Source organism: Martes martes (genome assembly GCF_963455335.1).
Source record: "Martes martes genome assembly, chromosome: 1".
NCBI lineage: Eukaryota > Metazoa > Chordata > Mammalia > Carnivora > Mustelidae > Martes > Martes martes.
Genome location: NC_137888.1, coordinates 91,055,568 through 91,199,746, shown reverse-complemented (window position 1 = coordinate 91,199,746; position 144,179 = coordinate 91,055,568). Strand labels below are relative to the sequence as shown.

The window sequence follows — 144,179 nt, the reverse complement described above, 5'->3', positions numbered from 1 at the left end:
CAGTAGTGGAATTTTGTTCATATTTTTATCTCTAATGCTTAGCATGGTGCCTGGCCAATTACATCGTTCAATAAATGCTATGGAAGCAAAAACCAAACAAAGAGGGGTGGGGATGAGAGAAAATAAAAGGAAAAGGTGCAAGAGAAAGAAAGAGAAAAGAAAAAGAAACCAAAAGAAAATTAAGAAAAAGAAAGGCACAAAGAAAGAAAAGGAAGAGGGGAGGGAGGAACAGAAGTGGGAGGAGAAGAAAGGAGGAAAGATAGAAGGAAGAAGGAAGGAAGGAAGGAAGGAAAGAAGGAAGGAAGGACTGTCCTTAATGGCACTATTTTACGATCTTTTCAAACCACATTCTGCTCTTGGCCTGTCTCGGTCTGTCTGACAAACACATGCAGCACCAAAAGCTTACCACGTAATTTTTTAATTAAAAAACTTAATAAAAGAATTTTTATTTGAGACATAGAAAGAATATTTGTCCTAAAGCATCAGAGAATCTTGTTGGAGAGCAAGCATCTAAGCAACTGCAAACAGCCGAGGATTTTTTGAAGAAAAGAAGAAATGTTAGGAATTGAACAAAATTATTAACTTGGTGTCTCATTAATATTTAACCCTAGGTATATCTTTAGAAAACAGAAGAGAGAATATTAAAGTTCCGCTGTCCTCTAATTGGATATTCTAAGTATCCTCAACTCTCAATATAGACAAAATCAGGAGCCTGGAGTAATAATAACTCTTCCAAGATTAAATAACATTAAATCCCTCTCTTCCTGTTTTCTAATATATAACTGACACCAAGTGCTAGCCCCTTCCCTTCATCTGAAGTGCTCTACCTCTCTCCCAGCAAATATGTGAGACCTAGGATGTCCCGGATAACGGTCCCATCAGGTGAGGCTGGACATGGGGGAAGGGGTTTGTGCTAAGGTATCCAGGAACCCCCTCCCCCCCATTGCTAAAAACACTGTCATAACATGCCCACAACTTGTGCAAAGATCAGAGGGACTGCCCAGGACAAATTCATGGGCTAAGGTGAGAAGCCTTGGAATCGAGACAAAGTGTACTCTCTCTTCCAATAGCAGTCATATAATTTGGGAGCCCATGAGCTGATGTTGAGAGGGAAAATATTACATTTTTGACCTTTAAAGCCCTGGCCAGAAATGCATACTTTCAAGGGATTTGATTTCCTGTGTTCCTTATCTCTAGTCTCTGAGGAAGAAATAGAAAGATGAAATTTCATGAGTGGCTCCGTGGGCTGTAGTCAGTGTGGTGGAAGATGGCTTCAAATTTCATGTACAAAAGTGAGTGACGGAAGTAGAGGAGGCGAAATGTTGTGAGGAGCCAGGCTGTCTTCCCTGGCTGGCTAGGATTTGGGACTTGACCCTGCAGGCAATGAGAAACCATTCACTGAAAGGTTTTAAGCTCAAAAGTGAAACAGATCTGGTTTTAGGAAGGGGATGTGGGGGGTGCTTGGGTGGCTCAGTTCGTTAAGCATCTACCGTTAATTTGGGTGATGATCCTGGGGTCCTGGGATGGAGTCCGGCATCAGGCTCCTTGCTCAGTGGGAAGCCTGCTTCTCCCTCTGCCTCCTGCCCCCCCCTGCTTATACCTGATCTCACGCTCTCTCTCTGGCAAATAAATAAATAAAATCTTTTAAAAAGAAAAAGGAAGGAGATTTGGGCAGCAGGTAGAAGAGAGAAAATAAAGACCTGGTGAAGAGTTGGGACATTTTGGCAAAAATCCAGAGTAGACACCAGACTCCAAATTTAGGCAGCAGGAAGGAAGGGTTTGGTGGTGAAAAGATAAATGAGAGAAAAGAAGAAACTAAGTAAGAGGAATGGTAGTGGTAGTAGGAGACCTTTCTTCCCTAGTTCACCTGATGCCAACCAGGTGGTCTAAATTCACTAGCTGCTCCCCAACCTGACAAGCACGCAGGGTAGGACATCTTTAATGTGCTCTACACATCCAAGCACTTGAAGGAGAACTTCTCACTAGTGTTGTCTCTCAGCAGCACCTACGGAGCTTTTCAGTGTTAATGTCTCATGGGCACCACGCCACACTCTTCTTGCTGTCAAGTCTGTTGGGTACTCTTGGTCAACAAAATTGCTGCTTTCAAATGAAATCACACCATTCAGCAGATGCTCCAGACATTAAAAAGATAAACTTTCCTTAACTCTTCAGAGGCCTCACCACACCATTCATTTCTTATTTCTTTTATTTATTTTTATTACTATTTTTTAAGATTTTATTTATTTATTTGACAGAGGGAGAGAGACGGCAAGAGAGGGAACACAGCAGACGGAGTGTGAGAGGGTGAAGGAGTCTTCCTGCAGAGCAGGGAACCTGATGCAGGGCTTGATCTCAGGACCCTGGGACCATGACCTGAGCTGAAGGCAGACACATAATGACTGAGCCACCCAGACACCCCCACACCATGCGTTTTTTAAAATGTCCAACATAAAAATGAGCAAGCAACCTACTTTCCTGTTCAAATATTTGAAATGTACTTCTTGTTTTATGGCTATTTATAGTGTTCCACTGACTGCTTATGACATATTTTCTTTGGGATATAATTAAAAGAAGAATTAGCAAAAAGTAATGAAAAACATAAACTTGCCAGATTAATAAAATGATTTCAGATAAAATAATATCCTTGTTCAGTCACCCTCCCACCTGATGTCCATCAGAATTACATCAGGTGGGTGTTGAATACTCACCTTCTGGGGTCTCCTGACATTCTTAGTAAAATTAGAGAAGGAGCTAGAAACTGAATTGTACTTAGCTTCCCCAGGGAGTTCATGTAGGTAGCCCAGGAGACATGCTTTGGGAAACACTCTTTTGTACTTGGTTATTAGTGTATCCAATAAAATGTCTCTGACTTTTGCCTCATCTACCAAGATTTTTCATTCCTTCTTCACTGAATTTAGGGGTCCTAATCAGTTTGGAAATCACGTTCATCAAAACTGTAAAGGAAAATCTTTGGTCCTTTTATTTACTTTGGGGAGAAAATTATGACCTCAAACACTGTGGGTAGAGCTACAGACTATTAAATTCCAGGAGGTCTTCTGCCCCAGTTGCCTTTGTATAGCTAACTACCCTGATGGGGACTGGCCCTCCCCGCCCATGGCCCCCCTTGCATGAAGGGATTTGCAGAAAGAGTACTCCGTGCTTACAGAGGTTACAAGAAAATGGCATTTTCCGTCAGATTTAGTGCCGGTTCTAACAGACAAAAAGATGAGATTAATGAAAAGAGTGGCTCTCAAGTCTGGGGCAGAAAGCTGGGTTAGGAACCAGAAGAAACCGTCTAAAAATACAGACAGTTAAGAGGGAAACCAGGCAGGCACAAGAGAGCTAGAATGGTCTTAAGTGGACACTAGGATCACCTGCAGGACATAAACATCAACAACAGCAACAACAACAAAATGATACTAGTGCCCAGGTCCCAGGTGAACTATACTAGTAACTCTGGAAGTGAACCCAAGGACAGGCATTCTAAAAGTTTTCCAGGTGATTCTATGCGAAGCCAACGTTGAGAGCTTCTCCTCTAAATACCTCCTTTCTCTGAACAGCTTGTTGCCCTGACTCAGGACATTCATACCCTAATTGCAAATGCGAATCATCAAGTTCCAGTACCTTTGTTCAGACCTTATTGATCTTTCTAGACACAACTCCGATATTACATTTGTAATGATGTCTTTCCTGATCCCCACTGAAGCTCTTTCATCCTGTATGCTCTGATTCCCTGCACATAAATGGTTTCATCACAGCCCCTGTAAACTCCATGCACTTACCTGTGTCCTTCACGGGGATCCCCAAGGGCATGATTTATATGCCTTCATATCCCCATCCCACTTGGCATATTGTCTGGAAGGGAACAGACTCTCAATAAAAGTTTATTGAATTCTTAAGGACCCAATAAATATTTATTTATTCTTAAATACATATTTAACCACTATATAATTCATTTTCCACATTTATAAAAAAAATAAGATTGAATTATATTGTCTCTAAATCTTAATCCCTTTGAGATCCAAAACTCTGTGATTTTTTTTTCTCTTCGTATTACATAAAATATACATGTATGATTCCAGAAACAGTGCTTTAGGCCTGAATTTCCAGAGGTAATATGCACTCTACCTACCTGAGATCTTGTTAAAATGCTACTTATAATTGGACAGGTCTGTGATGAGGCCTGAACTTCTGTACTTTTAATAAGCTCCCGGGTAATGTTGTTGTATCTGGTCAAGGAAGAGATTGCGGAGCATGATCTTAGGGGATGGAGGCAGAATCCTAGCCTTCCCTGAGTTCACATCATACACCATAAGGCAGATAAGGTACTCTTTAGTACCAGACTGCCTGGGTCAGATCCTGTAGCTGACACTTCTATTAAGACAATGAGTCATCTTAACATATTTGTGCCTCTACTTTCTCAACAGTAACAGAGGGGTAACAATAGGGGTTTTTGTGAAATTAACAAGTTAATTTGTGTGCAATCCTTACAATGGTGTTTCACATATAATAAGCACAATACATACTAACATGATACATATATACACTCCTTCTCAGTTGATTTGTTTGAGAAGTGATCAGTTCTATTTGTCGGAAGCACTGATTTTTCTTTTTAAATCTTGAAAATAGTAAAGGGAGGATATTTTTCCTTCTTTAGCCTGAAAGCAAATACTGGATCCATAGACCAAGAAAACATCAGAAGAGAGAAAAAAAATTCAGCTTGTCACTCTCCAGTCCTATCATTCTCTGTTTTTTCATCCCAGTGCTGCCCCATTGCAACATTGAAAATACTTAATGTTACCATGTCAGAAAGAGTAAATTGCAAGGATTAAAACCCACAATAAAAAGACACTCTGGCCAGAGTATACAAATTGACAGTGCAGCATAAATATCAGCACAAAATCACACTATTCTTTTAATAATAAGATTCAAAGCTTATTTCCTGACATTAAGATACCAGTTCTTTGGCAAGCTAATGGTTTTTCACTGAGGTGTATCAAAGTCTTGGGATATAGTCAGAATGCAAGGAAGATCGCCCTAATCTGAAATAGTTTCATAGCAAGTGCTGGGCTCAGGTTCAAAGAAGGAGGAAGAGAAGCAACAGAGAATAGAAAGAAAACAACAAAAACAAACAAACAAAATATGACATTATTAGGAGCCTTGTTTACCTAAAATAGGAGAATGAGACAGGTACCTGGCTGGCTCAGTAGGAAGAGCACGCAACTCTTGGTCTAGGGCGTCATGAGTTCAAGCCCCACAGTGGGTGTAGAGATTACTTAAATAAACTATTATTTTAACAAAAAAGAAGAAAGGGAGGAGGCGGAAAAAAAAGAAAGAGGTTAAAAAAAAATCATTTTTGAGTCCTTACTATGTGCCAATGGCTTCAACTATATTGGGGCTGTAAACATCCCATAACACTCTCTTCGGAAGGGGTTTTGAACCACACTTCACAGTTGAGGAACCTGAGAGGAGTGTGGTACTTGCCCGACCCAGACTTGGCAGAGCTGGGATTTGCGTCTCCTGCCAGTGTACATTGTGTAACTCCAGAGAACCTCCAGATTCGAGCTTTCTCTCAGGTCATATAATAAATAACAAGCCAGGACAATGAATATATAAAACAGCTGAAGTTGTGCCAAAGACTCATTTCACCTTTTCACAGTTTTCATTGAGAGAGTAAATCCTGCAATGCAAACCAGTTAGTTGGGCTTGTTACCCGTCCTGTAGGCTCGATTCCAGCCAGCGGCTCTACGGTCTGCCGCCTCCCTTTTTTTGTTTTAAGATATATTTGGAGAAGAATGCCTGTCCTGCTGGACGACATGAAGTGCAAAACTCACCAATAGCTTGGATTCTGCCCCTGGCTTCTTCTGGACTAAACTCGAGGTTGCTTGGGTTGCCGGCACTGCTTTGATTAGTAGGGAAAATGAGTTCAGGGGCTTGAAAGAGGTTGATTTAACAGTCAGAGTTTAGTTAACCTAAAGTTCAACCTATTTACTTACTCATGTCTAAGCAAAACAGAAGAGAAAACCGGGCCTGTTGGTTTAATCTCTATCTCATTATGCCGTGAGACCCTCTTCATATCCCGATTTATGTGATTCACTGCTTACATTACCTACTTTTAATGCTGAACCTAACATGTTCTCTCAGTTTGGCTACAATAAAAAAAAAAAATTCTTTACCCCTAGTTAAAATTTTTAGAAAATGTATTTTTCACACTTGGAAAAGTCCCACTATTTCTTATTCGGTTTTAAATTCCTGTGTTAGAAGAAAGAAAATCACTAACAATGATACTCTTAAGGGGAACAGATAACTTGACAATGTTTCATCATTTTGGGTTTTCCTAAACTGAAAATTTTTTTTTTTTTTTTTAAAGAGGAAGTGTTTCTTTTTTTTTTTTTTTTTTAAAGATTTTATTTATTTATTTGACAGACAGAGATCGCAAGTAGGCAGAGAGGCAGGCAGAGAGAGAGAGAGAGAGAGGAGGAAGCAGGCTCTCTGCTGAGCAGAGAGCCCGATGCGGGGCTCGATCCCAGGACCCTGGGATCATGACCTGAGCCGAAGGCAGAGGCTTTAACCCACTGAGCCACCCAGGCGCCCCTCCTAAACTGAAAATTTTTTATTTGAACTTTAGGCTTTCCACAGAATATATGAATAAGAGAAAACTAAAAGTCACATTCTTTAATTAGTATGTCAAGAATTTTCAAAATACTGTAAAGAAGTACGTGAAATGGAAAATGACTGCACATTCCAGGTTTGTTTGTGGTTTGGTTTTTTTTTAACATAGTCTAGGAATAAGGTATTCTGATAAATAGGTTATTGTCTATATTATATATAGATTAAATACTTCCAAGGAATTAGAATTTTCTGGACAGTCAAGTGCCTTGGAATATATAATTTAATCTTTCTTTGATAAATCAGAAGATATGTTAAAATCTTATACATTTTCAGGCTCACCATAATAAACGCCCGTTAATCCAACGTAACTTGTTACTGCCAAAACACAAATGTCATTTTTAAGAGAAATGCCAGATTAATAGAGTGACCAATAAACCATATTTCATTGTAACACATAACATTTAGGGAGATAGGTCTACTGTTTGTACTTTTATTTAAGTATATTATTGAAGAATAACTATGCTAGTGTTTGTGAACCTCCACACTCCCCAGCTTTCAAAATGCAATTGCATAGGATCTCTTTGCCCCCCTGCATACAATCATCACAAAAGTGGGGTTTGGCATGACAAATATTGCTCATTGGAATCCCATGTGACATTAAGAGCCAAACAGGAGCAGTGTTTCAAGTATACAAAAGCAAATCTGAGAATTTAATATTTTCTCATAAACTGATTCTCAATCTAAGTAGAGGAAACTTCACATTCAACATAAAATTGGTAAGGAATTAACCAATTGTTCTATATAAACTGGAAACAAAAAAACATAAACTTTTAAAACTATTTGAAACCATTTTGAGTCTTGAGAGAAATGTGTTTCTGCAATATTATGAAAGAAAGCTTAACTTTCTCATTTGAAGGATTATGGAGGATTTATCTGGTAACTAATACTGCTACATCGACTACAAATTACAGCTGTTTTTTTAAGTGGACTGCATTGATGCAATTGGTAGCATTCATTAAGTGCATTAAACATCCAAAAAGCTTTAAAACAGAAATATTGACTGAACCATGTGCATTCATTATGTTGATAATAAAAACAGGCATATTCTTAACATTTCAGTCATAGAGAGATTTCTAAAATGTTAAATTCCTTTGTAATAAAAAAAATAATTGGATGGGAAACTGATTTGAGGCTGGAGAATAATAAGGGCCACCTGCACATGAACTAGGGAAAAACTCAAAAAACCACAACTTTGGGGACATCTGGCTGGCTCAGGCACTAGAGTATGGGACTCTTGATCTCAGGGTCCCGAGTTCAAGCCCCACATTGGGCATAGAGATTACTTAAACACACACACACACACACACACCACCTTTTTAATTGTAGAACAATGATGACGAAAATCAAAATTGCCGCAAAATTGTGGAAGAACTTCATGAAACTAGGTACCTGGGAAGTAGTTTTGTAACTCTGCTTTCAGCAAGTCTTCATAATTTAATTACGTTATTTGTATACTAGTTATAGACAATTCTCCCTATTGTCATATAAGCTACATATTTCTACCGGAGTTTCCCAAAGCCTGCCTTCAAAATACACTTTTGTTAAAATATGTTTATAATTTCAAAAAACATCTTTTAAGAGAATCATAATGACTATATAATCAACTTGAAGAGATGTATTGGTTAATCAAAAGTTAAAAACAAAACTTATGAGTATTACCGTTTTTCTTTTTTTTCGCTCTTCATTTTATTTTTGAATAGGTAATTCAGTTACATAGTATGAAATTCAAAAGCTGGTAACATTTTACAAACTTCTATATATTATTGAGACACATGACTATGCCCCAAGCAAGTCCTAAAAATAGCAAACATCCATCAATATCATGTCTTGTCTCTTCCACATCTTGTTAAAATATTTCAATCCTCTAGTTTTAACTGTGTGTGTAGCTTCAGTATTTTGAGGCATAGCTTTAACCAATATGCAGAATGTCATTATGACATACTTTACAAACTCTGTAGCATTTAAATTTATATTTATAGACTTATGTCATCTCTATTCTAATGTGTCATCATTTCTAGACACCAAAATGATGACTAAGATAGGTTGCTTCTCCCTCTCATTTGGAGAACATGGGTAAGGAGTGTGACATGCATTAGTCGGTGGTGGTTTATTGAGAAAGGTGTGATAATCTCGAGGAACATGCCCAGTTTTAAATTCTTATGCTAAAAAATATATGTCTTTAAAATCTTATAAACAAAAGCCTTACTTTGAGGAAATAATTAAAGACAAATCTAGAAAGCACTAAATCTAGCATATAGTCTAAACCCACCTTGTTACAGATGAGGAGATTAGGCTCAGAGAAACAAAGAGGCTTGCTCAATTTCCCGGAACTAATGGATCAAAGATCTGAGACTAGAACCTAGGGTCTGGACTCCCAATCCTGATCTCATTTTGCTATGAAAATTATTTCTTTTTGGGCCCCTGGGTGGCGTAGTTGGTTGGGTGACTGCCTTCAGCTCAGGTCATGATCCTGGAGTCCCAGCATCGAGTCTGCATCAGGCTCCCTGCTCAGCAGGGGAGTCTGCTTCTCCCATTCCCTCCCCCATCCCATGCTCTCGCTCTCTCTCTCTCTCTCTCTCTCTCTCTCAAATAAATAAAAATCTTTTTAAAAAAAGAAAGAAAATTGCTTCTCTTCATGCACTTTGCCTTTGACTGACCTGCAAGATAGTATATATACAAATTACAAATAGGGGGTCCCTTGTATCTTTGTGGAAATAAATACATAAATAGGTTTATGAAGGAATTAGATAAATTCATGAATGATACAGTAACTCCAAGAAGGAAGTAGAGATATTTACAGGTTACTATTAAAATTGCCACCCAGTTACCCTCCCCCCACCCCTACTCTGTTAAAATTGAGCCCTCTTGGGGTACCTGAGTGACTCAGTCGGTTAAGCATCTGCCTTCAGCTCAGATCATGATCCCAGGGTCCTGGGGTTGAGTCCCACATCAGGCTCCCTGCTCAGCAGGGAGTCTGCTTCTCCCTCTCCTGCCCCTTCTCTCACTCGTGCTCTCTCTCTCACTCACTCTCTCTCTCTCTCAAATAAATAAATAAAATCTTAACAAAAATGAACACTTGAAGACAATTAATTCTACAATTTAGAATTGAAGAAATTTAATTCTACAATTTAAAAAAACATTGAGCTCTCTTGAATGATGGCCTCACTTTACAGTCTATTGATGGCTGTCTTTCAAAGCTGACCAGCTCCATCCCCTGTTCTCCCTGACACTGTCTTATCTTGGCCATCTTTTTGGAGTCCTTTCTTGACCTCTCTCCCTCTCTTCTTCCATGTTTATAGCTCTTCCTTTGGGCCCTCCACTGCTCGCTTAAACTGCTCTTCCATTACGATCCATCCATGTTTACTATATTTTTCTCTGCAGATGTTTCTCAAATTTCCATCTCCTGCTCTGTTATTGACCTTCATCCTGGCTTATATTTCCAACTGTCCATGGATAATCACCATTTGAAATTCCTGCAGGTACTTCAAATCCAACTTGTTTAATAATGATTTTTTTTTTTTCTCCTGTAAAGAAAGATCTCCTGACTTCCTTGCCTCTGTTGTCCTTCCAATAAATCAGGTTCAGACCTTGGAGTCTTCTTTGATTCTTTTTTTTTTTTTCAATTCCTTCTTCTTCTTCTTCTTCTTCCCATTCCTCCTCCTCCTCCTCCTCCTCCTCTTCTTCTTCTTCTTCTTCTTCTTCTTCTTCTTCTTCTTCTTCTTCTTCTTCTTCTTCTCCGAGAGTGCAGTAGCAAAGAGTAGGGGAGGGGCAGAGGGAGAGAGAGAGAATCTTGAAAAGGCTTCACACTCAGTGCTCAGTGTGGAGCCCAACTTGGGGCTCAATTCCATGACCCTGAAACTGAGACCTGAGTCAAAAGCAAGAGTCGGATGCTTAAGCAACTGAGCCACCGAGGCACCCCTCTTTGATTCTTTAGCTATGTTTCCAAAATATATTTCAAACCTAAACTTTATAAACCTTCTCCATACATTATCTCATAGACCTCTTTTTTCTCCCACCCCTGTTGACTATCATCTAACACTTTGACTATTATATAAAACTCTGAAATCTTTGTCTTCCCCTTTCTCCCCCTCAACCTTGGTTAATAGATGCATTCACGTTACCTTCAGGTGAGTCTTTGTATAAGGTACTTTAAATCACTTGACATTCCTTTACTCAGACCCTTCAAATTCCCTCAGTCTACATCCAAAGCATTTAATCTGGGATTTAAGGCCGTACATTTCCCAGTGGTTTCAGCTTCCAGGCAATCTTTGAGCTTTTTAAGGCCTGCTCCACACCACACACTTAATACCCAATAATAGTGAACCTCCAAGTTGCTTAGTCCTGAACCACTTTATCTGACCCATCCCAGATGATTCACTCTGGCCTACTATGGTCCTTACAGTACTTGTCCTTGCAAACAAACTTCCCTAGAACTGATACTCTTTACCATTCCTCTGTGTTTCAACTCTCCAACCACCTCTCCTCAAGCCTCTTACCTTGACTGCTCCATTTAGCCACACGAGATGAACATTCTTCTTTATCCTGGAGCAGTAAGCCTGGCCACTCTACTGGCATATTCTCTCTCTCCTATCTACTCTTGGGTTTGCTCTGTCGACTCACAAACTTTACACACCACTACTTCTGGCCATGAGCCCTCACTCCTTGATATATAGGCAATGTAATGTCCCCTGTGTTGGTTCAAGCATCTCTACTTTTGGTTTTAGTTAACACAGGCTGGGAATGTCCTCTCTAACTCTCTTTACTGAGCGTTTCTTACTTTATTGTCCATCAAAATTACCTGAGCATTATCTGTAAAGAATACTTTCTTTGAAATCTATAGTAGTTATCAAATAGAAATATGTTACGTGTCACAAATATAAACCACATCTCTAATTTAAAAAATTGTAGTTGTCAGGGGAGTCTGGGTGGCTCAGTCAGTTGAGCATCCAACTCTTGATTTCAGCTCAGGTCTTGATCACAGGGTCATGAGTTCAAACCCCACATTGGGTTTCATGCTGGGCGTAGAGCCTAATTAAAAAAAAATGTAGTAGCCATATTACAAAAGGAAAAAGAAATAGATGAAATGAATTTTAGTTTTTTTTTACCCAACATACCCAAACTTTCATTTAAAGATGAAATATTAAAATGATCAATGAGATGTTTCTACATTCCTTTTTTTTTCATTCCTAAGCCTTTGAATCCAAGGTATATTTATAGTTATAGCATATCCCAATTCAGACTAGCCACACTTCAAATGCTCAATAGCAACATGACTGAAGCCCACAATAATAGGTAGTACAGGCTTTATCACCTTTGTTGATTTGTTCAGTATTTGGCGTATGCTAGTTTGAAAAGTTAATTATGTTTCATGAATAGATAACTGGATTGTCGGTTCCTAAGGTATGGGAATTACCACTACTGGAAGGGTTTGCATACAAGAATGAGTGCTCAAACTCTGACAGAAAACAAGCATCATGCATAGAGGTTATTACAAAACATCATCATCAGGGATAAAATAGAAATGGAAGCACAATGCTCCACGGTTCTCTACACCCCTCCTATAGCTCACAGTCCCGCTCCCATTAAGTTGCAACCAAGGAAAAAAGTAAGGTACTAGCCAAATGATTCTAAAGTTATTAGTAATTATAATTATGATAAGTAAAGGACATTAAGGAGCCGGTAACTGGGAAAAACTCATCTAGCTCACAAATGAAATTCCAAATGAGATCTGAAGGGAATATAGGAGAAGAGGGAATAGGGGAAAGAAGCATGTTCTAGGTAAAAAGAACAGCCTGTGCAAAGGCCCTCAGGCAGGAGTAAGTTGAAAAAGGACTTTGAGAAACTCCCTAGGAACCTAAAGCCTGAGCATGTCTCCTGCACAATACACAGGGCTTTATTTAGAACCTGACGAAGTAAAAAAATAATGATGATGTACCCTGTGTCTATCTATTCCTAACAATAGGAATTTAAGAGCCGACATCGGAGGGAGAGTGAGGTCGGTCCCACCTGATCCATGTCTGAGAAGTCAGAGGGACCGTAGCACCGTCTTCCATCATGAGCTATTCCTCCATTAATTCTCTTGATGTTAAGATAAACAAAACAAACCTGAAGGAGAGCTAGTTCTAGACCTCAGAAAGCCACCTACTAAATACGAACAGGAAGCCTAAGAATAGAACAATGGACAAATAAAGCAGCTACGTCAAAGTCTGAAGTTTTCCAAACTTCTAATTAATTAAATGTGACCCAAAAAGTCATGGCAATGCTACCACAATTAGCTATTTGTAATTCGTGTCTCCTATGCTCCCCCACATCAATGGAAAAAATCTCTGACGGCTACAAGTGGGGTCATAGCAAAAAACAGTTTCTATTTTTAAAGCCCTGCTTCCAATTACGCAGGCACATTTTGGAATTTTTTCTGCACGATTTATATATTAGTTGTTGCTCCGTTACTTCGCTAGCATTGTGTGATTCTCATGGAGCGTGGCTGTATCGAAGAGGGAAAGGTCAGCAAACTTTGTAAAGCAAATTTCGTACCAGCATGGATCGAGGCTCGCTGGTTGTTTTTCTGGCCAACTGCAGAATTCTATGGATGTTGGAAATGGAGTCATTACAGAATCAAAGTTCCCAGTAAAATTCTCTTTTTATGATGCCAAATCAATAGGATGCAGTCAGTTAATACTGATTCCCAAAGCAATGAATCAATGGAATATTTTGAAGTTATATATTTAATTCCTTGTTCAGTTGTATTGTGAGTTTATCAAAATATTGCATAATCACTCAATTAGCTTACTATTCTGGGTCCAAAACTCCTGGGACACTCTCCAATGTAATTTTCTCTCCCATCAAGATAGTTTATTACTATTAGGTTATGTAACCTAACAGCCTGCGTGATTAGCGAAACAAATGTTTTCTTCATAAAATTTTAAAACTGGCAATATTTAACTTTAAAAAAGAAAAAAGCCTTCTTTTTTTTTAATAAAGACCGTAGTTCAGCAGTAGCCACAAACCCAACACAGTTAACAATGACAATAGTGACAAACTTGTGTTGCACATGATTCAAGACCCTCCTACTCAAAAGCCTTTCTCTCATTCTTCTTTATCAATAAGATTCCATTTTTTGTTTGTTTTTGGCTTGGCAATGAGCCTGAAAGTACACACCTTCTTAGACTCTCTGGCATTTGGGGGAAAGCAGGTGATGAGGTTCCAGACAAGAGAATATAGGCTGAAATTCTTGGTAGAGTTTCTAGGAAAGCTATTGTTTTCCTGAATGTTAGAAAGAACGAGAGAGTGAGAGAAAGAAAGAATGAAAGAGAGAGAGGGAAGATGGAAGGAAGGAAAGAAGAAAGGGAGGAAGGGAGGAAGGGAAAGGGAGAGAGGGGTCCCTGGCTGGTTCAGTCAGTGGAGCCTTTGACTCTTGATCTCTGGGTTTTAGTTTCAAGCCCCATGTTGAGTGCAGACATTCCCTAGAAAACAAAATCTTAAAAAAGAAAAAGAAAAAAAAAAGGAAAGGAAGGAAGGGAAGGGGAGGAAAGGAAGGAAGGAAAGGAAAGGAAAGGAAAGGAAAGGAAAGGAAAGGAAAGGAGGAAGGAAGGAAGGACGGACGAGAGAAAGAAAGAAAACCAACTTCCCCTTCCTGCCTGAGTTCAGAAGTGGTGGCTGGTTGTGAAGCAGCCATTCTGCAACATTGAGGTGACAACCTCCTACTGCAGAAGGTGGGGCAGGAAACCAGATAATCTGGGTCCAAAAGGATTTCTTTTGAGCTGTGCATCCTCCTTTCTTATTATGTGAGAAAAAAGAAACCCTTTGTGTTCAAAGAAGAGTCGGTCAGGATCTGTGACATGTGGCTGAAAGTGCTCCTAACTGATAAACCACTCTCTGAGTCCAGGGCCGCTGTGCCACACGAGTGCAGGGGGTGTCATTTACTTGTATCCTGCACAACCACGGGGCCCTAGAGCTGCCAGATGTGAAGCAAGTTCTGGAGATCCAAAAATTCTGCATATCAGGAGGTTTCAACCTAATGAGACAAGTTTGTAGACAGACAGTTCCAGTGTAATGTTATCCGTGAAGCTAGGGTTTCATAAAGGATGCACCCTAGAATGGCACCAAGCTAAATAATGTTCTGCTGTCATGTAAGTTTGGGAAACTTATTCTATTTTCAAATGCACTTCGGCATATTAAAGACTCCAAGGAGCCTTGTAAGAAAAAGACTACTAACTTCCTTTGACCTACTGTTTCTTAAAACTAATAATTAAACCTTTTTCCTCTCCCTAGGCAATATCTCTTAATAGCCTTCAGACTAGAGTTCAAAAAACACACTTGAGGAAATGCTGTACTAAATGATTTAACAAAGTTATAACCTTAGTACTGGGGCAAGTGTTACCCGTGGAAATAATTCAGCTTACTTAAATTATTTATATATGAATCTCTTAAAAAAAAAAAAAAAAAAGACACACACGTCTGTATGGTTTGAATTAGGTCCGCCTAAAAGATACGTAGATGTCCTAATAATAAAACCTGTGCATGTGCCCTCATTTGGAAATAGGATCTTCTTCAGAGATGTAATTAAGATGTAAATTAAGACGAGGTCATTCTAGATTAGGGTGAACTCTAAACCAAATCCCTAGTGTCCTTATAAGGAGAACAAAGGATACATAGACAAAAAAGGCAGAAAGCCATGTGAAGACAGGTAGAGACTGCAGGACTGCCTTGGCAAAGGAAGGAGTGCCAAGGATGGCCGGCGACCACTATGAGCTCGGAGAAGCCCATAGGGCAGATTTTCCCCTGAGCGGCTGAGAAAGAATCAACCCTGCTGACACCTAGATTTTTGACTTACAGCCTCCAGAACTCTGAGAGAAAAAAACAAAAACAAAAACAAAAACAAATCTATTTTTTTTGTTTTTTTCCTTAAGCCTCCTAGTTTGTGGTAAGTTGTTATCTCAACCCAAGGAAACTAGCCTGCCATCATGCTTCCTACTTGGCTTCCTTCAAGTCTGTTTGTACTGGAAATTTTTCTTCGTACTTTGTCTCTAGCCTAGCAGCTGTGGAATGGAAAAGAAGGGTTCCACAACCAGAAGCGCTTGTGCCGTGACTCAGCCTATTTTTAACTCTTTAATTTAGGCAGGTCCCTCCGATGTCCTGAGTCTCAATTCTCTCACCTATAAAATAAGGACGGAAACTTGTATTCATTCATCACGCTATCTCTTTGACAAGGCCTGATCGGCCAGTAACTGTGTGCCAAGCACTATGCCAGGCACGGGGACAGATAGCCCGTAAGCCATTACTAAATCCTTCAAAGGAGAGGCAGGTGTTAAGAGAAGGCATAACCTGATTGCTTAAGCTTCTGCTGGAGGTGGTGAGAAGTATGTGAATGTACCTTAAGTTCTGTACCTGACAATACAGACAAAGGTATTATTATAAGTAGGACCAGAGGGATTAATGAGAAAGAATGTCCTTGTTCCCTCTGGTCCAACTGGTAAATATTAGGTAAAAACAAATGAATAAAAGCTCTGCTGGGGTTTCAGAGGACTGCCAAGAGAAACTGTTGGAGGATCCTAAGAGGGAATAGGGAGCTCTGAGAGATTTACACATTTATTGATCACTTATTCAAAAGCAGACTTGGTCATGCTTCTCTCAGAGTTCAGCCAAAACTCACCTATCATGTATTATAATTAAGGGAGATGGTTGATAATTATTCCTTTTTTTTTTTCTCCAAAGGAGGTAAAATGGATATTTGTGTTGACTTATCAACTGGTTCATTTAAGAAATATCAGTATATCAGGGCCCCTTGGTGGCTCAGTCAGTTAAGTGACCAACTGATTTCACCCCAGGTTACAATCTCAGGTCCGGGGATCCAGCCCCACCTTGGGATCCATGCTCAGCACAGAGTCTCCCTGTCCTTCTCCCTCTGCTTTTCCTCCTGCTCTCTCTCAAATAATAAATACAATCTTTTTCTTTTTTTAAAGGAAATATCAATATATCAATAGCAGGAAGATAAAGTAGCTATTGGTGTTACACTGGCAAAATGAGTAATAGAACAAGAGAATAAATTGTCTCATGTATCTCTGAAATCACGCAGCTCAATATTTGAAAGTTCAAGCCACTGGTATCTGCGTGATGAGATACAAAAAATCCTCCTCTGTAAACCTCCGAGGTCATCAACTAATTCCTCTAAACCACCTAGCCATTTGAAAGACCCCTTCCTTGGCATTCAGAAGACTTGACTTTTCCAGTCTCATAAAGTAAGCAGCCAAGACATTTCCACGCAAGGGTAAATACTTTCCTAGGGAAAACTTTATGAAGTGACATGAGAGAACCCTCTTCTTTCAGAAACCAATCATGCACTACATGTTAAACCACTCTGTATTGAAATTCCCCACACAAAGGTTTGTTCTGTAAATAGACTATACCGGAGTACAGAAAGGGTTAGAGATGAAGCTCTGGATAGGTGCAACGAGCAGCTCATTCTCCTGGCCCAACCCAGGCTTCCCAGTTTCACGGGTCCATAACTTACGCTCTCACTTTTTCTTCTCAAAAGCTAAAACAAAACAAAACAAAACAAAAAACCCACAAACAACCAAAAAAAAAAACCATAGGAATAAATACAGAAATCATGATAATATGTGTTTTTATAAATAAATATAAAAAAAACACATTTTCTTGTTCACTTCAAAAAAAAAAAAAAAAAAAAACGGGTTTGGAGGGCACCTGAGTGGCTCAGTCAGTTGTCTGCCTTCAACTCAGGTCACCATCCCAGGGGTCCTGGGATCCAGCCCCGCATGGGGCTCATTGCTTAGCAGGAAGCCTGCTTCTCCCTCTGCCCCTCACTCCCGCTTATGCACATGCTCGCTCTCTCTCTCTCTCTCTCTCTCTCTCGGTGTCAAATAAATAAATAAAATCTCCTAAAAGATACAAAAAAGGGTTTGGGGCTACTTTTAAAAATACTGTTATTTTTAAGTATATTAAGTTTTAATATCACATATTAAGGTTTTAATATCACAACTAACATTCTCATGGCACAAATTTCATTTAAAAAACACTTAAATTGTATTTCTTAAGTCCATTCAAGATTCAAAGAAAAGTAATCATAGCTCCAAACCTTGCCAGCAGTAATTCAAAATAAACTACCTAATCAGCAAAAGGAGATTTATTTCATGCACTCTGAGGGAATTCTGGCAAACAAGGTTCGTATGTTTAATGAGCATCAAAAAATTATGGGGAAAATATAGTGGCATGAAAAATATTTGAGTTATAATTATATTCACCTAAGTCATGTCAATTATATTCTTTAGTTGTCCTAAGGTCATCCATATTTCTGAAGCTTTTCTGCTGCCATATCCTGAATCTGCGTATTGAAGGTGTTCAAGAATCTCTAGATTCTTTTCTTGAATACCTTCAAGGCAGCTCTCATAGGGTTAACTAGTCCAGCTGAAATTAAAGTGGACTAATGTGGTTTGAATATGGGAAAGATATGATAGAACAATAAGAGACTATTTTAGGGGTGCCTGGGTGGCTCAGTAGGTTAAGCATCTGCCTTTGGCTCATGTCATGATCCCAGATGCTGGGATCGATCCCCACATCTGGGTCCTTGCTCGACAGGGAGCCTGCCTCCCCCTCTGCCTGCTGCTCCCCCTGCTCGTGCTAACTTGCTTGCTTGTTCTCTCAAATAAATAAATAAAATCTTTAAAAATAAATAAATAAATAAGAGACAATTTGAGGGCCAATCCATTCTACTCAGAGATGGAGAGGTATGGAGGAGAATATGGACATTTGGAAATCATGAGGAATCACAACAGGATTTAGAAGGATCTAGGGGGACACACACACATCATTCAGCTAAGAAGAGATGTAAATATGATGTCTGATTATTTATTTCAAACCTACAATTTCAAATATAAAATGTTAGTGCTGAAAAGGGCAGAGAAGATTACCACATTTTTCTCATATTTTGTAGTCATCTTCATCATTTGGGGACGCTATAACAAACTACCATAAATGGAATGGCTTAAACAGCAAACGTATCTTAGTCCTAGAAGCTGGGACATCCGAGAGCAAGGTGCTGGCAGATTCATTTCCGATGAGGGCCCACACCTGGTTTGCAGACGGCCATCTTCCGTGTCCTCACATGGCAGAGAGGGAGGCGTCTCATGTGTCTTCCTCTACTAAGGGCACCAATGCTATCGATTCAGGTCCCTACTCCTATGACGTCATTTAACCTCCTCATCGGCCTTATCTCTAAATACAACCGTGGGGTGGGGGCACGGGAAGGGCTTCAACATATGAAAGTTGGAGGACACAGACATTCAGTTCATAACAATAGGTGTTTAACCAAGGACAGGTGAGGCAAAACTGCTTATTCAGGGTCAGGGAGTGTGCAGACGCCGTTGGAGACGGGCAAGCCAAAACCTGAAGAGCCCAAGGTTAGGACAGGAGCCTAGCGGTGGGTAAGCTTGGAGAGGAAACTGAGCTGGGAAGACTGAGCCCCCCAGGGAACCCCCCCTCCCTTTTCTTCGCTCCCCTTGTGAACCAAGGGCTGTCACTCAGCAAGTCACAGTCCCTTCCTTCCACTCCACAGGGCTCTTATGGACAGCCCCAGGGTTCGTGTTTGCTTTTTCACTGGCAACCAGCATGTCAGCTAACAGCAAATCCCAGCAATCCTTCACTCATCTGTGTACATCAACAACTACAAAGACATGCTCATTTTATTTCTTTGATTGCATGATGAAGAGACTTTTCATTCAGTTTTTCCTCCCCTCTTGTACATTAAAATTCCACATTCTTCAAGGGGAAATGTAATTGAAAAATGTAGATGAGGGGCGCCTGGGTGGCTCAGGTGGCATCTGCCTTTAGCTCAATCATGATCCCAGTGTCCTGGAAACCAGTACGGAATCAGGCTCTCTGTTCAGCGGGGAGACTGCACTCCCTCTCCCCCTGCCCCTCTCTCCGTTCGTTTTCTCTCTCTCTCTCAAATAAATAAAATCTTAGAAAAGGAAAAAAAATGTAGATAAAATAAATTTTTGATTTAAATGCCACAATTAAGGTTTTTTCTATCCACTATCCATCTTTTTTTTTAAAGGAAGTAATTTTTGACCTTCATATCATTAATAAAATAAAATAAAGACACAGGGACAGCGTGTGCTGTTGCTCCCTGGTCTGCGAAGTGCCTTGTCCTCTTTTTCTCCTGAGGCTGGCACTTCGAAGAGAACAAAGTAGTTCTGGAGTTTTCTCCTCCTTCCCCAGAGTCATTATTATCTGAAGAGCAAAGAAAATACAGCTGAATGTTGCTTCACCCCAGCACTTCTCAATCTTGCGTGCCTGTTTCATCTTGTGGTAGAGATGGCATCGTTCCCGGCTATGGGGAGAATCAGCTTTTACCTGGAGTGCTTAAGCAAAGAGTAATTATTAATACTCACAGAGGAGTCCATAGGAATGAAAAGAAGTAAACAAAAGGAAGAAGCCCTTTAGGCATGCTCGCAACAATAAAGCCACTATTCCTTCTAAGGGCCGCCCAAGGAAACAGCCTTCTCTCTCAGGTCCCTCCCACTCCTGACCACCACCCCACCCCCAACCCTACTCCCATCTCTAAAATTTCACACCTTCTACAGCTTTTTTTCACAGTCCCAGTTTCTCCTGGGGTGAACTAGCCTGTCTCTGGTCAGTCACACAGAAGATTAGAATCAGTACTGTAGGGTATATCATTTACTAAACTGTAATCAAATATGATGGCTCCCTGGAGATGATCAAATGTGAAACTGGTTGAGATTTTCCGTTTGCAATATAAATTCAGTACCGAATTTCCTATCTGGTGGTTTGTATCTGGTCACTCACCAAGAAGCTATTTTTTCCTCAGGTCTCAGACAATTATTCTTTCCTCATAAAATTTTTTTTTTAAGATTTTATTTATTTATTTGAAAGACAGAGATCACAAGTAGGCAGAGAGGGAGGCAGAGAGACAGAGGAGGAAGCAGGCTCCCCAGCGAGCAGAGAGCCCGATGTGGGGCTGATTCCAGGACCCGGGGATCATGACCTGAGCCGAAGGCAGAGGCTTTAACCCACTGAGCCACCCACGCGCCCCTCCTCATAAAATTTTTTATTTTGACACATTTTAAGTGGAAATCCTTCTAAAGTGTGTAACAAGTTTTCATAACTCCACCAGTAGGGCAAACAAAATATAATTTAATTCATTACCAATCTCAAGATTATTAGAGTGCATCCTGGTCTTTTGGATCAGGACTTTTCCTCACCAAAGAGCTGCACTGCCTCTCCGCCTCTCCTGAGTGAATTGTGGCAAGCCCGGCAGCTACTGGGTAGAAAGGACTCCTGAGTCAAAGGCCATTGGTTGTCAGATACTTGGCCTCAGGACCTTCAGCTGGGGTCCCGACATGATATGTTCTCAGACGTTCTGGGAAAGAGTCCTATCCAACTCCTCAGGAGCAAAGACTTGGCACGCGACTGTAGCTACACCCAGAATTACAGATGGGGTTCTCTCGTGATTCTGTGGGAAGTTTGCTACTTTACTTGGCTTGTGCTGCACAGTATGTCATTTTCTGCCCACAACTTGGTGAAAGAGAACTTTTCTGAGCTCCTCTCCAAGCATGCATGTGCAATGCAAAGCAAGCTTTGTGTAACTTGATAATGGACAAAGGAGTAATATTATCCATTCTCCAAAAATACCTTGAGCAATACAACCCAAAGAATGATATCTTCAAGCCTAGCCTATTTCAAGTAGATATAATCATCACCACACTTGAATTAAGTGGAAAATAGAAGGTTCTAAACATCCTGTTTTAAAGTCCTAAAAAAGAATTCAAACTCAGTCATAGTGATGATTGTTGTATAATTTGGGCAAAGAGTTAATCTTTGAAGACAACAGATACCATAAATAATTAAAATATCTAGAAGAGAGATACTAATTAAAACCCATTCACTTACTTGGATATAGTTTGCTAGAAGGATGTTTTGTTGCCAGATGTTGATAATGATATTTAAGAAAACATTATGAACAAAAAGAGATTTACAAAGGTTACAGTTCATACCATCAAACCCTCCTTTGTCAACTTCCTGCATTGCAGACTGACTTCACTTTTCTTTTTTGAATACTAAGTGTATTTTACAACACTTTGATCCTGTTCAAAATCCCGTCCAGGATTTCGGCTCTCCCTTTTTCCTAACTAAGCCCATATTCATTGTCTTAGCATTTTTTACTTTATCCCCTCTTTGACCCCAATTTGTCTTTCCAGTTTAGTTTCTAACCCTCCCTATACAAACCTATACTGTCACATTATTAGACATTTCATCATTCCTTAAGAAAACCTTGCACTGATCTTGTACCATTTCTAATGTCATCTTCTCTGTGAAGCCTCTGTGATCCCTCCAACTAAGAGATTGGTCCTTTATCTGAACTTCTGTAGTCCTTTGTACTTCCCATGTGGCATCCGTCACATACGGTGTTGTATTGTTATCTGTATCCATCTTATCTCTCTTACTACATTGTAAAGTACTTTAAAAGCAGAATGGGAGTTAATTTCTCCTAGGACTATCCCTCACAATACCTAACATGCTGTTTTACATATACAAAATGCAAGATGATCAAGTGATATTCCCTGTGTATGCAGCAGGTCACTTTCAGTGGCAAAATAACAGAAACCTAATGCACACAGGTTTAGTTTCTAAAAGAGGAATGTATTGACTCATATAAATGGCCAATCCAGGGGATGCAGCTGACTTCATGTATAAAAGGATTGAGGGGCTCAAAGAATGTCATTACTGTTATCTCTCCTCAACTCTCTGCTTTTTTCTGTATCTCTTTGTCTTCATTTTTCAAGGAGATATTTTCCACATGGTTTTCAAGAAAGGCACATACAACCTCAGGTCACATACCCCAGGGAAGAGAACTATTGGCTCTTCCTGGGTTTCATAAAGTTACACCAGATATAGAATGAAAGCATAGTTTTTAATGGAACTCAAAGACAAATGATAAGGAAGCACGCTGGACAGTAAAAAACTATAAAATTACATTAAAAAATTACAAATCAACTTGCTAAGAGTCTTACAGAGTAATGTAAAGGTTAGCCTTACCATTTTTAAACTTTAGTGGAAATATCAAATCAGCAAGCATATATTATACAACTGTGTATTATGCTCAACAGACACATACGGTATAAAAGCCAAACTCAACCACTGAAGAAATGTAGTCTAGTTGGTGGCTAAAAAAAATTTGATGCATGACAAATAAATGAATATAAGACATAGTATTAACCAAATGTTAAAAATTGTAGCACCAGTGGCACCTGGGTGGCTCAGTTGTTTAAGTGTCTACTTTCAGCTCAGGTCATGATTTCCGGGACCAAGGATCAAGCCCAGCATGCAGCTCTCTGCTCAGAAGGGAGTCTGCTTCTCCCTTACTCTCTCCCTCTGTGTTCTCTCTCTCTCTCTCTCTCACTCAAATAAATAAATAAAATCTTTTTAAAAAATTGCAGCACAGATGATAATTTTAATAATAACTCAGAGGGGCACCTGGGTATCTCAGTCGGTTAATATCCAACTTTGGTTTTGGCTCAGGTGGTAATACTGGGGTTGTGATATTGAGCCCCTTGTGGGATTCTTCACTGAGTGCGGAGTAGGCTTGAAGATTCTCTCCCTCTGCCCCTCCCCCAAATCAAGCACCCACTCTCTCAATCTCTCAAATAAATAAAATCTTAATGGTAATAATAATAATAGCAACTCTGGAAAGACAGGGTGATTGTGGAATAGAATGCTCTTTGAAGGTTTTATAAGGGTTGGGAAAACTGTTTTGTTCAGTGAAAGATGGATTGTTTTTGAATTGTTGGAAGAGGGTAGGAAGAAATTAGGGTGGAAGGAAAGAAAATTAAATGGTCCAGAGGTAGGCATTCTATTTGTGGAATCATAATTGTAGACAACAACTCAGATGGAAAATTTGTGTCTAGAATGAGGTGAAATGGTTATAGTGAAGTTAATTTAAAGCAGACTTTGAAGAGTGGGACTCTGAGTTTGAATTTGACCTAGTTCAAATTTCCACTATATGCAGGTTCGTAGAAGAGCTGAGAGGAAAATCCAGCTACAGGTCATGATAAAATTGGAGTTCAAGCTTTGGAATAATATTTCTACTGTGAAATAGGGATCAACATTTCCATTTATGTGGGTTGTGAGCTGCACAGCACTAGTGGGGACCAATCACATTGCAGTCTCTTGGGGTTGTGCAGTGCACAACACTTATAACCGTGTATGGCTATTAAAAATAAACCCACAAGCCCAAGATTGAGTTATTTGACCCCAGAACAGCAAATGAGTACTTAACTGCAATTTCAACATCTCTAGGAGTAGAATTTTAAGCCAGTCAATTTAGAATTTTGTGGTCAGCACTAATGAGATAATTCTGTTACATGGGCCCTCTCTATCCCCCAAAGGAAGATGAGGTAATGCACCTAATAAATCCCCCTGCCCTTCCCTGTGAGGGAAGGTGACCTTGCCTAGAACACTCCCTTCTTTTCTTTTGGTAATAACTTCTTGTCCCACCCTCTTTCCTATAAAAACCTTCCATTTTGCACGATTCCCCTGAGCTCCTCTACTTGCTAGGTGGAATATCTTCTGATACAAGAATCAATTAATAGAGTTAATTCGATCTTTAAATTTACTCCATTGAATTTTTTTTTTTAACTTGGCCAATCTGGATGACTTTCAAGAAACAAAAGAATATATCAGTTCGACATTGGTGGAACACAGGTAGGTGTTAAGCAAAACTTAAAGAGAAGGAAAAGTGGGGACTAGATTATGGATTGCCTCAAATTCCAGACTAAGAAATATGGACTTTGTTCTGTGTTTAATGCAGAGGAGAGATTGGGGAAACCATTGAAGGATTTTGGATGGAATAGTGTTTTAGGTGAATTAAATTTAGGCTACAGGTTGGGGATATATCCAAGGAGCAGAAATTAGCAAATAGTGAACAATTAAAAGGTCATTCATGTAGTACAAAGAAAGTGGACCATGAGATAGAAACCAAAGGAGATATTTGGAAGGTGTTTTGGTTTGGTTTGGTTTTTAAAGAAAAAGAAGGAAATGCAAGAAAGAGGGATTTTATAAATCTTTTATGAAAGAAATATGTGCCCTGGGACCTATTATTATTCTTTAGGTAGAGAATGAAGGATAAAAATTACATTTCTTTCAGATCACTCCCAGTGACTTTATACTGCTGTCAGTTGTATAGGTTTTTAAAGTAATTTCAGGTATATTATTCCATATGGATATAGATACTTCTTGAACAATGTCCTAAGCTTATAAAAAAAATCACATCTAAAATATAGAAATTATGATTCATAACCTACAATAGAGTGCAATGTAGAATTTTAATGACAACTTTGTTTATTTGGACCAGAAAAGAATGAATGGGCAGTGGCACCAGCATGTCAAAATCAGACTTTTCATGTGTTTTGGATCCCATTATTTTTCTGGATCCCATTCTTCATCAGGGACCTTGTTCCCTATCTTTCCTCTTCCCATCACTGAATTTACTTTTAGCATTTTAGAAAAACATTCTTTAACCGTCCTGGATCATCTCCTCGCTGTCCATCAGTCCATGCTGCAGGTAGAGCAAGGGTACATTTCGTGTCTGTCTCCTTTGCAATCAGTCACTTCTCCGTCCATCCCACCTCTGCAACTTTGCTCTCTAAAGATAACACAAACCTCCTATTTGTTATTTCTGTTGGACAGTTTTCAGTATTTACCATCTCTATTATCTCTACAGTGGATAATAGTTTTCCTTTCCTTCATTCTTGAAACTCCTGCCTTGGGTTCCTGGTCCCATTCTGTCTAAACTATGTTGCCTCTACACCCTTGACTTTCTCTTGTCCCTTCATGTTAGTAATCCTCCAGGGTTCCATCCTTCACACACTACTCTTTCTCATTATACCCACTTTATCTGTGGAATTTCATTCACTCCTTCTGAAGCATATACACTGATAGCTGTCAATCTCTAATCCAGATCTAAAGCCATATATTTACAATTGGATGTTCCATACACGCTCCACAAAACATGCCCAACACTGAACTTCTTACTAGTACCTCAGCTCCATTCTTCCTTCCCTATTCTCTTCCAAATGTATGGAACCACCATTTACGCCAGGAACTATGGTAGAAAACAGCTTTCCTTGATTCTTTTCTTCTCCAGCCTCCGCGTGATTGTTAATTTTAGGTGCCAACGTGATTGGGCCATAGGGCACACAGATACTTGATTGAACATATAAATTGGTAGACGGGTAATAAAACATATTGCTCTCCCCCTCCCCTTATCTAATCCATGAAAGGCCTGAATAGAATAAAAGGCTGAATAAGAAAGAGGTCTTACTTTTTGCCTTAAGGTCTTCTACTTAAAACATCAGTCTTCCACCTTTGGACTCAAAGTCAGGTTGAGACATCTATCAGCTGCTCTCCTGGTTCACAGGCCTTTGAACTCCACTTGGAAATTTGCCCTCAGCTCTTCTGGGTCTCCAGCTTGCTGACCGCAGATCTTGAACTTCTCAGTCTCCCTAAGCACATGAGACAATTCCTCGTGGTACAGCTCTTTCTATAGAAAAGTGTGTGAATACACACACACACACACACACACACACACACACATGCTTTTGGTTTTCTTCTCTGGAGAACCCTGACCAGTTCAGATTTTGGTACCAAGATTGGAATTAGAGGACCACAATTTTAAGGATGAGTTTTCTGAATTAGTTCTGAGGTTTCTGAAATTGGCTCTCTAATATCATTAGATTGATAGATGGTAATGACCCTATTTCCAGTAGTGAAGAGAGCACTGAGAGTCCCCAGCAAGATCTGGAATCAGAGATATGCAAAATATCTTCATTAGATATTCTAACCAACCACTTAAAAGAAGTAAGGAGCTTGGTGACTGCAATTGTGATACTTTCAGACATTTTTGGAAATCTAATGAATTTAATGAGGCTGGTTGGTTGATCATGTTGCTGGAGAAAGTGATGAAAGAAAGGATGAGCTCAGGGAACTGAATTTTCATTTCAAGTGTCACATAAATGACCTCAGCACTTCTGTGTGTGCCCTAAAGGTGACCCTTATCTCCTGTAGCCTCAGGGCTGAGATTCTTGAAAATCAAACACAATTTCATCCTGCAGTGGGCTGAATTACAACACTAGTTGAACTCCCAGCTCCACAGGGTGTCCACTGTTCAAATGAGGGCATTGATTGGGAAAGAATAGAATCTTGCAAATTGGAATGGGGACCTGTAGGAAGAGCCTGATGAGGCTGGGGACCTTGAGTCTCTAAATTCTGGCTAGTCTTCTTTCCCAGTGGAAGTGGCCTCCTTACTCCCAGTAGTATTGGCGTCTCCAATTCCCCCTACTCCCCTTTGGAGGGAATTAATTGTGCATTGCCGAAGGAAACTGTAATGCTATGCAGTACAAAGCTGATTCTCCTTAGGACCCACATCTACTGCTCCTCTTTACTTCTAGAGCTGTAACTAGACTCAAATTGCAGAAGGTCCCAAGGATGAGATACAAAGCATGACCTATGAGGAGGTGTGCTACACTCAAAAGGATTATGTGACTTTTCTAATTTATATAGACTAAAATATGGAAAATATGGATGGGAATGAATAATGAAGGTGTGGGATAATGATGGAAGAAGCAGAGTTGTATCTGGCTGATATTATCAATATGGGCTTACTAAGCGGAGATACTGGATTTAAAATTGTAGCTCAGGGAGTTGAGAAGGGTTTAACAGTTTTAGTTGATCGGATAAAACAAGGACCAAAATGTGGCCTACCGTGAGCAAACTAGAAACACTTGACCTACCTTGTTTAAATGTAGAGGGAGGGATTCGAACTCTTATGAAGTTTGGAATGCAGATTTGTCAAATTAGTGGATTTTTCAGTTAAGACTTAACCCACTCTGAGAGTCCAGGTGACATACCAGAGTCCAGAAGACACCTTTCACCACAACTCTAAGAAAAAAATTGTGAATAGTGCCCTAGCATCCTTAAAGAACTCTGTGACCACTCTTCTTTGTAGGCGAGTCTTTACAGTGGGGACTATAGTCACTGAATCAGGAAACCTACATGCAGTGGGAGTAATTGGATCCTGGGTTAGCAAGAGCCAAGTGGCAGCACTCAACCATCAAACGCAATGGGCATGGTTACCATAATGGATAGCAGTCAACCGGTAATCAGAGTAGTCTGAGTTGCACAAAGCTATGGCATTGGGTGGTTCACCATGGTGTTCCCAAAAATGGGATAGGTAGGAAGCCTGCTAAATTCTCACTTGATGTATCACAAACAGAGAAGTTTTAGGTCAAGTAGCAAAAGTCTAATCTGAATCATAAAAATGAGTCATGGCTTCTCAACCAATTCCTGCACTTGATCAGTTTTTAGACCTAGACCCCTTGAGTAGAGAAGACACTGAGCCCCCCTGAGACAGAGTCCCTGTACACTGCCCAAAATTTATAATCTTTCTCCAAGCCTTCACCCAAAGGACCTCCAGGCTTTTACCAGGGAAACTGTGCATTGAGAAAATAATGAAAACTTTTAGAGACTATGAGACACTGGCTCTGAACTGACACACTAATTCTAGAAGACCTGAAATATTACTGTGATTCACCAGTTGGAGGAGAGGTTTAGGGAGGTCAGGTACTCTGGGGACTTTACCCCAGTTCCCTCTTACAGCGGGTCCGTGGGTCCTTGAACCCATCTGGTGGCTGTTTTTCCAGTTCTGGGATGCATAATTGGAATAGCTATAATTACCAGCAGGCAGACTCCCCACACTGGCTCCTTGACCTGTGGTGTAAGGATTATTATGGTGGGAAAGGCCAAGTGGGAGCCTCTGGAACTGCCTCTAACTAGGAAAATAGTAAACCAAAGCAATATTGCATTCATGAAGGGACTGCAGAGATTGTGCCAATATCAAGGATACAGATATGGCAACTCCATAACATTTCCATTCAACTCACCTATCGGGTCTATGCTGAAGACAGATGGATACTGGAGCATAATGGTTGATTTTGTAACCTTTAACCAGGTGGTGACTAACTGCAGCTGTTATACCAACTATGGGTTCAAATTGCTTTGAGCAAATTGACACATCCCCTGATATCAGATATGCAGCTGTTGATTTGCAAATGCTTTTTCTCCATATCTGCTAGTAGGAACCAGCAGAAGCTACCCGTCATGAACTGGATGTTATCTGACCCACCAAGCCGTAAGGTTCGCATGTAAAACAGTTCTCCACCAACAAATAGAAATGGTACGTATGTGGTGTGGTTTAAATGTACCGAGGCTCATTTATATCTCAGAATATGGTCCATTTTGGTAAATGGTCCATAAGCACTTAAAAAGAATGTGATTCTGTTGTTGAGTGGAATGTTCTCTACATGTCAATTAGGTCTTGTTGGTTCATAATGTTGCTCAGGTCTTTTATATGCTTACAGATTTTCTGGCCACCAGGAGAAAAGTATTGAAGGCTCCAACGGTAGTTGTAGATTGGTCTATTTCTCCTTGTTCTATTAGTTTTTGCTTCATGTATTTAGAAGGTCTACTATTAGGCACATAGCCATTTTGGATTTTTAGGTCCTCTTGATAAATGGACCTCTTTTTCATTACGAAATGATCATCTTTCTTCTCGATAATATTTTTTCTCTGAAATTGACTTTCTCTAAAAAATTAGGAAGTAAAATAAAATCTCCTTTCTCTATTATTAACATAGCCACTCCATCTTTATTTTGATTAACATTCTCACGGTCTATATTTTCCCTTTTTGGGATCTTTAACACTTTTTATTTTGAAGTAATTTTAGACTAACAGAAAAATTGCAAAAATTTTTCTTGTGTACCCTTAACCAACTTTCCCTAACACAGAATGTCTCTTCAGTCTCCTGGGGTTGTCTCCTGTTGGGGACATGGCTGCACTTACCTGGGCTCCTCCTTCTCTGTGTGGCAGCTTTCTGGCCAGACAGTAGTTAGAGCAGTCATGCCTCTTTTGTTTCCTCTCTCTCTAGAAGCACTCTTTCTGGATGCCTTATGGCTGAACCATTGTGTCATATATTTTGTTCAGTTTTTTAGTTACCTCAGGCTGTGGTGTAAATCTGGACTCCTTATATAGTATTTTGTACCCTGTTTTTGTTTTTTCATTTAGCATTCATCATATCATGGGGTATTCTTTACGAATACCACTTTAGCAAATAATGTTACTGCCCCACGCATGTAGGCTGGGAAACTTTTGCCATTTTCCTTCCCCCGGACTTCCGGTGTGCCTCACTGCCGTGGTAGCCAGTACCTGGGCCTCTGGCTGCTGTGGCCACTTGGCTGTTGCACAGAGGACAGGGAAATTTCTGGGACTTTATACCCTTCAACCAAACCCTTAGTTAATGACTCCATGGAGCAGTAATACGAATATGGCAGCTTTCTTGCTCCTTAGGGGAACAACTCTGAGTATGATCTACACTTTTTCCAGAGCTCTTCTGAGTGAGCAAAAAAGTTCCTTTGGGATTGCTCATTTGCCATCCTTCCTGCTATCCTGATTTTTCGTGAGAATTCTTCCTAATAACCTTCCTCCATGTGAAAGCTTTCTTCAGGGTCTCTTTCTGAGGATTCCAAGCTAAACAACTAGCTTTAATGTCTGCTTAATACTTCTTTTAGAGATTCTGGACCCAATTCCAGCATGGGAGTGTGTTCCTCCCACCCACAACACCAAGCAACTCTTGGACACCAGCAGGCAGTCTGAAAATTCAGCTCAAGTCTAATCCTATCTAGGGGTGCCTGGGTGGCTCAGTTGGTTAAGCATCTGCCTTCAGCTCAGGTCATGATCCCAGGGTCCTAGGAGATCGAGCCCCTTGTCGAGCTCCCTGCTCAGCGAGAAGCATGCTTTTTTTTGCCTGCCACTCCGCCTGCTTGTGCTCTCTCTCTCTGTCTGTCAAATAAATAAATAAAACCTTAAAAAAAAAAAAATTCTGATTCTGTCTACCCGAGGTAGCGCAGCCCCACAAGACTGTACCCCCACTCCCAACCCCTTCAGACACTTGTCTCAAGCCTCAGACTGTTACCTGTGCTTCTGACCAATCTGTTACAAACTGAGCTTCCAACAACCTCCTCCTTAAATTTGATTTGCTAGAGTGGCTCACAGAACTCGGGAAAACACTTATGTTTACCAGTTTATTAAAGGATATGATAAAAGATGCACATCAACTAAATGAAGAGATTCATAGGGCAAGATATGAGGAAAGGGTGGGGAGCTTCCATGCCCACTCTGGGAGTACCACTCTCTTCAACCTGTTTACCAAGCAGGAAGCTCTCTGAAATAAAGGACCAAAAAGCTATCTCGGGTTTTTCTGGAGGCTTCATTACATAGTCCTAATTGCCTAAGTCACTGCCACTGAGCTGGCCAGGCACCCATTGTGATAATTATCTTTGTATGCAAAAGTGTTTTTTTGAGTTCTAGACAACTTTCTGTGGATAGATTCCTAGAAGAGAAATTATTGAAAAAAAGGTATGATATTTTATGGTCCTTGATCTGAATTGCCAGTTTGCATTCCAGAAAATTTATCAATTCCTAGCTTCCTTTGCAGGATATCTTTGTTTAAAATATTTTTGAGGGTTGCCCTGGGTGGCTCAGTCATTTGGGTGTCTGCCTCTGCTTGGGTCATGATCCCAGAGTCCTGAGATCCAGTGCCGCGTCAGGTTCCTTGCTCGGCCGGAAGCCTGCTTCTCTCTCTGCCTGCGGCTCCCTATGCTTGTGTGCTCTATCTCTCTGACAAATAAATTAAATCTTTAAAAAATATTTTTTTGACTACATGAAGCCAATTTTAATGTAAACTTTTTTAAAAACCTTGCTATTGTCACTCATTATGAGATTATTAGTATTGGTTTCATTTCTTTGATTACTGAGATTGAATACTTCTCACGTATTTGCTGGCTGTTCACCTGCTTATGAACTATCCGTTTATGAACTGTTTATGAACTATTATCTGTTTATGAACTTTGCAACTTTTTATTATCTTTGCTTTAACAATATACATACAATTATATAAAGTTGTTAGATCTATGTAATTTAAGCAGTCTATTTAATCTATGCAAATATTCTCTATGTGTCTGCTTTTAAACTTTTTAGTATTCTTTGAAGTATGACAGTTTTGAATTTCAAGTAATCCAATGTATTTATTTCTTTTCATTTGTTTCTTCTAAGGCTTCCCTACTTAGAAATTTCACTACATTTAAAATCAGATAAATTTCGTTCTACCTTTTTCCCCAGATTTTTTTATTCCTTTTCTATCTCACTATCTTGTAAATTCCCATTATTTATTTTGGCCTTTGTCAGGGAACAAAAATAGATTTCATTGAGTGTTGTTTATTCACTCACTCAATTAAATTGTGTTCAGTGTTTATTAGGTACTAAATAGAGTGCTGGGGACCTTGTTGGTAAAGACAGATGTTGAGAGGGACACTGAAGTCACATCTGAAGTTGATGCAGACTGGCTGGGTCCGAGGACCCAGAGGGGTACCACAAGACCAGTCAAGAGGGTCCTTGGCTTCTCACATGCAGGACAGAAATCAGACGTGAGCTGAGAGGAAGTGAGAGGAGAATTTATTAAACATACAGAGCGAGTGTAGAGACAGAGCATCTGAGAACCTCAGAAAGGAAAGAAGAGTGAATTTTGTCTTTGCTTGGGGCCTGGGTTTTTATTGAGGGTTGTGGTCCAGTGCACAGTGTCTTCTCAGGCATCTAGAAACTAAGATGAGGGTCTAGATGCTCTCCATAAGTCACTTATGCCCTGCAGCCAAGGGTCTTGATGAGTCTGAGGTCTCAGGAAACATTCATGATGATCCAACTTAGTCACTCCTTAGATGTGCTGGAAGACTGCAAAAAAAAAAAAAAAAAAAAGAAGAAGAAGAAGAAGAAGTAGAAAAAAAGAAAAAAAAGAATAGAAAGGAAAGAAAAAAAAAGAAAGAAATCATTAAATCCTTGACTTTTACGAAGAGGACATACACTATCTGTTTGGTTTTTTTAAATTATGTTAAAGATTCTATTTATTTGTCAGAGAGAGAGGGAGAGCATGCGCGCATCAGCAAGGGGAGCTGCAGGCAGAGGGAGAAGCAGGCTCCCCTCTGAGCAAGGAGCCCAAGGTGGGACTGGATCCCAGGATTCTGGGATCATGACCTGAGCCGAAGGCAGATGCTTAACCGGTTGAGCCACTTAGATGTCTCACACTTTTTTTTTTTTTAAGATTTTATTTATTTATTTGACAGAGAGAGATCACAAGTAGGCAGAGAGGCAGGCAGAGAGAGAGAGAGGAGGAAGCAGGCTCCCTGCTGAGCAGAGAGCCTGGTGAGGGACTCGATCCCAGGACCCTGAGATCATGACCTGAGCTGAAGGCAGAGGCTTAACCCACTGAGCCACCCAGGCGCCCTCACACTTTTTAAATAAGGTACGTGCAATGTAAGGGTGAAGGTCCTAGCAAGAATAGAAGCAAGAAAAGGAGCAAAAACAGTTTTTCATGGGGATGCTTTAGTTTCCCTGTCCCAAAGTCACTCAGTGAAACAGTTCACTTAATTCATTGCTGTTGGTGGAAGAGAGAGAGTGGGAAGATGTGTGTGAAATGGTTGCCCCGAGCTAGGTATTCTACCCTCCTGTTTCATGGTGTGATACCAACTCACTCTTTATAGAAAAACAGATCTTAGGATCAGGTATATGTTCAACAATGTTAAAACCAACGAATGAGTAGAAAGCATCATTATCCTGAAGAGAATAGATTTTCATGAGTTATTGAAAATATCTACTTTTTCCCCCTCTTTATCTAATTATTTAAAAGTAGCAGTATATAACAAATTATTTTTCTTTAAGCATTTTAACATGATTGCAATAATATCATTTATGCAATTTCACATTCTCCTTTTTGCATTTAATGTTATGAAACATTTGTAAAAGTCATAAGCTGCTTAGTAAACATATCTAACAGTTATACATAAAAGGTTTTAAATGGACCAATTACTGTTACTCAAAGCAGAGTCTGTTTTTCTTCTTAAATAAATACATACTGTTTTACAGATTCTCTATTTGGGATATTATCATACATTCATGCCCATTTTGGAGGGTGTGCACATTTAATCAGAGTGAATTAATACAAGTACACACAACCTTAGGCCTCTCAAACAAATTTCTTTTTCAATTAGCCAGGTAGTCTTTTCAATTTTCTTCCTCTTAGTGACCCTTAAGACCATTCATTCCATAATTTATTGAGCCTCTAAAATGGAAAATGAACTATAATAGAACATTGCCTTAAGAAGTAACATTCCAGACATTCCAGTGTATTTAATGTGGCCCTTCACATCTTTAACCTATCCCTCTCCACGAGCTCCTTGAAGAAATTCTTGTGTGTGCTAATCCAAAAATAAAAGCCCCCACAGCAAACTTTCCCTCAACCTCATTGCCTTTTCAAGCTCCACTCAATCTATCTTCCTTTGCAGGCAAATTATCAAAAGCAGAGTTCACCCTACTACTCCTCTTCCTTTACTTGTCCGTCACCCATTTATTCCCCAGCACACTGTAATCTTCCACTCCACCCCAATCAGATCCTTCCAGGCCTCCTTGCAGGCTTTATCTCAACTTCTTTGAGTTCTATCAACAAAGCTCAAAGTTCTCTTCTTAATACTTTTGGTTTCCCTGTTACTTCTCTCATACACCTTTTCTTGATCACCAGTTCCTCCTTTTACCTCACTAGTCATTTCAGTGTATGGTGGAATCCCTTAACTCTGCTTAACCAACTCATTGGATGATGGGAGGCTCTCCCCTCTATCAGTCAGTCCCTTCCCTTCAGGGGAGCCCGTGCACGTCAGGGCTGAGGACTCCTGGCACTTAAACTAATCTCCCTCTGGCCTGTGTCTGCCTACCGAACTGAATGCCTCACAGAGACCAGTGGGTTGTTCTAAAAGCTGCTTATGCAATTGCATTTGCTATTTTAATTATGTAATTTAATCAACTGTTATGTAAACTAATGAAATAGGAGAGTGAAAAAAATAAGAGTTGTTTCTGTGAAAATTGAGATAAGTGATTTGGAAAGGCTCCATAACGGCTGGTATCTGAAAGAAGAATTGCGGTCAACTTAGGTGAAAAACAAAACCAAGAAAAGCTCCTTCCAATCTAGACATACTTGCATTGATTGACCTTACCATACAAATATCCTGAAGATCTTGCCCCACTCAGTGAAGCAGAGACTGGAATCTGAATGATGTTCTTTGGCTTCAGCAGCTAAGCTGAGCTCCCACCAACAACAGATCCGCACACAAAACAAAGGCTTTGCCCTGCATCCAAAGAGAATGGAAGCAAAGTGATGTTTCTTTGTTTTGAGGGGTCTATGCATCACTTTTCTTTTTCCCTGCTTGAACTGCCTCTGCTGATTAACCGATCCCATTGCCTGGTCTAACAGGAAATCATGGTTACATCATGAGGCCTCTTGTTCTCTTGCTTTGTTCTCTCCTTGAGTAATTTAATTTCCAGCCAGAGTTTTGATTTAGCCTTTAAATCAACAAGTACCAAATCCACAAGCTCTTCACTGGAAGGGTCCATGGTTCATTCATCATTATATCCTCCACCTTCCACTTCACTCCCCGCATTATGCCTCGCACACAATAACTACCTGAGAAAATTGTTGACATAGAAAGCATAATGAAAACCTTAGTCCGTAAATTATAACCGAGGAATTAGAAATCTAGCTTGAATAAGTGGATTACAAAAGTTCCTTGATTTAAGGTCATAATTCATCCTTTCTCAACTATTAAAGAAGTTCAATTAATAAATATGATTGGAAAATTATCATTTTAAACTGGGTAGCTGATTTTTTTTTTAAATCAACTGTTAGTTTTCCAGAAAAGTATACATAAATTTAGGTTGACAATGACAAGTATCACTACAAATTCAATTTTATCTAAATGAAATCCAAAGTTTGTCTTCTCTCTTGAATCCTGGGGGCTCATTCTCTCTGAAGTGAGGCAGCACAGATGGGATCATCTCTTGCATTTTACAGATGAGAGAATTAAGGTCCTAACTGTTACTGACTTACTGTTGACTTCATAGATAATTTGTAACTTAAACAGGATTTGTATCCTCGCAGTAGGCATCTTGAGTCACCTTTTGAATGTTCCTGAAGCCCTTTACAATTGGGCAGGAGAATCAGGAACAAAGAAGCAAAAAATGAAACTCTTCTGTCCTTCATTATGACTCATCTGCTCACCAGCCTATCTAGGATTATGCCATTAGGGTTCAGTCCTTTGGCTTAACCTATTTTCTCACAAAATTCTTGAGAACAATAATAAGCTAATAATTCATCCGTTAATACCTTCCTGTTAATTAATGGACCAATTTGCTTTCCTTGGAATAACTGATTACTTGTAGGATAGTAATAGATGTTTTGAGGAAGATTATTTTAGATTTTTGTCATTTGTCTTCAAGAAGGGAAAGACAGTGTGTGTATGTGGGTGGGTGATAGGGAGTAAAGGGCATAGTCCTAGACAAGGATCCTGGGAAACAGAAGATTCCTAGGATGTTGGATGCCAAGATTTAAAGAGCTGCAGTAGAGAACAGAATGAGAAGGAGCAGAACGAGGGAAGACATGTGTTTTTACTTCTCAGTTTTAATGTGAGTAGAACTTAATGCTGAGGTAACTTGACTCAGGATCTTTTTCTTTTTTTTTGAAAGTTTGGTCTATTTTATCTCTAAGTAAAACCATTGATAGTCCCTTTGTTTTGACTCAAAATATTCCTGAAACTAGAGCATAAAAAACATTTATAGAGCAGATTATGATTCCCTTAGGAATAGTTCTGAAATTGAATGTTGAATTTCTGACCCAGGACTTAGCATTGGATACATCATAAGTATGATCAGCCATGTCCCATGACAATTAAGAAATTACTACATGTATCTATCATATAATACTAAAATTCTAATACCGATTCTATAAAATGGTCATGGATAAACCAAGCGTGTCTTTTATACAAAGCAATCAACAAACTACACATTTTGGGGGGGAACATTAAAAATGTCATATTTCATTGGCTACTGATCTTCCCACAGCCTATTTGTCTGAAGTCTCTGAAGACAGTGAGCTGGTGAAAAGCTGCCTGAATGAGCCAATGGAAGATTTGGGAAGTCCGCCTCACCTGAGTCTCACATATGGTCCTTTCCCATATATTCTAATATTCTATGAAACTAACTCTTTCCTAAAAGTGATATGCTAGCTATAATAAACATTAAGCAACAAATTCAAAATATTTCTTATGCCACCTTAGAATTTGGAAGAGTTTATGGTATGTTAGACTGTCCTGCTTTAGAAAGATGTTAAAGACATTTGAAATAATAGTTCTTATTTCTTTTTTTTTTTTTTTAAAGATTTATTTATTTATTTATTTGACAGAGAGAGATCACAAGTAGGCAGAGAGCTAGGCAGAGAGAATGAGAGGGAAGCAGGCTCCCTGCTGAGCAGAGAGCCGGATGCGGGGCTCGATCCCAGGACCCTGAGATCATGACCTGAGCCGAAGGCAGCGGCTTAACCCACTGAGCCACCCAGGCGCCCCTAATAGTTCTTATTTCTTTAGTCTAGCTACGCATCTACAGATTTAAGGCCTCCTAAATATTTTTCATTTTTTAATTATAAAACAATTTTCATACTTTGTTAATCTGCTAACAATTACCACCAGGTCATTAGCAAAATTTTGTGGAAAATGAGTTTCAAAACACCTCTTACAGAGTTCTCAGAAAAACAGAATACCTTGAATGTAGCTTTCTTTACTTCTCAAAACAGAACATATAAGTGGCAAGCAGGAAGACGTGTGTTAATTAGGTGATAGCAAATGGGTGAAGCGGCAAAAAGGCAGAGATGGTAAGTATAGTTTTCTACAGAGGAAAAAGGATAGTTGATTTCTGCAAAACTTACATGAAAAGTTGAAGCTGTGCTTTATTAATACTGAAACACCATTTACAATTTTATTTTTTAATTGATATATAATTGACATATAACACATTAGTTTCAGGTGTATGACATAATGATTCAATTTAAATATTGCAAAATGATCACCACAATAATTCTAATTAGCCTCCATCACCACAGAATTACAAATTAAAAAAAATTAATATTCATCACCTTTTCTTCGGTAGATGTCTCTTGCAAACTGTTGAATTCAATTTGTAGTAAAGAGATTTAATTCAAAAATTTCACAGACAATGGAAACTACTTAGTCTAGGATGGGTCATCTATTTTTACAAATTATACACCTGCTGTATCCCTCAACTATATTTTTCTTGCTTTTTCCTATTTTGAAAATGAACAAATTTGATTGAAATGACAAATTTAGTAAAACTGGAAAGAATGCCAAGTTTTCCAAAAATTACCTTAGTCCTTCTCAAATGTAAGGCCTTGAATCTTTAAGTTAATTTCTTCCTCCCTTAGAAATAAAATATTAAACTGGTGAAATACCTCAGGATATATAACTTTTAAAATTATATATATTGTTAAAAATATGGCATATAGAAATGTGATTATATAATACTATTTTAAAAATGGTAAATAAAAATAAAATAGAACTAGCAACGGACCTCACAAGACCCGTAGAAATAGCTCATCTGTTACAAGTTCTACCCAAAGGCAATGTTATGTAAATTCAATTTATAGGCCCTGGATAGTTTCCCTGATGTTGGCCTCTCAAAAGCTTTATACTGATATTTTTAAGAAACTAGCAGCATACTTCACCTTGGAAAAGTAATTTTATAAAGACACTGCCATTAGTGATTTTATATACTTCTACATACCCTTCCTGAATTTGAAATAATGGGTAAGTCCAGGTAATAATTTTTGTCCTCTTTCAAATTTTATGACTAAAATATTGAGTTGTGTTTTATGGCCTACATTTTTATATTCTGTAGAGTCAGCCAGCAGCTTTAGGCAAAGAATACCTTCACAGTCTGAAATCAGATGCAAAGGAATCAGGGGTTTCAAATGAGTAATCATGTATTCCAGAAGCATAAAGAATGTTCCAAAGATTCTGAAATACAACTAAATACTGCATACTGTGTAATGTGTGAGTAATAATTGCCCAATCCTCTGTACAATTTCTTCCTTCCTTTCTCTGTCTCTCCCTTCCTCCCTTCCTCCCTCCCTCCCTTTCTTTTCAGTTAAGATAATTTTGTCTCCTAGTATGGGCCAGGACTGTTGCCATAAAACTTCATTTCCTCCAGAATAGTTTTGGTAGTACTTCTGGAGGAAGAGTTTATTTAGCAAATTGTACTCTGATAATGTTAAGGACTTTTCATAAGGAATTTTAACAAGGTGGCAGGAATTATCCAATCTCAATTTTTAAGAGTAAAATTGAAAGAGGGAAATTTAAACAGTGGTAGATTGAATAACAAGTAAGAATATGTAGTATCTGTACAACAGAACAAAATTTTAAAACTTCCTTAAATAATTTTATTTTTAAACCAGGTTTTCATTTTAACGGACCAGACACAGTTTATTAATATCATTTGTTTAAAAAGAATGAGAACTTGGCTTCCACAGGAGAACAACAGCATGATTCTAACCTAGATCTCCTTCTGCTGAACTCCTACCTTTCTGCATGTTTTGGGTCCTAGAGCTATCACAGTCCCTTCAATAAACTTTGGTTTTGTTTCCAAACTGTGAGGCTGATACTTAATCTGGGTGTGATAAGTGAGACAGTGTTAATTGTAAATGAAAGCATTTTGAACAATATAATTGCTGTTATAACTTATTATTTATTAGGGAAAAGCAGATGCCTGGCAAACTTAGGTTTCATGGTGATATGTCATTAGGCTAGCTAGGTTGTAATGAGGGTTATTTTATGGTTTTAGCATTTCAGAGCCTACCTTAAAAAGTTCTGCACCAGGGACCGACCATCTTTATGCTTAATGTGGCTACGCAGATCTACCCTCATTTTGAGCACTCATTGTCTATTACTGGTAGTGATAACTAAAGTCTGGTTAGAGTATCATAAAAACTATGCAGCATAAAATAAATTCCATGACACTTCTGAGGCATTTGAGAAATAATTTACTTTCTTAGAAGTTAGGTCAAGAGCAGAAACAAAATTATCATTCATGCCTAACCTGAATTTTCCCTCCTCAAGTACATAAAAAGAACAAAAGCACTGTTTTCTTTGAATTTGATTTTCTTTGGAGAGGTTTGTGATTATTACGTTTTACTTTGTTTTACATAAGGAACCTTTGTTAGCCTTCAAAATGTAATTTAGCAATGTAACTGATGTACTTTTTCAACCAATCAAGCAAATACATATGACAAAATGTATGCGTACTTATTTCAGGCTCTGAGATTTGTTTTCAAATTATTCAGTTTGGAGCCCGGGGAAGAATATGAGATCATTTATTTCCCCTCTGCCAAAGGCAAGCTGATTTCCCCAACCCACATGGACAGTTGAACAGTAAGTCTATCGTGTTAGCGTGCCCGAGTCTCCCGACTCGTGTCCTGCCATCCGTGAGCACACAGGCATTCATGCTAGCACGCGGATGGGGCAAGAGTCCGCTGCCAAGACATCTCCGGTTCGGCTACGCACATTATGCTGACGGTAGAGCCATCCCGTGTGTCTGCTGCACCTGCCCACTGGCTGGGGAAAGAAAGAAAGGGTATTCGGTAGAGTCTAAGCAGCGGCTTCCACCCACTCTCTCCCACTTACATACACCGTGCTCTCTCCCCACGTGCATTCCGAGGGCTGGATCACACACATTCACTTGCACTCTCACACACGTGCGCACCATACCTCGCCCAGCCGCAAGCCGGGACACGTCGTCCGGGCACCCCAACCTCCCCGCCCCATGCTCGGCGGGCTCTCCCCACCCACCCGCGCTCCACGTGGGCGCACCCCGGCGCCAGGCGGCCGCGCTGCCCACGGAGCCCCTCGCGGGCCCTCGCGGTGGGAGGGAAGGCGCGGCCCCGGGGTCGGACGGACAAAGCGGGCGTCCAATCGAGCCCCGCACTGCCTCCCCGAAGGGAGGGAGCGGCGGCTCTGACGGGCCCAATGAGCGGGGAGCCCGAGTGGGACTTCCTCCCGGAATCCCGTTGGCCAGAATAGCGGGGCCGTGGGTGACACGTAAGTTGGGTGGGAGGCGGCGGCGGCCAAGGTTCGGCAGCCCCGTCAGTGACACCGGCCCGCCGTCCCCCACACCCTGCCGGGCCCGCCGGGCCCCGCCCATCCACTACCCCGGCCGGCCGCGCGCGGAGACGCCGCCTGGAGTCGGGGCTCTTTGTTGGGCGCGCACCCCCTCCTTTTGGTGGCAACAAAGTCGCGCAGTGGGAGCCGCCGCGAGGGGGCGGGGAGCGGCCGGGGCGGGACTCCGAGCGCCGCCGGGGGCAGCCGAGCCAAAAAGTGGGGAGGAGGAAAAAAGGCAGACGACGTCTGGGGACCGGCGCGGGCACAGCCCGCTCGGAAGTATGCGGAGGGCCCCCTCCCGGGCCCGGGCACTCGCGGAGAGCCAGCCTCGCAAAAGTTTGGCGGCCACTGCCCAGGCGGCGTCGATGGCTGCGCGCCCCGCGGCGCGCGGGGGCTGAGCGGGCGCCACTTCCCCTCGGGCCCCGCTTTTGTGTCTCGCGTCTCCTCCTCATGCTGCGTCCGGCCACCTCTTGCGGCGGCCGCTGCTGAGGCGCTCGCTCCGGCGGAGGGGAGGAAGGGACGGCGGCGGCGGGGCCGGCCGCGGCGCGGGGTCCAGGCGGGACTATGGGAAACGGGATGTGCTCCCGAAAGCAAAAGCGGATTTTCCAGACGCTGCTGCTGCTGACCGTGGTGTTCGGCTTTCTCTACGGCGCGATGCTCTACTACGAGCTGCAAACGCAGCTGCGGAAAGCCGAGGCGGTGGCGCTCAAGTACCAGCAGCACCAGGAGTCCCTTTCCGCCCAGTTACAAGGTACGGTTAACGGGACGCGCGCGGCCGGTGGCCAACTTCGCCCCGCGCCTCCCGCCCCGACTGGAAAAGCGGCTTTGGTGAAACGTTAGCGCTGCGGGTGCCACCTCTGACCGTCACGGACATCAGAGGCGAGCCCTGCTGGGCCGCCGGGTCCCCGAAGTGTCAAGGGAGATGACATCTCCACCTCCCACTTCTATGACGGTTACGTTTGAAATTGGTGGCATCAGCCGCGGGTCCCGCGGGGCGTTGGATGGGCCGGCGCCCACTGAGCCTTTTACCCCAGCGCTTGTCAGTGGCCCAGCTGTAGTCTGCGCAGGCCGACCAGTAGCCCTTCCTCGGTTTCTGCCAACCCGTCTTGGAGGGGCATGGTCTCGGTTGCTGTGTATTCGCTGTGCAGTTGACTTTGTCAGTAACATAAGAAATGGAGAGTTTGGCAGTGATTTCTCAGACCGTGCTGAGGTTTTTTTTCCCCCAAGAGAAATTTAGCTGTGACCTAGCTGCCCAAACTAATGGCCCATTAGTTTCTGTTAACTTAATAGGGTGACTTTAACGATGTTGGGAGTGTTGGAAAAGTCCACAGTGCTACTGTTCACTATCCTGCTGGTATGTTTTGGGGGGTAAAAAAAAGTTTGTCTTCCTGAGTAACTTTTAGTTTGTCATAGAGGTGGGAGTGTATGTGTGTTGTGTATTTTACAGTCAGCCTTGAGAAGTCCAAGAGAAGAAACACAGTTTTTCATTCTATTAGATACAGTGAACACAACCTGAGCCAGACCTGCAGAAAGATTTAAAGTTCCTATCCTTCTATTTTAGAATCTCGTTTAATGTAAATTTCAGAAACATAAATGATGCATGACTGCAAAGTAAGCACCATGTGGTCTTAAGAGCATAGTCACCCTATACATATTTTTTGAAAGCTTTTACTTGTGTCTAGTTTTTAACACTCATGCAGTCCTCCCCCCAACCAAAAATAAAAAAAATAATACTAGAAAGCTGTGAGTAGTGAAATGTTGACAGTCTTTGCTGATAATGCAAATATAGCTTATTTCATATTACTGGGAAGATACAAGCTGGATGGATGTTTGTGTCAGTGTATGTGTATACAAATAGAAAACAGATGCCTTTTCGTTGCTTCAGCTATTTTGAGTGTTTTCTAGTAAAAAAAAAAATGAGAGAAAATGACATGCCGCTGATTGCTTGGTCTTATTTTCTCTTCCCAACTTAGAAGAAAGGGAAGTATTTTTAGCTTACTGAAGCTGCATAGCCACAGGCAGTGAAAATATGTGAACTGGGTTTAGTTCTAAAGGAAAACCTGTTTTGAGACAGACCTGGGTTAAGAACATTTTTCTTTAAACTTGTTGAAATTTACCCATGGCTTATCATTGTTATTCAAATTCTGGATATTTATGTATTTAACTATTTCCGTAGAAGGCATTAGTGGTTTCCCTATGAAGTTAGTACAATTAGACAAAGGGAAAATTTTGTCATCTAATAGGGCAAGGGCAGGACTGGATTTTCACACATGTGGGTGGAAGGGGCATGTATGGTAGATTTTGTGAGGTTGGTGCCTTAGTGTCTTAGTTTAGGGGACCCATGCAAACAGACACCGTCAAGTTCACCAATACATCCTCAGCACTGCACAGTGCCTGACACTCACGAGGGAATCAATATATATTTATTCAGTTAACAAATGAGCTGTTATCCTGAACTGTGGTGAGAAAATAAATCCTGCAGGCTATTGTCTGCTTTCTCAGGTTTCCCTTTCCTGTCTCTGCTTTTTGAAACAAAACAAAACAAAGTAACAACAAAATATTTTGCCCAAGTGGAGCTTCTGCCTCCGCAGCCAATGCTGGAACTGTTTGACTGAGGCCCTGACTTCTGAGTCATGGCCTGTATTTGCCGTCTTTCTTTCTTTCTTTCCTTTAAATTAAATTAAATTTTTTTTCAGTGTTCCAGTATTTGTGGTATTTCATTTTGAAAATCAATCTCAATTTCTTTTCTCCTTTGATTTGCCTTCTTTTGGTGGTGATGGGGGAGGGGGGAGAGTGGTGGTAAGTCATAATATGAGGCCATTAAAATCTTCAACATTTGTTTTGTTGCAGGAGATGAAAAAATGTAGCTAGTTCAAGTGGCCTTAAAGTCTGTTTCTTAAAGTATTTTGCCATTTCCTCTTGAGTTGTGGTGCTGCAACAATTATAACATGGTTATGCATGAAGAATTATTTCCTAAGCAGGCTGCAGTTTCTTCTTATTTTTTAATGTATGGACGATTGAATTCTGTAGCATTTATTTTGGATTTCACATCTGCATGCCATTTAATGAGGATTTTTCTGACGGTATGCCGCTTTTGCTTCCCTTTCCCAATGACAAATGACATTTTACTCAGCAGCGCTGTGTTGTACCACCTGCATAGATTTGTTTTGAAGGCATTAGGCTCTCCATTCTTAGGACTTGTTTAGTTAAGTGAGATCTCTTGACCTGGCTTGGATTAAGATCAGAGTTAATTATGAGTGGCCTTCTTTAGAAAAAAAAATTATGTGACTCTTGAAATGTTTAAGTAGTTTGGCCCTGTAATCTGAAGGTATACATTTGTTAAGTGAGCATTTTTAGGTCATCTTCAGTTTAAGGATAGGTTGTACTCCAGAGATTATTTTGAAAGTAGGTTATGTCTAACTCCAAGTGCCTTTTGTAGTAGACCCATGCCATAAATAGAAGATGGTGAGGGGAAAGTTCCAAGACTAAACAGCCCCTTTTCCAGGAAAAACAAATTTCTATGTCTGCCCGGCAATTTATCTATTTACTTCTCTATCTCCCACTTCTGCCACATGGAGATTATACTGAGCAGTGGGGCAGAGGTTATATATTGGTGGCAAAGGCAGTAGTTACAATCTTTGACCAGCACAGTGTTTACTTAATCTCTTAAATTTTTTTAAAACTGCTTTCGGGTGGGCCATACCCCACTCCTTGTGTCTATACACAGTGGTTTTTAGCTTCCACTGCCCATTAGAATCAGTGGGCAGCTCCCAAACCAAATCAGTCACCATCTGTGGCGGTAAAACCCACATGGTGCCCTTCCCGGGTGATTACAACATGCAGCCAAGGTTGAAAAGTACAACCCTGTAATCTTAAAACTGAGCCACTTGACACGTTTACTTTACTTGGCCGCAAAGACATCTGAGGGTTTTGTTGTTGCTTTTCCCCCAGCATGTGATTCAAATTCTAGCCCTGCAACTTTCTGTGTGAACTTGGCCCTCATTTTTCTTCTTTATACAATGGAGATTAGAATGATCTATTTCACAGGGATAACGTGAGGATAAAATAATGAATGCGTAGAAGCTCCTAGCACATCCCTGGCACATAGTAGGGACTGTTCCTTAAAGATGATCTGTTATTATCATCATGGTCCCTGTGTGAGGTAAGGTGTTTCACAGCTTTCTCTTCCCACGTTTATCATGGGTAAAAGTTTTAAAATTGACAAAATTTGTTTTTATGATTAGCTACCTCCTTTTATTTTACCTGATTGGACATCAAAGGAAACAGGTAAATGGACATAAATCCAGATACTTTCCTCTGGAGAAGGGACCTTCACTGACAATTTAAACTTTAAAAATTAAAGTAGGATTACTGATTAACTCTCTTTGTCATACCAGATAAGAAGAGGGCGTATCTCTTAGTGGTAGGCAATAACCTTGTGTAACAGGATCTGGAATAAAGATGGAACTATTTAAATTTTTTAAAAGTAGGGGAGAATAGCCCCTCATTTCTTTCATCTCCAGCACCTGGTGCCTGGCACATAGTCAGTGCTCAGTAGAGAGTAGGTCTATACCTCTGTGGTGTTTTCTGTCCGCTTATGAATGTGCTTCATACAGTGGGCGGGAAAATGTGGTGGATACAGGCTGAAGGAGTCAGAGCACTTAGGATTCAAAGCTTTCTGTCTTTTTTTTTTTTTTTTTAACCAGCTGTATGATCTTGGGCAAGTCACTTCTCTCTGACCCACTTTTATTGTAGGTTATAATCAGAATAATAATGCTTATAATAGGTTGTCATGAGGATCAATCATGTTAGCTGGCATACAGTGCTTAGAAGTATAAGGCTTACATTTTGGACTGTACAACAAAGTGGTTCACAGAACTCAGTGATTTTAGATCCATGGGCATGGGCTGTATGTGGTTAGGTATTCTCATTTTCATGTGCAAAATTAGGCCTTATAGACATCAATGAGATACGGTTCATTAGATGAACATTTTCATTTAAAAAACAACAGAATTTAGGTTCCTTAGTTTTATTTGTATGTAAATCCCTTGCCCTAAAACGCATTCCTTGAATAAAAGATGAAAGCTTCTAGGTACTTTGTGAAAATCTGACTTAATTAAGCATAAATATATAAATATATTATTATTATTATTAAATATATATGATTTGCACAGATTTGTATGATTCTACATATTGTGTCTGCCTTAGTCATTCCAGTAAATTGGAATGTGCCCATATTGGTTGACCACATAAGAGAATTTCTCATTATTTGTGAGCCTTTGGTTTAAGTCCCGGATAAATTGGAAGCTTTACTTTGACTTTGTTCTCTTCTGCCTTTCTAAGGAGAGTTTCTTATAGGGCTGGGGCACCGGACAGGTTTCAGGGACTTAAGGAATGGGTGACTTGGAGTTGGAGAACTGATATACAACAGATTGGAGAGAAACTAAAAGAGGGAAGAGAGGAACAGGGGACTGCTACCATTTATGACTTTTCAAAGCATTGAGGAATATTCTTGCTCACATGTGTATGTCTCAAAAAAGAGAAACGGACTAGCGAAGGGAGATTGGTTTTGGCATCAAGTACTGTTTGAATACAGCTCTGGTGTTCACGGGTAGAGACCTTGAACAGGCAAGTAATACCTCCGGACTTGAGTTTCTTTATGTTGAACTGGGGATAACAATGTCTATTTTGCGCACTTGTGTAGATTGTAAATAATACACCCAAAATGACGAGCATGGATTCTGGAACACATTACTACTGCATTTATTAAGTGACCAGGACTTCTGGGTTAGCATTGGGCTGCTTTTTATTTTGCTCACTGTTTACTGCATCTAGTAGGTACTAGTGTTATTAGTTGTGGCCTAAATGTGGCTCTTTTCAGAGCTAAGTCCCTAACTTCGCTGAAACTTTTTTTAAGACATTCTCCCTTTGTCTTTTCTACTGTATTGACCCTTTCTTTTCTTTCTTTCTTTTCTTTCTTCCTTTCTTTTTTTTTTAAAGAAAGAAAAGACCTGCATACACTTAGGTGGTATCAACTAAGAGTTGCTGTTTTTCATTTTGACAAATAAGTGTTTTTATTTTGTCATTGAGGACAAAATGTTTTTGCTACTTTTGCCAGTCAGTGCTTTGTGGAGTTTTTAGCTTTGGAAGTAAAAGTTATATATAATACAACTTTATTATAAGAGAATAGTGGCAAGCTGTTTTTCCTTTCAAGCCACTGTTATTTAAAGTGAATGTGTTTTGATAGAATTTTGAAAATTTATTTGAAGAAATTAAATTATTTTAAATACATAACATTTGTTGAATGTCTGCCAGGTTCAGGGGCCCTGTTAAGCACGTTACGTGCATTTTTTTCTTCTAACAGTGACATAAGCTTGTTAATGTGAGTGAAAGATCTGAGGCTCAGAGGGGTTAATTAACTTGCCAGTGTCAAGGTCAGATCTAATGAAACTGAGCTTAGAACCCTAAAGTAACTTCCCAGCTGTGTTCTTTCCACAGTACTCCATTGCCCTCAAAATTATTTTAGTGTGTCTCATGACGATATTGATGGTTCTGAGAAAGTAGGTTAGGTGGGTCGCATGAAGGGTCAAGATAAAATTTAGAATCAGAAGTAACAGCGTGATTATTTGATGAGGCATTTCCAGTGTGTAGGACATTTGCTGCTGTTATAAAAGGTACTTTTGGTTGATACGGAGTTGATTTTAGGTGGTATGTAGATGCTGCATTAAATAACATTGTATCATATCTAATAAAAACCTTAAGCCCTTTTGAATTCCCTTTCAGAGTTTTCTTGACAAGTAGAAACTCTCAGTTTGATATTAGAATCTCTCTCTTAGCTATAGTTACTCATTTGTTTCTCTCAGAGAACTGAATAAGGGCAGCCAACAATTTGACAGTTAGAATTTAATAATTGTTTGTCGTTCATTGCATTTAAAATTAACAGTCGCTATATCCATGAATACCATGTAAATCACATTTTCCATTTACAAGGTAGTAGTGTACAGGGGTTTTTTAGAAGTTTATTTTAGGGAAAAAAATGAAATTTGGCAACTTGTAGTACCTGTACAGTTCATGTGTGAGTACCTGCATGTCTGTAGTTCATGAATGCATTAACTAATTGAATCTGCTACAGACAATGAATTTTACAGTTAAAGAAACAATCCTGAAGTGGAATCATTTATCATGTATCTCAAGTCCACATATCCTGACTTCCAATATAACATAGCATTCCTCTACTGTGCTCTGCTGTCCCTGGAGATCAGCACCCTCTTCTCAGTTCCAGCAGAAACTATTGCTATTTTTAAACAATGCTTTGTATTTCTGAATGGCATATTTGTGTTCTTGTTTTTATTGGCCAGTGAGTGCTTATTCAGGGGACATGCCAGTCATTGCCCTTCACTAATAAACCTCACTAAATAGGCTTTAGCCTGGAGGGATGTAGGCATGAAATAAATTGCTCTTTAAAATAGTATGACATTTTAAAAAATATTGCCTTAACTATTTTTTCATATATAAAATGTCACGCTATGATAGATTGTGAATAGAAAAGTAAAAGATGGGCTGTCATTCTGAAAGATAAGGTATCACATTTGAATGACAGTTTCCTTTCTGTTGAGAGTGCGTTTAAGAAAAATATATAATCATTTTAGAAGAGTCGAACATTTCCCATTTCACATATCACTTAAACCCCTTCTTTAAGTGGAATTTTTGTTATAAACAACAACAAAAATTCTGCAAATCAGGATATTTTAAGAGAGCTTTGACATTGCTTGTATGAGCTCAATAATAGCAATGATGCTGTATAGTAGATACTGTGAGCAGATTAAAATTGGGCAGCTGTTAATAACTTATTTACTTAACTTGGCTAGTGTAGGATAGTTTATTAAGTTTTACATTAGTGAGATTTAATCTATAATCTCTCAACCTATTAACACACATTGATTTTTAAAAGGATTTCATATCCTTTTTTAAAGGTTTGATGCTATAAAACATGTTAATTTGCACTGATGTCAAGCATAACTTTCATGAGAGGATGAAAAATAGCTTATCTTCACTATGTAGGTGAGCATCAGCTCTAAATCCAGAAGTCATCTGAGTTTGATCTGAGTGTGGGTGAGGCTCCTTGGGTGTAGTTCCTCAAGTATAGTTCCTTGTCATCTGTGAAACTAGAGTCAAGATACTGACCTCAAAACAACCAACGTACAGCAGTGAAGCAGACATAAGATACCTACATATTCTTGTTCAAAAAGGGTAAGATGCATAGTATGTAGGAGTCACCGGTCCATAGCAATTCTGAAATCCAGCTAGGCAGAAATTCCTTGACTAGGTTTCCAGACCTGGGGATAATTCTCCGTGGCTCTTGATCCTACTCTTTGGGCTATTGGCTCCACTCTCTGAGTCATTTTTCTTTTTTTCATGAAAGGTAGCATGTGTTTTGCAGCCGAATATTCTCAGCCTGCTACCTGACAATAGAATTAGGGGGAATATATGGCCTTTTTTCATTTATTACAGTCTCTGGTCCTTTCATTCTAAACTGGCAGGGTTTATGATAATAAAATCCTCTCAAAACTTTTGTCAGTCTCCTGAGAAACTTGGAGATTTACTCTATTAGACAAAAAGCACACCCACATATTTCTTGGAGATAAATTTCTTCTCTGACTGGGGCTTCTGCTGAGATAAGGGATAGGCAGTGACCTTTCACTTTCCAAAAGCCTTTTAATAGGATCTCAGTGTCATACCCTTATGCTTTTAGGAGACCTATGGTCTGACTGAATAGCTCTTTAAGAGGCCCTATTTTTGGGACCCCTGGGTGGGTCAGTTGGTTATACCTCTGACTCTTAATTTCAATGCAGGTCATAATCTCAGGGTACTGAGGGATCAGGGAGCAGGCTCCCTGCTGGTTGTGGAGTCTGCTTGGAATTCTCTCTCTCCCTTTGTCCCTCCTCCCAACCCTGCTTGCACATGTGTGTGTTCTCTCTCTCTCTCTCTCTCTCAATAAAAGGGGATGGGTGGGCAACATTTCTAAGGCCTTAACAAGGATTTCTGAACAACATCTTTTCTCTCATCTTTAGACTGTGCACTCTCTGGTAATTTTCTGGAATTGATCTTTGCATGGAAGCTGTTTCCTAACTTAGCATTGTTTGCTGTCTAGAGATGCTGAGAATTTTCAAAACTATCAAGTCCTTCCTCTTTTTTGTTTAGCAGTCCTTCCCTCAGTTTATCTTCTCACAGTTTACTATAATCAGCAGGAAGAAACCAGGTAGCATCTTTAGCACTTTGCTGGAAGATCTCAACTAAATTACCCAGTTCATTCAGCACTTTTTTTTTTTTTTTTTTAACTTCTCATGTAACTGCAAGTGACTGCAGGTCATGTAACTCTACATAAATGTGGGTATTGTTAAACCTTTTGCCACTACATAATTTCCAGTTTCCAAAAAAAATTTCCTCATTTTTAGTTATGCCCCTCCTAGCGATCTCTTCAAAGTCCAAAATTCTGTGAACAATATGGTTCAGGCACTTTGCACATTGACTCACTCTTCTTCTTCTTCTTCTTCTTTTTAAGATATTATTTATTTATTTGACAGAGAGCACAGCAGGAGGAGCAGCAGGCAGAGAGAGAGGGAGAAGCAGGCTCGCAGAGCAGGGAGCCTGATGTAGGGCTTGATCCCAGGACCCTGGGATCATGACCTATGCAGAAGGCAGATGCTTAACAACTGAGGCACCCAGGTGCCCTGACTCACACTCTTCTGAAGGCCCATTACCCAGTTCCAAAGCTCTTCACCTTTCAGATTTTTGAGATGGCAGCACCCTACTCCAAAATCTGTATTGGTTATCCTATTGCCTAGCAAATTATCCCCAAACAACAAATGTTATCTTACAGTCACTATGGGAAAGGAATCTGGGCTTAGCTGGGTGATTTTTTTTTCAACATCTTTCATGATGTTGCAGTCAGGCTGCTGAACAGGGTAGTATTAATCTGAAAACTTGCCTGGGATTGAATGATCTGCTTCAGAATTCACTGATGTGCTTGTTGGCAGCCTCAGAAGATCCGCTTTTAATCTCACTCATCTGGGCCTTTCCCTAGGATTTTCTACAGTTCTACCATGGAACTTAAAAAATGATAGCTGGCTTCCCTCAGGGCAAGAGATCCAAGGGAGAGCTAAAGAGAGAGTGTGCAAGAACCTAAGATGAAAGTGAAAGTATTTTAATAACCTCAGTTTTGAAAGTGATACCCCATCACTTCTGCCATGTTGTGTTCATTAGAATTGAATCACTAAGTTCAATCGATCCTCAAGGGAAGGGGTTTATGAGAGCATGAATAACAGAAGGTGGGGGCATTGGGGTCATCTTAGTAGCTGCCTACCACAAAGTGGTAGGTAATAATGTCATTACTGTCATTGTTGGCAGTATCATTACCAAGGTCGTCATAAACTAACATTCATTGAGCACTTGCTCTGTAGCAGGCACTGTTCTGAATTATTTTCTTGGATGATCCAACATAATACTTTTGTTAAAATGCGTTACTACGTATTTTAATGTGATTTATTATTCCATTTGAGGTATATTAGCAAGAAATGGCATTTGAAATCATGGCACTTTAGAGAGAAATTATCTGGTATTTAAACCATTTGATCTCTAAGGATTGAAATTAAGAGTTTCAGGTAATTCTCTGAAATATAAACCCAACTAGTAAGCTGCCAAAGGAAATCCCACAGCAGAAAGCATATATCCTTGAGGAGTTTCAAAATCCATTGGCAATATATGAAAAGTTCTTACTCATACAGTTGACTGTATTTCTTTGGCAAATACATAGGAATGCAGTGCACAGTGTTTGTTCATATAATATTTTTACTTCTGATTCTTCCTTCTGATTTTACAGACTGCAATCCTTGGTGAACATCTTATTTGATGGTCACAAGATAAATTTTGAGGGGAATGCGTTTTACTGTCTTAGAAAGATAATATCTTTGATTTAAAGAAAGAACATTAATTGCATCCCTGGTGATTTCAACTTGTTCATTGGTCTCTTTGAAAATCAAGTTTAAAACATTGCCATGAAAGAGTACACTTTCATGATATTAATAAAAATAGATTATAAGAGAATATTATGAAAAAGTCATTAAATGTTTTCTAAACAATAATTATTCCAAATTCATAGTATGACCTCACCCTTCTTAACATATTTTAGTAATTAGAAATATGAGATCAATATTTCTCACAACCCTGAGATCAAGACCTGAGCTGTGATCAAGAGTCAGACAATTAAGCAACCGAGCCAGCCAGACGCCCCAAATATTTCTGTTTTCCATTTGACTTCTGTTATACCTTCCTAAGTGAATTTCCAGAAGAGATAGGATTGGGAAGTGGATAGAGAATATCTTGTCAAAATGTGTTTGAGGCCATATTCCACTCAAGAATCAAGGCAAGTTCTCTCCTTGTCAGTGAAAAGTTGCTGTTGAATTTCTGTGAAATTCTGTGAATTGCTTCCTTCTTGTGAAGGAGGGTGATTCTCTTCTGCTCCTCTGCTACCTGTGTGGGTGCCAGATTGCTGCCATGATACTCACTGATACTCTGGGTTGCTGTGGACATCTTTTCCTCTGTGATATTCACATGGATACCATTAAGTCCTTTTGAAACGTCGTCTTTTTACAGGATTTCGTTTCCTTTAGTGCCCACGGTTCTTGGTCATGCCACTTTGAGGAATGAGGAGGTAGACCAGACAGATTGGTGGGCAGCAAAGCTAAGTTTATTGAATGATAGTATAATGCTCCCGAAAAGGGAAGGAACCCAAGAGGGTTGCCACTGGAGTTTCTAAGTCTAGGAGGTTTTGTTGTTGTTGTTTTTAAGATTTTATTTATTGAAAGAGAATGAGTGAGAGAACACAAGCAGGGGCAGAGGGAGAGAGGGAGAAGCAGGCTTTCCACTGAACAGGGAGCCTGATGCTGGGCTGGATCCCAGGATTCTGGGATCATGACCTGTGCCAAAGGCAGACGTTTAACTGAACCACCTAGGTATCCCAGTCTTGGGGCTTTTATAGGCTTGTTGTCGGGCTGTTTTAATCTGATTAACCCTCGAGGAGCCTGTTACCAATGAGGTTTTTATCATTTATCTGTCACATGGGAAAGGGTGGATTTCTTCTTCTAACATTACATGTAAAATCCTTTTAAGCATGGTTTCCTCTTAGAGTTGAGGTGGGGCTGGGAGGGGCCTTGTTCCTACCTGCCTTTCTTCCATCTGTCCTCATTAGTCTTTGTTCTATGTCCCAAAAACTGAAATATAAAAAACAATTATCTACGTGTTCTACAGTGTAATGTTATCATGTGCAGTGTGGTTCTTAGGGAGACTTAATAGGTTGCATAGTTTTTTTCCTCATATATCTTTTGCTCTCTTGGTTGATTATTATTCATTTGGATTAAGGTAGAGGATGTACTGTGTTGTTAAACTGTCTAAGGAAGCAATAGCTCCTAACCCAGTTAGCTAGAATGATGCTTTTGTGAGTGATTATAAGACTCCTTTAGACCCCAAGAAGTCTTCATCTGAGGGTCCCGTGGTAGCAGTACTTTGAGTAGAGGCTGAGTCTTTAAAGAAAGACTACTTTGTTTTATTATAGACCTCCAGCTGTTCTCAAAACTGCCTCCTACCCAGCAACAACTCATTCCTAAGGCCATATTGTGTGTCTCATCTGTGACCCTCTCTTCTTTAAGGATGGCATTTTCTATTTGAGATCCATGGGGGTCCATGAACTTCCCGAAAATATATGTCATTTCCATATATGTGCCTTTTTCCAAGACGGAACCCATAGCTTTTATCAGATTCTCAAAGCATCAGTGACCTAAAAAAAGGTTATGGCTTAGGGCAAATTCCTTCTTCTGAGGTCTTTTTAAGTCCATCTTGGAATTTGACCTCCCTTGGTTCTACCCCATGAATCCTCTAGAAAGTGGCTGAATTTGTAATGGGGTAGTCAGTGCTCAGTGCTATTTCCTAAAAGCCCTAACCTACTCCACCCCTCCCAAATTTGAGATTTCTGATAGGGACTTAAATAGCACTTTATAAACTGCATTCCTAGAATCCACTAGTAATTGCTTAGTAAATAATAAAAAATACCTTGTAATTACATGAGAAACTTACACCTTCCAAATTTATGTTCATGATATCATTTGGTCCTGGAAGTAAGATACAGAGAAAAGCAATATGCTATATCATTACAATTTTAAATTTAAGGAAACAGAAGTCACACAGCATGACACTGACACACTTGGGATTAATGTTCATATTGTTTGAATCCTAACTCAGGGATCTTAGTTATCCTCCGTTTCCAAGGTCCCCTCACCCTGGAAATAAAATGAGGTTTTAACAATATTCACAAAACAGAGTTTCTGACTTCACTTCCTGAGAGGGAACTCTTATCCTTTTTAGATTCTGGCAAGCAGTGAAGAATATTCCCAGATGGTGACTCACCTGGACTTGAGAGCTGGTCTCCTTGGAGTCCACCTGTGACTGTAAATGAACCAATGAGAGTCTGTCCACCTGATACACAGCAGGCCCGTACAGACAGACTCCGGGCTTCTGCAGTGAAGAAAGGCTGTTTATTGGTGTGGCCCCACCCAGGAGAATGGGCAGCTAATGCTCAAAAGCCTGGAACTCCCTAACTGCTTGTGTGTGAGGGTTTTTGAGGACAAAATTGGGGACAGAGGTCTTCTGAGAAGGTGGATGTTGTTGAGTGGAGGCCCATGGGGTCATGGTAGCAGATGTTACTTGATAACTTATGGCCCCACTTCATGTGATTCCCCCATGGTCTGTTCCATCCCAGGAGACTTGGACTCTGAAAAATACCTTTGCTCCATATGTGAAAGCTTTCATTAGTGCTGATTAATTACATATCCTGCAGGTTCCTTTGAATGATAAGCAAGCATTCCTATCCCTGGAGCCTAGGCCTGTGTGTTTCTTGGTTGTCAGGTCCTTCCTGGGGGTGATATGACCCCCAGGGCTCACTCTTACCTCTGAACTGATAAATTCTAGCTCCACTCCCTGCCTCTACCTCCCTTTTTGTCCACAGAAGGTACAACTGTCTGCCCAGCCTGCTGCTTCCTGCTTCACCACTCAGCTTTCTTCTGTCTGGCCAGTTTACCTTTTTCCGGTTTGGATCCTACATGCCCTGGAGGATCCAAGCAGGTTCCATAGGGACTGGGCCCCAGGGTGAGAAGAATGATATTCACTGTGATAAACTTTGCTTCATTACCCTTTCCAACCAACTCTGGTACATTGTCCTTGATCCAAAATTAGGGTGTTAGGGGATCCCTTACCTTAATAATAATAATAATAATAATAATAATAATAAGTAGTCATTCTTTTTTTAGACTCCTCTGAATCCTGGGCTGTAGACAGAGCTTAAGCTCACACTGGGATCCTGCTGACTTTTACCAGAGGCTGTCACCTCCTGATAGCATCTGTAGCTTCACCTTGACTTCATAGGGGGGCTTTGAATCTCACCACTCAACTGATTCTCCAGCTGTGCTTTTTAGCTTCCAGATGTAGAAGTCAAATCACTCCTAAATAAATCATAGATTAGTAGAGCAGGAAAGAATGTTTATAGAACCCAGGTTGCAAAGAGTAGCATATGGATATGTTTTGGTTTAGCCCACACAGCGCTCTGAAAAATTTCACGGTAGTTGTCTACATGAAAAAAGAAAGATATTTTATGTAAACATCCAGATTTCTGACTTTATTTGAAAAGTCCAAAGATTCCTTGACACTGGTCTGCATTCCTGCATGGTGAGTGGCACACATCTTGATTGGGTCATGTGGGCTTCAGTTGGCAGAATTTCTCCCTGGGATTTCTGTATCTTATATAATAACTTTTTATCAAGGAAGAAAGGAAGAAAGTGAAACTTCAAGAGTTGGAAGGACTGACACCTGTGCTGTCCAACATGGTAGCTCTTGGTCATGGGTGGCAGTAGCATTAAAATGCAGCTGGTATGACTGAGGAACTGAATTTCAAATTTTAACTAAAAATTGTTCAGAAGTTAAAAGTTCAGAAGTTAAAACTAGAGCATAGTTGGGGTGCCTGGGTGACTCAGTTGGTTAAGCATCTGGCTCTTGATTTCTGCTCAGATCGTGATGATCTCAGTCCTGAGATCAAATGCTGGGTCAGGCTCTGCTCTCAGTGTGGAATCAGCCTGAGATTCTCTCTCCTCTGCCTGTCCCCCTCCCCTGCTCATGTTTGCTCACGCGCGCTCCCTCTCTCTCTCAATAAATAAATAAAATAAATAAATAAATAATTTTCACAAAACTAAAGCACTGTGAACCATTTTTCTGGAAGACACTGCTTTGTTCTGGTGGCACTACATTTTGGTGACATGCTGTGTTGCATTAGATGTCATTGGTATATTGCAATGCACATATACTTCTTTTTAAACTGTGGCTACTAGAAATTTAAAAGTCACAAATGTGATTCACAGTGTGCTTCTGTTGGACAGTGCTGATCTGACAGAGTTCACGTAGCTTGCTGGTGGCAGGTCTGGAATTTGTCAGCAGATATCCACAGCTCTAACCATATTTTTTCTCCATTACTAAGATAGTGTCCATTTTTTTTTTTCTAATTCTCAAAACCTTTTTTCATTATAATATATTCGCTCACAAATTCCTATGGGAATTTGTTTTTCCTTATTTTTACATGGTACATAATACAGAAGTAATTTTATTATTTATTTATTTATTAATTAAATACTTTATTAGAGAGAGAGAGAGAGCATGAGAAAGAGAGAGCATGAGCACGGGTGGAGGGAGAGGCAGAGGCAGAGGGAGAAGCAGACATGGAGCAAGGAGTCCATATGGGACTGAATCCCAGGACTCCCGGATCATGACCTGAGCCAAAGGCAAATGCTTAACTGACTGAGCCACCAGGTGCTCCAGAAGTGATTTTATATAAAAGAAAAGTTAGCTCTGTATATTCTCAGCAATTTTAATAATAAGCTAACTTTAAATTAATTTAATATATAGACTATTTTTAATTTTTTTCTCATTGTTAGTGACACTGACATTTTCTCTGAATTATTTGTGTTAGAAAGCATTTTTTTAAATACGTCTAAAATAACATTGTATTGTATTTTGGTACAGATGTATATTAAAAAGTAGTCTAAATTAGTTACCTATTTTAACTTTAAAAGTAGGCAAAATTACTTTTAGAGGTTTATCTTTTCTTATATCCAACATGGTAAGAAAGAATCAAATACTTTGCACATAAAACATTGGACATATAAATAACTCAGTCAAATCTAACACTTTTTTTTTTACATTTTATTGAACTGTGAATTGTAACTTACATACATAAAAGTGCACAGATTGTAAGCGTGCAGCTTCACAAACTTTCACAAACATGTTTGTGTCACAGTGACCAGATCAAAACACATAACAATATCAGCAGCCTGTGGTTTTGTTGAGCCCCTTCAAGTCGACAACTGCCCCTCCCTCTGTGGATAATCACCACGGATTAATTTGCCTATTTTTTTACTGTGCAACATGAACGAAATCAAACAATATATACTCTTTTTTCTAAAAGATATTATTTATTTATTTGACAGAGAGATCACAAGTAGGCAGAGAGGCAGGCAGAGGGAGAAGGGGAAGCAGGCTCCCCGCTGAGCAGAGAGCCTGATGTGGGGCTCGATCCCACCCTGAGATCATGACCTGAGCCGAAGGCAGAGGCCCAACACACTGAGCCACCCAGGCACCCCCAAACAGTATATACTCTTGTGTCTGGCTTCTTTCATTTAACATGGCTTGGGAGATTCTCCAAGCTGTTACATGTAGTTACAGACGGTTCATTTCTATTAGTATGCCATTAGAATTTATTCATTCCTCTGCTGAAGGACATTTGGGTAGTATCAATTCTGGCTGCTAGGAGTGTTCTGGTTCTTTTGCCTTTTTTAGGACTGTCAGCTTCTTGATGTGCTTGCTGACTATTTTGAGTAAGATATGCCACTTAAGGACTATTTTGAGCGTATTTGTAAAATCATTACTGCTGCCCCTCTACTATTGTTGATTTAATATTCTTATGCATTGTGTCTACAAGTGCTGGCCTATTATCAGTACACAGTTAAAAATATGACCCAAGTAAGAGCTACTATAACTTAATATTCAAGACACAAGCAGTGGTACATTGTTCCGCCAAGTATACACTGCCCACGGGACTGCCTGGATATGAATTGGCTTATCGCTTCTTGTGTTAACCATCATTCATGCTCATTTGGTACCTTTTTTTCCCATTTGTATTGTGTAAAAGGGTCATTTAAATGTAATTAACTTTTTTTTTTTTAAGTAGAAATTACAACAGGCCCAGTTACTGCCTTTTACTAAATTAATTTACTGAAACACAGTGGCAATCGCACTACTTTGGAAACACTGCCTTTCACTGGAGAGGTCCAGAGTATAACCAAGCATTCCGGAGGAATGGTATGGAGTTAACTCAGATATCTGGTGGGTTATTGAACTAGCCTTAAGATTCCGTCTAAGCTAAAATTTTGTGATTTTTAAATTCTGAGATGCTAGCTTAAGTGAGTAATAATGAAAATAAGAATTACCTGTAGTGACTCCTCCTTATCAACCTATTAATACACAGTTTTCACAGTATAGCTTTGCTTTATTACATATAAGTGGCAGAAAGGTCAATGACATTCTTGGAATTGATCCATGAAAATCTTACTACTTTTACAGTGTAATAACTGAACTTGTGTTAGGTTCAAATTATGACAAAAAATTAATAAAATACCTGTGTAAACAAAAATCTACCCCACTTTTTAAAACAACAGATTTCTAAATCCTGTAGGAATATGAAAATATACCCTCTTAACCCAAGAAGTAACAGATGATTGATTCCATCCTACTTTCAGGAAGGCCCCAAAAGTGTTAGTCCTCAAAAGTAATAAAATTGCACATATCAAAAACTTTTTCAAGACTTTGCTAATTCATACTGGCTTCTCCCAGTATGAGTTAGTTCACACGTGAGGTTTTGATGAGAAGCTATTCAGAAACCGCTCAAACAAAACAAAATAAGAAACAGGCCCAGTTACAGTATATCAGATATTCAAGGAGGTGCTTTATGTTCAGTTCACTTGGAGGACTGCTTGTAAATTATAGAAACATCTGAGGTTACAAAATTATAACTTGGATGTCTTAAAATACAATTTATTTCATATGTTATGGTTTATTTCTAGAAATTACACTTCAGTTATAGAACAAATGTCTTTCTGTGATGGTCTTTTTCTTAAAAAATTCCTATATTTAAAAAAAAATCTGATTTTCTGAAATGGAAGATAGCCCAAAAAATGACTATTTGTTTAGAATAGGCAAATCAAGAAGGTCTGGTTCAATGCAACTAATGTTACATGAGTCGCCATATAAAGATACTGAGAGTCAGTACACTAGTTTTTGTTTTGTATTGATTTCAAAATCTCAGTGTCTTATAATAACAAACATACTCATGTTCAAGTTCTGCAATTTGGCTGTGGTTTGGCCTTTGGGGACTGGGCTTGGCTGGGCCTGACTTGCCTGAACCTAGGCCTGGGCAACAGGTTTTTGGTTTGTTTCAAGTAGACTCTGAATGTCTCCTTTCTACAACCCGCTGAAAGGATTCCATCTACCTGGGGGTTCCCTTCTCAGTGCGTTACAGGAGCACAAGAGGGTGAGTGTTAACATACAATGCCTCTTAAAGCCTGGGCTAGGCACTGGCCGGCTGTCAGTTTTGTCTACTTCACATTGGCCAGACAAGTCACATGGTCAATCCCAGCGTGGGTGGATTGGGAGGCAAAAGAATCCTCTGCCTGTGGCAGAAAGCAGTAAGTGCGTAGGAGGGTGTGGCTGTAAAGCCGGAGTAAGGAATGATGGATTTAGACTAATGACTCCATCTACCCCATCCATCAATTTCAAAATTGGTACAAAGTGAGATAAAGGAAGAAAGCTGCTTTTATTTGAAGAATCCTTTTTGCAGTGATTTGATGTAGACTTTTTAAAAGAGTAACATTAAATAACAATTTTAGTTAAAGGGATATGTTTATAATGAATAAGCACTTAGCAGAAATTCTAAAAATGCAGTAAGTAACTATGTTCTTTAAGCAGCAAACTTTTCCTGAAGCACCTACTGTCCACAGGCTTTCTTGGGGGATATAAATTGGATTATACAGGTGCTGCCATCAAGAGATAGAATGTAAATGAAGTATCCAGTAAAGTTAAAGCCTTTTCTATTGGATTTTTATGACTCTGCTCTTTCATTGACATAGAGTAAGTAGAACTTCTCTACCAAAGCATTTCAACATTTAATATAATGATTTTAGCAGCAAAAGCAGGTATGATAAAACATCAAATTATTTTTATATACTAATTTATGTGGGTTTAAAAACTAAAGCAATTTAGAACATGGGCCCATGAATAGGATTGGGCATTTTAATTCTTTTCATACACTTCTTTTTTTTTTTTTTTAATTTTTATTTTTATTTTTTTTTTTATTTATTTTTTTTTTTATTTTAATAAACATATAATGTATTTTTATCCCCAGGGGTACAGGTCTGTGAATCGTCTGGTTTACACATTTCACAGCACTCATCATAGCACATACCCTCCCCAATGTCCATTTCCCCACCACCCTCTCCCATCCCCCTTCCCCCCCGCAACCCTCAGTCTGTTTCTTGAGATTGAGTCTTTTATGGTTTGTCTCCCTCCCAATCCCATCTTTTCATTTTTTCTTTTCCTACCTCCCCCCAAACCCCCCCACCTTGCATCTCCACTTCCTCATATCAAAGAGATCATATGATAGTTATATTTCTCCGATTGACTTATTTCGCTAAGCATGATACCCTCTAGTTCCATCCACGTCGTCGCAAATGGCAAGATTTCATGTCTTTTGATGGCTGCATAGTATTCCATTGTGTATATATACCACATCTTCTTTATCCATTCATCTGTTGATGGACATCTAGGTGCTTTCCACAGTTTGGCTATTGTGGACATTGCTGCTATAAACATTCGGGTGCACGTGCCCCTTCGGAGCACCACGTTTGTATCTTTAGGATATATACCCAGGAGTGCAATTGCTGGGTCGTAGGGTAGCTCTATTTTCAGTTTTTTGAGGAACCTCCACACTGTTTTCCAGAGTGGTTGCACCAGCTTGCATTCCCACCAACAGTGTAGGAGGGTTCCCCTCTCTCCGCATCCTCGCCAGCATCTGTCATTTCTTGACTTGTTAATTTTAGCCATTCTGACTGGTGTGAGGTGGTATCTCATTGTGGTTTTGATTTGTATTTCCCTGATGCCGAGTGATGTGGAGCATTTTTTCATGTGTCTGTTGGCCATCTGGATGTCTTCCTTGCAGAAATGTCTGTTCATGTCCTCTGCCCATTTCTTGACTGGATTATTTGTTCTTTGGGTATTGAGTTTGATAAGCTCTTTATAGATTTTGGATACGAGCCCTTTATCTGATATGTCGTTTGCAAATATCTTCTCCCATTCTGTCAGTTGTCTTTTGGTTTTGTTAACTGTTTCCTTTGCTGTGCAAAAGCTTTTGATCTTGATGAAATCCCAATAGTTCATTTTTGCCCTTGCTTCTGTTGCCTTTGGCGATGTTCCTAGGAAGAAGTTGCTGCGGTGGAGGTCAAAGAGGTTGCTGCCTGCATTCTCCTCAAGGATTTTGATAGATTCCTTTCGCACATTGAGGTCCTTCATCCACTTTGAGTCTATTTTCGTGTGTGGTGTAAGGAAATAGTCCAATTTCATTTTTCTGCATGTGGCTGTCCAATTTTCCCAGCACCATTTGTTGAAGAGGCTGTCTTTTTTCCATTGGATATTCTTTCCTGCTTTGTCGAAGGTTAGTTGACCATAGAGTTGAGGGTCTATTTCTAGGCTCTCTATTCTGTTCCATTGGTCTATATGTCTGTTTTTGTGCCAGTACCATACTGTCTTGATGATGACAGCTTTGTAATAGAGCTTGAAGTCTGGAATTGTGATACCACCGACTTTGGCTTTCTTTTTCAATATTCCTTTGGCTATTCGAGGTCTTTTCTGGTTCCATATAAATTTTAGGATTATTTGTTCTATTTCTTTAAAAAAAATGGATGGGATTTTGATAGGGATTGCATTAAATGTGTAGATTGCTTTAGGTAAAATAGACATTTTCACAATATTTGTTCTTCCACTCCATGAGCATGGAATATTTTTCCATTTCTTTGTGTCTTCCTCAATTTCTTTCATGAGTACTTTATAGTTTTCTGAGTATAGATTCTTTGCCTCTTTGGTTAGATTTATTCCTAGGTATCTTATGGTTTTGGGTACGATTGTAAATGGGACTGACTCCTCAATTTCTCTTTCTTCTGTCTTGTTGTTAGTGTAAAGAAATGCGACTGATTTCTGTGCATTGACTTTATATCCTGACACTTTACTGAATTCCTGTATAAGTTCTAGCAGTTTTGGAGTGGAGCCTTTTGGGTTTTCCACATATAGTATCATATCATCTGCAAAGAGTGATAGTTTGACTTCTTCTTTGCCGATTTGGATGCCTTTAATTTCTTTTTGTTGTCTGATTGCTGAGGCTAGGACTTCTAGTACTATGTTGAACAGCAGTGGTGATAACGGACATCCCTGCCGTGTTCCTGACCTTAGCGGAAAAGCTTTCAGTTTTTCTCCATTGAGAATGATATTTGCGGTGGGTTTTTCATAGATGGCTTTGATAATATTGAGGTATGTGCCTTCTATCCCTACACTTTGAAGAGTTTTAATCAGGAAGGGATGCTGCACTTTGTCAAATGCTTTTTCAGCATCTATTGAGAGTATCATATGGTTCTTACTCTTTCTTTTATTAATGTATTGTATCACATTGATGGATTTGCGGATGTTGAACCAACCTTGCAGCCCTGGAATAAATCCCACTTGGTCGTGGTGAATAATCCTTTTAATGTACTGTTGGATCCTATTGGCCAGTATTTTGGTGAGAATTTTCGCATCTGTGTTCATCAAGGATATTGGTCTGTAATTCTCTTTTTTGGTGGGATCCTTGTCTGGTTTTGGGATCAAGGTGATGCTGGCCTCATAGAATGAGTTTGGAAGTTTTCCTTCCATTTCTATTTTTTGGAACAGTTTCAGGAGAATAGGAATTAATTCTTCTTTAAATGTTTGGTAGAATTCCCCTGGGAAGCCGTCTGGTCCTGGACTTTTGTTTGTTTGGAGATTTTTGATGACTGTTTCAATCTCCTTACTGGTTATGGGTCTGTTCAGGTTATCTATTTCTTCCTGGTTCAGTTGTGGTAGTTTATACATCTCTAGAAATGTATCCATTTCTTCCAGGTTGTCAAATTTGTTGCCATAGAGTTGCTCGTAGTATGTTCTTATAATTGTATTTCTTTGGTGTTGGTTGTGATCTCTCCTCTTTCATTCATGATTTTATTTATTTGCGTCCTTTCTCTTTTCTTTTTGATAAGTCTGGCCAGGGGCTTATCAATCTTATTAATTCTTTCAAAGAACCAGCTCCTAGTTTTGTTGATTTGTTCTATTGTTTTTTTAGTTTCTATTTCATTGATTTCTGCTCTGATCTTTATGATTTCTCTTCTCCTGCTGGGTTTAGGCTTTCTTTGTTGTTCTCTCTCCAGCTCCTTTAGGTGTAGGGTTAGGTTGTGTATTTGAGACCTTTCTTGTTTCTTGAGAAAGGCTTGCACTGCTATATATTTTCCTCTCAGGACTGCCTTTGTTGTGTCCCACAGATTTTGAACTGTTGTGTTTTCATTATCATTTGTTTCCATGAATTTTTTCAATTCTTCTTTAATTTCCTGGTTGACCCATTCATTTTTTAGAAGGATGCTGTTTAGTCTCCATGTATTTGCGTTCTTTCCAAATTTCCTCTTGTGATTGAGTTCGAGCTTCAGAGCATTGTGGTCTGAAAATATGCAGGGAATGATCTCGATCTTTTGGTACCGATTGAGACCTGATTTATGACCCAGGATGTGGTCTATTCTGGAGAATGTTCCATGTGCACTAGAGAAGAATGTATATTCTGTTGCTTTGGGATGGAATGTTCTGAATATATCTGTGATGTCCATCTGGTCCAGTGTGTCATTTAAGGCCTTTATTTCCTTGTTGATCTTTTGCTTAGATGATCTGTCCATTTCAGTGAGGGGAGTGTTAAAGTCCCCTGCTATTATTGTATTACTGTTGATGTATTTCTTTGATTTTGTTATTAATTGGTTTATATAGTTGGCTGCTCCCATGTTAGGGGCATAGATATTTAAGATTGTTAGATCTTCTTGTTGGACAGACCCTTTGAGTATGATATAGTGTCCTTCCTCATCTCTTATTATAGTCTTTGGCTTAAAATCTAATTGATCTGATATAAGGATTGCCACCCCAGCTTTCTTCTGATGTCCATTAGCATGGTACATTGTTTTCCACCCCCTCACTTTAAATCTGGAGGTGTCTTCGGGTCTAAAATGAGTTTCTTGTAGGCAGCATATGGATGGGTTTTGTTTTTTTATCCATTCTGATACCCTGTGTCTTTTGATTGGGGCATTGAGCCCATTAACATTCAGGGTAACTATTGAGAGATATGAATTTAGTGCCATTGTATTGCCTGTAAGATGATTGTTACTGTATATTGTTTCTGTTTCTTTCTGATCTACTACTTTTAGGGTCTCTCTTTGCTTAGAGGACCCCTTTCAATATTTCCTGTAGAGCTGGTTTGGTGTTTGCAAATTCTTTCAGCTTTTGTTTGTCCTGGAAGCTCTTTATCTCTCCTTCTATTTTCAATGATAGCCTAGCCGGATATAGTATTCTTGGCTGCATGTTTTTCTCGTTTAGTGCTCTGAATATATCATGCCAGTTCTTTCTGGCCTGCCAGGTCTCTGTGGATAGGTCCGCTGCCAATCTAATGTTTTTACCCTTGTATGTTACAGACTTCTTTTCCCGGGCTGCTTTCAGGATTTTCTCTTTGTCGCTAAGACTTGTAAATTTTACTATCAGGTGACGAGGTGTGGACCTATTTTTATTGATTTTGAGGGGCGTTCTTAGCATCTCCTGGATTTTGATGTTTGTTCCCTTTGCCATATTAGGGAAATTCTCTCCAATAATTGTCTCCAATATACCTTCTGCTCCCCTCTCTCTTTCTTCTTCTTCTGGAATCCCAATTATTCTAATGTTGTGTCGTCTTATGGTGTCACTTATCTCTCGAATCCTCTCCTCGTGTTCCAGTAGTTGTTTGTCTCTCTTTTGCTCAGCTTCTTTATTCTCTGTCATTTGGTCTTCTATGTCACTAATTCTTTCTTCTGCCTCATTTATCCTGGCAGTGAGAGCTTCCATTTTTGATTGCACCTCATGAATAGCTTTTTTGATTTCAACTTGGTTAGATTTTAGTTCTTTTATTTCTCCAGAAAGGGCTTTTATCTCTCCGGAGAGGGTTTCTCTAATATCTTCTATGCCTTTTTCGAGCCCGGCTAGAACCTTGAGAATTGTCATTCTGAACTCTAGATCTGTCATGCTACCTATGTCTGTATTGATTAGGTCTCCAGCCTTCGGTACGGCCTCTTGTTCTTTTTTTTGAGGTGAGTTTTTCCGCCTTGTCATTTTGTCCAGGTAGGATTTGCTTTCTCCTGCTGTGGAATTCCGCTGTTCTTGGTGACTGAAGTTGGTTTTGGATGGTTTCTTGTTGATCTTCTGGGGGAGGGGCCTGTTGTAGTGATTCTCAAGTGTCTTTGCCGCAGGCGGAATTGCACCGCCCTTGCCAGGGGCCAGGCTAAGTAATCCGCTCGGGTTCGCTTTCGGGAGCTTTTGTTCCCTGAGCGCTTTCCGTAGAGTCCGGAGGACGGGAATGAAGATGGCGGCCTCCCAATCTCTCGGCCCGGAGGAGCCGAGAGCTTGGGGTTCCGCTCCTCAGTGCGCTCTCAGAGCAAAGCGCCCAACAGTCCCGCCTCCCTGGCTTGCGGTCGCGCCTCGAGGAAAGCAGTCAATTGTTGGAGCTGGAGAAACGTGCCGGGTCGCTTTTGTCTCCGTGGCCTCCGGCCGCGCTCCGAGCCCACCCAGCCTGCAACCGGCACAAGGTAACCCCGGGCTTAGAGCTCACTCCTTGGCTTTGTCGCTATAGCCGGCTTCCCCGCTCTAATACCTGCGAGCTCTGCGGCACTCAGACATCCCCAGTCCTTCTGTGACCCTGCGGGTCCTGGGGTTATGCTGACCCCGCCTGGGTTTCCCCCCAGTTTAGCCTCTGGAGCGATGTCTCCCAGTGGAGCCGACTTTTAAAAGTCCCGATTTTGTGCTCCGTCGCTCCGCCGCTTGCCGGGTGCCGGCCCCTCCCCCCGGGGTCTATCTTCCCGTCGCTTTGGATTCACTTCTCCGCAGGTCCTACCTTTCAGAAAGTGATCGATTTTCTGTTTCTGGGATTGTTGCTGTTCTTCTCTTCGATTTCCCGTTGGATTTATAGGTGTTCACAATGGTTAGATAAGCTATCTAGCTGATCTCCTGCTACCCGATGTCGTCTCAGCCTGCTACTTCTCCGCCATCTTGACTCCTCCTCTCTTTTCATACACTTCTTATGAATATATATGTAATACTTAAAAAAAATTTTTTTTTTGTTGCATAGTCACTGAGATTCTTTTGTTAAAAAAAATGAAAAATATTAAGTTAGTATTTATTTAAAGGTTCTAGCACCCATTATGGTAATTATATATGTTCATACCCAAGGCCTTGGGAAAAAAGTATGGAAAATTCATGCATACAGATATTCTTTTTGTCTGTCTGCCTGTATTTTAAAGAACTTACTTCGTTTTGGGGCGCCTGGGTGGCTCAGTGGGTTAAAGCCTCTGCCTTCAGCTCGGGTCATGATCTCGGGGTCCTGGGATCGAGCCCCACATCGGACTCTCTGCTCGGGGGGGAGCCTGCTTCCTCCTCTCTCTCTCTCTGCCTATTTCTGATCTCTGTCAAATAAATAAATAAAATCTTTAAAAAAAAAAAAAAGAACTTACCTGGTTTTAAACATTTCTTTTAAAAAGTTGCATATTCATGAGGTTCCTGGGTGGCTCAGTCAGTTAAGTGTCCAACTCCTGCTTCTGGCTTAGGTGGTGATCTCAGGGTCGTGAGATCGAGCCCTGAGCACTGTGGGGAGCTGTGGGGAGTCCTGTGTCAGGCTCTGCGCTGGGCATAGATCCTGCCTAAGATTCTCTCTCTCCCTTTGCTCCTCCCCCTGCTCTGCTGGCACATGAGCTCTCCAGCTCTCTCTTAAAAAAAAAAAAAAAAAAAAAAGTTGCACATTCTTTCCATTTAGTGTGAGATTGTGTGTGTGTATATGATTGTATACATATGTGTGTAATTACTTATTATATTGGCTTCTTTAGTAAGCTAATCCTAATAGAAATTTGTTTAGCTTTTAACTTTTTAAAGCTTGGTTTTTCATGTCTCAGCTTAAGAATATCAGAACTCTGTACTAAGAAGGGTAAGCTGAAGGTTGGTCCCTGGGTACACAAATATGGCCTTGATTTGGAAATGGATATTTCCTGTGAGTCATCCTGACATGCTTTTTGTGCACATAATAGAAGAAGCAGTAAGAAGAGGCAAGGTTTTTTCTGACAAGTTCATTTATGTACTTTTTGTGAACATTGCCCGCTCAGAAAATTTGCAGAGTAGGAACATGTAGATTCTTGTTAAGCTCTAATAAGTGAGGCTCTAAAGTTCTATGAAACCATTGAATAGTCTCCAAGTTACTAATGTAAGTATTCTCTAACTTAAATACTTTTCATCATTAACTTTGTTCCTTTGGAACTACATTGACGTGGAAGGAAAATCAGGCTTTATTTTTGGTCTTTATCATCTCTGTTATTACTTTTTTCTTTTTAACCTCACTAGTTGATTGCTTAAACAACTTTTCTTTTAACGGTCTGGTTGGTACCAATCAGAATAGACACTGAAAAGAACATTTCGATTGACTGCTTAATTCTTTCCATTCCTCACTGAAATTTAACTCCCAAGAGGTTAACTTTTAACTACCCCACCTAAAATTATTTCTTGAATTTTGACTTGTATTTCAAGTGGGTCAGATCTCATTTTCCCTCTTTTTGGGGTGGTTCTGTTTTATCCATGTCACTCAAAAAACCAGAACCTATTGGCATAGTGTAATCTACATGGAGAAGTTTTTCATATAGTTGTGTTGACTCTTCTTTCAAAATATGTATCCTAAATTTGGGGGCACCTGGGTGTCTCTGTCAGTTGAGCGTCCATCTCTTGGTTTCAGCTCAGGTCATGATCTCAGGGGCTGTGGGATCGAGCCCAGCATCGGGTTCTGTGCTCAGTGTGGAGTCAGCTTCAGATTCTCTCTCTTCCTCTGCTCCTTCCTCCTCATGCTCTCTCTCTCTAAAATGAATAAATAAAATCTTTATATATATGTCCTGAATTTTACCAATCTAGATTATTTCCAGCATCCTAATCTGACCACCATGTCCTGACTGGACTGTTGTGGTAGGCTTCCACCTGGTTTTCTTGCCCCACCCTTATATCCCACATACTGGTCCAGGAGTTTACAAATGTTATTCTTTATAAAATATAAATTAGGTAATGCTATCTTCCATTTCTCTTTAGAGGAAAATTCACCTCTTCTTTTACTACTTTATTGTACTTTAGTAACAAAATTCCAGCCACATGGGCCTTTTAGCTACTTCAAGTGACACTGCAAGCTCACATTCTAATTATTAGAGTCCTTACATTTGCTATTTTCTCTGTCTGGATCATTCTTCCCTGAGATCTCTTCTTCACTAGCTCCTCCTTCATCAGGCCCCGGCTCAGATTTCAACTACTAGAAGGGTAGCTGTGTTATCTGTTGCTACATGACAAATTACCCCCAAATTTAGCACCTTCAAGCAACAAACATACAAATATTAACTATTTCACACAGTTCTCCGAGGCCGTGAATGCAGGAGCAGCTTTGCTGGATGGTTCTGGCTGAGGGTCTCTCATGAGTCTGTGACTAGGCTGTTGGCTGGGCTTCAGTCATCTAAGAATCAGCTAGGGGAGGATCTCCTTCCAGGCTCACTCGCGTGGTTGTTGGTTGGCCTCAGTTTCTCCCTGTGGAATACCCTTCCATAGGGAATACCCTTGCACAGGATTGCCTGAGGGATCAGCAGCCGCATCTCCCAGGATGAGGGATCTAAGAGAGGAAGAGCGCAACATGGAAGCCGTGCTCTTTCATAGTCTAATCTTGGAAGTGCGAGAACACGGCTTGTGCTGGATGCTCTTAGTCACACAGACCGACCTACGACAGTGTTAGAAGGGAGTACACAGGGTTTGAGTACCAGGAGGTGGGGAATCACAGGGAACAGTCTAAAAGGCCGGCAACTACTGCAGCCCTGCCACCCATTGAGATTTCACTGGTTACTTTCAAGAAGGCTGCACCTTTCATATTTCTTGCCTCTGAGCAATCTAAAGAAGTAGTAACTACATCTCCTCCTTGATAGAAGGTAGTACCCCATATAAGCAGAAAAATGGTAATAGTTCTGCCCAAGTACTCTATCCCATTGTCCTCCATGATTTTCTTATTTATCCTGATGACTATCTGAAATGTGTTGTATCTCTGAATTGTCTGTCTTCCTCTGTGAGATGATAGGACCTTGAATTCTGAAAACTGGTATTTCATGTCTGCTGTTTTAATCCTTGAGCTTAGAACAGTGTCTGAAATGTAATATTTGATACATGAAAAATAGGTTTGCCTTTTCAAGCCCTATTAAGTTGTTGTTTTTTTTTAAGATTTTATTTCTTTATTTGAGAGTGGGAGAGTGAGAGAGTGCGCACAAGCGGGGGGGAGGGGCAGAAGGACAAGCAGTCTCCCCACTGAACATGGAGCCTGATGTGGGACTTGGTCCCAGGACCTGATCTGAAGTCAGATGCTGAACTGACTGATCCCCCAGAAGTCCCTGAAGCCCTAGAAGTTGTATGTTAACCATTTTACATGGAAGTATTTTTACATGCCTCCTTATATTATAAAATTGGGTATATTGTGCATAAATTTCCTTAGTTTAATATTTGCTGTGTTTATCTTACGTAGAAGGCACTGTGCTAGATACTATGAAGTTACAAACACTATTAGACATGGTCCCTGCCCCTACAAGACTCGCATTAGAAAGGAAGGGCAGACTGTGGTGTGGGTCATATAATGGGTAAACCAGAGGAGAGGGAAGAGCTCTAGGGCCCTGGGAACAGCACTTGGAGGAGGCTACTGAGTGGAGTGCTCTCTACAGGTCTCAGGGTCAGTACAGTTATTTTATGTTGTAATACTGTGGTCCTTTTAGCACATTCAGAAGGTAGGAAGCAAAGAGACCATATGTTTTAAACAGCAACAACAATGACAGATCGGGAAAATGGAATAAATAGAAATGGTAGATTTATTTATTTAAAGATTTGTAACAGTACTCTTGTGGAAATGACTAAAAGTATATGGAATTTTGTTTCATTGTCTGTGGCCCTATGTAGAGCAGTGTGCCAGTGCATCAGGTCGCTCAGGGCCAGGGTGTCTGTGGAATTTGTTCTCTGGGTAATGATTATTTTGACAGTGTTCTTTGCTCTTAGAGTGTTCCAGCTGTCCTTCTGTCTCCCTCTTCTTAAAGTTGCTCCACCTCATTGCTGTGGATTTGAAAGCCCAGTAACCAAACTTGATAGAATTATATATAAGAAGAATAAATGAGGCTCTTAAAGTTTTCTCTTCAAGTAAGTTTTCAGGAGGTGTTATTTTTAGTTTAACCATTTGCGGTCCATTTTTACATCTTTCTAGTACTCGCCTATTTGAGTGCCACATCCCCTTATAGACAGGAGGTTATTTTACCTTAGGTTTTCTATTAAACGCTTTGTCTCATGCAATGTATCAGAGTTGGCTTTAAAGTCAGACTGAATCATAGGTCTGCCAGATTTTAGTTTATGTCCTTAAGTGAGTGTTGGATCTTTCTGAGTCTTATTTAAAAAAAGAAAGAAAAAAAAAAAGAGAGAGAGAGAGAAAAAGAAAAAAAGTCAGATCTTCCTCAGAGGGTGAGTGCGAAGAGTAAATGAATAGGGCGAGGCCCGGGATTGTGACCTGGCAGTTGGTTTCCTGCTTTCCTCCTTTGCCAGTTAGTGCCCAGCAGGTTGAATGGGCTTCATGCTCTGTCACCTCGTGCCTGGTGACAGAGACCTTGGTAAGCAGCTCCATAATGCATGATCCCTTTGACAGGGATGTCCTGGCTTATCTCTGGCAGCGTAGGGCTGGCCAGGAAGACCAGGCCTGCAGGCAGACGCCTTTGTTTCCTAAGATTGGCAGCATAAGTTGGAGTGACCCAAGGTTGAGTTTCACCGCAGAGTGGTACCAGTGATTTGGCCCTATAGAAAATCCAGGCCAAGACTGACCATAAATGTAAACAAGCTCTTTAGGTATCCAGCAGAGATTTGATGCCCACAAGCAGGTTTGACTGCTATGTGGTTTTCATTCCCTGTCCTGGGTTTATAGCAGCGGAACTCAGAGGCAGTTCAGCCTTTGAGAAGGATAAGACCGTGGAAGTTTCATGGGAGAATGAATCACTCCCTGAACATACTCAAAGTTAACAAAGCTTTCAGAGCAAGGAATTTTTTAATTAAAGTGAGTTCTACAATATCCTTGTAGTTACTTACATTTTTCTACTCCCTCACATGTTTTCTCAGCTTACCCACCCGTGTGACTCATACAGTAGCAAAACCAGTGAAATCAGCGTTCTCTTCTAGTCATCAAGCAAAAGTGGGTCATCTCCCTGGCCTGCTGGATTGTCGGGTATGCCTCAGAGAACCTCATCTCAGCTGGGTTTCTCCTTGCTTCCACGTTTCCTTGCTTTCCACTTGGACTGGCTTCCACCGGCCATCAAGAACTTCTCACCATGGCCAGCTCCTTCGCTCCAGATTGCTCTTGCCTGAGTGGTGCGTGTCCTGTATTCATTTACCTCCATGCCCTGAGGAAACTGCTAAGATTTAGCTTTTTTCTGTTGTAAATTCAGCTGAAGTTCACTGAGTACCTGTTAGGCGCCACACACTGAATTAGGTCCTGATACTTACATTATGGATTAGAAGAATGAGGTTCTGAAAGGTTATGTGTCCTGAATGACAAAGGTGATAAATGGTAGAAGGAATCTGAATGCAAATGTGCTGACTCCAAATGCAGTTTTACTTCTGCTTGAGCACAAGCCCTCTTTCCTCCAGGCCAGTGTTGAGAAACACTGATGATGGGAGCTGGAAGCCTTCATTAGGTCGTGCTTCAGTCTGTACCACTGGCCATCACCTCTTCCCCAACTTGGGTGACTGCTGTAAGCAGCCTGTGTCAGATATGCAGGGGCTAGGTCTGTAGAATGAGGAGAAAGATAACTTCACCACTGATTAAAAAATAATAATAATAAAGATTGGTATTAAAAGTAGATTTAGTGATTCAAGATAGAAAACCTCCTCTCACTAAGGAGAGTAAACTTACCAGATGTAAAGAAGTTGGGAGAATACCTTGACTTAAGTTTATTTAGAATATGGATTTAATCTTTAATCAGAAAAGTAGAAAGGTGTTACCTGTTACATTGAGTAAGCATTCCAGATTTTAAAGCTATATGCCTCTGTCTAGACTGGTCACAGAGATTGTTTTTTCTTGTTCTTTTTTTTACTTCTTACATAACCTTAATGAAAATGAAAGTGGTTTCTGTGAGTGGAAAAACAGATAGTTATTGATTAGTTGTATTGCTGGAGGGCAGTATTAAAAATAATACATTTTGGGTTTCACAATGTGATCTTAGAGTTTCCTTAGAATCTGTATTTGGTGACATGGAACATTACATCGGAGACTTTAATGAAGCCACAGTGTGAACACCCAACTCGGGAAGGTGAGGGAACGATACACACTTCCCCAACATTTGGAATGAATGTAAACCTGGGTGGAAATTTGGACTCCATAATTAAATACTTGGATGACCTTTGGCAAGTTACCTAGCCACTTAGCCTGTTTCATTTGCATGTTCAAGTAAGAGCTATACTTGCCTGCTTTCTGGAGTTAGGGGTCTGATGAAGGCATCTGTCTTGTGCCTAGTACATGGTAGACATATTGCAAAAGTCCACCATTTTGATTAGTTGATAAATTACAATTGCTAGAAAACAAAGTGTTTGCCTTACTAATGGTGAGTTGGTAATTTCATCTTGAAGGAAAGGCTTCTTAGTTCAAAATTTGCTATATTATATCAAAGGTTTTATATAATACTAACTGAGAAAGTGAAAATAGAGCTGGCCTAAAGCTCTAATGACACCCTTTTAAGATTCCCATTAAGGAAAGTAAGTTTAACATATTATAAGACATGATGTTTTTAACAGGCATTTTTATTTTTCTCAGGATGTGTATTTTGGAATGATTTTTGAAGGGCTTCCATTTCAATCGTTAATTCATTTTACTCAGAGACTTTGAACATCAAAGCAGCAAAACTCAATTAAGTGAAATAGTCAGGAAATAGAATATTCTAGTGAATTTAGTTGTCAAAGTGTTAAATAGGAAACTTATTACGTTCTCCCCTCATATGGTTTCTGGTCTCTGTATTTAAGTCATTCTATTCAATTTGAGTTTATACTGAAAGGACTGTGCCAAATTTATTTGCTTGTTTTTCTGGACAAAGGAAGGGAAATCAAAGAAAATCCTTTTTGCTTAAATTGTATTACTGAAAAGCATTCCAAAATGCTTTTTTTTGGAAAAGTTTAGTGCTTTACTGCTTTACTTCATTGGTAAGAAACATCAGTTTTCTTCCAGTGCCAGAAATGTAGGTTAGATATAAAGAAGATTCAACTTAAACCAGAATAGCAATGAACTGACTTATCAGTGGATTTTGATCTTTCCTTTTCTTCTGGAACTTGCGTGCAAAAAAAAAAAAAAAGAAAAAAGAAAAAGAAAAAAAGAAATCCACTCAGTTAAGTTATGGTGGAATGAGCATCAGCATAATTAACTGATAGGATTTCAACTTGGAAGAGTAGCTTATGTTTGTGTAGAAATTTGGAAAGTGCAGAAAATTTTTAAGAAGCAAAAGAAAGAAGAAGTCATTGATAATCTCAACAACCAGAGCGATCTTGATATACTGTAGTGTTTAGTCAGTTTTGGTTTTTTTGTTTTGTTTTGTTTTTAGATTTTATTTATTTACTTGAGAGAGACAGAGCAATAGAGGGAGAGGACATGAGAACAGGGGAAGGGGCAGAAGGAGAGGGGAAAGCAGACTCCCTCTTGAGCCTGATCCTGGGATCATGACCTGCATCAAAGGCAGGTACTTAACAGACTGAGCCACCCACGCACTCCCAGTGTTTAGGCTTTATAGAATCAAAGGTAAATGGATATACAGTTCTTTTTTTTTTTTTTTAAACAAGTTTAAGTTCTTTTAAGTCAGCTTAAGTTGGCGTTTTGCTTTATGTATTCTTATTTCTGAGTTTTAGAGAAATTGTAAGAAAACATGGATGAAAAGTGCAGAAATAAAGCTTTCCTTTTCATGCTTAAAAAAAAAACAAAAAAAAACCCCCCAAAAAACTTTCCTTAGTCAACACTGCTATATTTTAATGGGTATACAGAAAAAGATAAATTACTTTCACAAGTTTTTTGTTCTGGGGCACCTGAGTGGCTCAGTCCGTTAAGTGCCGGACTCTTGGTTTCAGCTCAGGTCATGATCTCAGGATCATGAGATCAAGCCCTGCATCAGCTCTGAGCTCAGCAGGGAGTCTGCTTAAGATTCTCTGTCTCCCTCTCCCTCTGCCCCTCCTGCTCATGCTCACTCTCTCTCAAATAAATAAATAAATGTAAAAAAAAGGGGTTTTGTTCTATAAGAAAGTGGTATGTAAGAAGTAAATCACATGTGCCTTTCAGAATTTAGTAGGAAAAAAATGTTCTAAAAAATAGTAACATTCAGAACCCAAATTTTGAGTTTGTTTTTCCGGGGGTTTTTTTGGTTGGTGTTTTGTTTTTGCCTTATGTTCTTCCTCAGTGTGTTGAATGAGTACTTTCATCATAGCAGTATTTTTTGGGCTTACTTCCAAGTGTTTTTTTTTTTTTTCCATGATAATTAGAAATGTAAGCTTAATGGGAAAATGCATCCATGAATTATCAATATATCTTAACATAGATTAATTCCTGATCACTGGCTTTGTGAGGAAAATTTTGTGAAAGTTATGCTATAATTCTGTAATGCAGTATTATCAGATATGTATTTTCACCAGATATATATATATATATATATATATATACACACAGTGATATTTTATAAACTGATTAGATTTAGAATAGAAATTAAGCTCATGGATTCTTTATTTCTTAGTTCTATAGTTAAGAAATTATAAAATTATTTTTGTATATTCCTAGTGAAATAGTAGGCCAGAAAATAGTATGATCTGCAAGATTTCATCTGTATTCTTTTCAGATTCATGGAACTCTGGAAGATAAGATGATAGAAATACTCACTTTCTGCACCTTTGATAAATATCATGTATATTTCCATATTGATAATGTAGAATTGTCCTTTCTGCCTTAAGGGGATTTTTTTTTTTTTCCTGGAATCCTGGCCCTTTTGTTATTTCTTAGATGGCTGTGTTGTATTCTCTGTTGCATTTAGCATGGGGATGATATACTGAATTCTGTCAATACCTTGGAAACTATGTTTCAGATCTGAGGTTGTTTGGTTTGGGTTTTGGTATATCACGTGTGTGTGTGTGTGTGTGTGTGTGTGTGTGTGTGTTTGGCAGCCTTGGAGGAAAATCTAGTAACTATTCTATTTTTTTGTTTGCCTACGTATACTACTAATTATATATATATATATTTAGGTAACAGCTTAATGTGTATTCCTAGGTTTATTGCTTTGGATCAAGGGCTAGAATTCTTAATTAATAAATTTGTGGTGCCAAAGGGATAGACTACTTATAAGTACTGTAGTTCTTACCCTGCCATTGAGTAATAAAGCAGGCACACAATTATCCTCATTGAAAGTAGCCCTCAGAAGTGGGTTCTTTAAAATGGTAAGCAAAAAATTTACCTAGTGTGTTATCAAGATTCTAAAGCAAAGATGAGAGAACCACGTATGACTATTAAGTAAAAATTGTCCTCGTTTTTCTATGGTGATTCATACTCAGCAGTAATTACAAAATTTTTTTTTCTTTTATCTGTATACTTCTATTCATACAGCTTGATGGGGGGCTATGTTGTATAAACGATTTTTTTTTTCTTTTTTTTTTTTTTTTCTTTTTTTTTTTTTTTGTTTTTTTTTTGTATAAACGATTTTAAGGTAAATTTATAGATAATAGTCCCTTTTCTTTCTCACAGTCTCTTGAATAACACCCACAGAACTACCATAGTAAGTGGATTCTTTTCCTAATGAAGTAATTCTTAAGGAATTCAGAATAATGGAAGAAGACTATACTAAATCACCAAAAAGTTTAGTGCTTTTTAAGTAAATGCATTTTTAAATATTGTGAATGTAAGATGAACTAATGGCTAAAGAAAGGTCACTGTAACTTGTATTGAATAGATGGAAGTAATTTCTAATTAGCACATTGTTCCCTCACAAATTACATGTGAATTGGAAGTAAAAGCTCTGTATATAAACTGTAAAGGACTATGAAAACATGATTTATTATGATTGCTGTGCAAGTAGGTTTTATTAAGGGAACTTTTTTCCCCTTGAATATACGAACCCTCATCTACCAATATTTTTAACCTCTTAGTAATAGGTTTATTCACAAGATGATAAAGAATAGAACTGAGATCTTCAGTGAAATAACTGTTTGCTCTTCCTGAGTAATTCTGATTTACACTTTGTCAATGGAGAAATAACATAAAAATCAGAGGCAAAGTGTCTAGTATGCTAATGAATCTTATATTAAGGGCTGTGGTTATAATTAGTTTTGTTCTCTGATGCTTGAAAAAAACTATGCAGCATAATAATAAATGTCAGTTACTTAAGTCCAAATTATTATAAATATTGAATTGGATGAATCTGGAACTAGTGGTTATTCTGTGCCTGAACTTCCTGTTTACACCTACCTCCCAATTACTTGCAGCTGTCAAAATAATTTTAATCATTTTCAGATACTTTGTAAAAGAAAAGGGCCTTAAGCCCTTCAGCCAAAAAGGTGTTGCCCCTTGTCTTCTCATCTTCCTTAGTAGCCCTGCTGGGTCCCTCTATTGTAGTCCAGCCAGCATTCTTTCTGAACATCACCATTATGCTCTAAGATCTTAAACATTTATCCAGGTCATTCCACAATTCTGATTCCATGTCCTTGCCTGCTCTACTACATCAGAGAATCAGAATCTTAGAGCTAGGAGAGGCCTTAGTAATCAGTTGGTAAGCCCTCTCATTTTACCAACGATGGAACATATGACATTAAATAAATACTTCTCAGATTAAAAATTAAACTGAGATCTCTGGACTTCTAACCTTTGATCCCTTGCACCATCACATGTTGCTTGCAGATATATGTAAGTAGGCATGAGCAGAGGAACACCTAATGCTTGCAATCTCCCAGCGCTGTGTCCAGGCTGTCACCCAGATATGCCTGGTTATGTCCCAGTGTGTAAGAGTTATTATGGGGATTTTAAAAACGTTATTATGGGGAAAGCACATTGAAGCATATATTGGGCAGGGGGAAAATGAGCAAGCATACTTTGGGATTATAGTAGCATTTGTACTTTGCTGCTTTTATTATTCATTCAGTGTCAGAAAAGGATAACATGTTTGTATTTTTCACAGCCAAACCTGTAGAAAAGGAGAGCCCCACTATAGGACACCTTAAGTATGGTACAGGGGCTTAGCTTGTATATACGTTTTCAACTTTTTTGAAAATCATGGGAGACAAATCTGCAGTTGTATTCTTCTGTCAAGAGTTTTTTCCTGAAAAAAATCAGAGCCTTTCTCAACATACTGCTAAACTGGGTCCTTTCTCACTTCTGTTTAATACATTGAAAATATGCATTACCAATTTGAAATGATTTATGTATTGTCAGTGTCACCACTCTTGTAGTAATTACTGCAAACACACATGGTTAGAATTTTAGCACTGGAAGGATCTTGGCCACTCAGCTGTTCAGCTGCATTTTATTGCTGAGGAAACAGACGTAGAAAGGTGAAACTTCTTGGTTGTGAGCAAAGAACTGGTTAGTGTCAGGCAGCATGGATCTCAGGAATCTTGGCTCAGGCCAGTGGTATTTTCCCTAAATTATTTGAAAAATCCTCTTTAAATTATCTCTTGTCTCCATCTAATTCTGTTTGTCAGCCTGTCTCCTTTTTCTTTGTTGCTTTTTTCTTTCAGTAGAATTCACCTCAGTCCTACTTAAGTTATTTTCAGTGGATTTAATCTGAATTCTAACTATGGAATGAGGTTGAGAAGAAAAATCGGAAGTCTGAGTCTAATTAGAATGCTGATACCATCACAGATTTTTTCTTTTTTCTCTTTCAGCATCCAGTCCTGCTCCTTTGTACAGATCAGGGCTGTTTATTGATTTTTCTGTGCTTTCAAAAGTCCCTATGTACTTTGTTAATTTAAACAATATAGATGTATTGTCTCTACTTTTGATAGAGAAACTTTAGAAGTTGCCAGTGAATTCCCATGCTTCTTTTGGTGCAAGTCAGCTGTATCAAATTTAAAATGTCTTAAAAGAGGACCCTTGGAAGTCCACCATGGTATGTAACCATTAAGGCTTTACATACATGCATTTTATGGAACAGTTGATATGCAGAGTTCATTATTAAATCATGTGCAGCCTTCGACCCTGGCATTCATTTGTCTGCATTAGTCCAATCACTTAATAAACATTTAGCAGGTACTCGTTTTATACCAGACCCAGGCTAGTGTGCAAATAGTGAAGAGACCAGCTCTCTCATAAGTCATCCACAGCCTCATCTGAGTGGCAAATCTATATATAAAATGCTAATAAGACTGTGGGTAGAGCTCTGCCTAGGGCCCTGTGGGAGGGAGAAGGGCATCCACACTGCTCAGGGAGGGCTCCAGGGGTCCCAGGGAAGGCAGATGCTCGTGAAGGTTGGGTGTCATATCATGCGTGATCTTATGTACGTGACCCAGGCAAGTATAACGGAAGTATCCCAAGGACTGCTCACTGGAATATGCTTTCACAAAACCCTCTATATCCTTCTTGCATCACACCATCATCAAAAATCTCTCACTGTCACCCTCAAGCCCACAGCTCCGGGTACGTAGTGTGCCCTTTCTTAAAGGATGAAGAAAGGATAACACTTTTATATTTGACCTCTGAGGGTCTCACCCAGTGGTCCCAGCCTTCTAGTTTAAGGACTTCTACATTATATGCCATGATCAGTGACTAAAAGGTAACCCCCTGCCCCGAGCTGGGCAGTGCCCAACGTCTCCGTGCAGGAGATATATCTGATTAGAGCCACATGTGTTCTTCTTAAACCATTAGGAAGGTATTCATTTTCTGTAGCAGAAAGTATAAAAAATACACTTAACTATATTATATCCCAAAGGAAAGCTTGAAAATGAATGGCCTCAAGTGCAAAGAGAATTGAGGCTATCAGTAAGAATTCCAGTGAAACTGGTGAAGTAACTTTTAGACATTCCGTGCTGACTTTATTCCCACAGTCTCTCATTTTATTTTATTTTATTTTTTTAAGTTCCCTTCAGTTGTAACCATAAGTATTCAGGCAGTTTGGTGGCGGTAGGACGAAGCTATGTCAGGAAGAGTACGAGTGGCTGTGGGGAATAGGCTGAGGGTCACCTCAGAGGGTCCTTATGTTGGTCTTAGACCTGGAAGAGTGGTGACAGGGCCCTTCCCAGCAAGGACCTTCTTGCTGCCAGCAGCACAAGTGTTCCTTAGATTACTCTTTAAGTTTCTTATGTGCTCTCTGGATATCCCTGTCAAACATTAAACATGTCCAACAGGGGACACGTGATTTGCCCCACCCCAGGCCTCCTTGATCCTGGATCCGTCTTTCACACAGTAGCCTAGGTCAAAAATATTTGTACCATCCTTGGATCCACTCTCACGGTACACTTTGAATCAGTCACTCAGGCATTTTGATTTGATTTCCTTAAATGTATTTGGTTTCTGGACATTCTTCTCCCTGTGTTAATGATTATTGCATATGCTTGAATATTATAATGCAAGGTTCCCTTCATCCTGCAAAATTACTCCTCAGAAAAAGAGGGAGACTTGTATTGGAGGCAACACAAAGCCTCTGCTATTTCTGGGTGCTTTCCCAACTGCTTTATTTTAAACAGCAGAGTACTGTGTGAGGAAGACACATTAGCCCAAAATGACCTCGTTTGATGTGGTTAGATATTTATGGAAGGCACCTGACCAAAAAAAGTTGTTTTTGTTTTTGTTCTTTAAGGGTGAAATAGCACTTAGAATAGTGTATTTATTCCCAGGAATGTGTCCTCCAATTGCAAATGCAGAATGTTTTTATAGACTAGCCTTTTTACCACCAGCCCTCCAAAGGAACCCCAGTACATTCAAGTTAGTGATACACAAAGCTTGAATATACATACACCTACAGGACAAATGAAACTGGCAGCTCTCCTGATTTTTACCAAATGTCTGCAGCTCAGGACATTAACGGTGATAGCCTCAGACAGAGATTTCACAAATGTTGCATCTCCAATGAAGATGGGTATGCTTCAGAAAACTCAGAGGACAAAAATTCTGACTTGTGGTACTGTAGACACGGTCGTCAGACACACTGGTGAAGGGCTTGAGTCATGGTGTTTGGAGAGAAGTGGGTCGAAAAAAAAGCGACATATCTAAATGTGTTTTGTATTTCACTATGACTTGAACTGAAAACGACAAATACCCTTATCTTTATAAACAAGTATACATTCGCAACGGTAGAGGAATCCTAAGTAGAGAGCTCAGTGGATTTTTCACAAAGCAGACAGTGTATCCAGCAGTCAGACCAAGAACCGGAGCATTTCCCTCACCCAAAAATGCTGCCTCTTGTTCTCTCCCCGTCACTGGCTGCCCGCCTCCTACTGCCATATGCAAGCTGTGAACAGCATCCCATCTCTGGCGCCGTGGATTCGCTTTGCTTGTGTTTGAACTGCTCATAAGTAGAATTATTTAGTAAGTACCACTTTGCTGTCTGGCTTCTTTCCTCAGCCTTAGGTCTGTGAAATTCATCTGTGTTCTTACAGTCAGTTTGTTCACATGGCTGAGCGATACTTAATTTCTTTGAACAACTGCAACCTATTTGTTCTCCTATGATAGATGACTGTGTTATTTCCAGTTTGAGACTATTGTTTCCAATATTGGGACTTGCTCTTAAGACTCTCCTTTGTGACTTCTGGTAACTAAATTAATATATTTGGTTGGGTACATACCTAGGCGTGGGATTTATTGGCCCCAAGGTCTGCGTTCGTCAGCTCTGGCGGGCACTGCCAAACAGTTTTCTAAAATGGTTGCACTGACTCATACATCCATCAGCAATTCTTGCCAACCTTTGGTATTGTCTGTCTTTTAAAATTTTAGCCATTTTGAGGGGAGAATGGTAGTATCATATTATGATTTTAATTTGATTTCCTTGATGATTAATTTAGTTGATCACTTTTTCATGCATGTAATCACTGTTAGAATATCTTTAAGTGTCTGTTCATCTTCTTTTTTGCTTCCTACTCCTGTTCATGGCTCTAAAATTTTGTATATTGGGGCGCCTGGGTGGCTCAGTGGGATAAAGCCTCTGCCTTCGGCTCAGGTCATGATCCTAGGGTCCTGGGATTGAGCCCCACATCGGGCTCTCTGCTCAGCAGGGAGCCTGCTTCCTCCATCTCTCTCTGCCTGCCTCTCTGCCCACTTGTGATCTCTGTCTGTCAGATAAATAAATAAAATCTTTAAAATTTTGTATATTGCAGTTGGGAAAGAAATCAACTTTTTAAAATTGGATTGTCTTATTGGCATAACTGGAGATCATCTTATATTCGGGCAATATGGAATTTTAACCTTCATGTTACTTTATTTTAGGTCGTTGCAATGACCTCCTGACTAATCCATCAACCTCTACACTCTCTTTGATTCTCTGTCTTATGCACCACCCATAAATCTTATTTTCTGGCAACCATGAAGATCTGATCAAGTCAGTTGCAGCCCTGCCTCACTCATTCTCTCCCCACCCTGCTCACTTTCCTATCATCCCTTTGCTTAACAGTGTTTCCAGAGCTCGCTATAAAAGCACATGGTTGGGGGGGGGGCAGGTGGGTGCACACTTGCTAAATATTCAGATTCTCAGGTATCTTCCCTGGAAATTCTGATTCAGTAGATGTAGGTTGGGCCCCAATCTGTGCTATTAACGAGGTTACTCTTACTCAGTTTGAGTAATAGCATAAACAGAATTGTTTTTAAGATTTTATTTATTTGAGAGAGAGAGAAAGCACAAGCCGGGGTAACAGCGGATGGAGAGGGAGAAGCATACTCCCCACTGAGCAGGGAGCCCCGTGCGGGACTCGATCCTAGGACCCCGGGATCATGACCTGAGCCGAAGTCAGAGGCTTAACCAACTGAGCCACCCAGGCGCCCCCAGATTTTTTGGTTTTGCTTCAGTGCTCTTGCATGTTCTTTCTCCACTGTCTGTATTTTTCTGTGTTCTTTTCTCCATCGTCATCTCTCAGCATCCACACAAGATGTTACTTATAGGAGTCTATCTTGATTCCTGCAGGCTGAGCAGATCACTCTGTCATCACTAAATTGCTTATTCCAGATCTTCCTCACAAACCTATTCCACTGGTGGCCTTCCCCATCTCAGTTGATAAACATGCACTGGTTTTATCCTCAGTATAAATGCAGAATCTCCCGTAGCTTGCACCTTGGTCCTATTCTCCTGTACCTCATGCCTGGATTACTGCAGAAACTTGCTAATAACTGCTCGCATCTTACGCCTCTGCAGGCAGAGTGATCATTATTTTAAGATCTAAGTCATCACTCTGTGGTCCTGCTCAAACCCTCCAAAAGGTTTTGGAGTAAAAGCTAGAGTCTTCACTAGGTTCTCCGAGGCCCATCCCAATTTGTGGGAAGGTGGCCCTTCCCTACCTTCACCCTTTGATCTTCCAGCTCACTCTATCTCAGCTACACTGACTTCCCTGCTTTTGTTAGAACATTCCAAGTATACTTTCCCGGTAGAGCTTTTGCATTGCCCACTCCTTATATCTGGAACATTTTCCCTAGATGTTGGTAGTAGTAATTCTTGCACTTTTTTCAAGTTTTGGCTCAGATGTCTTCTCCTCAGTGAGTCCTGCCTTGAATAACCAATTTAGAAATGTGACACATCCTTCCCATACCTCCAGTCTCTTTTACCCTGTCCCCCTGCCCCCTGCTGACACTCATTAGCTCCCGATCATTTATGTATCTGCCAGAATATGAGCTCCCCAAAGGCAATTTTTTTTTTTTTTTTTTACTGTTGTGCTCATAATGTATTCCTAAATATCAGAACCAGTGCCTGGCACCTAGTAAGTGTTCACTGAATACTTATTTGATTTGTTGAATGAAGCATTTAGGATATAATACATATGTACCCTTAGATAATATTTCTGTATAAGCCAGATTTTTATGAAACCTTTTCCAAGATATATTGCATGTTTTCACATCTTGAGATGGAAACATGACAAAGGGATTTGGATGAAGATGGGGTTGCTTGTGTCCTGCTACGTTGATTTGAAAGAGAAGTCACTTGTGGCCTGGCTCGTCCTGCCCTCCTTTGGTTATGTTCTGTGATGCAGGTTTATACAAAGTAGACTAACCTCTTAGGGGTTGGTACTTGAGTACTTGAGATGGTTTGTTTCCTCTTTGGTGGAAGTGTCCTTGGAGACAGGTTCCCATGATGAAATCAGATCACTTAGGAAAAGGAAATCTCTTTTCTGGTTGGTTCAGGCACATCGGTTTTGAAAAGTATATGCATAAATGCACAGTCCTTTATAAAACCAATGTGCTTTTGCATATTTTAGCCCATCTGAAGGTCATTCTTCTACATCCTGGCATCAGTTTGGGGTGACCAGAAGCCTCTCTTCCTCTTTCTCTTTCTCTCATGCGTTATTTCTTAAAACACCACGATGCTGTTCTGCTAAACTCTGACTGCTCGATAAGAAGAATATTACTGTACAGGGTCTATTTATGTACATCTAATTTTAGAATAATTTTGCTTCTATTAACTATGAGTCCTTAAGTTTATAATATGTATGCATGTGTGTATATAATTTACATATATAATTTTTGCTTTGTAGAGTACAGCATTTTCATGGGACAGGAGGATATTTTTCTTCTTTTATAAAAAGAGTCTGTTTAAAAATCTGCTAGCTCAGCAAGTCATTGTGTCAGCTCACTTAACCTTTGGTGAGCTCTGATTGTCTTCTTACTGTTTTACATGACTTTGCCTCTTCTCACAGCCCAAATTTATTTATTATAAACTTTTTTTTTTTAAGACTTTATTTATTTGTCAGAGAGAGAGAGAGCGCGCACGCGCGCAAGCGTACAGGCAGACAGAGTTGCAGAGGGAGAAGCAGGCTCCCCGCGGAGCAAGGAGCCCGATGTGGGACTGGATCCCAGGACGCTGGGATCATGACAGCCGCTTAACCAACGTTAAGGCGTCCCTATTATAAACTTTTTATAAGAGTCAGTCCTACACTTTTGTGTTTTCCAAGGTGCCTGGAACATTGCTGGGCTATAATATAACTCTGAGGGGCTAAGAGAAGGATCCTTTCATGAGAAGTGAATAGATTTCATCTAATAATAAGAATGATTATTAGTAGCTCACCACTTGAAAGAAGACTCGTATGAAGAAATGTATCTTAAGTCAGCTAATGTAATACTTATTTGAAAAAGCCAACTCTCAGATAGTGTTGTGAGGAAAGCCTGGGGTATAGTTTTATCCAAAATAGAAAAGGCAGTTAAGCACCATTCAAATCATGGTTAAAATTTCCATTTAAACAACTTCATAAACTGTATGCATTAGCAAACTTAAAAATAGACACTTGTGTGAGCTATTAGAGGAACTTTATTGTGCAGCCAAAAAAAGGAAAAACTTCAATTGCCATGCAGTAGAAAAATACCTAATCAGACTGATCTTTTTTCTCTCAGCATCCTGAAAGCATCTATATTCCAGGGCTATGATTTAACTAATGCTAATCTTATGAGCCTGCACATCAACAGATAAATTTATATTTAATCTCTATTCTGTTACTTCTCTGTTCTCTGCGATATGCAAACCCTAATGAGCCAACAAATGTAGAAATTTAGTTTAAAAGTGTCCGGACATAAAGGATGACAGACAAATGAGCCAAAGTATGAAATATCTTCTAAATGTACTCATTCATTTAACGGCTATGGAATACCACTAGATATTAGGAACTGGGGTATTGAGACGGAAATAGTAATGAAGGTTTGGGATATAGATGAGGAAGATTAAGGAGATAGCCAATCCCAGCCTTCAAGGCACATATAGTTCATTCATTCATTCATTTATTCATTTATTACCTATCGAATGTCAGCAATCTAATGTGCCAGAGATACAGGAGTGAAAGAAGGCAAACCGGAAATTCTTACCCTGACTTAACTTATATTCTAGTGGCATAGAAAGGCAATAAATAAGACAAACAAGTAAAAAAATATATATATATAAAATATATATTAGAGTGTTATAATATATAATACATATATAATATATAAATATATATTTTATATGAATATATAAAATATAATATATATAAAATATATATATATATGTTAGAGTGTTACATGCTAAGGAGAAAAATAAAGTAGGAATGGAGACTGAAAGTGTTGAGGGTGGGGACAGGGTTGCAATTTTCACTGGGTTGTCCAGGGAAGGACTTGGTGAGGAGGCATCTTTTTAGTAAAGATCTGCAGGAAATGAGGGAGTCAGTCGTGCAGATACCTGGAGAGGGAGCAGCAGAGGCCCCAGCAAGAGGCAGTACAAGGTGCCGAGGTGAGAGGGTGCCTGGCCCATTCAAGGAAGGACAGGCCGGAGCAGGAGGAACAGTCGGGTAAAGCCTTGAGGGGGGTTGGGTTTCACTCAGAGCGTGATAGGAAGCCACTGCAAGATTTTGCCTCCCGGACCTGGAATGTGAATATGTAATTTAGTAAAGGGAGCTAACCATAGGAAAAGGTTAATTCATAATTGAATTCAGCTATAAATTGTCAAGCAGACTGGAAAGGTTAAATTGTACTGGAAGATGTAAAAGTAGGATGAGTGAGAAGTAAAAGTTGGACGTGACTGTGAGAGGTCATAGCGAAGTAAGGAAGATGGTGCAGGAGTCGGGGAGTCTTTGTTGGAGGAACTGGGCTGAGACTGAGATGCTGACAACAGCCTTAGGGTGCCCTTGCCTCCCCTGGGGGCTGGAGGGAGGATCCAGTGAGATCCTCAGAATGTTGCCACGTTTGTGCTTTTACTTAGTTGTTTTATGGGGGTTATTTTCCAAGGAGATCTCCTCTGTTCTTTCTCAGACTCCTTATGAGGTAAAATTATGAAGGAAGGAAAGGTAATTGGGAAACTGTATCTGTGATGTTGTCTTTGTATTAATTACCAAGTCCTTGATTTACGGAAGAGGGGGCAGCTGTCCTCCACCACAACAGAAAACTGTTCTTAAAGGCCGTAATAAATATCTGCTATTTTAGGCCTAAAAACAAAGACAAAACAAATCTTCGAAAGTATTCTGTTCTGGAAACTAAAGTGATTTCAATATATCTTCCCTTTTGTCATCCCTCTTGCTATTCTACTTAAAAATCTTTAACCACAGGGGCAGCTGGGTAGGTCAGTCAGTTAAGTGGATGAGTCTCAACTTTCTGATCAATATGATCATGATCTTGGTGTTGTAAGATCGAGCCCCACGTCCGTCCCCTCGTTCAGCACGAGGTCTGAGTTTCCCTCTCCCTTTCCCTTCGTTCTCTCTGTCTCTCTCAAAAAAATAAATAAAACCTTAAAAAAAAAAAAGACCTTGGGGCGCCTGGGTGGCTCAGTGGTTAAAGCCGCTGCCTTCGGCTCAGGTCATGATCCCAGCGTCCTGGGATCGAGCCCCGCATCGGGCTCTCTGCTCAGCAGGGAGCCTGCTTCCTCCCTTCTCTCTCTGCCTGCCTCTCTGCCTACTTGTGATCTGTCTGTCAAATAAATAAATAAAATCTTTAAAAAAAAAAAAAAAAAAAAAAAAAAAAAAAAAAAAGACCTTCAACCACAGTTGTCAAAAGCACAAATTTGTTCATTTTAATCTTTGTAATCTGTAAAGTGAAAAAGGTACTTGCAATTCTCAATGTTTTCACAAGTTGAATTGTGTGACTTTCATACAATTGTTTGTTTTTTTATAAAGTTAAAACCTTATGTTATCGTCAAGACTGAAAGCAAAATTTTATGGGCTGTTGCTTCTGCCAAAGAAACATTGCCCTCCCTTGGCTTAAGGTGTTAAAACACTTAGCAGTGTTTTCTGTCTAATTTTGGAGTGTTGTTTTTTAATTCTGCATTGGAGCAGTTTGCCCTGAAATGTCATGGATATGTGTTTTGCCCATAAGTGGATGTATACAGCTAATTTCTCTTGTGACTTTCAGAGGAAGTCAGAGTTAAAATGGAAAATTGCTGTAGGAAGTTGGCATGATTTTAAACTCTTGAGTGCTTGAAGGAGGAGTAAAACCTCTTTCCATTCTCCACTGCATGGAAAATATTAAACTCCTTTCCAGAAAGCAGGGGAGGTGATGAGTATTACGCATTCTCATCTTTTTCTCATGGGTTCTTGTGATTCAAATCCTATCTCCATTGCAGTGTTATTCTGCATTAAAAATCTTGAATGCCAAGATTAAATCATTATTTCTGTCCTTATTTTTCCTTAAACTTGTCTGGTGCTTTGAGAATATTCATTATGTACCTTTTTTTGTTGTAGAGGTTCTAGCAGTATTAGTTCATCTTGACTGATGCCCTTGACTTCAGAGTATAAATAGAAAAATAGAGATAGGTGACAAGGATTGATTAGCGATCCTCCTTCTAAGTGAAACAGTAAACCTATCTAGATAAATCACTAGCTCAAAAGCCTGGAGAATGCATGTTAAAAGAATTAAGGGTAGTGTGGGTGTATGTATGTGTGTGTTTAGTTGATAGGGAAATTTTCTAGAAAAGCTACAGGGATACAAAAATTCTATCTGGTCTGTTTTACTATCTTTCAGTTTTTATTTAAAAAAAAAGGCTTATGAGTTTTGGAGCTGTGGGACTGATTATTCTTTTTTTTTTTTTTAAGGGAAAATTTATTTTTAAGAAAAAGGAAAGCGGGGTTAATGTTTTATTACTTTTTCGAGTCCCCTACCCTCTCTCCATATATAACTGTGTGTGTGTGTATATCTATCTATCTATCTATCATATATATAATTACTTCATTATTATTAGGCTTTAATTGTAGAGTTGAAAGGGCTCCGGAAATCCTCTGATTCCTTCTCTGGCAATTTTAAGCCACCACAGATAGGAGAAAACAATATTTTCGGATTTTCGAGCATTTACTCTGTGCCAGCACTTGGCACATATTAACTCATTTAACCCTGACATCCACCCAGAGAGATAGATACTGTCATTATTCCCACATACCATGTCAGGAGACGGAGGTACAGAGAAGTTCAGCAGCATACCCCATAGGGAATAGATCTGGAATTTGAATCCAGACACCAGAGTCTGTGCTCTCAAGCATTATGCTACTGCCTGCCTCTTTCCCTCTCCCTTTCTTTCTTGAATTTGCAATTCCAAGGGTGAATTTTCACTCTCACCTTCCCTGATGTGGTGTCCTCAGCTTATCTTTTAAGGCTCCTTTTGGCTTCGTTTTCCTCTTTCTGTACTTGAGGTAGGAACGGCGCTTCTCCCACTTCCCACCTCTGTCAGTCACTGCCACTCCCTTTTCTCACCTCCCCCTCGCTCGTGTTCATCCACCCTGAAACTCCATTCCTGCATTCTTCAGTTATTTTACGTCAGGACTAGGAAACGGTGCTGTAATAATGGCTTGACCAGTTCTGAGGAAGAGAACATTCATAGTACAGTTACCTCATGGTGTGTATGTATAACCTCTGTTCCCGTTTACCACATCTTTTTTCACTGCCTTTGCAAAACCACATTCTTCATGCCTTAGATCTTGCTATTAGTGATGGCTTCTTATTCATCCGTGAATATCTCAGATTTCTCAAGAACTTTGAATTTTGACTGTAATCCACGAACATGTCCGTCTCTTTGTAGATACCATGTAGCATCTGTTTAGGTTACTTATGAAAGTTTATAACTGTGTATCCTGGGATTTTCTGGCTCTTGAGACAACACTGCTATTAATATGTTGAGTGTGTAAATTCCCAAGGAGCATAAAACTGTCAAAGACAGTTGTGTGATTCAGTGTGGTTAGTGGGTACTTTGGACTGGCTGTTGGCATGTTATTTACCTGACTGCATTGCAGGAAAGAGACTAGAGAATGGAGCACTGTCTCCCACCCTCTCATCCCATCCCCTGTAGTCCCTCTCTACTTGGTGTAATCAAGTGGACCCTCCACTCTTACTGAAGATGAAATAATACTGATGAGTTTTCTGCTTCCCAGTGCAAAGACAATCATTACCTGATTACCAAGTCCCATACAAGACTGACTTTGCAACAGCAAGTTTGCAGTGATTGCTGCTGTATATTAAGTAAAGAATTTCACCAGATTATAATTTGCAAACGCAGTGTTCCCCCTCTGTTATTTCCCAGCTGTCATTACCATTCCGTAATAAGGTTTAATGCTTGGAGTCTGAGGTGGCTGGCGATGGTTGGTGAGCAGCCCTGTCCTGTTTGTCTTGTTGACTATGCTGCTGTCTTTTAAAATCATGGATGTTTCTAAGCTGGAATCATTTCTCTCTAGTGGTCCTGACCTCCTTGGGAGCCGCTAAACTTGGGCCCACCCCACCCCAACTGCCACTTCAGTTCCATTGGAAAAAAGATCTCGACTATTCTTCTTGTTCCTTTCTTTGAATGATGATGTACGTGCTTGATGAAATCATCTGTGGTATATCCACTTCGTGCACAAAAATTCCATTTTCACTGGCCTATTTATGTTTCCATGACCCTCCACCCAGACCTGGGAACTTTTGCCAGTGGGTTAGAGGACAGGGAGTGTATTTCCTCCCAGCGGGAGGACTCAGGTGTTCCTGTGGCATCCTGTTGTTGCCTCTGGAATATCGGGACGGCATTGTAATATACCTGTTTCCCTGTACATTTTTCCCACCCGACTGAAATTCTCAAAGACTGTGAGCATGCAGTTTAGAGCTTGGCTTAGTGAGATCCTTATAGTGCTAATATTTTTTTTCCTCCACCTTGTTCCAAACATCATTCCAGATGATACTGTTAGTACCAGTTCAAGGAACTCCTTGGTTTTAATAGGCTTTTAGAAATTGGCAGAGGGACTTATATACCATATAGATTTATTTAGACAAAAATATAATTTCTCATCAGTGGACTTACAACTAAGCTTTTTGGAGTTCGGCTACCTTCAGCCCAATTTCAGACCTCTGTGCCTTTGCCCTGTGACGTCTTCCAGAAATGCCTTTCTCCTGTGGTACCCTTTTCTATCAAATTGCTCTTCACTCTCTGGCTAAAATTAACAAGTCAGAAAATGACAGATGCTGGCGAGGATGCAGAGAAAGGGGAACTGTTCCTCCTACACTGTTGGTGGGATGCAAGCTGGTGCAACCACTCTGGAAAACAGCATGGAGGTTCCTCAAAAAGTTGAAAATAGAGCTACCCTATGTCCCAGCAATCGCACTACTGGGTATTTACCCTAAAGATACAAATGTAGTGATCTGAAGGGGCACGTGCACCCGAATGTTTATAGCAGCAACGTCCACAATAGCCAAACTATGGAAAGAACCTGAATGTCCATCAAGAGCAGAATGGATAAAGAAGAAGTGGTATATATACACAATGGAATACTATGCAGCCATCAAAAGACATGAAATCTTGCCATTTGCGACGACGTGGATGGAACTAGAGGGTATCATGCTTAGTGAAATAAGTCAATCAGAGAAAGACAATTATCATATGATCTCCCTGATATGAAGAAGTTGAGAGGCAACGTGGGGGGTTTGAGGGGTAGGAAAAGAATAAATGAAACAAGATGGTATCGGGAGGGAGAGAAACCATAAGAGACTCTTAATCTCACAAAACAAACTGAGGGTTGCCAGAGGGAGCAGGAAGGAAAAGGTGGTGTCCATTATGGACAATGGGGAGGGTGTGTGCTATGATGAGTGCTGTGAAGTGTGTAAACCTGGCGATTCACAGACCTGTACTCCTGGGGCTAATAATATATTATGTGTTAATAAAAAAATAAAAAAAGTATTAAAAAAATTGCTCTTCATTCTCAAAGCCAGCCAAGAGATGATTACCTCTGATGATTACCTCACTGCTCTCCCACCCAGAGCTCATCCTTGTCTTTCCTTGGGCTTAAATATACTTTTATTATTCTAAATGTATTCAGCTCTAATTATACAAAAAATTACCTAACCTATCTACTGTGTTAAACTTGAACTGCTTGTGGCCAAGGCCCGTGTCTTTTTTTCCATTTCTTCTCATAATGTGGTTCCAGATACATAGTAGGGGCTCAATAAATGCAGAGTTGCATTGGATCTTTTATAGTAACAGCACTGGCAGGGGAAGAAGTCATCTGGCAAAGAAAATAGAACCCAGGTGGAGAAAGGACTGGGGCAGGGATTGTTGGGTTGACTAGTGGGAGGCTAAGGCTGGTGGGGAAGCTGAGACAGGCACACATGCTGCCGGTGGATGACACCATGCCAGTTTGGGTGGTGGCAGGCATTCTGAGGGGTGTGCACAGAGATGTTAGCAGAAGTGTAAGTAGAGGTCGGAGCTGTGGTAGCTGTGGAGGGAACCCTGGAAACAGAAGGTTTCTATGGCTTGACAAGATGAGACATGAAGCCTGGGGAAAAGGTGGAGGACGCAGGAGATGCTGGGCATGTTGGGAGGAGGACAGCAGTAGCTGGTAACTGGCAGCTGTGACCCTGGAGAAAGGGCCAGGGGGACAGGGCATCCCTCCGAGCAGCAAGGAGTTATAGCAGGTGTGAGGGAGGGGAATGGCTATGACCATGGCACTTTGGGAAGGCCAGTAGTGTCAGGCAGTTGGATGTGTTGTACCTGGTGAGTGAGTGATTGATGTGTGAATTTTGTCTTAGGTAGCTAAAGGCAACTGAAGACTGGTGGGAGTACCAAATGACAGCTTTGGCTTAGTTTGGCCAGGAATGAGATGATATGTGACCATAGTGCTGCACAAACAGGACTCAAAGCACACCTCAGGAATTCAGTTTTTGCCCTTTTCCCCCTTCTTTGCCTTTTACAAACCACTCTGTGAGGCTGGGCTTTCTGTCCTGGAATGAAATCTTTACACAGTCTTGGATACTTCTTGACTTCTCTCAGATTAGAAAAAAAAAAAAAAAGTATTAATAACTTTTATCCATAAACACAGTCTCGGTCTAGTAAGTATTACATCTGGTTTAGTCCATATGCATACATTTTATTATATAAATAAAATGCCTATTTTATTATTTTATTCTTTCAAAGGCAGAGCTTTTCCCACTCTACCAGCTCCTATTTGGTGTAGATGTGCAGCCTGAGGTGGGGAAGAGAGATATGATAAGCTCCTCCTCCTCCCTGTTTTCCCCCATGACATCCACACTTCCTCTCTGCTCACCAGGCAACACTGGCTTCTTCCGTGTAGACAGGGCAGGTGGGGATAACCGAGGACAGGAAAGTCTGACAGCATGGCATCAGTTTGCCACTGGCGTCTTGCCATGGCAGATGTGAACCTGACCTTCATAAGTTCTCTTTGAGTCCCTCCCCACTTCATTCTGTGGCTCTCTCATGGTGTTTTCCCTGATGTGGAATGCACCATCTTTCATGCCAGTAGGGTTGCTGAGGTTTTCTCACGGGTCCAGCAGCCTTAGTTCCGGCTCAGATCATGTGGACTTGGCAGTACTCATGGGATATGTAGGTGGAAAAACCCCAGAGTCTTTAGGAAATGCTGTTGTAATACCTAAGAGAGAGGTGGGAGTTAGAAATATGGATGTGGGGCTGACTGCGGTGCAAACGGTGGTGGAAGTGAAGAGAGTGGACACATTTGCCCAACAAAAGACATGGAACCTCACAGAGAAGGTTTTGAGAAGGAGCTGGCAAAGGAGGTGGAAGGAGGGAACATTCTTTCAGAGTATTGCTTCTGTGAAGGAGTGGACTGTGCAGCAGTCAGCTCAGACTTGTCATTTGTGGCTGTTTTTACCCAGAATATGGAACTTATAAATGCACGCATTTTTATTTTATTTGTGAAGACTTTAAAGTATTGTTCCCCCCGTGTTGAAAATTGATACTAGTTTTACTTTAGAATTTCTAATTATTTGCAGACAAATTTTAACTTTTTTCTTTCAGTTGTGTATGAACACAGATCAAGATTAGAGAAATCCTTGCAAAAGGAAAGACTTGAACATAAGAAAGCAAAGGAAGGTAAATATAAATGCAGTTTGTGTTCTTTGTTTTTTATCATGCTCCCCTTTGAAACATTGTATGCTAGCTTTACTGTTTTTTTTGTTGTTGTTGTTAACAAATTTCTCAAATCAACTCTAAGTCACTTTATAGGTAGACAGAGAAAGTCAAGCACTATATTATGCATCGTACAACACAGTAATTTCTGCTCAAGACTGGATTCCGAATCTTTCATTCAGTGTGCCGCCTTGAGGTAGTTTACGTTACTGGTTACACATATTGTATCAGAAATAAACAGCTTTTCATCTGAATATTACACACATATGTTACTCATGCCTGAAAGTTCTGCCCATAAAGAGCCAGGAAGTAACAGCATGTGTTGTCTGGCATATGACAGATTTTATATGTTCATATACACACACACACCCATAGATACATACATACATACATACAGATATGTGCATTTACAACATAATAAATTGATCACATTGTATGGCGACTCTTTTTTTTTTTTTTTTTTTTTTGGTATGGTATCTCTTAAGTTACATACTTGTTTTCATCTTGTGAAGGCTTTTATTGGCACAGCTGATTGGTTCCATGTGAAAAATTAGTATCTAGCATAGGCTTTATGCAGCATGTGATTTGAAATGATCCACCTTCTTATTTTTATTTATTTGCTCATGTTTTGTGAAATCATGTGAGGAAATATAAATTAGGTATTCTGTTTAATTATGTTGGTGTGGGGTAGAAGGAGGGGAAAGGGGAGGGCAGTATGGGTTAGGATGTTTTACTGACCCTTGGATTAAACCTGTATGAAGGATAGGAGTTTAACATCATTAAAATACTTTGATAGGATTTGGATTTTCCTTGTCTTTAAATGCAGAGTGATTTTATAGAGCCATCTAGTGGATAATAAAGCTTTAAGAGCATTAAAGATGGTTTCCATGGTTTGAGGGCTCTTTTCAAGTCCTGAGTGATTTCAGCATGCCATCTAGTGGATACCAGTAAATCATCTCTGTCTTTAGATGTGCCTTTTTTTTTTTTCTCAATTTCAAGGAGAGTTAATCAGAGTACACATTCTAAATTCATTTTTAATTATTTCGTTAAAATGTATATTTTCTTTATTCAAGATATGAATGAGTTAATTACACTCAATTTTCTCCACTTTTTATTTTCAGATTTTCTTGTTTATAAGTTAGAGGCCCAAGAAACACTAAATAAAGGAAGGGTAAGTTTTGGATTTTTTTCCTCAATTATTTTATGAAAAGGAGAGGGAAGTAATAGTTGTAAAATCTTTTTGTTGTAAAAAAAAAACTATGTTGATCATTGGGACTGTAGGGCTGAAATACACACACACACACACACACACACACACTGCCATATGTATTTATTGCTGCCCAAAAAATCCTGCAGTGTTACTCTCACAGTCCAAATTAACTGGAGAAAAGCAAATTTTTCTCTTACTCTAAGAAAATATGTAACCATTAGTTGAATGAAACACTAACATTTTGGGGGTATTAAAACTGAGAAGAGTCAGTTCCTCTGAGAGCTGGGAGGCTGTCAGCTTTCAACTCTTCCCTCCTCCAAAAGCCCCAGCTAAAACTGTATGCTTTCTGTTTGCATTTCATAATGTAGCTTCTTTGTAAAGTAAAAGAGTAAAGCAATAAAATAAAGTAACAGAGCAAAAATGCAGTTCATTTTAGAAATTGTAAAAAATGGAAGAAACAACTGGTTGTAGGTGTGCTTGTGCTGGAGCCAAAGCAGGGGTTATGGCACATCAGGTAGATGACCCAGCAAGGGGAGAAGATGGTTGGGTGTCTTGTGCACAGACTGCTAATGGCTTGCCCAGGACTATGGATGTGTGTGGGGTCCATGGGGTCCACATGTCAGGATGTTCAGCTGGGGCTCATACCTATACCACCGGAGCATGGCTTAGGCTCGTTTCAGTCCTGGCTCTGCTACTAGAGGAAATGTTTGCCCTTGGCTTATTCTTTATCCTTTCTCTGTCTCTTCACTACGTGAAATGGGAGTCTTATTTGGGTAAGGTGATATATGGAGAATTCCTTATCCACTGAAGCACAGGGAAGGGAAAGCACCCTTTCTCTCCCCTTTCTTAAGCCTTGCAAAGCTTGGAGTGGAGCCTGGACCTAGTCAGTTTACCCCCACGTCCCCTCGGAGCACTGGGCACAGTGTATCTATCAGCCATGCACAGTGACTATCTCAGGACAAGTTCCTTGTGCAAAGAGCCTTATTAGCTCTTCTCGAGAGGGGAAGTAAATCATTTCCAGGGCCCCTGCTACACCGTTGTTGTACGATCCCATGTCTTGCTTTTTCTTTACTAAACTCTAGCAAGCTTACAGGAATGTTAAGGCTTCATTCCTGCCATTAAATAAAGAGATGGCCACAGAGACATCGTGGTTCAAGCATAGAATTCATTGTAGCTTATATAAGTGAAATAAATGGAATTCTTCTGTTAAGTGCTTTAAGATATGTTTAGCAAGAGAGCTAGATTCGTTATCTTTTTGTTTACTATTTTCTTTTCCATTTACAGCAAGATTCCAATAGTAGATACAGTGCGTTGAATGTGCAACATCAGATGTTGAAAGTGAGTAATTTAAAGTTGTTCTTTATGAATGAATGAATGAAAGAGTTAAGTAACTCAAGTGATTAAGGAAAGCTTACAGAAAGTTGATTTATGTGGTAGGATGATACAGTAAAGTTATATTTCACTAAAAATGACGTAGAATTGTAATGTTCCCTCATCTTACCACCCAATTTCAACAATCTTAGCGTGTTTTACATTTTCTTGTAAATCAGTCTCTCTGGTCACAGAATTTTTAATTTTATTCTTCTCTTTATCCTTTAAGGCTTTTTTGTTTGTGTTTGCTTGCTCAGTTTCTCACAGTGGTTTTCCTTAGATGTTTCTTTTATCTTAGGAACATTGGAGGCAGTAGAACGATTAAACGCCTCCTTCATGTTACTAATATTGAATGTGTCCTTTTACCTACCAAAGGAACACGATTTATATTTAAAGATTCTCCTTCCTTGGTTCTTGGGTAAAACTCATTATTGTGTGTCAAGAAGACTTAGAAAGAGAGGGAGAGTGGAAGGGAGAGATTCATGATTTCTGTCAAGATAGAAGAGAGGAGTGGATGCCATCAGGCGTGTTGTGCAGCAGGCAAACCCTGCCATGATCTCCATGCCTCCAACCTCCCTCCCTTGCCCGCCTCGCTTTTCATCTGGTGTTGTCTTTCCTCCTGTATCAGGAGAGCGAGTGCTTTTCATTGAAGCCAGAATCTTTCCTGGTATCAAGAAAGCAGTGCATGGATTAAAGCAGACCATCCTTTAACATTAGCATTTGGGGACTGTGGGATATACCTAGATTGTGATTTCAGTGTCATATTATGACTAGGAGTAATGTAAATAAGAATCATTCCATAAACAATGTGTATTACTTCCCCCAAAGGGAAAGAAGTCTTTTTCTTTTTTTTAAACTGGATTACCAGGAAGCCTGAAAATTAAAGAAAGGAAATAAAAAGTGTTGCTGGGAAAACATCAGAATGAAAGAGGAAGTCTGGAATAGCTGTGGAGGGGTAATTTTTCTGTTAGCTTTACCTTGTCTCCACAGCAATTTGAGCTGCTGGGAGTCTCCCCAATCCTTCCCCTTTCCATCTCCCATGGATAAGTTCTAACTTCTTGTTGTTTTTACCGACAATCAAAATGAAGGGGAAAATTGTTTTTGGCCATGATCCCAAACCCTTGATTTGAATGTAAGGGAAATGGAGGGGAGCTGCCCCAATTAAAAGCAACCCAAGGAAAACAGAGCCTCCTGCTTCGTCTGTTCTTTCTTGAGAGAGAAAGTCTGTAGATTCTGTGGTATAATTTAGAGAATGTACATCTCTGCTCAGGTTCTCATCTTTGCAGAGTCAACACGAGGAGCTGAAGAAACAGCACAGCGACTTGGAGGAGGAACATCGCAAACAAGGAGAAGACTTCAGTAGGACGTTTAATGACCATAAGCAGAAGTACCTGCAGCTACAGCAAGAGAAAGAGCAAGAACTTTCTAAGCTAAAAGGTACTTGGAAGTCTGATTAGCTAGTTCATATGGAAATAACTACTCAGTTTAATGATTCAGTAAAGCAGTAGAATTGGGTTTGTTTGCATGACGCTGGATTCACATTTCCAAGTCGGTGCTTTACCTGCCACTTACTTCTTTGTAACGTTTCACAATTATCCTTATCCCTTGGGTTTTGTTTAGGAAACGGAATAGAATACTTGGTGTTTCTCAATGGGGCACATTGGCCACACTGGGCAAGACAGTTCTCATTTTACATGTGTTGTAAGATATTTAGTATCTCTGACCCCAATTCACAAAATGCCCTCAGTGCTCCGCATTCAGTGTGATGAGTGATCAAGGTCACCCCATGCATTTCCTGATCTCCGAGGGGCCAAAGAAACTACCTGTTGATCACTAGTAGTAGCTCTGAAAAGCCCAGGATCCAGAGTCAGACTGCCCTGGTGACCCCTGGCCTCTTCAGTTACTAGTTACATGACATGGACAAATGGTATGATCACCACAGGCCTCCTGGTCATCATCTGTAGAACTGGGATACTCATAAAAAGTTATCAACTCTATGGTGAGTGCTGTGAAGTGTGTAAACCTGGCGATTCACAGACATGTACCTCTGGAGCTAATAATACATTATATGTTAATAAAAAAAATTATTTAATAAATAAATGAATAACCCCCCCCAAAAGTTACCAATTTCATAGGGTTGGTGCGAGGATTAAATAATTTTATGTAAAGCAGCTAGGACAGTTGCTGACTCAGGATCAGTGTAAGCTTGAGGTATTTTCATAGTATTTTTTATAAAGATTTTTATTTATTTATTTGACAGAGATCACAAGTAGGCAGAGAGGCAGGCAGAGAGAGGGGAGGAAGCAGACTCCCTGCTGAGCAGAGAGCCCAATGCGGGGCTCTATCCCAGGACCTTGGGATCATGACCTGAGCCAAAGGCAGAGGCTTTAACCCACTGAGCCACGCAGGTGCCCTAGGTGTTTTCATAGTATTACGAAACAAATTGTATCACTCTGAATGTATGCAAATTCTGAAAAAGAAAAATACTCTGCAGTCACCTAGTCAGGTGCTAAATAGGTTTGAAGTGTGAGAATTGGTTTAAAAAGTCACATGATGCTTGTGAAAACAACGGTGAAATCCAAGGGAGGTCTGTGGTTCACTTAATTCTACTGTGCCAAACAGTATTTTGATTTTATATAAAATATCATCATGGGAGGAAGCAGAGTGACAAGTACTTTGATCTTCTCTGTACTTTTATGTGCGGTTTTGTCTATAAGTATTTTCAAGTAATAAGTTATGACAAAAAGGCACCCAAGAGTTGAGTAGCCATTGAGGCAGATTACAAAGGGTTAAGGTGGTCTTGGCATGTCTAGGCAAGAGCTGTAGACATGCAGGGACGTTGGTTGGCTGTTGGTGATCTGGCAGACAGTGGGGGTCATTAAGATAACAAACAGAAACATCGTCACAAAGGAAGTATAAAGCATGTTTTCTTATGTCTACTCTATAGTCCTTTCTTTGAAGCCAAGGACTTTTCTCAGACAGCTACAGCCTCACATTGCTGCCCTGGAAAGAACTGTCCTGTTGCTGTGGGGAGGGGAATTTGTATCAGGCAAGAACTCAGTGGTAGGAGAAAGAAAATATACAAAATTTGTAAAATTTTAACAAATTATATGTAGAAGTAATAAATCAGAACCATGGAAGATAGGAGGACACAAGCATGTGAGTTCTGCATACTAAAATAATTTAAGCCTCATAACCTGGTCTGAACTTTCTGGCAACCAGGACAGAAAGGGAAAGGCAATAAGTTATGGGGCTCTTATCATCAGAAAGGGAACATACCTACCCTGTGTGTGGGGCACAGGAGGGAGAAACAGACAAAGGGGAAGAAAGAGAAGAGGCGAGAGGGGAGAGTATTTCTGGTATCAGTTGATTTTTGGAAGAAATTTTTCAGAGGCCTTAAACAATAGGGTGTGACAATGCTTTTGATGACAATTTTATGAGCAGTTTCTCCATCGGCACCTTTGTTTGATTCTGATCTTTGATAAAAGCTTCGGACGGTAAGTTAAATGTATGGTGATGGATGCAGGTCAGTGGTGGCAACTCAGACATATAATCCAGGTAGTCTCTCTGGTCAAGTTAAATGTGATACCAGGAGAGAATTTAGAATTCCTGGGAGATAAACTGGTCACGTAGAAGCTTAAATAATTATTCTTTTCATTTCTGTTATAATAATAGCTGACACTCAACAAATGTTTACCTTGTGCTAGTATCAGGTGAAACTCTTCATGTAGTTATTTTATTTTAATTCTCATAACAACCTGTAAGCTAGGCATTGTGTTAAGCCTAATTTAACAAAGGGAGAAACTGAGGCTTTATAAAGTTAAATAACTTACTCAAAGCAATACAGTTAAGGCACAGAAGCAACTGCCATTAGGTTTATGATCTGAAACTCTTTTAGAAGCTAGCAGTTTGGGTATCTGTGTGTGCGTACATGTGTATGTGTCTATGTGTATGCCCGTATGTATATGCGTGTGTGGTGTGTGTGTGCATGTGTATGTGAGAAGCCCCATCCAGCCAACAGTACACTGACAGTCCTCTTGGATTGCCAGTGGTGTCCTATTTTGACCTTTGAGTTAGGTCACCTTATTCTCGACCTCTCCCCCTACACCCAGTTAGCCATCCAGAGCTCAGGGGTGAGGCAGGGACGATAAAGGCATAAAAATGGACAGAAAATGTGGTGAGAGACGGCGACGGGCACTTCACTTCAGTGCTGAGTACCACACTGGAGAGCTAGGGTTTTGTCTGCTGGGGGTGACTGCCCCTCAGGGACAGCTTGCCCAGCACAGTGCAGACTCAGACCTGCTGTCTCAGCATCATTAACAGCCTCCCCTTTCACTTTCAAAAGTGTCTCCCACTGAAAAATGAATTATGTTGTCACCTGCCACCATTCACCTTCTGCTGAGTCTTGTCACGTGAGAACTGGCCTCATGTTGCCAGGTCTTAGTAAACCCAGATCCTTGATTTTTAAATGGTGCCAACTATTCATACGTGGAAAACTCCTCACAGGCCAACACTGCAGGGGCCGGGGGATGTGAGTTGGATTTAGCCCCAGGACTGTCAGTTTATAACATCTAATGTACAGATACAGCGAAAGTAAGAAATTCACCAAGAGGGTGGGAGAGGTGAGCCTGGAATCTTTAAGTCACTGAGGCTGTTCCCTGAATAGTAGGCTTGAGATTAAAGAGATTATAGGACTTTTCTCAGACAGCTACAACCTCACATTGCTGCCCTGGAAAGAACTGTCCTGTTGCTGTGGGGAGGGGAATTTGTATCAGGCAAGAACTCAGTGGTAGGAGAAAGAAAATATACTGAGAATTTTTAAGCAGGTAAATGAGGTTTCTCTCTGTCTCTTTGTTTCTTGAGTTGTCTTTGTAATTAAAATACTTTTGGGGTCTCTGGAAATTATTCATGCTATGAGAAATAGGGTATGTACTTTTTGTTAACTTTCTTTTTAATTTGTGGAGAGACTCAAGTCTTACTCCATCCCCACCTGTTACATTTTATTCCTGAAGACTTGCTTACTACAGAAATACTTCATTTTTAACTCCTGAGTAACTAGAAATCCTTAACTTCTGCACTGTGTGTAGCTTCCTTGAAAGTATTTAAACTGCCGAACCAGATCGTATTAGAATGGCAAGCTGAATCCATGTCACATCCCAAAATAATAGAATTTTTCTTGAGATGGCATACAATACTGTCAAAGTTCAAAACAAATCCTAAAAATAGTTGTGTGAACGTTTAGATATGAAAATAATAGAATCAGAAGCCAGAAAAATCTAAAGGCTTTATGCATGATTTTTTTCTCCCCCACAAATAGAAACCGTGTACAATTTGAGGGAAGAGAATAGACAACTCCGGAAGGCACACCAGGACATGCATACACAGCTCCAAGACGTCAAGGTAAAACAAAACCTGGCATTTGACTGCTTGGTATTGCCCTGCTTTACTTTGTAGAACAGCTTTACGAGTCATTCCCTAATTGACCTGCATTACAAACCCACATTGTTATTTTGGGCTTTGCATAAACCTGGAGTGTGCCCACTACTTTTACCGCATCTGTGTTAGAAGCTAGAAGATGGTCTGAAAATCCAAACATTTTCATTAGTACCAAAGTGATTCTTTGGCTAGATGGTTGGATTTTAATAAGCTTTTTATTTACAAAGGTTTATTAATAACGAAGTATTTGTTCCTTTAGTTTTGATTTCATTGTAAGGGATTATGATGTTTAGAAAGCTCGTTTTAGATTTCAGAATCTACCTTATCGTCTTCTCTCTACAATGATTTTTACACTTAGCAAGTGCTTCAAGAACAGCGAACAAGCAGGCAAGAAAACTACGTTTGGGTGCTCATACCACTGTCAGCCGAAGAAGAATCTGTCTTAGAATGTTAAATCTCAACATGTAAAATTCTTTTTTGTGTAGCAGCAACATAAGAATTTACTCTCCGAGCATGAACAACTTGTAGTGACTTTGGAAGACCACAAGAGTGCGCTAGCTGCTGCACAGGTTAGAAGGGTAGCAGCCTCTATCGGTTCTCGTTACAATCTGCTTAACATTTCCGAATTTCTTTATGCATGTAGTCTCTTACAAGCCAATCTGCAGTAAGTTCTTAGGACAGAGCTCTCCTGATCCTGAAGATGATGCATGCTTTCAAAATTCAATCAAGAGACTATAAAATAAGGTTTTGATTATTTTTTTGCACTGGTAGTGTGGTACCCATGACTGTCTATACCCTCCACCAGCCCCTACATGCAATGGTCAAACGCTTGTTTAAATCACAGTAATTAATCCTTATATATGGTCTTCTGCCACTCTCTGACCTGTGGTGATTCTTATGGGATCTGTAGGATTTTATGATGCAAGCTACCAAACAAATTATTGTCAGACTTTTTCTTCCATCCCTCCCTCCCTTGCTTCCGTATCCCAACCTACACACACTCTTTTTAGGACTAGCCTTATGTGTTCTTGGCCAAATTACAGAAAATAAGAGATCTCATGTCAGTGGAGAAGGGAAAATGAGTCGTAAATTCCGTTTTTCAAAGCCTAGAACACTCCCTGGCACAGAGCAGGCCCTCAGGAGTTATTTATTGAATGTACAAATGAACGATACCATACTGTGTTTTACAGCTTTCTAGAAGAAGCAAACAAACAGGAATGGCTAGCTTAGTCACTAGGTTTGTACTTTTTTTCAGTTGGAGGAATTAAGAGGAAAACCAGCTATCTGTCTTACCGGGAGACCATGTGTAATTTTTTTGTCTTTGTAAAATTATAAAAAGTAGAACACGCTGGGCCCCGACCCATCTCATAGACTGTAGAATCTGTGTTTGTGGGACTCCTTTTTAAGGTAGCCATTGAGTATCCCTATGAAACTGTAGCTGTGTGGTAATTTTTTACAGGTGCACAAATTAAATTGACTTTAAGAGATCATTTCATTTAAAACCTTCTTTATAAAATTTTTACCAAATATTACTTTATTTGAGACTGTTTTTCATGCTGAAAAATGCGACAAACCAATTTGAATATTCTGTGTGCTGTCATGGCCTCAAATATTAATCTAAGCAACAGTGTGAAAATCCAGAGAAATGTAAGTAAAATAGTGCATTTGATGACCAAAACCAAATTCTGTAGTAAGCACACTGGCAGTTTTACAGACAAGATTTTGCAATAGAAAAAGATTTTATTAATGTAACTTATGTGTAGTATTTCTTTAAAAATATTTTCTGCTGGTTTGAGAAGGGGCTCAAGTTGGCCTGCCCACCACCCCCTTTAAATCATTCTGCCAGAACTAGGTGTAGTACTCAGATCCCTCTATTAATACTTTTCCCTGGATCTCCTTAGAAAAGAAATGCTGCTTCAAGTGTCTACATTTCTTATGTAAATCATCTTATGAGACTTTGACTTGACATCCTGATTTTTTTTTAAAGATTTATTTATTTGAGAGAGAGTGAGAGAGTGCGCGTGCATGGTGGAAGGGGCAGAGGGAGAGGGAGAGAGACAATCTCTAGCAGACTCTGAGCTGAGCACGGAGCCTGACGTGGGGCACAACATCACGACCCCAAGATCGTGACCTGAGCCGAAACCAAGAGTTGGATGTTCAACTGACTGAGCCACCCAGGTGCCTGACAACCCAATTTATAAGTGTAGTTGAGTGAGGGGACAGCAAGAACAGAATAGAGGGACGCCTGGGTGGCTCAGTCGGTTAAGTATCTGCCTTCAACTTAGGTCATGATCCCAGGGTTCTCAGATCGAGCCCTACATCTGGCTCCTTGCTCACGGGGAGCCTGCTTCTCCCTCTGCCTGCCCCTTCCCTTGCTTGTGTTCTCTCTCTGACAAATAAATAAAATCTTAAAGAAAAAAATAAATAAAATCTTAAAGAAAAAAAAAAGAACAGAATACAATTTGAGTTTATAGTGTGTCAGGGATCATCATAAGATTTAACGTTATTTAACGTTCACAGTCTACTGAATTATATTACATTGTGTCCTTTTTGTAACTAAATAAAAGGAGGTCGAGGGGAAATAAAATAGCTGGCCCAAGTTCAGCGACCAGAACGGAGCTTAGAGTTTAAGTCCTCTTGATATCACGGCCATGTGTAACTCTTCAGCTGGTGTTTTTGGAGACTTTCCTGCATCACAGTTACCTGTGTAACTGTGTGGCCTTGCCCCACACCTACTAAGTGATCATTTCTAGGGTGGGGGCCCAGGAGATTGCACTTTTAACACGATCCTTCTGGGACTCTCAGGGCACACTAATATTTGAGTACTGCAGCACAACTGCTTTCAAATATATATCTAGGAGGAGGAGAAGGAAGAAATATTTCTTAAAAGTATCACTATGTGGGGGGCACCTGGGTGGCTCAGTGGGTTAAAGCCTCTGCTTTCGGCTCAGGTCATGATCCCAGCGTCCTGGGATCGAGCCCCGCATTGGGCTCTCTGCTCAGCAGGGAGCCTGCTTCCTCCCTTCTCTCTCTGCCTGCCTCTCTGCCTACTTGTGATCTGTCTGTCAAATAAATAAATAAAATCTTAAAAAAAAAAAAAAAAAAAAAGTATCACTATGTGGATGTCTTTTTAAAAAAATTTTCTTTGACCACCAAAGTTGGTTTGCAGATGTTTTGATAGATTTCTGGGATAAGGGCCACTATTAGCCATATGGCATACCTTTATACAAACTGCAAGGATGAATGCCTCTGAGACAGATTTAGCAAGAAAACTACTGCACCTTTGTGTGAATTGGATAAAAAAATGCCCCCCCTTTGCTGGGGTGGAAGAGTGCACGACTGGGGCGGTGGGAGTACCAGCTGGATTCTAGCCTCCACTCACCGCTCTGCTGTGCCCACTGGCTGGGAAACTTGTCCAGAAGAGATTTCTGTGTTTTTCGTATGTGTTTATGTAGGTGTGTCTTTACACATACAGCATTTCTGTTTTAGGATAACAGTGTTGGTGCATATGATGAGCTAAGTATGAGCAGTGTCTATTGATTTTCTTAGTTAAGGTATTTGATTTTTTTTCTGTCTTTCTAGCTCCTTGTATTAAAGATATTGTGCATGCACACACACACATACATACCACCACCGCACAGACACACCTGGATGAGTTAATTGTACTTCAATTCTTACATCAGTGGCTTTATCACCTGAGAAGAAAGGGGGTTCACAATGGAGGAATAAAAATCGAGGCTCGTTTCATACCGATGCTGTTGCTTTCCTAAATCTGCAGAACATAATACCAGAAGCGTTCTGGAAAGTTAGGGAACCCTATTTGAGCACAGATTGATGGGGGGTGGGGGGATGGCCTGAGTGGTTTTATAAATAAATAACTAAATATACATAAAGATTTACTTAGTTGCTTATTTTAAACTTGTGACTCCTTTTCACTGAAAAATGGTACTCAGACCATATTGGTAAAAGATACCTGCACTTGTATTTATATAATTGTGTGAATTTTTAAACATATTTTTAATGCTATAAAACTGATGGCAAACTATCTTTTAATAGTGATATTTATACCAGAAAGTTATTTATAAAAATTCTGACTGTTTAACATAGCATGAGAAGCTAACATCTGTCTTAGATCTTTTTTTTTCCTCCGTTCCCTTTATATCTAATTCTCATTTGCATGTGCTTAAAAATGGTTAAGCGTGTCCAAGTGAGAATAGCTAATGCATGGAAATAATCTGCATCTTTTTCCTAACTTGTACTTGGGTATATTTTAGTCTTGTCTTCCAGTGAACCTTAATGTCCATCCATGAACGATATCTCTTTCCCTCCTCAAATTGTACAATTTGCATCCAATTGTGCAATTTACACACAGACACAAGTTGCAGAATATAAACAATTGAGAGATACTCTGAATAGAATTCCAAGCCTTCGAAACCCAGAGCAAGCAAAGCAGCAGAATGTTACCCAGGTGACACATTCTCCACGAGGTGACAACACAGTGAGGGAGAATGCAGCCGGGGAGCCACGGGAGGTAAGAGGCGTGAACCGGTATTCTGTGATGGGGTCACTTTCCCTGTCAAGCTGTCATCAGGTCAACTGCTCTAGATATTGCCAACTCTTCCTTCAGAACAGTGGTTCTCAAATTTCGCCGTATATCAGAGTCCCCGGCAGAGCTGTTAGAACGCAGAGAGTTGGGCCCTAGCCCAGAATTTCCAGTTCAGTTATTTTGGGATGAAGCCTGAAGATTTGCATTTCTAACTGATTCAGCTGGTCTGGGGAGGACAATCAGAGCTACTGCTACAGTATTTTCTGGGAAAGACTTTACTGGCTTTATTTGTTCATGTGGGTTTATTTTTTTTTTGAAGGGGCTGTTGTGTCTGAATTTTTAAATTTTCTTTTTGTTCCTGTTGTTTGGTTTTTGGGGGGGTAGAGTAAGAAGATTAAATGATCATGAGGCTGTTCTATAATAGCCCACTCAAGAATTAAAGTTGGTAGTATAGTTGAACTTGGTGCAGTGCTAGGTCCACACAGAACAAGCCAAAAATTGTATTTAAGAGGACTTTATAAAACTGTCAAAGATATGAGTGCTAGTCTCTTAATCCACTTTTTGTTTGTTTGTTTGTTATTCCTGCTTTCATAAAAGTTGAGCCTTGCTTAAGAGTGTCTTCTAAGTGGGACATCAAAAGTAGGGTCACCCCTGTCCTCAATTCTAAAGAAGTTGTTGTTTTAATCACATGCGTAATACAAATGACAAATATGGCTATCTTTCTCCCGGAGAAAGTTGTTTTTAACAATGAATGTTTAAGAAGCTGTGTCCTGAGTTACCATCTTACGGGAATAATTAAGTCTCTACAAGTGGACTTCATAGAAGTCTTCAGTCTGGCAGAGCACTCCTTCACAGGCAAGAACGTCTCTGTCTTCATGGACCCTTCTTTGTTACTATTAAGAGAACATGACCAGATCCCTGGCCTGGGAATTGGTTCTATTCCCTGTCTGAGTCTGACTACCCATTTACTGAATTAATTAATCTTTTAATGACTTAGACCTTTAGTTTTTCATCTGTGAGGTGGAGATAGTAGTTATCTTCTATAACCTTTCTCACGGTAATGCTGTGGAGATAAATGGCAGGTATTTGAAAGCACTTAAGGCCCTTTGGAGAAATATTTCATGTAAAGCCAGAGCAGTATTATGTCAAACCTGACAGGTGTGTGAGGATGTTGGTAAGACATACATCTCCAGAAGTTGTCCTCAGATGTCTGAGAGAGGACTTTCTTCCTCCATTTACTTTTCATTCGTTCATTCATTCATTTATTCATTCCAATTTCTCGGTTATAGTTCTGCTAATTTAAGAGGGTTTCACATTTATTTCAATTTGGAGGAACAATCTGACCAAAAATTTTTTCCAGTGAATAAGGTTGGAGTGGGGGAAAGAGTGATAAATTTTCTTACGATATTATGTCATCTTTTTTTTGCCCCTCTTTTCTAATCAATGAAGGTCACATGGTAATCTCTGAAACTTTAAATCCAGGAAAACCAATTTAAACCAGTCAATTTTAGAAGAGGAGTTCTCTGTAAAAAGACATGTCTTATGTTGAATTTTATGTGTTAACAATCCAGAATATTTACCAAGGATTTCCTCTAATTTGAAGAAATACTACTCTAATATGTTTTTAAAAATATTTTATTGTATCTGGCTTAATGGGCACTATTTTTAGCTAACATGGATGCCTATTAGTAATGGCATTCTTTTTTCCTGGTTAGTAGGAAATAAACCCAACTCATCATCAATTTGATCTTATCCTTCTCTTTTCAAATCATATTTTTTTTAAAGTTCCATTTAAGTAAGCTCTCCACTCTTCCCACACCTGTGGGACTTGAACTCATAATCTGGAGATAAAGTCGCATACTCGTGGGAAAGAGCCAGCCCAGTGTCCCCCTTTCCAAATCCTTACTGAAAACAAAATTTACATTGAAGGAAATTACATAAACTCTTCATCACTTGAAGGTTGAGGGGTTTTTCCTTTTTGTCTTAAGGGAAAACAGAAGTTAGATGGCTTTCCCTACTGAGATGTGGTCACATACAGGCTTTACTCTTAAGTTATGTACTGTGTTCTTCTTGGGATGAAATTGTGCTTATGTTATCTCTATTTTATAAGTGAGATTACAGAGTGAGAAGAGTTAAGTGACTCCATTACAGCCATAATTTTCAGTCAGGACTGTCTTTCTAGACTCCAGGATTTTGCTTATGTTGTAACCCAGACACATGGTAATAAAGACCTTTTATCACTGCTTTCAAAATTGAAGAGTGTCATTTCCAGTGATGTGCTTGGCCTAGGTGTCTCGAAATAGCGACGGGTGGCAGACGCATGAAGCAGTTCCTCGAAGAACGGAAGAAACAAAACTTTACCCTCTCACCCAGAAGGAGGCAGAGTTTCAGGCTCCAGCAGAGCTGAAGCCCCAGGTAGCCGAAGCCAGAGAGCCGGAGGAGCGGCAGGTGGAAGAGGAGCACAGAAGGGCCCTGGAGGAGGAAGCCATGGAGCAGGTCGGGCAGGCCGAAGGTCTGGAGGAGGAGCACGACCCGTCCCCCGAGGAACAGGATCGGGAGTGGAGGGAACAGCATGAACCTGGAGAGGAAGCCAACCTTCTGGGAGGGCACGCTCCTGCCCAGGTACAAGGTCATCTGCTTCCCGTCCACCAGGGTTATGTTTTGGCGGTTGGGACAGGGAGCATGGCTTTGCTTTTAAATATTGAAAAAGCCTCCCCAGAGCTGACAATCTCTCAGACAAAATCTGAGAGTTCACTAAATGTTACATGCTCCTAGCATAGCCGATCAGGTAGCTCAGAAAGATGCCTGGGGGAAGAGAGGGCTGTTGGTGAGTGTATTTTCTTTGTCAGTAGCATCACACAGGGAGCTCCTTGCTGCCCTTCCTTGAGCAGTGAGAGGAGAGAGGAGTGCCTGACTGGGCACTTCCCAGTGTTCAAGTCCCATGGGCGTCGTGAGGCTGAGAAAGGTCTCATTTTCTATGATCAAAAGTCTGCTTCTCCCCGTTCATTTACTATCAAATGGTAGTTTGGCTTTTGCACATTCATCTTCAAGGTGGTTATTAAGTTGTCACAAGGCTGATCTTATCACTTAAGGATGCCCCACTGGGGGAGGATGTTTACCCAGTCTCTGCTCAGGCTCCCCCTGCAGAGCACTTCCTTCTCACAGAAATATGGTTTTTTCCCTTTGAAAGATCCATTATTATTAGAAATCATTCTTGAAAAGAACTTTAAGTGGCACTGAATGAAGAGAGGTATCTTTCTCCCGCTGTCTGTCCTCAGATACCCGACGGTGGGCTACTTGGCCTTTACACAGATGCCTGATCCCCTTTTACTTATGACTCTGAAGTTGTGTTTGCCCTCAGACTTTCTAACACTTCAAGCTGGTTGAGGCTTTGGGCTGAGTAGATGCAAAGGCCTCGACTGCTTTTCTATATTCTTGCCAACTTAGCATGGAGAAGCCTCTCCCTTTCTTGTGTCCCTCATAGCTTTCTTCAAAAGCAATCCCCACCATGGGTTTGATTTCCCTTACCCATGTACCTTCTTCCTGTTGGTGAAAGTCGTGTGTGCTTATATTGGTTGGGACAGGGGGTGGCGGAGGAGTGAGTGACGGGTAGCTCGGTGTGCAGCAGAGTTTAAGAATTCCTATATCTGTTTTTGCTTTCATTGAAAGGTCTTATGGTCTCACCTGTTCTCTTTTTCTTTGAAGAAATCAGTTCTCTGCCTCTCGACCTTTACCTGAAATTCGGCTGGCTTCCCCGCCCCTCTATGGTTAACCTGAGACTGGTTGTGCATTCCTAGAATTAATTGGCATCCCTGCATCTTAAACTCTTCGTGGAAAAGCCTTAGCCACAGCTTCAGCTCACAAATGCCCCAGTTACTGTGAAGTCACCCAAGTGCCCACTTATGCCAGAGCCTTTTGAACCTAACATTTAATGAAGGTCCAAAACTGATTTTGTCTGTGATCCCTCTTTCACGTGAGAGAGAGCACATGGAAAATCTGCCAGAATGCCAGCAAATCAGGGAGATCGGATGCTAAAAGAAGCTGAGGGTGCCTCAGAGGGTTGGGAAGTAGGCGTTCTGGCCCTGGGGGACCTTGGGGTCAGGGTGTAATCACGGTTCACCTGACAGACAGGGATTAATTCAACAAGCCAGCCCTGCCCCCTGACTTGGTCCGCGAAGAACAGAGAATCCAGAGGTCCCGACTGTTCTTGCTCAGCACCTGCTTGTTGTGACTCAGGTCCACCCTTCGGCCAAGCCGGTCAGCAGAATCCGGTCGCCTTATGAGGAGCAGCTGGAACAGCAGCAAGTGGTGGCGCGGCTGGGGGAGGAGGCGCAGCCGCCGAGGGAGCACCAGGAGGCGCTGCACCAGCCGCGGCTTCAGGGACCCTTGTGGAGGCAGCGGCAGCGGCAGCGGCAGCAGCAGCAGCAGCAGCTTCTGGCCGGAGAGGCGGCCCGGCAGAGGCCGGCCAGCCCCGAGGAGGGGCGGCCGCAGCCCCCCGAACAGCTCCGGTAGCCTCCTCCTGATGGGTGCTCAGAGCCCCTCTTCTTGTTCTCCTTATTTGTATTTGTTTATTTATTTTTAAAGATTTTATTTATTTATTGGAGAGGGAGAGCACAAGTGAGAGAGGAGGGCATGAGCCGGGGAAGGGCGGTCGGAGGGAGAAGCAGACTCCGCGCTGAAACGGGAGCCGGTGGTGGGACTGGACTCCAGCACCCCCGGACCATGGCCTCCACCGAAGTCATACGCTTGACTGAGCCACCCAGGGGCCCTGCGCCTCTTGCCTCTTGTTCGTATAAGCAGATGGCAAACAGCTTTGTTACCCACGAGCCTGAGCGTCTCCTGTGGATGGGGCAGAACAGCGGCTTGAGAATTAAATTTCTAAATATTTAATTTTTAAAATAATCAACATTTTTAACCCCTAATTAAAAATGTTAGGGCTCTAAGCTTAGTTTAGGCCTCAAAATAGCCTGGCAGGTTTGGGGCTAACTTTATTTTACTTTATCACTTGAAAGGCGTTTTCTCTCTTTTAAAGTATTCTTTGAAATTGTGTCTGGAATCTTTATGAAACCTAATAGCACAAGGTTTACAAAAAAAATTGTTTATGACTTTTTAAAAAAGGTTGAAAACTTTGTTTATTGCTACCTTTAAATATAAATGATGTACGGCCAGTTGTGCCATTTAATCTGTCACTGAATTGGTGCTGTTTGTGTCTCTTCCAGGCAGCAAGCTCGTTATGATGCTATGGATCATGATATTGTTCAGGGAGCCGAGGACCAGGGCATCCAAGAAGAGGAAGGAGGTGGTGAGACTTCTTAGATGATGGATATGTTAATAAGATTACTTGGTAACATGTGATATCCACTCAGATTCATGTGCACATCTGAGTACACACAAAGGACATCTGTGTACTGTGCATCTTTTGCTGTTGTTGCTGTTATGTTTTTGGTAGTCCTCCCAAACAGTGCATGCTGGTGGTCCAGACAGCTCGAGATCATCTCTTTCCTTTCTGATGTTTTTTCCGTCGCTTAAGCTTCTTGTATATTGAATTACTATTTTTGATTCATTATCAGAGGGCTGTTATACTCTGGGAAATGACTCCATTTTCACCTTACCTTGGAAGCCTTTGGATCATTGCCTTTAAAACTTTTTCAGATTAAGGCAATAGTAGCTTCCACTTGTGGTGAGCATCTTCTGTGTAATTTATCAAGTATCACTTACTATATAATAGAACTAGAAAGTAACAGTCTCTCTGGCAACTTTAACACTCAGATATGTATCCTTTCTTAAAGAGCTAAAAAAGAAGGTGATTACCCAAACTCCCTCTATAGCCTGTTCTGAAATTTTATAGCCCTTCTAGTCATGAAATTGTTTTCCTTATGTCCCCCCGTACAGCACTTTAAGCTTTTTTGTTCCATTATCAGTAAGAGGAGAGAACAGTTTGTTCTCTTATTTATTTAATGAATCCCTTGGTGCACTTGAAACCTGATGGTAAGTTACCTTGCATCCCCATTTCCTATAAGCTAAATACTCTCCATGTACTTAACCTTTCCTCTTACATCTTACTTAAAAAGTTGTTTGTTCTTCTCTTTGTATGCTCTTATCTAAATTCCCTTTATGGAAATACTTTTTTTCAAAAACAGTGAGGAAATGTCTACGTGAGCTGAAATGTGAGCTGTGTCTGTGGCGCGGCAGCCTTCAGCACTGCCATATCAGACGACACCGGGTGGGCTGGCTTTGATCTGAGCTCTGCAGATGGGGTTGTTCTTTCTTTCATTTCCTGAGACGTTATCAGTTTCTTCTTTTGGTACCTTGCTACTTCCTCTGATAGTACCGAAAGTTAGCTGATAATTTTGGCAGTGTCCAGTTGACTGGGCTTTCTTTTATTGTGAAAGTTTTGGTTATTGTTTTCTGCATAATAAGGGGGAGAATGCAGCTTATGTTACAAACACTGGTTTGAGAAGGTAAGAATGGTGTCACTCACCCACGCTATGTCCTTAGACACATGGTCTGGGACAGGGACATAGTTTTATTCAGAAAAGCTGAGATGTATGCCATATGGTGAATTAATCTCTCTGGAGGAGAGATTGGGTGAAATGGTCTGGAGGAAAGCCCATCAGTGGCTTTTCTTTGAGTGAAAGGGCAAGATCCCGTCTGGTTCATCTGCACTGATGTTAGTTCCTTCAATTTGCTAGCCTATGAGAGAGACAACCAGCACCAAGATGAGGCAGAAGAAGACCCAGAGAATGGACATGAGCCTCAAGATCAGGGGCCCCACGAAACCGACCCAGAATCTGAGGCAGATGTAAGTGTCCTTTCTGTTGGTCATGACACTTGGAAACCCCCAGGGTTGGGGGGAGGGGGCAGAGGAAACTTGAAGGTTTGCCTGATACCATGCCTCTGGCTCTAGCCCTGGCTCCAGATGTGTCTGTTATTTTGTCAGTGCAGAAGGAAGGGGGCTTGTGTAATGGCATCAGCAATATTGTTAACTGTAAACTGGGGGTACGTGTGGGTGATGAGACTGGTTCAAAAGTTCTGGGAAAACATAGAAGGACTTTCCCTCTGCCAACTTCTAGATTAATAAAATTAATACTGAGAAAAATGAAATTGAGACGTATTGAAATATGTAGTCATTTTGAAAGATGGCAGGGAGGGGGACAAGTGTGGGAGTCAGAGAACCAGAGAAAGGAAATGGACCATCATGGAGCCTGTTGAATAGTCCCATAGAGTGTTCTGTATGTCTTGTGACTCTCATCTCCCAGTAGTCAGGGGCCATTTTCATCAATACATGGGTGGCTAAGGATGTGTGGCTTGAGAAGTAAAAGAAAAATCTGCTCAGGTGCCAAGGTGCTATAGAAAAAATAGGATATAAATTGGTAGAGACCTACTAACCAGGAATGTTCTTTGTGTTTACCGAGAAAGGACCCAGGCTCTCAGTTCACAGCTGTGCGGCCCAGAGCCCGAGGCAAGCAAGGCTCCGTGGGGCATGTTCTTGTGCAGACGTGTAGATGAGTTCTACAGCTTACTTTAGCTCTCTTGTCATCTTGCTAGTAAATCAACCACCATGTTTATGAAATTCAGTCAATGCTTTCATATGGGTCCTGTTTGTATGGGAAGGAGGATCCATATCCTTCCTTGAGAATCCTGCAAGGAAGGCTTCTTGATAGCTATCCTGACAGCGATAGAGACCAAGTCTCACTCTGAGGCTTCATCTATTAGAAGCCTTTGCTGCTTCCCTTAAGTGTTCTGTTGGTGACCCTGGAGGCATCGGGAGGCTCCCGCAAGCATTACCGTCTGCCCAGCTTGGGCTTTAAACTCTGAATCTTTATGAGGACATGGATTATTTTGAAAGGTGATTTGGGAGTTTGAGAAAATAGAAATAGAAAAATAGAAAATAGGGATAAATCTCAAGTTGATCATGTGAAGGGCATTTGTTGAACATGGTCACTGAGAGCTGCCAGAGAAGGAGTTGGGGGAGAGGTTTTTCATGATACACCGCCAGAGACTGGGTTAGCCCGTTCTTGTTTCCTTTAGAGCCCATTTCTTAGGTCCTTTCTGGTGGCACCTTCTCGCTCTTCGAGGGCTGTCCACCCACTTACCGTGAAAAATCCCTGGCAGAGGAAAGTTTGCCTGTATAAAAATCAGCATACTCATGGAAGAAGTTACAATTACCTATCAAAATCTCTCATTTTAATGATCTCTCCTAGTTGGTCTTTTAGCTTTTTTCTTTTCTTTTTTTTTTTTTAGATTTTATTTATTTATTTGACAGAGAGACAGTGAGGTGGGCACGAGCGCCTGAGCTCTTGCAAGCACATAGGAGGGGGTGTGGAAGAGGGAGAAGCAGGCTCCCCACTGAGCAGGGAGCCTGATGCAGGGCTCCATCCTAGGACCACACGATCATGACCTGAGCCGAAGGTAGTCATTTAACCACCTGAGCCAACCAGGCGCCCTGTCTTGTAGCTTTTATTAACTGTTTTTCTTGTTGTCTATTTAGTTATGCTCACATTTCTTGTGATAGAATTCAGAGGACTGTTTTGGAATCGCTTGCAGAAAACAAGTGTTGTTTGTACAGCATTCTCATTCATTCATCCTCTGACGAATAATGCAAGGAGTTTTCTCTTGACAGTGGGATGTGTACTTGTGAGTCTTGGCAAGGATAGATCTGAACATTCTGGTGGAGGACGATTTCATTTTCTGCCAGTGTGTGGCCTTTCAAATGAAATTAAATTTAATCCTGGATTTTGAAGTAGTGGTTGCTTTTTATTCACATTTTGCAGAGGGCTGCTGTAGAGGATATAAACCCAGCAGATGACCCTAATAATCAAGGCGAAGATGAATTTGAGGAAGCCGAGCAAGTGAGGGAAGAAAATTTGCCAGATGAAAACGAAGAGCCAAAACAAAATAATCAAAAGCAAGAGAATGCCGAGATGGAGGAACATTTGGTGGTAAGCAGACGCTAGTACAGAGGTGGTTTTAACCTGGGTGTCTTATTAACTGTCTAGATCTTGCAAAAGGTCAGTCTAATGCACGCTGATGGAAGGTTTGCCTCTTTGGTTGGGTTTTAGGCCATTATGTGAAACAATATATCCATACTCAGAGAGAGAGAGTAACACCCCTCCTAGGTTTTGTTTTCGGAAGGGTTATTCATCATTTTCTGACCACTGATGCATTGAAAGTACATTTTTTATGGCAGCAAGCTTGCTCTTCTTCGCAGCGTACTGTGAAATGCATCTCCAATGTTCAGTAACCTGAGCTTCCCCTTTTGTTTCAACAGATGGCAGGAAACCCAGACCAGCAGGAGGATAATGTTGACGAGCAGTACCAGGAAGAGGGAGAGGAGGAGGTAGGGAGGCGGAGTGCAGGAAACTGGTCAGGATGCTTGGTGTATCGCACTCCCCTTAAGTCACGGCATGGGCTTCGACACACCTTCTGTAGACACCTTTAGAAAGACAGGCGGGAGGAGAAAAGGTGCTTTCAAGAAGAAATGGACCGTGGAAGTAGAGATGTTTGGTTAGGAGGCAACCAAAACAGGGTCATAGAATCCTTCCTCCTGGTTCTCACTAGAAATTTTGAAATGAAAGAAGACATGTGGCCTTCTAGGAATGGTGGACCTAGGTCTGTCTGTTTTTTGTAAGAATATTTTCTCCTGTTTCTTTCCCCCATAAAAGAGAGAACAACAAAGCTTTGCCTGTTGAGGGGTTCTGGAGTGACCCCTGTAACTTGTAGACATTGCCACAGTTCTGCCTCAAGAGGGTACCTCCCAGTGTCTGTCAGAATACAGTTAACACCCTCCAAAAGAGTTTTAAGTGTCTACTTTTTGCCTCTTCCGTCCTAGGAATTTAGTGTCATAATGAAATTTAATGAAGAAGGAAAGGAAAAATATGTAAGAAGCTCAGCTGAATAAAAAGCATTTGGGTAGAATTTCTTTTTTTTTTTGAAGATTTATTCTAAAGAGAGAGAGAGAGTGAGCATGGGGTGGGGAGGAGCAGAGGGAGAGAGAGAGGGAATCTCAAACGGACTCCCTGTGAGCACATAGCCTGACACAGGGCTCGATCGTACAACCTGAGATCATGACCTGAAGCAAAATCTAAGAGCTGCTTTAACCAACTGCACCACGTAGGCATCCCATGGGTGGAATTTCTTTCTTTCTTCTTTTCTTAAAAGATTTTATTTATTTATTTGTCAGAAAGAGAGAGAGAGAGCACAAGCAGCAAGAGAGTCAGGCAGAGGGAGAAGCAGACTCCTGCTGAGCAATGGGCCCAATGTGAGACTCGATCCTGGGACCCTGGGATCATGACCTGAGCCGAAGGCAGACACTTAACCAACTGAGCCACTCAGGTGTTCCTCCATGGGTGGAATTTCTTAAATTTCATTTTAGTTTCCTTTTTATTGTAAACTTCTGGCAGATGATTGCTGACTAGTTTCAGGGAGTGCCTGTCTCGATGGCACACCTATGTAAGTGAGGGACAAGCATGGCTGGTTGGGGCTGGTTAGTCACAGTGCTCTACTGTATGGACCACTGAAGCTCCACACCTGGGGACATGCTATGAATGAGGCACAGGCTTCAACAAGTCCCATGTTGAGTCTCGCTGTGGTTCAGAGGGGGTTTCTCAGCCAGGCTTCTTGCCGTTGTGAAGCTTTAGCCCTAAGGGGAACTGCATGAATGAATGGACAAATGTCAGCCCAGACAGATCCACCCGCCAATGGGGCTCCTGCTCAGAATACATGTGCTGCTGGTACTCGTGTGCATAGTTCGCTCAACTAGCCCTGCTTTTTAATTTTTGTAGCATTTGTTGTCCCCTTCTCAGAACTAATGTTAATAAAATTTGTGCTTATACTGGAAAAACAGAAAGGGATGTTGCTCTTTACAGCCATTGGCAACATACAGCTCTACTCATGTGCACTCTGGCTTGATCTTTTTATTCTTTCTCTGTTCTCATCCTGCTGTTCATCCTGATCAAGATCCTGAGCTATGGTATCACAAGAGAGCATTAGAAAAACTAGCAGCCTTGAATATTAAGACATTTGGCAAGAAAAAGGTATTCATCTGGACTTCTCTTGTAACAGGATGTCTAGACAAATATTATTCTGTCTCATTATGTCCGATGCCAGATATCTTTGAGGGATTAAAAGAGAGGAGGTTCACCTTGACGTTTTTTTTTAAATGCAGAAGGGTAAACATAAAATTTTAATCCGTATTTACTGATTTTTTTTTTTTTTTAACCTTCATGTTATGTCAGTTAAGGTGGAGAGAGCACTCCAGTGATCCAAGCGGGTTCAAGGATAGGGAAAAAAGAAAGAGACAGGAGGGGAAGAGAGTGGTGACAGGCTGGGGAGAGGACTGCTGCTTTTTGTCCCTCGGGTGCACTGAGCCCACTGGAGCCCTTTTCTCTCCCTGCAGTGGGCCCTGGGTCCTGCTTCTCTTTCTCTGGTTTCCTGCTCTGAATTCCTCTCTGGAGTATCTGCCCCTCTTGCATAGGCCTGAGGTTTGAGGTCGTGCACCCTCCCATGGAGGAATGCTCTCAGCCTGCCTTTCTCCTTCCCTGGGTGACTCCTCTCTCTGTCCCTGAGGGGGCCCTTGCACAGACTGTGGTGCCTTCCTGAGATGGTTAGCTCTTGATCTTCCCACCTTTTCCCATTGTTCCCAGTTCTTTCTTGGAGGAGGGAGAGGAGTGTTTCCCAAATACGATTTAAGGCTAGTAATAGTCGGAGATGAAGTTCTCACCAGACAGCAACAAAATGGGAAAGAGAGGAATGCAATATGTGAGAACCATTTCATGTTTCTAAGTGATGCTTGTGAGACATTTGTGGGATGCTCCAAAAGCCGTGAAGTGACATGTCATCTGTGTCCTTCTTCTCTGCATTGAGCCTCAGAGTATACTGACTACAGGGATGTATGGCCCATTGCTTTCGTTGCTTCCCCTCCCACATCACCTGACTTCCATCAGCATTTGCTCCTAGGAATGAAGTCCATCTTGCCAGGGCCCTCCCTGCTTAGAGGTTCAGCCTGTCAGACTTGTGACTTGAGCTCAGAGAGTGGAACCCAAGACAAGTGTGTTTTTTGGAAATCTGCACTATCCCTGCCTTCTTTTAGTGTAATAGTGTTACCCTTCTATGATATAAAAATGATGATGATGAACAAGTGTTCATGGATTATTGTTTGGGACATTCATGTGGGGATCCCATCCCTGTGTTGCTTACTTTCCAGACTTTTTATCTACTGATGAGCAGACAAGACAAAGTATGGCATTGTCAAAAGGTGCTATGGTGCTTAAAAGTGATTTAAATGCTCAAAAAAATATATAAGTTAAATGACCGCTTGAAAACTATCAGTGCTCATTTTGTCCAAATATAATCGAACATAGATGGATCTGTGCACTCGTGGGAGAGCACGCACAGGGTTACTTGGCTACCTTTAGTGGGACTGCCAGCCGGGAGTCACCCTAGCAGAGCTGGCCAGGCAGCACAGCTCCCCTGTTCACCATGACTCCAAGAGCTGCTGGTGCTGAAGGCCTTTCCTTTGTCACATTCCATCCACATCCTTGGATCTTAGCATTCTGATCTACTTCAAGTTCAGCCTTCTGGTTCCTGTCTCATCCCATGACATCTTTGATGTGTAAAGCCAAAGCCCATTTCGGACTCAGTAGATCTGTCTTATTTTGGCGATTAAACTTTGCTACATCACATAGGGACCGTTTCTAAAATGCCTAAGACATTAGATTTCAGTGAATAAAAATGAGTAATGAGGAGCAATGTTGGGAAATCTCTGACAGAATGTTTGCATCAGCTTTATCAGGGTACTAAAGAGGGTCGAATGTGGAAGACGTAATTGGTGTGTCTCCATTATAAAAGAGTAACATTTGGCTTCTGTTATTAGTCTAAGCATATTTGAAAATTAGAAACTCTGTGTATCATTTTGTTCCTTTTCAGTAATGCCTTTTAAAACAAGTTTGCATTACTTTTGTTCCAAACACAAAGAAGATATTACCAGAATAAAAATGTCTACCTATAAGTTTGAAAATTACAAAATTTGCATTTGTGGGTTCTGTAAATTAAAGAGTAATTTACATCAGGGCTTCTTACTTCAGATTCTATTGACAACTGATAAACAACCCAGATTTTCTGTAGTAGATCTCCAGGGAAGAGAAGAAAGTATGTGTGCAAGGGCATTTATTTCTCTAGTCAGAGACATTCTTAACCCTACACTGCCTGTCACTCAGGCTAGTAGCTCTCAGTCTTTGCCATGGCTAAGAATCCCTTTGGAGAGTGTGTGAAAGGTACAAACTCCTGGATTGGATTTTACCCTCAGAGATTTTGATCTTAACCTATGGTGGGGCCTAGGAATCAGAGTTCCAGGAACATGGTGTTTGGAGAAGCATTCTTGGAACAGGAGGCCACAGGTGGACTCAGGGAAGTCTGAACCTCCTAAACTTCTGTGTCAAATGATGTGTATCTGTGCCTATTTGCATACATTTGCATTTCTTCCAAAAGTCTTAAAAGGGTCCATGACCCCCCCACACACAGAAAATTAAAAATCACTGATTTTTATCAAACCCTTTTATTTGACAGATAAGAAATTTGACCCTTAGAGAGGTTAGCCAAGTTTCTGAAGATCACATAGCTGGTTATTGTTGGAACCATGATTAGAGCCCATCCCGATCTGATTTTAGAGGCTATCATAATTAAGTATACCAAGGACAGTAACTAAATAATTGATATGGGCATGTTCTTCTTGATGGAAGTTAGTGAATGCAGAAGGAATGATGGAATTAGAAAGTCACCATTTTTGTAGCCCCCAATTAAAACAAGTGACTTAAGAGCCAGTCATCAATGGATGACATCTCTAGATGAATGGAGGTCAGGGAATTTTATCATGGAGGGATCAGGCAGTTACCTTCTGAGCTCACCAACCAACTTCAGCCTCACAAAAAATGGGACCAGTGTTATGTGCTTCCTGATGTGATGAAAATTCAAAAATCTGCAGCATCACCTCTGAAAAACTCTTGCTTTGCAAATTGAATCTGAATTCACATAAATTTTTAACTTCCTTTTATAAGAAATGTGAGGGCTGGAGGAATGAATTAAGTGAGATGTTAAAGAAGCCAGTGAATCCAGAGTGTGGGTCATTCTACAGGAAAACAAGTCAATAGCATTAAGGAAAAAAGGGGAGCAGAACCACTGTTAGGTATGGCCTTTGGATGATGATTAGACTAAACCAACTATAAATGGACAGTTTTGGGGGGTTTTTGTTTTGGTTTTGTTTTTTGATTTTTGATTTTTATTTATTTGACAGAGAGAGAAAGAGAGAGAGAGAGCATGTGTGGGGGAGCGGGGGAGGAGTAGGAGGAGAGGCAAAAGCAGGCTCTCTACTGGGCAGGGATCTCAGGACCTGGGATCATGACCTGAGCCGAAGGCAGATACTTAACCGACTGAGCCGCCTAGGTGCCTGACATCTTGAAGATAATCAGGAAATGTTAAGTCGGAACTAGACATTAGATAATACCGTGGAATTATTTATCAGGTGTGATAATGATGTTGTGGATATATAAGAAAAATCCATTGTTTTTAGAGATACGTACTGAGATGGCTAAGAATGAAATCACATGAGATCTAGAATTTTTAAGAATAGGACATCAAAATAAAGAAAGAAGAAGAAAGAAAGAACAAATGAACAAACAGTGATAGGTGATACAAGGGTGGCAGCATTGAGCTAACTTTTGATCCTTAGTTATGGCTATAAGGAGTTCCCTGATTTATTTGCTTTATTTTTATGTGCTGGCAAATGTTCATAATAGAAACAGGTGACCTTATTTTTATACAGCCAGCATTTTAGAACCACAGTTTATTTTTTTATTTTTATTTTTTTTAACAGAGATCACAAGTAGGCAGAGAGGCAGGCAGAGAGGCAGCGGGGGAAGCAGGTTCCCTGCTGAGCAGAGAACCCTATGTGGGGCTCGATCCCAGGACCCTGAGATCATGACCCAAGCCGAAAGCAGAGGCTTTAACCCACTGAGCCACCCAGGCGCACCAAGAGCCACAGTTTAAATCCAGGTCTGTCCGAATCTACAGCCTTTGTTAGGATTTGGCAGACTACAGGCCTCAGTCCATTTTCTAAGTCAGGTCTCTTTCGAACATGCCTTTTTGTTTACCTATTGTCCACGGCTGCTTCTGCACCCCAGGGGTAGGGTTGAGTAGCTGCTCCAGAGACTTTATGGCTGAGCAAGGCTGAATATTTACTAAATCTGGCATTTTACAAAAAAATTTTGTGGACCCTGATTTCTATATACTTTCCCACCACCTTGCAGTTTCATGGCAGTTCCTTCCCAACCCCAGCTAAACCAAGTTTGGTGTTCACTAGTATATTTTTATTATTAAGGCTGCAGAAGACATACCTTTGTTCACTGAAATTGATGGGGATACTTTAGTAATTTAATGATGTTTCAGTTAGTGAGAATTTAAGTATATATGTAGTCTGAAATTTAATAATTCAGTGTTTACAACTCAAGTGTTACTATGAGATTGTGTGACAAAGGGCGGAAGAGAGGTTATGGACGACTTTAAAGAACCTGTAGGTGAGACTAGGGTGTCTTCTCTTTAGCTCTCACCACTGGGACATGTGAGTACAAAAAAAGCCCTATGCCGCTGTCCCCAGAATGTATTTATTTAGTTGCATTGTAGTTTAGGGGCTGTGCGTCTGGCTGGTGTTGGGCTGATTAGAAGAGGTTCAGGAAAGCTGGGCTCCGTGTGGGCCTCTTTGAAGAGTCATCTTTGTTAGCTCTTAACAAGTCAGGTTCCTTCTGGTAGGCTGTGGTTCATTCGTGTCACACCCGGGCTGGACACTGTGAGGCAGCCCTTAATCTGTTCCCCTTTAAGTGTTAACATCTGTTTGCTTTCCTACCTTGCCCATTTCTGGGATTTTTAACACCCTCTTCCCCGTCTCCGCCCCCAATCTGGTAATTCTGTGTGTCATTCAGGAAGACCTCCTCTTATACCACTGTCCTAGGACAGGTCAGGTTTTCTTTTAGTCCCAGGATACTACATGATGCTTAATGGATGGGCAGCAAAGTTTCTTTGAAATTCAATTGACTTCAGTCTTTTGGCATACATACACGTTTTGAAAGTAGTAGAAAATATTTTACCTTGTATTTTTGTGGAATGGAATCAATAAATAGAGATGATTTGGGGCAAATAATCTCTACTTTCTTTGATTTACATTTTGAAAAAAATAATTGGGATCAGTGACAGACAGGTAATAGTAATAGTGCACATAAAAGAAAACTTGAAACAGAAATGTCATAGTAGAACAGTGGAGAGATGTAGGGATTTGGGGCAGCTTAGTAACTATTTCATGAAGAAATTGAAATGATGGTATTTTATGTTTAGGTATTTTAGCCAGAGAAACTTACTCTTAATTACAGGATTATATGTACACATTTTCTCTGTTTTCTGCTACCTCATGTATAGGTAGTGGTATCTGTTTTCTATGCCTTCACAGAGCAGGTGTTTTTTGCATTGATTCATTTATTCATTCATTGACTGATGCATTTCACCAGTATTTATTAAGCAGTTGCCACGTGCCAGGGACACACCTAGGTATTGAAGACAGTTGAGTAAGACAGATGGTTCCTGTCTTCCTAGAACTTACATTCCATCAGAGCTTTCAGACATCTGCAGTTCTCCCATTTTGAAATGGGGAATTTTTAATTTTATAAGCTGAATTTCTTCAGGTATTATACTTGCAGGGTTAATGCTCATTCAGAGAAAGAAACTCAAACAGAAAAGTCCTAGGCTCCAAATCGATGGCATTGATTTTTTTGTAGGAGGTGTACTGTACATCTCTTCATAGCTAATAGACAAGTTAAATCTTTGACTCAAAAAGAATTTTATCTTTTTTCGAATTTAGTTTTAGTTTTATTTTGTTTCTGCTATTTTTAATGAACTATTTGGAAATCAAAATCTTGTTGCAAGTGTTTAAATGATATAAAGGGTCATCTGGTATCTCTGGTTTCTTTCAGGTTCAGGAAGATTTGACTGAAGAGAAAAAAAGGGAATTGGAGCATAATGCGGAGGAGACATACGGTGAAAATGAGGAAAACGTAGGTATAGGACAGGGATGGCTACTGCGCGTGTGCGCACGCGTAGGAGACACGTCTGGCTGGTTGGGTAGAGGTACCAGCGGGTACCACTCAGGCGCCGAGCAGTTTTAACGGGCCAGCCTAGAATTAGGAAACCCTGTGACAACGTGACGGTTAGGGAGGACCAGCACTGTTGCCTATCGGAACATACTCCTCCACTCGTTTCCTTCCTCTAAAAATGAGTAACTTCACACTAATTCTTTAAGGAGGGAATTATTTACATCACTAACCCTGCACCCGATCTGTTCGTTTTCCCTTTCCCTTTTCCTTTTAAGGCCGACGAAAAAAACAATGATGGCGAAGAACAAGAAGCTCGAGATGACCACCGCCCCAAAGGCCGAGAGGAACCCTATGAGGAGGAGGAAGAAGAGGAAGAGGACGGGGCTGCGGTTGCGGAGAAATCCCAGCGAAGAGCGGAAATGTAGCGGCGCCGACCGCGTGGACAGTGCTCAGCCGACGGGTCTTTTCAAGCTGCTCAGAAATAAATCTGCCTACTGAACTCTAGGATATTTAATTACAAAAATTAAGAATTTAGACTTTTTTTAACTTTTATATTAGAAATGCTCATACATTTATATGAATATATTTTGATAACCTAGGTTAGAGCTTCTTTTATATTCAAGCTAAACACGAACCAGAAGAAAAACAATAAAGCAAACCTTAGCCTTTGAATCTCATTTTTCATAGATTATGTGATGTTGGAAAGAGCACCGATTTTGTATATTTCAGCTTGTTACTTTTCTATCTCCTAGTTTCCAGGTGTTCTGTTGTTTGCCTTTAATAAAATACAGGATTTCAAGTAGGGAATACCGCAAAATGCTGTATAGCCTTTAAGAACAATGGCCGGTTTATTAACTGCTGCCTTTCTGAGGTTCTTGTGTATAGTTGGGATGGAATTTTCACCCCTCTGTCTCTGGAATGAGATCCATGTACAGAGTGACATACGATTGGAAAAGCATTTTGTTTATAAAGACATTGTTTTTCTGTTATCAGAAAAATGTTTGGCTCTACTTCAAATCACAGCTGTTCATGAAAGGAATTAGATTTTAAAATGAGATGGTACTCAAACTTATGCCACAGTATTCTGGACTTTGATAGTCCAGTATTCAAACAAGGTAGGATGCATCAGTGTATTAACCTTCTTGAAGGACTGAAACCTTGTTTAATAACTAATTTAGTGTGTGTGGGTGGCATTTCCTATGTGAGCACCCATTCAGTTCTTTTTTTTCTGAAATCATCTAGTAATATCCTTGTTTCAATATCTAGTTCTCTACCATAATATATATTTCCCCCATAAACTCTGGTCCTCAATATGTAATCACTTTGATGACAAGTATGAATATGAAGGCATTCCAAATTACATAATTGAATAGGGTTATTTCTTGTAAACTATACAGTAAAACACCCATGGTGATATGATAGACCCTCATGACTTTTCTGTTTGCTGGGATTGGAGCTTGTGTTATGCCCATGTATGGCATTTTAATGACTATAAAAGTCCCCTAAAATAAAAAAATTAAAAATCAGAAATTCTTCTGGGATCAAGACATATTTGTCTCTCTACATAAAGATTTTTAAATATATAGAATTAGGTTATATAATTCATATGTGTGTGGTTTTATACTAATACTCTCAAGTTAATAAAGACATTTAATTTCTACTATTGTTATATGAATGTAAAGTTAGTTTTTAATAACCACACTCATGTATGGTTTTGATTATTATCCCAGTGGAGTTGATTATATGTATGCATAGGAATGTTTTGTTCAAATATATTTTGGATTTTCAATAATCATAAATCAAATTTTACCTTTATGTATAAAAACCCTCTATGTAATGTAAAATGTATAATATTGTACATAATATTCAGAATACAATTATTTTGGTAAATTAGTTTGTATTTTTAATGTCCCAGTTGCAGTATTTAATTATTTGAACCATATTGAAACTTGGTAATAGTCAATAAAGCTATAAAAAGCAAGCGGTAAATCTTGTAAAGTCTGTGATATCTTATTAGTTTCTGATCTTATTCTTCAGTTCTTTTTTATGAAAGGAAAAATTTTAGGAGGTACCAGTATAGATTAATGAATTATAAAATGCTTTTCCAACCTTTTCCTACTTTCCTTATCTCTCTCTCTCTAATTGGATTGGTACTTTATTTTCTTTACCCCTCTCCTAAAGAAAGAGCTAAGAATTATTTTACTTGAGCTAGTTCCTGGGAAGAAAATAGAAATAGGTACAGAAATGTAAGAGACTGTCATGTGAGCACACACAAAACAAGTACATTTTAAAGCCCCCCCCCCCCCCCCCCGCCTCGCCCCAGGAAAGCAACCAGCACAAACCATTCTACTCTATGGCACCAAGTTCTTGTCCCATCCTTCCTTCCTAGCTACTGTTTGGAAGAGAACTAATCAATCAGAGTTGAGATACATTAATGAGATGCACAAAAATAAAATGTCGCTTGTATTTATCTTGCCAATTAATCTGTGATTTTTGGTGCAGCTAATAAATCAAAGGATTTGGTCCCAGTGACATATTCAGAAGGGGGGAAAAGGCACATTTATTAGGGACAAGTACAGTGAACACACAAAAAAACTACATTAGTACAATGTAATGTCTAGGTACTTGTAAGTGTGACTTTAAAAGATCCTGGAGTAAGGGTATAGTCTGAACCACAGGTAAGTCACAGCAACTCACTTTCATAAAGGAAAATTATTGACATTGAATATCTTCATGATACATGCAGTGTGTGAATAGGACCCACTTTATCCCCACAGCAAGCCTCTTTTTAAAAAAAAAAAAAAAGATTTTATTTATTCATTTGACAGATAGGGATCACAAATAGGCAGAGAGGCAGGCAGAGAGAGGAGGAAGCAGGCTCCCGGCCAAGCAGAGAGCCAGATGCGGGGCTTGATCCCAGGACCCTGGGATCATGACCTGAGCCGAAGGCAGCGGCTTTAACCCACTGAGCCACCCAGGCGCCCCAGCAATCCTCTTTAAGGTTGATGAAATCTCCCTTCTCTGAAGAATTTTGCCCTGCTGGAGCATTTGACATTATTTAACTGCTCTGAGTTCTGCTTTGTCTTTAGTCCTCTCATGACATTGTAGTACATCCACACTGTGGCATGTTGCACAGCCATTAAAAAAAAGGTTCTGTTTCTATTTCTGTTCTCAAATCCTCTGTTGTCTTATATTGTAGTATCTCTTCCTATTTTTCTCCTTACCATCCTGGCTACTTCTCAATCTTTTTTTTTTTTTTCCAGAATTTTCTTCTTATACATGCCTGTAAATATTAGTATTCTTCAGCTCTTGTCCCGGAGCTTTTTTCCTTAGAGCCCTCTCCCCGTCCATATCTTAAGACAAGTGATCCCAATCCATTGCTTAAGCCTCGCTTGCTATGACCCGTTCCACCTCAAATTTATAATTTTCAAAGCTGAATTTGCTCCCCCCCCCCACCTAAAACCTGCTTTTAGGTTCGGTATTTCAGTTCACTAAGCTTCCCAAAACAAAGTTTGTCCTTGATTCTGTCTTCATTCTCTACGGATGCTACCAAAATCTCTTTAAACTTGCCCATTTTTTCTCCTATCCCTACTATCCTGGTTTAGGCCACTGTTACCTTTTACCTGTGATGAGGGAACAGAAGGCAAGCTGAGAACAAAACAGAAACTGACACCCACAACCACCAACACCCTCCCCACTCCAGGATTCATGTGACATTCCTCACACACTCCTGGCTGCCCGAAAGCTAAGGAAAGGAAAAAACAAATCATTAAACTTATATAGAGATCACAATCCTGCAAGACCTGAGTCTCCCTCAGTTCAAAAATATCTTAGCAATTTACAAGAACAAAGCATTTCTACCAATAACCTAGCTTCCAGAAGGAAGTGTAGATAGAATTAAACGCCCTTCTAACCTGCAGTGCATTGACAGATACTTGAAGTGGGCACAGTGTAATGTTCCTCCAGGAAGTTCCCAACTATCTTCATGTTACTGCCTTGCTAGAGGAGTAAACACCTTAACTTGACCATGGCAAGGCCTCTGGTATCTTGTAGGTCCTCCCCCTAAAGCTTCATCTCCTGGACTATTACAACAGTCCCTTAACTTCTCTCATTTGTTCTTTCCTACCAATCCCTAAAATCTGTGCCAGTGTAATCTTTCTAAAGATAACAGTAACAGTCCTCCATTATAAAATTATTTAATAAATAGCTATTCCACATAGGGAAAATTCCAAACTTTTTAATATAACCTACACAATCATGATCTGGCCCCATCTTACCCCTTCAACCTTCCGATTTACATTCTAATACTGAATCATAATAAATCTGGCTCCTTTTTGTGAGGCACATTCCTCTCTTAATATCTTAGTAACGAACCTTGACCAATGCCAAAGCTACTGTGTTGTTAATTTAGAATAGCTGGTGTCCATTTTCTCAGTTGTGTGGAGAAAACAGTCTACAGAAGTAGAGAACAAAGGTAACCCACATAGAGAAAACAAAAGCACAGGCAGAGCTGAGAGTCGTGGCATTTTTTCAGTCCCTATATCTTGCCATTCTTGATGCCAGCCAAGTCTACCCATAGCTTGATTAATGAGCAAATAAATCCTACTTTTTCATTTGAGCTACTTGGAAATGGATTTGTCACTTGCCATCTGAATATTCCTGACTAATAATTAATATTCAGTTCCTTTAAATCATTGTACTCTCTTATATCATGGTAAATTTACTACCTACTCTCTCCAGAAACATTGTTCAATCCCTATTCACTCTCTTCTTTGTCTGACTCATTGCTTAGGTCTCCCCGTAGATACCATTTCCTCTGGGAAGGGGATAACTCCCACTCACCCACCCCAACCTAGGTTGCATACCTTTTCTTGTCCCTCTATAACATCCCGTATTTCATATCCCACTACTTACCACAGTGTATGGAAACAGTCTATAACGTATCTATACTCTTCTTGACATACATGTTCGGTGAGAGTGGACACCTTATTTCTCTTGATTATTGTTGCAACCCAAACACCAATTCCTTCAAATATTCAATATTCACTGGATGAGTATCTTACAGTCTTATCTAAGAATATTGATTATTTCAAGATCATACAATGAACAAATGGCAGAGCTGGGATTCCTTCCCAGGTGAATCTGACTCCAATGTTAACTCCAAATACAGTCAGGGTTGAATGGATCACTATCTCATATTCTGAGTTTCATTTATTAAGAAGGTGTGCTTTAAATCTGCAAAAACAAATATAATGGGGAGTCAAAAGTTTTAAAAATGAGCAAAATCTCAGCTATAGGGTCTTGAGGAACCGAGAAATTGGAATTATTTGATCAGAGAAAGATACACGGTCAAAGGAAAATGTAACATTGTATGTCTAAGAAGCATTGACTATAGTATGAGGAATAAAGAATTTTTCGTGAAACAGGTTGGTGGAGTTATCAAATCTAAAGAGGTTTTCAAATCAGAATACATTAACCAATTAAGACTTACAAGAGCCCCACCTAAGCCAAGGAATAGATGCACTCTTCTCTTAGAATGTTCTTGGGTCTTGTGATTGCCTGCTGTGAGGTGGGGTTGGGGTGGGGGGCAGTTGGTGTGGTGGAGGAGGTCATGTGTTCATCCACTGGTTGTCCTTTTGTCTGCATACCATTCTCCTTCTGCTTTTCATTTGTAGAAAGCCCTAGTCCTGTAACCACAGAATTGGACCCCAAACTCCTAACCACCCCACATTCTCTTCTTAATCAAGCTCTATATACTTTAAATTTTTAAAATCTATCTGCTGATGGTACCTCCACAGCTGACTATTTGTGGTCTCAGCCTGGAAAACATTATGCTGACGCAGGGTGGAAGGATCCTTCAACAAATCAATGGTCTGTTCTGTTTTAATTTGGGGACGAGGGCATGTGTATTTTTCCTAGGAACGCTGATGGACCATCTGGCTCCCCAAGGGCCTCCTACGTACCTACAATGGATCACACTCCAGAGGAACTTCTGGATTCATCCCAAGCACCTCATCCCACCATTCCGGAGGCTTAGGATTACACCCCTAACGCCTGCTCCTCCACATCGGCCACCTTGTGTGAAAACAACCCACCAAACAACGATCCCAACTTGGGGACAACTGAAGACCCTCACAGTGCAGGCGCGGGAATTGTTGGAGGGCCAGAAAGCTAAGAATGAACCCAAAACGCTTTTCTAGCCATGACATTTCTAGCCAAATGGCTTTTCTAGCCATGACAGCGCTTGCCTGCCAGTCTGCATCCAAGCGGGGTTCCGATCCCGGGGGCAGCTCCAATCCGGCCTCCATGAGCTTTGTCTAAAAAATAAAGAAGGGGGAACTGTGGTGACCAGACAGCAAGCTGATAGGGTCCTTGCGGTCTTAGGGCCAGGTCAGAGACCATCCCTACCCACTAGGATTCAGCCCTAAAGCGCTACTATAACCGCAGCTTGCAGAAGCACCGGAACCACACAGCAGATTTGCCCTGAAGCTAGTTGATCTGATTCGAGGCTGTACTGTAACAGCGCTGAATAAGAAAACTTATTTACTGGTAGATTGTTATGTTGATTGTTCTACTGAATTGTAAATGTAATGATCCAGGAGACTCCCGCGTGACTGTATTGCGCTTGAATCCTATAACACTGCTGTAAGCCAATAAACATCGTCTTTGCAGCATTGGCTGCGACCCTCCTGAGCTCATCTTTTGTGTCTTCTTTTTCATTCCCACTCCCAACTCAGGTTAATCCGTTCAGTCAAGGCTGGTTCCTCCGCACCAAACCAGCCATTGTGCCCATCTTCTGAGATTTCTTTTTCTTTCTTTCTTCCTTCCTTTCTTTATTTCTTTCTTTTTCTTTCTTTCTTCTTCTTCTTCTTTTTTTAAGATTTTATTTTTTCATTTGAAAGAGAGAGAGAGAGACAGAGGCAAGCAGTGGGAGAGGCAGAGGGAGAGGGAGAAGCAGACTCCCTGCTGAGCTGGGAGCCTGAGCAAGGGACTGGATCCCGGGATCATGACCTGAGTCAAAAGCAGAGACTTAACTGTCTGAGCCACTCAGGCGTCCGTTTCTAGGATTTCTGTATGAGGCTTGATTAGAGACATGCTCTCTGGCTGCTCTGACAGTGGCAGGAAATGTACATCTGGAGCTTCCAGGAGTCATACTGTAAGGACCTATTTAGCCAGAGCGCTTCCAACCAGTTAAACAATAACTTTGTTGTTTAACCCTTAAACTGTCCCTGCCCCCCTCCCCCCAAGGGACTTACTTAAAAACAAGTCCCAGAAACCAGTCCCAGGTAACAAAGCCCAAATACAAGGGTGGGTCAGGCCAGGTAGAGACATCCAATCAGTGGTGGGGCGCATACTGTCTCCCCAGTAACCAAGGAGTATGGGCCCCGCCTTTTGGGCGCCAATTCTGACCAAGGTGATAGGCTGGTTCAGATATCAACTAGGGTAAATTGTAATTCAATTGGTCACTTATGTGTGATCTAACATGACTGTGCAGCTTTCTCTGTGTGTTACAATTTCATTGGCCACCTGTGCGTGGCCAGGCCCAACCACATGCCTTTTACCCTTAAAAGATAGTCTGTGAAGCAGAGAGAGGTCGACCTCTCTGTAAGAGGCGCAACCCCAAACATTCGGTTTGATTCTTGATGCTTGGTGCGAAATAAAGCTTTGCTTAACCTTCGCTTTGTATCAGTCTCACTCCTTTAATCATGGACCCATTATTAGGGGACCTAACAATACTCCTCATGACCTGGAGAACACCCAGTTGCAGCAAGAAGCAATGAAGTTAATATAGAATGGGGAAGGATTGGGATATCAGGGAGGAAGAAGAAAGTGGGAAGGGGAGAGAGACAGAGACAAAATGATAAAGGGCATGGTATTCAAACTCCCAGGTTCTGACTTCCTGCGGTTTCCCTCCCTTTTTTTCTTCAGTAAGTGTGAGGTTCTTTTCAATCACATACAACCTAAAGGACATTGATTACTTCATCTTCTATATAAATTACAGTATTCTGTTTTAGCTTCATTTCTGCCTGCTGCTACTGGCTATTCTCCAGGTCACAAGCAGTAAGACTCCTAGAAACTCCAGATGTGTATTAGATGATAGGTAGATAGATAGATAAAGAACAAGATTAGGCTGAGAGGAAATTCTTGGCATTAACTTTTAGTCCTCTTGCCCTAAAGGTAGCAAGTTTTAATAAATAATAACATCCTTTTTTCCAATCCCTTGATCTTCATGTTTTCTCTTGAATCTGTCTTTAAGGCCAAGAGAATCTGTGTTGAAAGCTTTGGGGTTATTTTAATGAAGTTAAGAATACTCATATATCCTCCTTCTTTAGTCTACACCAAAGATTGTCAACTTTTTCGGTAAGGGATTAGACAGTAAATCTTTAAGTCACTGTGGACCAGAGAGCCTCTTTTGAAACTACTCACCTCTGCCATTGTACTGTAAAAGTAGCCAGAGACAGTACATAAAGGAATGAGTATAGCTGTATTCCAATAAAACCTTGTTTACATAAACAGAAAGCATGCCAGATTTGGCCTGCAGATTGTAGACACCTGTTATATATGATCTGAATGCTTGCTGTAAAAATAATAATTTCAAAAGAAAGTAGAGCATTTTGGGATTTCAGGTATCATAAGGCTTTCTATTTCTTTCCTCTAATCCCTTCTATTTTGAGTTGGCAAGCACTCCGTATTATCTCAGCTGCTGCATTTGTACACTATTTTAAGTAATTGGAATGAAATACTTTTGTCCTTCACCATCTTGGCTGACCTTGTTCTTACCATCCCCTATATGTTACTAATGGAGCTTGAAATTAAATGTCATTTCTGTTTGTCTGTTAACACATACACAGAATTCCGTATAAGGTACATGCCTTTAAAAGAACTGATCCACTGGAAAACATGGGTTTGAGCAAGATGAGATGACTTCTTTTGGTCTGTGTGTTCATTCTCATTTTAAGACTTAAGGAATGAGAACCAATTACCACAACTGCCCATTAATACATTAATGATAATTAAATTGTGATCTTTTTGGGGGGAGGGGGGTTCTGTAGGTATTCCAATTCTTGTTACATCTTTTCATCCTAGTGGAATTGGACTCCTTTTTTCCATAAAGGCAATTCAGACCCCTTTACATGCCCTTAACCCTGGCCAATTACATCCTGTGGTGGTTTTAAGGTCTATCCACAAAATCTTTAATAGTCATCCCTTTAAGAGGTGGAATCTAGGGGCGCCTGGGTGGCTCAGTGGGTTAAAGCCTCTGCCTTCGGCTCAGGTCATGATCCCAGGGTCCTGGGATCGAGCCCCGTATCGGACTCTCTGCTCAACAGGGAGCCTGCTTCCCCCCTCTCTCTGCCTGTCTCTCTGCCTATTTGTGATCTCTTTCTGTCAAATAAATAAATAAATAATCTAAAAAGAAGAAGAAGAAGAAGAGGTGGAATCTAGTTCCCATTCCCCTGAGCATGGACTGGACTTAGTCACCGACGTCTAACAAATAAAGTTGAATGGAAGTGATGGTGTGTGCCTCAGAGATTAGGTCACAAAGACAATGCGGCATCCTCCACATTCTCCCTTAGAAGCCAGCTACCATGTCATGAGGATACTTGAACAGCCTTATGTTGAGACCTACATTTGTGTGGCAAGAAACTGAGGCCTCTAGTCAGCCAACAGCCAGTGAGAAACTGAGGCTTCTGTCCACAGCCACCTGAGTGAGTTTGGAACAGACCCTCCAGCCCCAGGCTAGCGATCAGACTACAAGCTGAATGTAACCTCATTGGAAACCCAGAACCAGAACCACCGAGACAAGTTGCTCCCAGGTTTGTGGCCCACACAAACTTGAGACTATAAATGTTTATTCTTTTAGGGTTTGGAGTCACTGGTTACACAGCAGTTGATAACTAATACGTCTTCTAAGGAGTGTTTATAACTCCAAGTGGAGAGGCCGGTGGTGAAGATGATGTGCAGCTGCATGGTGGGACTGGGCATCTAGCCAGTTGCTTCACTGGAAGCCAAGTCTAGATGCAATGGTGACACAAGATGAGGTTCAGCTTAATGAGATAAATACCTTTAACCCAATTTATTTGTTCAAATTATTAAGATTATTTTTGGCAGATGTTAGTAGCTTCTAACACTGTGTCATTCAACTTGGATTCACACCTGAAGAATTTCTGAGCTAGTGATACCAGGGCTCCACTTCCAGGGACCCTGAATTACCGGCCCTGTGGTATAGTCTGGGCATCAGGATTTTAAATTTCCTCAGGTGTTTCTAAAGTACAGCTAAGATTAAGATTAAGTGAAAAGTAGGAAAGGGTTATGTTCCCTCCCCAATGTCTCCCTACCAGATGATAAACTACAATTTAAATTCTGGAATTTCTATATGAGGCTTGATAAGAGAAATGCTCTCTGGCTGCTCTGATGATTAAAACAAGTCTCAGACCAAATCTGCAAAGCAAATATTTATAGGCAAGCAGACACAGACATTAAGTTTTCCTGAAGTCTGCATGAAGCACAGATCCCTATCCTTTTAGTCATTCCGGATAGGCAAAGGTGTGAAAGAGTTGCTCAGGACAGATCCTATAATACCCCAGGCACAGAATTCATCTAGATTTCTGGCCAGATCCTGGCCCTGACAGTCCCTTAAGAGGCCCAAATCCTCTTGCTGTGGGTGCTAGGCCTACCAGGTACTCAGATCTCTCTTGGAGTAGGGGGAGGGACCAGTACCTGGACAAGACTTCCCTCAGCTCACCACTGATTTGGAATACAATTCATCCATTTCTAGAATGAAAAAAAAAAAAGTCTTTAATGTTGATGGTACTATCTAAGAAAACAGAGCTGATTTAAGTGAAGAGAGTAAAAGATCTTGTAACAGTGGCCTCGGGAGTGTAGGCCCTGATGAGACCATCAGTTTCTCAGCCATGGATGCATATCAGAGCCACCAAAGACACTTTTAAAAGAGTCTTGTCCCGACCTCAGTGTAATTAAACCAGAAACTCTGAGGGCAGAACCTGGGCATTGGTCTTTTTAAAAGGTCTCTAGGTAAGTCATGACCACAAGGGGTTAAGGGTGGCGGGGAGGTGTATCCCTAAAGAAGTAGTACACAATGGAGTGTTCTGGGTGGTGAAACTCTTCTATATTCTTACTGTGAGAGTGTTATGCAAATCTATACAGGTACAAGGACTCTCAGAACTGTACAGCAAAAGAGAAGCTCAAGCTTATTGTACGATTTTAAAGATAAAATGCAACTCTTAAATTCTTTTTTAAATCTTTTTTAAAAAGATTTTGTTTATTTATTTGAGAAAGAGCATGAGCAAGAGAGCACAGGCAGCAGAGCAGCAGAGGGAAAGGGAGAAGCACATTCCTCACTGAGCAGGGAGCCCTTGCGGGGATCCATCCCAGGACCCTGGGATCATGACGGGAGCCAAAGGCAGTTGCTTAACCAACTGAGCCACCTAGGCACTGCACTATTAAATTCTTTCTAAAAGCCTCAGATGATTTTAATGTACAGCCAGCCTTGGGAGATCACTGGATTAGATTCCTTCCAGGGATGACCCACCATCTCTGGGACATGTCTTCATAGTTTGGGCACCAGCAACATGAACATCCTGCATTAACGAGCTGCCCCATCCCACATATGCACATATCCATGTAGATGAGTGCATCATACTGTCTGTGCTGAAGTATTCTAAAGTAAATTAAAAATGCTATAGTACTGAAATATAACTGTCTTTCTCACATTCACGCTCGGGAATATGAAAACACTGCAGTGGAGAATTGCGCAAGTCAATCGTTCTATTAATCTCTGCTCTTGGAGAAAAAAATTCATAGTGCAATTGCTTTACCTCAAAAAACACTGTTTCTCAAACCCATAGACTGTGATTTTTAATAGAATAACAAAGAATCCCCCAAAAGAGAGTAGTTTGGCAGTTTAATTTGCTTCAGTTTTGAGTAGGATCATAGGCAGAAATAAATACATTTTATATCACAAAATAGTGTGCATGTATATGTGTGTGTATATCAGTGAAATAAAAGTTTCAAGAAACAGCTCATGCCTTTTCTATTTTATTCTATTTCATGGCAGTGTCAGTCATGACTCAGTGTCTTGATTATCATGATGCACTAATGGTGAGAAAAATCACAACTAAAATACTCTGGGAGAAAATAACCCTGTGTCTGTGCTTCATCCTGCCACGTGACAAAGAAACAGACAGGAAGCTGACCTGGGCTGCACCATTCTCTAGCTTTCTGAAGTGAGGCAAGTTTCTTTCTTTCTTTTTTTTTTTTTTTTAAGATTTTATTCATTTGACAGACAGAGATCACAAGTAGGCAGAGAGGCAGGCAGAGAGAGAGGAGGAAGCAGGCTCCCTGCCGAGCAGAGAGCCTGATGTGGGGCTTGATCCCAGGACCCTGAGATCATGACCTGAGCCAAAGGCAGAGGCTTAACCCACTGAGCCACCCAGGCGCCCCGAGGCAAGTTTCTTGATCTTTGTGCACCACCACTAGCTCACTCATAAAATGGAACAATTGCAGCAGCCTTGGGAAGTGGTTGGGACCACTGATTCCTCATCGGAAGCACTCAGCTCTGAAGGGTCTCTTCCCTTCTTTACATTTAAGACTCACTGAGAAAGAGGACATGGAAGTCCTGAATTGTTCCTTTAGCTTAGAGGCCAGAAGACTAAACCTAACCTTTTAAAAAAATTTTTTAAAGATTTTATTTATTTATTTGAGAGAGCGAGCAAGCACAAGCAGGGGGGAGGAACAGAGGGAAAGGGAGAAGCAGATTTCCCTTTGAGTAAGGAGACCAATGTGGGGCTCAATCCCAGGATCCTGGGATCCTGACTTGAGCCAAAGTCAGACGTTCAGCCAACTGAGCCACCAGGCTCCCCTGAGTCTAAATCCAAACTTACTGTTGTTTGTTTAAGGTTGAAAATCAATTTTTGGTTTTTTAAATTATTTTTTATTAGTTTTATTTTAGTTCCAGTGTAGTTCATGTACAGTGTTATATTAGTTCAGGTGTGCAATATAGTGATTCAAGAATTCTATGCATTACTCAGTGCTCATCGTGATACGTGCACTCTTAATCCTCCCCACCTATCTCACCCCTTCCCCCACCTACCTCCCCTCTAGCAACCATCAGTTTGTTCTCAAGACTCTATTTTTTGGTTTGTCTCTTTTTTTCTTTATTTTGTTTAAATTCTACACACAAGTGAAGTCATATGTTATTTGACTTTCTTGGACTGTATTGTTGTTTTTCTTTTTTTTTTTTTTTCAAGATTTCTTTATTTATTTGAGAGAGAGAGAGAAAGAGACAGAGAGAGCACAGAAACTCTGAAGAGCAGAGGGAGAGAATCTCAAGCAGGGCACTGAGCACAGAGCCCTATACAGGGCTTGACTTCACCACCTGGAGATCATGATCTGAGCCAAAACCAAGAGCTGGCCACCTAACCGACTGAGCCACCCAGGTGCCCCTTACTGTTTTTCTTTACTGATAGTATGTGGTAACTAGGTCTTATCAGAGCTTTCAATGTATGAAATATTCAAAGATCTTAAAAACAGTATACATTCCTCAGTCTCTAATGATTCGGGACACTCTGGCTGGAGCCAGAAAAGTAAGTTAAGCAGTTGTTCTGGCTAAAGAGGATTGAGCGGTTAATTCAAACTGATCAGCCCCACTCTTATCCTTACTTTAACCATGAAAAGTTTCACTTTTATGGGTTTGTCTGACGGAAAACTAGTAGTATACGAGGGAAAATAAGGTGATCAACCTAGTGAAGGAATAAGGTGGGCCAAGAGTCTCAGTAGAAGTTCTGGGAACACAAACAGACCAGCTGAACTCCTCATGGTTAACTCACCTCCACAGCATCCCAGGGCATCTGAGGACCTAGCAAACTAAGCAAAGTATATTCAAATATTCACAAAGACACTTCCTAAAACTTTAGAGATTGGAAACATATGCTATATGTACAGAAGTATCAGTCACACAAAATGCATTAGTACCATGAAGTACACCACAAGACAAAGCAGCTACTTGGTTCAGCCACTAGCTTTTGTTGAGGCACAGGAGGGGCAAGGTAGGGGAGGGGCAAGGTAGGGGCGGGGCGGGGCGGGGGCTATTTATTCACAGTGTGGACAGCAGTTGTAACTCACGACTGTGCGCTGTTTAGTGACTGTTGAAGCCAAGCCAACTTTACTGAGAAAGAAGGAAAACTCAAATGTTGTGGTACACTTCAAGTATGTCAATAGACTTCAATCACCAAGCTGACTTTTGGATATCAAAAGCTGTTGAAAACGCTGTTGATCCTGAGAGGAAAGCAGGTGTTGGTTCACGGCCTCAGGAGTTCCCCAGTAAACTCTGAAACGCCCCTCCGCGGGGAGACCAGGGAGGGTGGGAAGAAAGACGTGGGCCATGCTGGTAGGTGGCTGGTTCAGTAAGCAAGGGAACTTCCACAGGAGGCTTGTCTTAGGCGCTGCGAGAGGAGAAAACGTCCACACCTGCCCACCACGTCCTAAAGGTGTATCCAGAGGCCTTCACTGGTTTCAGTCATGCATACGGTCCAGGTGATCTCAACAACACATCACACTCTGCGCGGCATCCTCGCGAATGGCTCGGGCGGCAGGAACCGCGGGCAGAAGGAACATTTGCAGGGCAGGGGCAGGGCGAGGAGCCTCCTACTGCCTGCATCCAGCTTGACGGTCAACCGTGGTCACAGCCTCTCGATGACTTCCTCCAACAGCAGGTGAAATATGTTATCTGAAGTGCAACAAAATCACTGGAGTGCCTAAAGAGCCCAATACATGCTTAATAAGAATGAAACTGGGTGGGGAGAAAAATCAAGCATTACCAGATATTTGGAAAGGGAAGTAACGTGCGACCCGTAGGTTTAATCTGCTTGGAGGCAAGCAGGAGGGGACTGCAAAATGAAAGCCTGGCTTCTGACTTTGAAAATGCATTTGCATTTCATGTGCACCTGCACACTTAAGTTTTGACTTTCTCGTACTACCAGTTGGTCACGCCGCAGGACAGCGTGCAGACGGACAGAGCGCTGCAGGACAGCCTGCGTCAGGAGCATCCGCGTGAATGCCTGGGAACCTCTTTCTGGCCTGAGTCTCACCCATAGTGTCCCACAGGAGTGCTCTAACTTTAGTGAACCACACCAGGTACTCCCCTGCCATTCTTCTTCCTTCTCATTGTTGTTTTCTTCTTCTTTTTGTGCTAATCAGCTTACTCATATTTGAAATCCCTTAACACTAGGGCTTGAAGACTTGAAGATCTCAAGGAGGAACGAACAACTTGGCCCCGGGTTCTGGATGAAGTCGTTTACCCACCTGTGGAGGATCTCAGGTAACTAAAATGTGTATCACATGTGTATGTGAATCTTGGTGGTGTGGGGTTGGAATGCTACTGGGGAATATGCCAAGAGTCTGTAGGCTGCCTTGAGGCTGGGGAAAGAAAAAAGAGCACTGCGGAGCACTCATTTGCCTAGAGCCTGCCGCCTTGTTTGTCTTTAGCGGTGAGGAAAGTAATGAAAATATTTTGCATTACAGTTCAACTCTAGGAGTAGTTACTTTCATCCCACTAGACTGTTGACTTTGACTCCTTCGGTGGCTTAGTAATTCTGTTCTGTACCTCTCTTTGGAATGAGTTTTAAGATCCCCTGGGAGCTCTTCTGTCTTCCCTTTTCATAGCGTCTTGGCTTCCAATACCTCAGAGCTGCAGGAAGGCACACAGGTACGATCAAGGCTAACAGAATGGAAACCAAGATTCCAATTCCTTTTCTCTGCTTTTCCTTCCTTCAGCTCCACGTCTATAAATATTCTTGGTTTTTGAGGACCGACAGCTGATTTAATAAACAGTGTGCTAGTGCAGATAGCACAACAAGGACATATCTGGGCTTTCATCCTTCTAGCATTTCCCAGTGGTCTGGTCTCAGCTCTTGAATTCACGCGTGCTCCCTGCTTATAGGCAGCTTTGGCTGTGGCCCCCCATCCTCTCTATCCTGCTTTCCATTCTTCTTTCACTAGCAGTCTGGTGAAGTCAAGTTTTTGTGAGTCAAGATTCACTGCAAAGGACCGGCTGGCCCCTGGCCAACATCCCATGGCTTCCTGGCCTACTTTTTTGTTTTATTTGCTATCATAAGAGTAACAAATAAGACAAGGTTTGCATTAAGCCAGGAACTGGCTTCTGGCTTCTGGAAGGAATCTTAATGTTCTACTTTTTCTTTTTAGATAGCTTAGAAAAGCAAATATTCTATGTCTGGATATCAGTACTAATTTTTTTTTTAAGACTGATTTATTTGAGAGAGGGAGTGTGTGCCCTCACACACGTGCGTGCAGGGTAGCAGGGGTGGAGGGGAGAGGAAGAGAAGCAGGCTCCCCGCTGAGCAGGGAGGCCGAAGAAGCAGCGGGTCTCCATCAAAGGACCCTGAGATCATAACCTGAGCCAAAATGAAGAGCTTGACACTTAATAGACTGAGCACCCTGGCGCCCCTCAGTAATAATTTTTATATAATGTCTATGTTCTAGAGAGTGTCCTCATTTTATATAGAATTCTCAGTCATTTAAGATAGCCATAGATGATCATAAGCATATTCTATGAATACTTCAAAATATAGCATTAATTTTATGGATATTTGAGCGCCTGATATGTGTATGATCTCTTTTAATGAAGAGATAACTCAGCAACCTCATCCATATGTAGAATTGTTGAATTAAGAGGGAATACAATATTGTGTATATTCCCTAGCCCACAATTTTAAGGGAAATCATTCAGTTAAACTGTCTCTCTGATATTTTTTCTGCTTTAGAAATTATAATTATGCCTTTACCTTACATATGAAAAATTAATTAACTCTCATTTCTATTTTGATGGCTCAGATGAAAAACAGCACCTTCATCTCCTATTCTCTTATAGCTCTCTGTTGTTTCCCCAGGGGATAAACTCCAGTATATCTTTAAATCTATAGATGATGCCAACAACAAGTAAGCTTCTCTGGTGATTCAAACACACTTAGGTCCCAAATGTAAAATTTGAAAAGAATTCTAGCTGTAAATATTACTTTTGGGACAACTGAAAATCATATATTTCTCCCTGTTGCTTAGAAATGTACTTAGCCTCTTAAGTGATATTTCTTAGAAAGTGAAGAAATTACTAAAATTTAAAAAAATGGTAGTTCTGGTTCTAATTAATATTGTCATTATTTTCAAGTATACTTGAGTTATGTTTTCAGAATTTAATGTACTTACCAAGTGATAATCAGAAGCAAAGTCCAAATGAATAATTTTTTTGTCCTTCTTATTTCAAACCGAAAATATTCTTGGGGTAAAAGGGAGGGAAGTCTCAAGTGTTCTTGTATAATCACAAATGGCTTCATATAGTTAGAACTGACTTCAGCAATTTTTTTCTTTTGTCAACTTAGTAAAATAATTGTCAAATTCATTATTCAACAGTTTAACGTTTGATGTTATGAATGGATTAACTGTAGCTTTTGAAATTATTTCCAAAGCTGTTGAATATTTTTATGAACAACCCAGAAGGAAAGGTCATCATTTTGAAAAGATAATAGGAGAAGATCTGACTTGTCTTTCACTAAAGGTTCTATCAGATTAATTGTACAATATGAGAAGCCTAAAGCATCATCTCTCAGGCATGAATATAATGGCCTATTGTTAATGGAGAAAATATAGTATTAATTTCACATCACCATGTAGCAACAAATAATTAACTGGCAGAGGTAGTTTATTCAAAAACTTAAATAAGATATTTACATGCTGTTTTGAAAAGTGATCATTTTAGATAAATGAAAATCATGTATGTTTACATACATGTAATATTGTATGAGTGATATTGTAAAAAAAAAAATAATAGTTTTTTCTGGTTAATGTCAAAACAATTGAGACATCAGCAAATTTCTACCTAGCAATGAACCCCTACCAAAATTTGGCATTAGTGTCTCCATTAGCTTCCTAGGGCTGCCAAAACAGATTAGCACAAACTGGGTGCCTTAGAACAACAGAAATGTATTCTCTCACAGTGTGGAGGCTAGAAGTCCCAAGTCAAGGTGTCTGCAACATTCGTTCCTTTTGTTCTGAGGGAGGTTCTGAAGGAGGATCTGTTCTAGGCCTCTCCTGGCTTCTGGTGGTCGCCAGAATCCTTGATGTTCCTTAGTTTGTATGGGCATCACCTTCACATCTGTCTCTGTCCTCATGTGGTGTTTTCCCTGTAAGTGTCTGTATTGTCACATGACCTTCTTATAAGGACATGCGCTGTTAGATTTGGGCCCAGTCTGATCTAGTACGATTTTGTCTTATTACTTCTCAAAGACCCTATTTCCAAATAAGGTTATAGTCTGAGGATCCGGGGAGACAGGAATTTTGGAGGGACAATCCAGTAAAGAGTCTTAACTACTGGAAAGAAAAAATAAACAGTTTAAAAAAGTGGCTCAGAATATGTTTTTGGTATTCGTGGGTTTAAACTGACAGTTAAGTAATTTTATTTGGGAAATATATTATTAAATTATTATTCAATTTTATCAGACTAAAGAACTAGGAAATAACTTAATAATACTATTTGTAGAAAATGTTGGCATCATCTCCATACACATCCGAAAGAATCAATAAATATTTATTGAACATTTACTATCCCGCAGGCACATCTTTGTAGGATATTGGTCTTTCATCTATCTGAAACATAACTACTATTGATTAAAATATTTATTATATCCATTCTTGATTGCTTGTAATACATAAAGTAGGGCATGAATTGTTGGAGAAAGGAAAACAAGAAAGACCTAGTACTTGTCCTCAAAAGCTTTCAAATAAAGACCTACTCTATTGTAAAGAAAGGTGCAGTTTGGTAAGTGGAGGAATGACAGGCTGTTACCTACTAGCCAGGTAATCCTAGGCATGTTAGTAGACTTCCCTGCATCACGCTTTCTTTATCTGTAAATAGGGATGGTGATATTTGTGTCTCAGAAGATTGTTAGGAGGGTTAAATGAGTACATGCATCACAAGTGTTCAGAACCATGAGTAGATGCAGGAAGCTTTGTAAAGATGTTAGCTACTATTTCAAAAGGGAAAAAAAAAATCTAGTGCATATCAACATTTAAGGATGATGTGGGATGATACTGTAAAGTTTGGGACCCCAATGGTTTTAGGAGAACACTGGTTATTTTGGTAGTTATAAATAATTTATTTGAGATGGCAATTGACTTTCTTATTGGCAGGAGTCATTTGTCTGTTTTAATGTAACGAGTGGGTTTTCCTTGGGTAATGTAATGATTTATTCTGGAGTTGAACTTGCTGTTAAACGTGAATCAGGTGGAAAACTTAAAATACTTGAAGAATTTGAGTTCCGTTGGTGTGTTTTTTATATCTGTGGGTTTGAATGTTTCCTGCTGAGATGTCCTGGGACAATGGTTGTAACAGAAATCTATACTTGCCCCATAAAAAGAAACACTGGCCCAGGCAAAATAGGACAGTCACTTTGAGTGCACCCTTGTCATGGATTCCTGTCTCCAAAGAGGAGCCTTCTGCGGACCAACTACACTTCCTGGGACATGGATTGCCGCAAACAAAAACACACCACCCTAGAGCAGTTAAATTACTCTGATTCTGATGTTTTCCTCTGCCAGCCCAGCTAAGGCTAGTAGGGGAATGAATGGAGACCTGGTGACCACAAATCTTGTATGAGTGCAGTCCTCCCATTGAGTACTAGGCAGTGGTTTTTTGTTTTTTTGTTTTGTTTTTTGGCATTGACCAGCAATATTCAAGGGGGTTTATAGGTGGTAAGTAGTGGGGAGAAGAATTTAGGTGCTTAAGATAATGGCATGCAAAATCAGCTGTAATCTACCCAGGGCATTCATGAATGTGCAACTGAGTTGAGAAATCAATGGTAGACCTGGTTCCACAACCCCCTGAAGGATGGTAGACCAGATGCTCCATAGCTACAATTTCACAATGTCCAGAACCTGAAAAAGAGGTTGCACACTTCATTCTTCTCCTATGTTTCAATGTGCCTGCAGTTTCTTCTATTATGACTACTTCCTGCAAGTGATTTTTATGGTTCCTATGAAAGAAAGGGGTAAGAATAAATTTTTACAAAATTAAACTCATGGCAGAGACTGTCTTAAGTATTAATTAGGAAAACTGCAAAATATCATTTCCTAGGGGGTTGATACATGTTCTAGGTTAAATGGATTCCATGGTAAAATAAGTTTGTGGAACAGGTAAACCTGTGTTAAACTAAAATTGTTAGGGTGCCCCTATATTTTTTGTCCAAACTAAGATACTTCTGAGACAGAAAGGGAGCACTGTTGATAATTATGCCAGAACAAAGACATAAACCGGGATTGTTCCAGACAAAAATTGATGTATGGTCATCCAACTTATTGTACATCATATTAGAACATTTAGAGTACTAGTAAACATTTGCTTAGGAAGAAAATAATACAGGGTGTTTCCAAAAAAATGTGTGCAGAACATGTTGAGGGTCTGGGTGAAATAGTAGTTGTGAAATGTCTGTTTTAAATGTGTACTTAGAAACAGGGGACTCTGCACCCTCAGCCTCATTTCAAATTTAAAAAGAAACTACATAAAAACCAAAGGGAATTACCATCTCTATATAAATTTAAATGTCTATGGATGATGTTAAATTCTTTAATGAGGACTTTAATGGTATAATATAAATCCTTGGGATTAAAGGTTTCTAAGGATGGCTGATATCCTATTAACTTTTTAATAATGTTATAATACCCCAGGAGGAAATTAGTTCTCTCCCTAAAGAGCATTAGAACAGTCTGCCTATTTTGCCTACATTTTTATCATGGTGACTTTTGATTCTTAGAGTCTTTTAGGGTTGTTTCAGGAAAATGCTTTATTGTTAAGTCCCATTCATTTATGGGCATAAGATCATTTAAGTGCAGATTTCCTTGTTGCTGGAGCTATCCCTCTTATAATCCTAGCAAATGTTTCCAACTTTATAAAATGATAATGAGAGTTTAATAGCTTTCTTCACCCTTCAGGAAAATGGTTTCTAGCACATTAGAGGTATAGGACTTTGCTTTCTCTGGAAAGACAAAAAACAAAATTGACCCCAGTTCTCAAACTTT

General features: G+C 40.4%; 1 protein-coding gene and 1 long non-coding RNA gene across 5 annotated transcripts; one reads left to right on the top strand and one right to left on the bottom strand.

Annotated features, from left to right (window-relative positions):
* Nucleotides 1-39,722: 39,722 nt before the first annotated feature.
* Nucleotides 39,723-40,642, bottom strand: LOC308353713. Its single transcript, XR_013967801.1, has 2 exons — nt 40,464-40,642; nt 39,723-40,310 (listed from the first exon to the last, which is right to left on the bottom strand). It is a non-coding gene; the product is annotated as an uncharacterized lncRNA (long non-coding RNA).
* A 129-nt stretch (nt 40,643-40,771) lies between these two features.
* On the top strand, nt 40,772-125,066 carry GOLIM4 (golgi integral membrane protein 4). Of its 4 annotated transcripts, none has more exons than XM_080807715.1 (16): nt 40,774-41,604; nt 93,272-93,346; nt 94,504-94,553; nt 95,877-95,930; nt 97,250-97,400; nt 101,281-101,363; nt 101,885-101,968; nt 105,772-105,930; nt 108,235-108,567; nt 110,182-110,453; nt 111,165-111,244; nt 112,638-112,747; nt 114,720-114,887; nt 115,217-115,285; nt 122,958-123,038; nt 123,353-125,066. In XM_080807715.1, exons 1-16 carry the CDS (start codon nt 41,418-41,420, stop codon nt 123,500-123,502), a joined length of 2,106 nt encoding a protein of 701 aa, XP_080663841.1. In that variant the 5' UTR covers nt 40,774-41,417; the 3' UTR covers nt 123,503-125,066. The 4 variants fall into 4 exon arrangements, with proteins under 4 accessions (XP_080663843.1, XP_080663841.1, XP_080663840.1 ...); XM_080807714.1 differs by having other exon boundaries at nt 111,165-111,247; XM_080807717.1 differs by lacking the exon at nt 101,885-101,968 and having other exon boundaries at nt 40,772-41,604.
* Nucleotides 125,067-144,179: the final 19,113 nt, after the last annotated feature.

Coding starts and splice junctions, on each gene's coding strand:
- GOLIM4 (XM_080807714.1), top strand. CDS start 41,418: ATGGGAAACGGGATGTGCTCCCGAAAGCAAAAGCGGATTTTCCAGACG. Junction 111,248..112,637: donor CCAAGAAGAGGAAGGAGGTG/GTGAGACTTCTT, acceptor TCAATTTGCTAG/CCTATGAGAGAGACAACCAG. Junction 123,039..123,352: donor ACGGTGAAAATGAGGAAAAC/GTAGGTATAGGA, acceptor TTTCCTTTTAAG/GCCGACGAAAAAAACAATGA.